The sequence below is a fragment of the Fringilla coelebs genome (assembly GCF_963513975.1).
Source record: "Fringilla coelebs genome assembly, chromosome: 9".
Classification (NCBI taxonomy): Eukaryota; Metazoa; Chordata; class Aves; order Passeriformes; family Fringillidae; genus Fringilla; species Fringilla coelebs.
This window is the reverse complement of record NC_140067.1, coordinates 16,919,132-17,063,310: the sequence shown is the minus strand read 5'-3', so window position 1 is coordinate 17,063,310 and position 144,179 is coordinate 16,919,132. Positions and strand designations below refer to the sequence as shown.

The 144,179-nt window shown below is 38.1% G+C and overlaps 5 protein-coding genes across 6 annotated transcripts in view; 3 read left to right on the top strand and 2 right to left on the bottom strand.

The window, feature by feature from the left end:
* TMED5 (transmembrane p24 trafficking protein 5) overlaps nt 1-5,901 on the top strand; it is a 7,902-nt gene extending 2,001 nt beyond the window's left edge. The window contains exons 3-4 of the mRNA XM_084210980.1: nt 621-804; nt 3,008-5,901. Of these exons, the coding sequence (XP_084067106.1) occupies nt 621-804; nt 3,008-3,226 (403 nt within the window). The 3' untranslated portion in view covers nt 3,227-5,901. The remainder of the gene's footprint in view (nt 1-620; nt 805-3,007) is intronic.
* A 3,687-nt stretch (nt 5,902-9,588) lies between these two features.
* On the bottom strand, nt 9,589-32,638 carry MTF2 (metal response element binding transcription factor 2). The gene is made up of 15 exons (XM_084211480.1): nt 32,434-32,638; nt 23,675-23,873; nt 23,446-23,527; nt 22,116-22,211; nt 21,634-21,734; nt 21,161-21,309; nt 19,869-19,964; nt 18,948-19,016; nt 17,998-18,121; nt 15,265-15,332; nt 14,747-14,917; nt 13,992-14,100; nt 13,779-13,837; nt 13,538-13,642; nt 9,589-12,741 (listed from the first exon to the last, which is right to left on the bottom strand). Exons 1-15 carry the CDS (start codon nt 32,436-32,438, stop codon nt 12,387-12,389), a joined length of 1,788 nt encoding a protein of 595 aa, XP_084067606.1. The 5' UTR covers nt 32,439-32,638; the 3' UTR covers nt 9,589-12,386.
* Nucleotides 32,639-50,052: 17,414 nt separating this feature from the next.
* Nucleotides 50,053-62,742, top strand: DIPK1A (divergent protein kinase domain 1A). Its single transcript, XM_084211742.1, has 5 exons — nt 50,053-50,290; nt 56,622-56,756; nt 57,030-57,137; nt 57,845-58,021; nt 58,946-62,742. The coding sequence occupies exons 1-5, from the start codon at nt 50,237-50,239 to the stop codon at nt 59,756-59,758; spliced, it is 1,287 nt and encodes a 428-aa protein (XP_084067868.1). The 5' UTR covers nt 50,053-50,236; the 3' UTR covers nt 59,759-62,742.
* A 124-nt stretch (nt 62,743-62,866) lies between these two features.
* Nucleotides 62,867-69,395, bottom strand: RPL5 (ribosomal protein L5). Its single transcript, XM_084211743.1, has 8 exons — nt 69,288-69,395; nt 68,481-68,550; nt 68,271-68,386; nt 66,675-66,809; nt 65,904-66,106; nt 64,865-65,042; nt 63,646-63,734; nt 62,867-63,026 (listed from the first exon to the last, which is right to left on the bottom strand). Exons 1-8 carry the CDS (start codon nt 69,288-69,290, stop codon nt 62,927-62,929), a joined length of 894 nt encoding a protein of 297 aa, XP_084067869.1. The 5' UTR covers nt 69,291-69,395; the 3' UTR covers nt 62,867-62,926.
* Nucleotides 69,396-72,833: 3,438 nt separating this feature from the next.
* Nucleotides 72,834-143,675, top strand: EVI5 (ecotropic viral integration site 5). 2 transcript variants are annotated; one of them, XM_084211517.1, is made up of 20 exons: nt 72,834-72,951; nt 83,900-84,129; nt 88,086-88,275; nt 91,222-91,446; nt 92,398-92,472; nt 93,131-93,256; nt 94,051-94,194; nt 95,225-95,314; nt 95,422-95,519; nt 96,900-96,960; nt 98,875-98,928; nt 101,227-101,259; nt 101,820-101,966; nt 107,864-107,998; nt 110,066-110,206; nt 110,738-110,896; nt 112,486-112,632; nt 115,374-115,469; nt 125,678-125,773; nt 142,449-143,675. In XM_084211517.1, exons 2-20 carry the CDS (start codon nt 83,981-83,983, stop codon nt 142,752-142,754), a joined length of 2,472 nt encoding a protein of 823 aa, XP_084067643.1. In that variant the 5' UTR covers nt 72,834-72,951; nt 83,900-83,980; the 3' UTR covers nt 142,755-143,675. The 2 variants fall into 2 exon arrangements, with proteins under 2 accessions (XP_084067643.1, XP_084067644.1); XM_084211518.1 differs by lacking the exon at nt 107,864-107,998.
* The last annotated feature ends 504 nt before the right edge of the window (nt 143,676-144,179 follow it).

Here is a 144,179-nt window from a genome sequence, read left to right as displayed (position 1 = left end):
AAATATAACTAAAATGAAGGTTGAGTACTTTTTATTCCTTAGTATTACAAAAGACTTCCTAATAGGACAGTCTGAGAATACCAATTTTCTTTTTATAAACACTGAATGCTTTTTACATTAATTGTACTATGAAGTGAAGGGTATTTTTGTTTAAATGATGGCTATTCAGTGGATAAAAATCATTATTATGGAGTTGAAAAAGGTCTATATCTAATACCAAAGATCATGTGAGTCATACAAATAAGAATCTAGAAAGTCCCCTATTTTTTCCATTCCTTTTGTCAAAATATATAATATTTGCTGTAATTTTACTATACAGCATAACAATTCCACTTACTGTGTATTTTTTGTAACGATTAGCAATGATTCAAAATCCCCCAAAAGAAATGAAAGCAAGTTGCTGTCTTCATCATTTTGAGCCTTTGGAGTCAATAGGATTGTGTTGCTGTGACTGTAATCTGTAAAGTGTCTTTAGAGTTCTTATTTTTATATAAAAGAATATTTGGTTATTTCTAAATGCACGATTGTCAGTCTTAAAGGGAAGGGTACACTTACAAAAACTGACTTTTCGAGAACCAGCACAGAAAGCATAGTTAATCATGTTTTACTTATATAAACAGTGTGGAAACAGAAGATGGAGATTACATGTTCTGCTTTGACAACACATTCAGTACCATTTCTGAAAAGGTGATTTTCTTCGAATTGATCCTGGACAATATGGGAGAAGATGGTCAAGATGAGGAAGATTGGAAGAAGTATGTTACAGGCACAGATCTCCTAGACATGAAGTTGGAAGATATTCTGGTTAGTATTTGATCTTTCATTCTATTCAATGTAAGAGCATTTGGAAAAAAACTCAACGTCATGTGGCCATTCTGCCTTGGTCTGTTGTGTCATCCTGGAATGTATTCCAGGTTCATATATTGCTAGGAAGTCTAGCACCATGGATCTCCTGTTTACACACAAAAACTTGAAGGTTTTTTCAGAATAGGCCCTTCATCAGCAAGAAGAAAATGCCTAGCTCTCAGTCACTTGGTTTCCAATTCAGCTTCCTTTCTTCCTTCTGCTAAAATGGGACATTCTTCCCTAGCAGCAATGAAATGAATACTTTGGGTATTATTTAGTCCCAATGATGTCGTTGGAATTACTGCATCATTTTTATCACTATTTAAAGTACTGTGTTAGCCTCTTCATCATATCTTTGCAGAAGTATGGATTACTGTTTCTATCTTCAGTAAATTAGATATTTCTCTATTAGGTTTTTTGCCCCCAAATTTTATTACATCTTTTCAAACTAATAAACAGAATGAGAGTTAATTGGCATAAAATACAGGTTCATCTTTGCTTAAATTGTATGCTGAGCCTGTTTGATGTAGGATTCAGACTACTGCTGAGTCAAAGCTCTTATTCCCTTTATGATCATTAAATATTGAGATTACTCTAGAAGCAAAGGATTGCTTGGTGCTCCAGTACCACTGTTCTCAATGCTTGGTAGGATGCAGTAAAGCTATTTTTTGTTTAGTCATAGCTACAGACATTGGGTATCTTAAACAAAATCAACCCAAAACCCAAACATCTGCACACACCTACTGAATACATCATGTAGAAAATCACAGTGTATTATTTGCCATAAACACAATGCAGATTTTAAAATAACAAACCAATGTTTAAAATATTTTATAGGTGTATGATATACTCAAAGCTGACCAGATCTTTAAAAATACCAGTCAAGACACTTAAAAAAAAGGAAAATTTGTATGTGAAGTTGTGAAGAAAATTCCACTCACACTAATCACAGAAAATACTTGAATGCATTTGATAGATACTTGTTTACATACTGGTATCTCTTCCAAAAGAAAAAGAAATGCAGAACCTAACTTTGAGAGCCTTGAAAATCTTATAAAGTAGGTAATTTTTGTAAAGTTAAGGTTAGTATTTAATCCCATTGTTTACTTAGCAAAGTATTACTTTCCCTGCAAACTCTATGAGGACTAACATAAGCACTTAGTAGTTTAATTCCTTAAAGAGAACACATTTTCTGGCAAAAATAGGGAATTATGTCTAAGTTTAAAGCTCTTGTGTGGTGTTCATTTTCCTTATTGTGTAACAATGAACTTTATCATCATAACATTATTTGGCTGCCCAGAATAGCTATTTTGAAATATTTTTGTTAAATATGAAACAGAGAATATGTTACTGCTGGCTTTAGCCTCACGCTTTTGGGAATTTAAAAAAATTATTAGCCTCCTCTCACTAAAAGTTACTTGCAGATCCATAATTATATCAAGAACATAATCAGCACTGCATGAGATCAGCTTTTGTCAGTGTCTGTTACATGGTGGATGAAACTTCAGCAGATCATAGGACCAGATGTTTACTTAGTATGTGCTGTTGTCATGGCTGAAGTGTTCATGTACTTCTTCCAGTTCCAGGGTCACACTTTATGTCCTAAGACCTCCAGTTGTCCTGTTCAAGACTTATTGTCAAAATTCTGATTTTGTATCAAGGCTGAAGCAGCAGTTTATAGCCACTGCAGTGGAAACACCAGAAACAGACAGGAAAGTAACATTATTGTAGTTTTCTTTTGCTACAGATATAGCCCTGATGGTAATTTCCATTAAAAAGCTCCTTAATTTTATTATGCAGCAGAAAAAACTATTCATTTGCTTGCCACTACATAATTTAGTTTGAGACTAGTTCTGCAGATTCACTACTTTTTATTAGTCCAAATAGGTTTGATTTCTCTCTTACCTGTGTACCTATACAATTACTACAGAACACTAATGCTACATTAATTAAGTCTTTTTAGCCAATACACAATAAACAGGCTAGACAAATGAATGAAAACTGTGATGATGTGTATATTTTAAAATAAAATTAACTCTTCACTTGTCAAGACATTAAATTACAGGCGATAACACAATGTTAATAATTTTGTATTTGCTGCAAGATATACACTTAATTCAGATGGGGTTTTTTCTAAAAATACTCTTTTGTTACTTACCAGGAATCCATCAACAGTGTCAAAGCCAGATTAAGCAAAAGTGTCCAGATTCAGACCCTGCTCAGAGCATTTGAGGCTCGTGACCGCAACATACAAGAAAGCAACTTTGACAGAGTGAATTTCTGGTCCATGGTCAACTTGGGAGTAATGGTGGTGGTATCAGCTGTTCAGGTTTACATGTTGAAAAGTCTCTTTGAAGATAAGAGGAAAAGTAGAACTTAATATTCATCAGTGTTCATATTATGATCATAACAATATAACAGGTATGGGGGAGAAGGGAGCAATAAACTAAAAGACAGACAGTAAAACCGACAGTAAAAATCAGGTTTTCAATTCATATTGGGCTTTTTGGATGTGACAATGCTGGTCTTGTTTGTGTTTGGGGGTTTTCTGTTGTTTTTTTGTGGTGGTTCGTTGGTTGGTTGGTTGGGTTTTTTTAAAACATGAACATCATGCCTCTTCCCAAGCTCTCCCATTTTTCCAAATGCTACTAACTATTTTTTTGTACTTGTAGGATTTGTTAATGATTGTTAATTCCTATCTTATGCATAGCACACTTGGTGCATATGCAAAGTAATGTTAATATAACTTTCATTATCTTCATTTTCACATAAAAGTTTAAGTAGTAACTTTTGGTTGAGTTGCTGTTAAATACTGAGTGAATTTACATGTGCCTAAGTTTACAGGATTGGTAGTTACTGTCATTTTTCTTCAAAGTTATATGTTTTTTAAAATCCTTAGTTTTTGTTCTTTGGCATCATGGAGAAACACTGGGCTAACTATGTAAGAACATGAGATCTCTTTTTATAACAGATGACTAATATCAGCACTTTAAAAAAAGCACCATCAATGTGAAATTGAGGCAGTTTTGAAAAACGATTGGAGAAAATAGATTAAATTCCTGTTCAAAAAACCTTCTGTCCTGTAGTTCCAAAATCCTGCTTTCCTTTTGGTTGTTACATGGGACAGGTGACCACGTGGTATACAAACAAATACAGGCACAGTTTGAAGTAGGCCTTGCAAATTCTTAGTTACTGTAACCTCATGCTATAGATAATTATTTAAAAAGTAATTTCTCATGTTTTTTCCTTTTAATAAAGGCATGGGGTGTTCATGGTATGCCAAAACAAACATCAATTGTTGTAGTCTCAAAATCCCTCTTCTTTTCCACTTTATTACAGCCATGACTAATGTTACAGTCAGGTGACTTACATAGGCATATAAAACCAAAGCTGTTCACCTAAACTTTCCCTTTTTGCTCACCCTCACAAGTCTTTCAGCTGTGTAAGTACATTAGTCATATAACCCATGTTTCTATACCTAGCTGTTCATCTCAATAAGGCACAAATCACAGGAGCAGTAAGTACAGGCCTCAAGTTTTATGATCAACTGAGCATGTAGTATCACTAAGACAAAGCTGATACCAAATCAGAAATTTATAATACCTAGGTATGTGGCTTTTAACAGTGCAGTGAGGGTGCAGAGTTTTTGCCAAAACCCCTGGTGCGTGAGAATTAACTTTTTTAAAGTAGTTCAAAGTTAGCAATTTTTACAATGTGCCAAGTCATTGGAATTTCTTGTATAAATGTGTTAACTGCATTTCATCATGAGAGTTTTTTAAAAACTTTATTAAAAACACTTTTTTAAAAAGTGTTTTAAAAACAGTATATGTAGTGTTGTGCCTGTTGTGGGGTCATCTGTATGAATGGCAGAGTTGCAACTTTGAGACTTTCTGTGATTAAATAGTGTTTTATGGATAAAAACAGGGTCAATAGGTGCATTGAAGAAATACGTTGTTCAAATGAAACAGATGCTAGCAAGGGCTACAGAACATAGAAACAGCACTTCAACTTCAGAGAAGAGGACCTAGCAATAATATTTCTAAATAGTTTTTATAAGCAAAATAATTATTATTATTACAGAACTTGTTATAGAGGGCTCCAAAGGCTGTTGAGCTACTTCATCTTTCTGCAAAACTGTGTCCAAAATAAGACTGTACCCCCTTTAAGGTTTTGTGTATCTTACTTCCATATGATGCTTTCTATTCTAAACTGCCTGGAAGCAGAAAGCTTATTTCTGTGATAAGAACAATATCTAGGAAAAAATAATTCTTTCAGCTAGAGTAGCAAATAATGTTTTCCTGCCACTTCCCTGTCCCTCTCCCAGCAGCACTATACCATGTTGTTATCTTTGCTTGCATCACCATGTGTGATGCTCTAAACCATCTGCAAAATGCTGAACCAGCTCTGGGAAGCTGTGACTAAAACATCTACCTCTGCTCTCCAAGCTACTAGAGTCAGGATTTCAGCTTAGAACTCCCAATAGATAAGCTCTGCCAAGTTTGCCAAGGGCACCTTAAGGGATTGGTTTCCCCAGCTGCTTTGTTGTGCCTCTCTGTAGCTACACATCACTGGCAAAACCGTTTGGTGTCCCAGTTTAAGCTGCTACTGGATGCAGCCTGCTCTGATCAGACTGCTGCAGTTCAGTGTCTCCCATTACAAACAGCGATCTCCGGGAGAAGGAAAATGCAACAATCGGCAGCAGAGTTCATCTGGAAGAAATTATTGTTCTGCAACTAAGAGCACTGACTGTATTTGCTCTTCATTCAAGGTCCACTATAGAAAATGAAAGGAGGGAATAACTAGAAAGGTTCATTGACTTTGGCAGCTGGAATATGTTTATGATGGGTGAAGGATTTGGCATTCAAACTTGCAGTTAAGTAACATTGTACTTGGATTTTAAATAGTAGATTGCTTTCAACTCTATAAAATTTACAAAGGAAAATATAAATTAGTTTTTTTCTTAATGGACTTTTGCTTCAGAATTAAATGTTTTAAGACTTGCAGATGTTGAATAATTATACAAAACAGATTTTCAATAAATCAAGTTTAAACCTGTGTTTGTGTTGTTTTGTAACGAAGAAAAAATGCTGTGAATACCTATGAACACTGCAAAAGATCAAGGATGCTAAGCTAACAGGAAATTTGGTTTTAGTAATGCAGCTTTTTCATTTCTTCCTTGTGCAATTTTCAAATTCTGTTCTTACTGCAAATATCAACTTTATGGGTGCAAATAATTTAAGATTTACACAGGTGTCAGATCAGAATGACACCAACCTCTGGGCTTTCTAAGAGAAAGTATTTAACATAGTTAAGTATTTCAGCAGCAAACATCAACAGAAAATAGTATCACAATCTCAAGTTCAAAATTAAGAAAATCATCATATAAATTACTACTAGTTATTAATATATAGTATATTTGTATTATTCATAAAATAATACTCAAGATCACAAGAATAAAGCTCAAAATATTGGAGCATTTTTTCGGCTAATTGAGTAATACACAACAAATCCAAGCTTGTTTACCATGTCATAAGACTCCTGAGACACCCGGGCCTGTCCGGAAGCCTGCAAACCACATTGTGAAAGTAATGAAACAGGAACTTCCTTTATGCTGTGTTTTGAATCAATGAAATAGATCATAAAATGCTGTACAATGAAGTACAATCTTATGTTGTCAGATTGGGCAATTAGTGGTAGAAGCAACAGTGATTTGACTTGAAAAAGTACATTAACAGTAAAAACTCTTTCAGAGCTATTTTTGGACACAGACATGAGAAATACCTGCAGAAATTCCCTTTCCTGATCTCTCCAAGCATGCACCATGAGAAATGCCACATTCTGCGTTCACTTCTCCTGTACAACACAACACAGCCTTGTGCCTCAGACTGGCACATTGTTTCTCATGCTCAGCAGTGCAGCACGGCCTTGTTTAACTCCACTTGTTTGTCAGGGTGCAGCACCATCCTCAGTCCATGACCACATGGTACAGTGGTCACAGAGTAAGGATGGTTTTAAAGATCTACAGTGGTTTTAAAGATTTTACTCAATTAGTCACAGCAATTACTTTTTTTTTTTCTCCTTTATGGAACATTTTTAAATGTTTATATGGCAATCTCTTCTAAAGACTCTTATCCCAAAATTTAATTAAGACAGCCTCAAACTAAGAAGGCTGAGCTGTATCTGATGTCTTTAAAAACTAGCAGTTCCTTTCTTGTGTTTCAAAGAACAGTTGTCCCCAAGACTTTCATTTGAGAACTTAGCAACTTGTGGTGTACACAGGAAGCACATCTCAGTTACTGCTGAGAAATGGCTTCTGTTAAGCCCTTCCTTTTCCACGCTTTCCCCCTGGCTCCAGTAGTACTCTCACAGAAATTCACTATTCCTACAGGAGGAATGCTGTACGAATGACCCAGTACAGAGGTGAGTAAGCACAATTTACACAAATCACTACAGAAATTAAAAATGCAATCAAAAGCTACATAACTTACTGTTTTCAAAACCAACAACTCCAACAACTCGCATAACATAACTGTTGATTTTTACCAAAGACAAAGAAAATAAAATAGTAATAAAATAATGAAAATCAACTTAAAAGTAGTAGCAAGTCCACCTACACTGCTGAAGTTTCACCAGAAGCATATGAATTACATCTCTCATGCTATCAAGTGCTATAGCTGACAACACTTAATGAGACTTGGAACCCATACTGTTCACAAATTCCTTTCTTCCCTTCATGCATACCAAGTTTTCTGGAAACAATATCCATCCTCATTCTCCATCTGCCACCTGCTAAAATGGAACACAGGTACATGAGGAAAGCAAAGATTTGCCAAAAGAAAATTTCTAGAAGCATATATCTATACATTTCAACCTAATGTAAAGGGACTTGAAATTAAACATCTAAGTCCTTTTCTTTTATGCTTAAGGATTTAATGGAGTTAAAACCTCTCCACTTGTTCATTAATTCCCTTTCCCACAATTTCCAACTATTATTGATGATCTTGAGAATTTTACCCTTGGTGCTTTCTGGTTTCTGCTATCATGCAACCAATTTGTGAAATCAGGATACCAGATTAGAGCAACCAAATAAAGCAGGCAACCAGTAATGATCATGAATGAGAAAAACAGATACATAGCAAAGCAGTAACTATCCCACTGGATGGTGACACAAGCAAATGCAACAACAGCCAAGTTTTGTAAGTATTCATTAGAGAACGGCAAAGCACAAATAAAGGACTTGGAAGTGGTGCTTACAGAAAAAACTTTATTTAGAGCAAGATATAACTATTAATTAGCTTCCTGCTTTAAAACAGGGTTTGAAGTAAATGAGCTTGTTAAGAGTAAAACTGCAGATGTCAGGCTTGGAAGGTACTGTGTTGAACATTAAATAAGCAGAAGACTAGGAAACCAAAACCACATGGAAGTCAATCAGTGTCAAACACTAAGTAGCTAACAATGGGAAGTAATCTGAATATTGTCAAATTAAGAAGCTGGAAACATAAATTAGAACAAGAAAAACACACACTGGTGAAATAGTATCAGTAAACAGATTAGAAGGTTATATGAAAAGAATGGTATGAACTACAGCTGTAGATGAAAAATTAGTATCTTCTGGCAAAATATTTTGGTACTAGTGAAAACCAGAACAACTGATGATATTATGGTATATGGATTTCAATACTGAAATATGTACAAACCTGATTTAAAAAATAGAAGAGATGGACTAGCTGAGAACATTAAGGGATTCAAAAATGCAAAACATTAAAACACCAAGACAATACAAAAACCTTGTTTCATTGTTGCTGAATGAGAAAATTAAAAGACAGCAAAAGCATCAAATTTCAAATTCATTCTCAGACTGTGCACAACTTGTACTGGTATTTGTCTTTTGTTTTCCTTTCTATTGTCCTGCACTACCTTTGCTAAAAGACAGTTGTTTCCCTGTCCAATTTCCTTCAGGGACTCCAAAGGAGACTCTTTTCCCCTGTCTTTCATACCCCACCTAGAGATGATCGAATGTACAATAAAAAAAAAAAAACAACCAAAAACCAAACCAAAACACTCCAAAAACCCAAACAAACAAACCAACCAAACAAAAAAACAACAAAAACACCAGCAAACTGTTCTACTAACATTGACAACTCCAAAGGTAAACTCATGCATTAATGCTTTTCTGACTAAACTAGGATATCAATAGATCTGACACCTCAATATGGGTATTTAAGTTCAACATTGACCAAACAATGTTTCAATGTTTCCTAAACCCTTTTCTCTATTTCCACAAAAAGAAATTTTCTTCCATCATGCCCTTAACTGGAGTGTTATTTTTTATTCAGACAGATGTGAGCCAGCTAGAGATGTGCCTGAACATATTACCAGCATAGCGTTTGCAAGACTCCTCCTCTTCCCTCTGTGCACAGAGCTGATGCTTCTGTCCAGTTCATCCTTATCACTCTGTTCTGACTACTGCTCCATCGTCAGCCTTGGTACGTTCCATCTCAATTCACCAATTTCCTTTTAAAATATAACTAAAGATCACTTTAGTAGGATGCTCCAAAGACAAACAATTTTTTTGTTTATTAAATAATCTCCCCAGCCCTCAGACAATAAAGTGCTTGTCTTGACCTTTAAAGGCCTTTTTTAATGCATTTGTCATCACGTTAAATTTAAAAATTGACCTTCATTTCATGTATCATGCTTAGAGATTTTTCAAAATTCCTTCGTAATCTCACTCAAAATGCGTTATGCATAGAAAAATCATAGTTTTATTCAAAATTCCTGTTGAAGTTTTGTTGAGAACAATGATTTGACAAATAGTTTGCTATGATGCATATCTTACAATTCTGACCAGTATTGTGCCATTATTTCTTTGCTGTTTTGTTCATGCAATACGTATATTTTTAGAACTGTCACGAGAGACTTCTCCTATCTAAATACTACTGTAATACAAATAAAACATAATGGAAAAATATTAAATATACACATAGAAATGGTTCTAAATCAGTGACCACAACAAAGTTGAATTACATATATTTACACACATGCGTACATACAATGATCGAGTTATTCCAAAATGAAATCATTACATACAGCAACATTTGTCTTTTTCCTTTAGACACACCACTACTACGTACAATGAAATTCACATAAAATGAGAAAGGCAGTTGTAGGTGTGCTTTAATTACTACTCTAGCTCTATCTTCAGCAGCACTATTGCAGCATTTTCCAGTACATGACACCTTGTAACAAAGCATCCCTCAACCATAGCTGGAACACCAGTTAGTGTCTATGTGCAGGGCAAGTGTCTCCAGGACAGGAACAGGAAAGCTAGAGATTGGAAGTGATGGATGGGAGGATGCCACCAAGTACGTGCTTCACAAGAGTACAGAATCAAAACTCATTCTTCTCTCTCAAAAAATACACACATTTAATGTTGGTCTTTTAATTCTAAGAGAAAAGCAATTCCAAAAATACAAACTGAACATCAGAGTTAAGTCAACCACCATAATAAAATGAAAAAAACATTCACAATAGTTAGGTCTATGGACAGCTGAAGTTTGACAAGTATTTTCTCCCCACACCTCCCCCACTTAAGTCCCCAAGTACATTCCAATATTTATCATTAAATGAATCTTTATGAAAAATACTGCTGGTGTTCAGTTAGAATTAAAGGACTTGGATAAAGTGAAACAATAAAGACAAATACAGATGGTGTGAGTAAGGTTACAAAGGCTTTACATTTTGCATTATCTCAAGATATAAACATTCAAAAATTAACATGAAGTTGCTGTGTTATCAAAATATTGCAGCTATAGGCAAGGCAACATTAAATTAATAGCTGAGGGTGTGAGAAAAAGCCCACACATTTTAGTGAAGGTAAACAGAAGTGGGAGTTTTTAATTAGCATTTTTATAAAGCTAATATAACCCAGCCAGCCATAAGCCAAACACAGGATAAAAAGCTTTCTCTGCTTCCTTTGGCTATAAGGTGACAAAAAAAATTCAGAAAAATAGTCACCTTTACAAGATGTTCAAGATGAGCAGAAAAAGTCAAATAACCAAGTAATGGAATAAATAAGCACTAACTCAGGCAGTACACTTTGAACCACTCTGTCATTTGCTAATTTTACATCATTTTATTTTGGTGGCAAACTGTAAGCATGTAAGAAAACTAACCTTATACAGTACAGTGAATAACCACCAAAGTAAAAATATTCTTCTGTTTACTCTTTGGCTAAAACCCCCTCAAAAGTAGCAGACAAAGAAAAAATATCTAATACTGGCAAGAGACTTTTTGACTTTTTTTTTTAACAAGTAAAATAATCTTACCAATTTAAAACTTGGTACATTTCATAAACACAAAAGAGGTAATGTTGTAATAAAATCAGTAACGTTACTTCAAATGGCAACATTTGTTGACCCTGTGCAATAATACACTTAGTTCATACTACATTTATCAAAATATGACTGTTCTACAGAAATCCTGCATGACTCCTGTCAACTTACTTTATAACTGGGACATGAAATTTACAATCAGAGTGCCACAAGAGCTTTCAAATTGTTATTTCCAGTAGAATTAATTTCAAAACCTTCAGATCCTGCATTATTTTTTATTGGTTAATTCAAATGGAAAATAATGGAATGTAGAGCACATGACCATCAATGACTGCACCCACTGCCAGAACGTGCTGCACTGGTTGGACACCTTTCCCTAGTACATAAAAAGCAACAGCACCCAATAAGCCTGAGAAGAAATGCTGCTGTGTAAATACTGGCAACTATTCCTGAAAAAAGAATTATGGGATGTATTCTCAGAAGCTGACCGATCCCATAATTTGTATTGCATAGGTCACAATCACACATTATATACACGCCAGGGCTGTGTGTGCACATACACCTCTGTGTATACGCACACACACACGCACACACACTGAATATATTAAGAAGACAATGAAGTCTGGTCACAGAGCAATTTACAGGCTCAATATATTTTTTTCTTTTTTTCTTTTTTTTTCTTTTTTTTTTACACTTTGTTTGAAAGAAAACTTCAGTATTTTACAGTCTTCAGTAGGCATTATATACACTGCACTTATGAAATCTAGAAAGTATTGAAATAGAAATACATTTCTGCAAACATTTGGGTAAGAAAACAAAACAAGATTTTTCAAATATTTGTGCTATCTACATAATATTTTCTCTAAATCACAATAACTGTATCCATGGAATGTTCTCTAGAAAATGTCATCTTTTTTTAAACACCATGCACATTTTTAAGCAATTGTAACCCAAAATATCCCAACCTAAAACAATCTAACAATGTTCAGATTAAAAAATTTAAGTCTCAGATCAGATTTTAAAAAGATAAGTCTTTATCACAAGAGCTGTAATGATAACAATTACATGTTAAGGCTAAACTGGTTTTGTTTTTTTTTGTTTTGTTTTTTTTTAGAAACACATGTAAAGACCATTTCTCTCGTGGCTCTGCATTATGAACTGTACTTACAGATGACAGTGCAGTGAACATAATGTTCAGTCCTACAGTCAAGATGCAGTTGCTCCTTCCCACTCCACAAGATACTGCACCTTTCCATCAAGTGTCACCCGACGAGCCAACACACGGTATTTTTCCCCACAAGCTATTCTACCTGCTGCACCAAAATAACTAGTGATGGAGTTCTTCAGATGATTGAGCTGTAACTCCTGATCTGCTAAGTTGTTAAGTATCTCTGTATTGAGTTCATCATACTGGTAATCTTCCTTGCTCTCATCATCTTTGACAATTTCTGAATTTTGAGTCTGGAGTGCTTTTCGTGGAAAGCGCCCTCTCCTCCTCAAATGTGGTATTGCAGCAGGCCAAGTTCTTCCTGTACGAGTCCTTTTTCTCGAGTCAGATAAACTATTGAAAATAAAACCCCACAGCATTAACTCCAAGGGAATTCAACATGTATGCTGTATCATCAGTTATTTCCATGACACTCATGTAATATTTTTTGTTGTTTTTCACTCAAAAAATACTTATTGCCTACAGATAGGTAACTGTAAGTATTAAACAGCTGGTAAACATTTCAGAACTCTAAATTAAACATGAGCTATTTGAAAATCATATCAATAATGCACACAAAATGACTCATGAAAGCATTCAATAGCATGAGCCAGAAAGGGGGGGACAAAATAGTAAAATCCACGTACGTAAATAAAAGAGAAATTTTTATTTGCTGAACTTGAGAGAGGGAAAAGTTTTTGCTTGCAGGAAGGTTGACTGCAGTTAATTATTTATAAACTGTGCCAGAATTTTTTCATGCTCTATTGACTGTAGAAAAATCACAGCATACTTAGTATTTTATAACATGAACGCACAAACCTACAAAAACAAAAGCTGCTCAAATTAATTCAGAGTACCTCACTTCTTTTGTGACCACTAGTAGAAAACTAAGCTCAGCAAATGTTTGCACTTAAATTCTTTTCAGTAAATGTCACTTAGACACATATTTTACATCAAAAACAGTGGTTAGCAAGCACCGAAAAACCCTCACTCTCTACGCTGTAAACAGAACTATTAAAGAAACATTTGCACTCATCCTATTTCTTTGTGTTTCCCCATACTATTTATAGCTCTACTCTGAGAAAATTTCAGTAAAATGAATACACTGCAAATCTTGATCTTTATAGCAGATGAGTAAGTGAGTAGTTACCTATAATGTCTGGAAATGTTAGATGAGGTAGTTTCTTTCATACTGGCAGCACCTGTGGATTCCACATCTGAGGTATTGGATGAATGTGCAGTTCCATCAGATTTCCTGTTTTGCAAGATAACAGGTTTGCCAGGCAAAAAAATAATCTTACATTAAAAACTGAGCTGACATTTTAGAAGCAAACAGATAAATTACATGGTGTTACAATGTTTGATAAGAGGGATTTTTTTTTATCATTTACCCAACAGTGCAGGGTAATTCCAAGGCTGGGTTCTCTATCACTGGAACTGGTTCATTATCCTAAGAGGGAAAAAAAAAACAAACAAACTTCAACTTAAATTTTTTATTAATTTGAGAGCAAGGGGGGAGGGGAATATAAATCCATATTAACTTGTTATGTTTTTCTTCAACATTTATGATGCAGTTAGAAGGAAGGGGGAAGAAATATCCTTACCAGAGGAGATGACTCTGGAGTTTTGTGAATCATTTTTCTTGTATAGGGACCAGGTGGACGACCTACTGATTTTTTTTTCCCTTTTCTTTCTATACCATTACTTAATTCCCTAGAAGAAAATTTTTATTTAATTCTGTATTACTGATGACAGTTTTCATTGAATATATATTTTCCTTTGGCAATAAATGTACAATTAGTTGTTTATTTCTAAAACATTGTATTAAATGAGGTGATTCTGGCAAATCAAAATTTGCAAGTAATAAGCTAAATGGTCTTGTCTTTATAGTAACATAACAGATTCAATGTATTTCTAGGGACATTACTGATTCCCAAATGTTGAAGAGGAATGAGCAAGTGTTAAATATCATTTATTCATATAACCACTCTTGGTGAAAAAGATGGCACGTTTATCCATACAAGTTACTATTTCACAACATACTTCTTATTGAGAATTCTAGTTAAATTATTGCTTAAGAGATCCAGTAAGGCAAAAGACTTTGTTTCCCAGATGACAGCAAAGTTGAGATTTTCTAATGTTCTTACTGCTAAATTTCATGTTGATTTTTTAGAAGAATCCTAATAGAAAGTAAACTACATTTGTTCTAAGACCTTATTGTCACAAATAATCTACCTTTACAATTAATTTTTTTAAAAAACATTATACAAAAAAAAAAGGCCTTTTTTACTGGCACCAAAAAATACCCAAAGTAGCCCAAATTAACCACAACACAGCTAGAATGACTGGCTTATTTTACCTCACATCAGGGATTGGTTTAGATGACTTTCTGCCTTTAATTTTGAACTCATGTGAAGTTCCTTCTGGCTCTTTATCAGCCTTTAAAGCAGCATTCGGTGGCACAGGGGGAACTCGAATTCTCAAGCCAAACAAATGCTTCTTTTTCTTTATTTCTTTTCCAGACATAAACCTAGATGGATGTTAAATTAATTGTTAAAGTTCTGATCCCAGGGAAGGCAACTTTTACAATAGTAGGGTATGTGCAAAACAAAATGATGCAAAGAGAATATTCATTTAAATGCTACTTTACTCCCCTCTTTACCCCATTGCAATCCTCCTTCTCACAAACAGAATGTGAAGTGGAAGGAGGATGGAAGTTAAAACAATTCTTTCTCTTGGTCTGGGTCACAATCAAAACAGCATTTAAAACTTAAAATGCTATCTACAGCCAGAGTGATTATTACAGACTGAAGACTGTAACCTAAGTCAGATTAAATAGGCAAACAACATTTAAAATAATAAGTACCAATAACTTACATAGTCTTGTAATCATTTAATGCCTCCAGGACATGCTCATATCTTTCAGATTTTGGTGTGTCTGCCAGCTGCAAAGTATTAAGAAATCATTTAACCTCTCAAATTCTTTAGTAATAGAAAGATTCCAGTTGTTCTTAGTCATTGTAACTGTAGATTTGAATGTGAAGTACATTAATGAGATATTAGCTGTGCACATGTAAACAATCTAATCTTCAATTCAAGCACAACTACCATTATTTCCAATTGCCATGCCAGAACTTGTAAATTTATCTTTAATTATAGCTGTCAGCAGTTTATAAGCTTCACTATTAATATGAATACTAAAGACCAGACTGTACAACATTTGCAGCTCAAAGAAACCCAACAAAAAACTCAGGATCAGATAATTTTTAATGAATACAATCCTCACCAAACAAGACAGAGATAAAAGGTCAAAGAATTCAACATGCTAACAGCCAAAAATAAGTTAATAAATATACTCATAAATCCAAACCTTTTAACATGATTTTGGGCAAGACTGATAGTTTACCTGACTACCAAAACTAACAGAGGTGTTGAAGTGGTTTTAGCCAAAGAAAGTAACAATTTGTTTCCCATCTGCACCATATGCATTCCGTACAATTCATCGCTACCTAGACGTCCTGCAACACTAAACTACAGCAAATTGCCACATTTATTGCTTTCTAAATGATAAATGTTAAAAATGTTAAAAATTACTGGCTTAGGAGTTCTGATAACTCCACTATTTACTACTGTCTTACCTACAGCTAAAACCCTTTTCCTCTTACTCAAGTATAAATAGGTAGAGAAGGAACCTAAAATGTCATTTTTTACAGTGGCAATTGAAGATCATAAAACCCCTAAAATCATTATATTGTACATGTCAATTATTTCTGTGACTAATTTCTGTTTCCCTCATTTCCCTAATTAACTACAGTTAATAAGATTTTTCAAGCCAATTTTTGCCAGCTTCATGAAAGACATCTAAAATCTGTTCAGAAGAAGGTATTTAAATTTCCTCAATACAGCTTGTAGGAATTTATTCAAAATCTAGCCCTTTAAAAGTGGAGCATTCAGTCTTCAAATTAGTAGCTCCCTTGAAGGTGTAGAAATATTAAAGAATTGAAAATACAAATTAAAGTGAGTTTACTTGTTTTGGATCTGCCCTTTCCTTCTTCTTCCTTAGTTACGTGTTTTTCACAGGCTGAGCATGGATGGATTGGAAGCAGAAAGGGGAAGAGCACAGAGAGGAGCACAGCCTTTCAACTTCTTCAAAATGGCTTATGTGCTCCCAGTCAATGTTAGCTCCACCCTCCTCATCCACTGCTATGACCAGCCAGTCAACATGACCTTATGTTGAATATAAGGAATATTATGTTAAATGAACAAACAATTTTCTTCTACATTTCCCTCAATACTAAGAAAAACAAAATTCAAAATTGAATACAGCTTACATACTTGTTAAGCCATACAGGAAGATAGCTAAAAAATTCATTCTATTGAAAAAATGCTGTGAAAATTACATTTTGTGTAGCCTTTTTTTAATTCAATGCTCAACACTTGATAAGAGATTTACTGATTCTATATGACTTAGGTAAAAGATGCCATCCAGAGCAAAGTAAACAAGATATGTATTCATGACAAATTTTTAGAAATGCTTTAGTGTTTGCTTAACTTTCTATCAAACTATTGACACTGATAGTTTAAAATACATATGTTTAGACAAATTTCCATTATTTATGAGAAATAGTTACTTATTTAAACCAAGAACATACAATTTGAGAACCGAGTGTGAGTGCTAATAAAAATGGACTACAGTTGTATGAAGAGAAGTATAAAAGTATAAGTATATATTCACTGAAGAGAAGTATAAAAGTAGAATGTACTGATAGAAAATTTCAACCCATTATAAGTCATATATTTAAAAAACCTTCAAAACCCTAAACAATTTTCAGGCACAAAAAAGGAGTACTTACTCTACTAGCAGTATGCCACTTTGAACTTAAGTCATAAATTTTTGCATCTAACCTCATATGCAGAAACCTAGATCAACACCGGTCCTCTTAGTTAAATATGAAGTCAATCTACTTGAGTAAATGGATTTCCTTTAATGCTAAGATAAATTCCCAGTAATCAAATAGCTGGGAAAATAACTAGTATAGAAATGAACTAAAATAAAAATGTCGTCTTGACAAGTAGCTGAATCCAACTGCAAAAGGATCAAAAACAAACTGGACACAAACTGACCACCCCCACTGTAAAAATTAGGAAGGAAAGAAGAAATCTTTGAGTAGAATATTTAACACAAACAATGTGTTACACCTTAGAGACACTGAATGTGGTCTTCACGTGCAACATACTCTGCCTTCAATTCTACATTTAGATTTTTGGGTCAGAGCACATGAAAATATCAAAGTAATAAAAGAATTATGAAACTAAAACAGAATGTAGATATGCAACAGAATAAACAGCTAAGTAATGGAAAGTTACCATGCAAGTCATTAGTTACATAGATAACTTGAAGAAATTTTACAGTTTAGAAAAATATGCACCACTTAAAAAGCATTCTATTTCTGCAAGGAAATAAAAAATTATTTAATTACTTGAGATTATCAGATTTTAAGGTACTAAAGGATTTAACAACCAGAGTAAAACAGTTCACAGCTTGTCAACTTTCAGGACATATGTATGCACTGTGATTTAGAAACAAGAAAGGGTATTCTACTTACTTACCTCACCAGGATGCAATCTATCCCAGTTTTCATTAATGTAGGCCATAAGTTCAAGCTCCGAATCAAAATATTTCTTTTTATGAATAACACTTAGGTTGTAAAGGCATAGATGTGCTATATCTACCCTAGAATATTTGAATAAAAAAACCAGAGAAAACAAGTATTTTTCTTCCAATTGCTTTCCTTTGAAACAATTTAGTAGAAAAGATAATAAGCATTATACAGGTGGAGGAACACAAAGCCCAACTTAAGACACTCAATTCAGACAACACTATGAAGTCTCCTGCAATTTCTTTTCAAGCAATTCCTGCTGTTTTGCATCTCACTTTCATTTCTGCCTCATCTCATTGTCATGATATTTTTTTAGACTCCAAAACTGGTCTGGACCATGGGATATGTAAGTAAGTCTGAATTCATCCTTGAATGTATCAGATGAGAGTTCATGCAAGTATTTTAGTCAATTAACATTTAACAAGGTAATTTCCTCCATGTATTTGTTAGCACTAGGTATATATCCACTAAATTTGATATGATTTCTGTTACAGACTAGTTCCATTAAGTCCATTCAAGGAAACTATCATCAAATATATCAGGATGTGTGCTCTGGTACTCACTATGTTTGGCTCAGATAATACAGCAGGATCCTAAACCTGCAAAAAACACTTAACTTCGATATCACAATCTTCACATACACAACAAGTGAGCAGTTGCTTGTTACTCCACTGAATAATCCCAGGATTGAATCCCAAGAGCGTGCAATCACAATATATCTCTACCCTTACAGATAAACTTTGAAAGAGATTCATCCCTGATCATACACACAGCAAGAATGACTCAAGAAACAGCTCAGGCTAACAAATAGATATCCTTTTTAGCAAGAAGAACTAAAACACCAAAAGGAAAAGCAGAGCATGTATTCAACTCACCCTTTTTTAAAAAATTCATACTTACCATCTCAAGGGTAAACGTTTGAGGTATTCTGGTCCAGAACTGCAAACTGAGCAAATGAACGTATAAAACCTACAAATACATACATATGTGTATGAACATGTGTCAGGGTGATGGGTGTCCACACACACAGTTTTAACAGCCTGATCATGAAAAAAATGAAAGTTAAGCATGACAGAAACACAGCCATACAGAATTTGTGAGTCCCTTTATTCTTAATCTTACTTTAGCAACTTCTGTAATCTGTGCTGATACTAGTGGGCCAGATACAAGGTACTTCTTTGATTTCATCCTGCTACCACTGTTTCATTCTGCCTGAGAAAGTCCCTCAACATGTGACTGTATCAGTTAAGATGATCTGTAATGTCCCCAGCACAATCTCTCAAATGCAAAAACCTGTGCACCAGTGTAAATATGCATTTTAAGGACCCATACATTCCTGGGTGTTCAGTTCCTTTACACAAACATTCTAGAAAAATTTCCACATAAAACTATAATAAATAATGAATGATATGGTCTTTGATTCTCTTCTCCAGTTTTCCTCTTCCATCTGCTGCAAGTGCTCCAATTTCCTCTTAAAATAAAGCACAGACCAGCACTCTTTTGGTTTTTTTTGTCCTAATTCCTCGAGCAGAGAATGTAGAGTTGCACCTATTGTATAAAGGATTTCCACATAAAGTAAAGGCAGTAACAGCTGCAATCCAACTCTCCATTGCTCACCTCTCCACCACCCACCACTGCATCCTGTTCAACTGAGACAAAGTACCCAAACACAGGCTATCTTGTGTATAAGCTTCTACTCAAAACTCAACCCCTTTTTGAAAAACACTTTGTGTTATGGATGCCCTAATAAAAGCTCATATGTGAGATTTCCCTCACATTTTAAATAAATACAACCAACAAAATACAGCTCAATTTTCTTACCTGTCACCAAAAAGCATTGGCTTTTGGAGGCACTGCACACAAGCCTCATGAAACCACTGTTTACATTTGCAGCACTGCAACATCTTTAGATACCAGCTTCAACAACAGAAAGAGACACAAGATGTGTTTAAAAAGTTACTAAAAATTGTTTCTTCATTATATTTAAGTTAAATAAGAAGGGATCTTTTGACCCAAACTGATTTGCACAGTTTATAAAACAGTCATCTCTATGGATATTTCAGTACCATTTAGTTCCATAATGAATTACTAGGAAAGACAGAGAAAAATAATAAAAGCCTAGCAAAAGAATTAAATTACTAAATTAAGAAAAAACCCATTTAATTTGCTTTTAATTCCCAGTAAGAATTAAGGAACTCCATATAAGCACCTTCTGACATACTAGATTTAGCTTCCTTATTACTTCCTAAAGCACAACACAACTGCCTTATGTCACAAACATTTGTTCTGGGGATCCAACTACTTGAATCCTCAAAAGAAACCTCATCGTTTACACCTTTTCCTTCTCCCTTGAGAAAGGGAACCATGCAAAACTGACAGCCATGTTTGTTCAAGTCTCAAACCAGAGCTCTGTCCTGCATGTATACCCTCAAAAACTTCACTTTTTTTGTGGGACTCTTTATTTGCCTTGACCTCAAATCTACAATGCTATCTTATTCTTTCACTTATTCATGCAGACACCAGAGTACTCATCTCTACCTGCTTAGAAGTCCTCTTCTTGCCTTTCTGGTAAAAAAGAACCAGAAGAGGACTCTGTAATGCCATAAAAGGAAAAAAAATCTTTCCCCTGCCAGTCACTGAAAACCAGGATATGACATTATGGTAGAATCAGAGAGCCGTCTATTCCAACAAAATTTAATAAACTACTCTCTAGGTACATATGTTTTTGTGACTTAGGACAGAGCTGAGTTAACATCAGAAAAATTCTGCCTAGAACTGCAAGATCATTCACAAACAACTTCATCCAAACTCAACACATCAACAGTGGCAACACAAAAACAATTTCTTGCTTATTACAGAATGTACTGTGATGATCTGTGATGGTCACATTAAAATTAAAACAAACCTAAATATTTTATGGGAGAAGAAATTAATATATTTCTCAGTGTGAGACACTCCAAAAATGTCTAGAGAATTCAAAATCCCACTTCGCATCTGGTTTCTGATATGTACACAACAGAAACAAAACCAAACAAGTTCACAAGGAAGTCTAGAAGAATAGAGTCCAAGTTGGTAGCTGGAGTAAAGTTCTTACATATTATGCATTTACTTACTCTCCAGGTCCTCCACAATAGCAGTAACACTGCTGGACGTTGGTTTTATGACCAGCATCCCACTCAAGGTCTGTTGCATTATACGGTAACGTTTGTTTCATGACTTGCAGCGCTTTGGCATTTGGTCCTTTCTTAAGTGCACCACCTCTCTGGGCCAGAACAGAGACATCAGTTTACAAGAACCAGTCATGTATATCTGAAACTTTCAAAGCTTTTCATTTGATTGTAGAAAAGTTTTCATAACTTTCCAGTCAAATATTTTCAGGTGTATTTATGTTTTAATACTAGCATGTTTATTTAAAGTGTAACATTGTCAATTTCTAAAAATAGCATTACTTCTCAACATACAAAATTTGAGTTCAGATCAAAGATAAAAAAGAAATCACTGAAAAAACGCCATATCTTTCTGTTTCAATTTCAAAACCAAAGATGCATGCAATATGAAATGTATTAACTTTTTCCTAGAAACACACCTTTGTTGTTGTTGCAAATACACACTGTCGACAGAGCCATTTATCATCTGAATCAATCACGCTGGAATCAATATTTGGTGTGTGACACAGCTGATGGTAACCTGGATGAAAAGATCAGCCAAACTGTTACTAAAATGACAAAAGCTTACACAGAATTAACTCTGTTGCCAAAAGCACATAACTTGATGCAACAATAAGGCATTATCCATAATTAAGTGCCAAAAACCTGAACAAAAAGATTGGTAACACATTCAAAATGGTCTTTTAAATTTTCTTAGAAAAAAATAATTTTGACTTACAGAACAGGTGTTAGTCACTTTAACATGGATTATCATCTTTCACTGAGCTGTTAATAGCCACTAAGGGCTACAAAATTTAAGATCAGTTGAGCAGTCAGTCATAGCCGGGCAAATATCCTCCTTTGTGAAACAAATCAAAACATCTTTTAAAATGCAGTAAATAGAAAAAAAAAATCTAGTTACCTTGCCCACATTTATCACATATAACCATTTCATTTGGTGCTTCTGAATACTCTTCCTGACATATTGTACAGACCATTTCCCCACTCTCAGTGGCTCCTAGACAAAGATGAAATTGTGATTTTTTTCAGATTATATCTGCAGTTGAAACACAGTTACCACATGTATAGCCTTCTTCATAATTTCACTTACAGATGCATGCATTGTAGAAACCCATTATTACAGTGACAAACTTCTTAATAAGAACATATTCAGACATTTTGTACAGACTGTGTTATAAATATTTATATCACTTATGATAAGCTATCAGATATTTATATCCTTTATATTGCCTACTGACTATGCAGTCCATGGTTCCTCAACATCAACAATAAAAATCCAGTAACTGAATACAGAATGCAAATTTAGGCTAAAAATACCTAAAAATAAATAGTATCCAAGTTGGGAGGGACCCATAAGGGTCATCAACTTGACATTTTCTCATACTCATTGATTAAATTTTAATAGTTAGGATAAATGAATCAGAGATTATAAACTAGTACTGCACAGAAGCAGAACAGCATTTTTTACAGGCTTAAAGAAATAAAGCAGTTGATTTTTTGCTATTACAAATACAAAGTGTCTCCTTTAAGTAGACAGTCTTTAGCTTAAACATCAAGACTCAACAAGAGCCAGAGCAGAGTTCCATTGTGTTTGTACAATGAGGAAATTGTAACTGATTTTTTGGAAGAAATTATCATCTGTGCTTCATTAGCATTAGATTATAAAAACATTAACTACTATCGAAATGTCTGGAAACCAGTAAGGTAATACATGATGGGTGCCTCACTTGATAACTACACATTTCTTTATATCACATGAATACTCCAAAACCTGTCATGGTTTCTTATGTGCAACAGTTATGGTGTTCCTTTTAAGTGTCAAAACCCTGTTCAAACATAAGATTCACCAAGCTTCCGTTTCTTTCCATATTATGGCGTTTCAACTGAAAATAGTACAAAGAATATAAACTTGGTGTAAATTACGGCCTGAAATTTTCTCTTAAGGCAGAGAACTAATCCACCCCCACCCAAACAAACTCAAATGTGATTATCTTTGGAAGCCACCTCACACGTGTGAAAACAGACAAACAAAAGCCCAAAACAAAACAGTAACTTCAATGACAGTTATTTGAAAATTTTTTTTTTTCTTATTTGTTCAATTTTTGTTCCTGGTTCACATTAAATTATATCACTCTTTAGAATAAAAGAATATATAATAATCTTTTTTAACAGATAACAGTAATCTAAACAAACAGGATACCAAACAACAACTACTTCATGGAAGTTCTTGCCTGTTTGTATGTCCTTCCAGAGAACCCAGGATTTGGAACTGTCTTCAAATATAACGAAGCAGTTCTGTTTCAGTTTGTTTATCTGAAAGACAGAAATACAGTGGAAGTCATGAGTAAAAGTACCAAACAGAAGAATGTATTTAATACTACATAAGTGAGACAATAATACTGCAATTTTCAACAGTATGCGACACTTAAAGACTCCAGTGAAGTTAAAAAATGTGATTACCTTTTTGATAGTTCCAAGATAAAACAAGCCATCTGACCATCTAGCTAGGACATCCTGACCTTCCTCAAATTTACAAAGTGGCTTTTTGGCTTTCTGTCCATCATGTACCGACAGCTTGGCCAGAGACGCTGAGCTCTTATGGCTGCGACGTAAAGGAGAGCGCTTATGGACCAGTGAATTTCCCACCGCTGCGGAGTCTCTGAGGAAGGCAAGCAGGAGAAGAGGTAACCAGAACTGGCTTCAAGGAACCGTGCACTGGAAATACCAACACCACCAACTCTAGGGAACAAAAGACCTGCTTGTCTTTTGTAACTTTACACACCTTTAGTAGCAGTGCCTCTGCTACTATGCAAGTGAACACCTTCTCAAAGGAACAAGTTTATAAAAGAAGTGGTCTAGGCAATGGAGTAATGTAAATGAGGATGGGGATGCTCATCCCCAGCTCAGAGACTCTTCATATAATCACCAGAAGCATTGAAAAACACATCAAAAACATTCAATACAGGATTATTTATGCAAAATTCAAATCACTGCCAGTTTTCTAAAATTCCAAGGAATCTAAAAAGATCCCAAGCCAATTCTAACTGCATTACCTTGGCTGGGAGAGTACAGCTTGAGCATTATGCTGGCTGAAGGTAAACACTGAGGTACCTCCAATACAGAATCATGCAATGCCACTAAGCATAGCTGTAGAGCTTTCCAGCACAGGAAGAATCTCTACATGTCAAATTTCTTATGTAAAATAAATTTTCCTCTCTGTTAGAGTAAGGGTGGAAAATAACAAGGAAGGAAAAACAACAGATCTTGCAACCTTTCTTCATACATGAAACCTAAAATTGTAAGTTATTTGTATCAATAAGCATTTTTCCTCATATATTCCACAACATACAGTCTACATATATTTAAGTATGGATATGCTTTTATGTCAGACTAGCTGTCAAACACTACACTTCAATTAAAGCAGTAAAATAGAGAAAATTATAAACCAGGACCACAGAGTGCACAAGGAAGAATCTCACAAGTAATACTCAGAATTTGAGACTATGTAATAAAGTTACTATTTGTATATCCAAATTTTCTCTATTTTCTCTAGAAACTACATGTAGGTATAACTAGGATGCAAACACAGTTAGGGATCAGGGAATTAAACAGGATACAGTCAATTGAAGAGCAGTTTCACCTCACTCAAGATATCTTAGGTACATTATCAGCACCAAATCCACTTGAATTAATTTCAAAGCACAGATAAAAGCAATAAACTAATTAGTGCCCCATGTAGTTTGAGAATTGCTACACAGATATTTGAGAAGTTGCTCTGCAGCTTCCAAGAGAAAGGAATCATCTCTCTAAAGAACTTACTACTCACAATATGACAATAAAACTAGAAAGGTAATGGCTTAAAATACCACATTAAAGAGTTTAAATCAAGAAGGTTAGGCACAAAAAAATCCAATGCTTTAAGCATATTTATAATCTATGTGACATTTAACAATGACATGACAGTAAGAGTAACTATAATGGGCCTCTGGCTTCTTCATGCACAACTGGGTCACCAATTTAAGTCCTGCTTGATCCTAAACACAAAAATATTCTGATGGGTGACCAGGGAAGACCAGAGGAACAAAAAAATCCTTTGGCTCATTTCACAGCTGACACCTTATCACTTCATCTGACATCCTTCATCACTGCATCAGAAAATTAAACTGTCATTTTCCATCTTCTCTCGTCATGGTGTAAATAACAATGTTCAGACCCACCACCCAGCCAGATTTCCCAGATAAAGAATCTTACCAATTCTGCTGCTTCTTACCTAAAAGCTGATTCAAGTTACTGCTACTTTTCCTCAGCTCTGTTCTAACCTCTGATAAATGAGACAGGATACATGCAGCATTCAAAATAGGTTTACAAAAACAAAAGTGTGGCAGCCCAGGACACTTCTTGCTTTCTTGGCACTAACATCTGGTTTACAACTGGTTTGACAGAACTACCCTCAGAGAGGTTCAAAGATTTTCTTTCCAAATTTTTTAAAATTTTTTTCTGACATTTAAGACCCTAGAAAAAGCTAGGTTAGCCTAGCTAGGCTAGCCTAGAAATAGGCAGTAATTCCTGCTAGCAGGCAGCAATGTTTACTCTTCTTTTCCACTACTTGAAAAAATGTGTGAAAGATCTTGTACCAAATACACAAAAAGACACAAATTCATTTATCACAAACAGTAAGATTGTCACTTTAAAAGAAACTGTGAGCTTTATTTTTTAAAAAGTCTTCAAAAGCATTCTTTTAAGCACAAAAGTTTGTCTCACAACACTGCTGAAATCGCAACAAAAAAAAAGTGTGCATCATTTTCTGGCACAAAATACTTAAATGAATCTATACATTCACTTATACAACAACATAAATACACAATAGCAGCTTCAGACCCTGAAGAACCTTGATACCCAGCAAATATGTGAGCCAATAAACCAGACACTTCTCCATTGTCCACACTGCTCCCTTTGTGAGTGATGGCAGTGCTGAAGTGACAACTAAACAGCTCATGAAGCAGCTCCTGCTGTGGCAGTTCATGGTTTATCTCAGACACTGAAAATAGGGTTGGTTATTACAATAGGCTGACAGTAACTTAACAGTTGCTTGCCACATGGATAGGAAGTTTCTCTCCAGGGAAACACTCTCTCAATGATTTTGACTGTGATTAAGTAGGAAGTCAACTGTTTTAACAAGTTGAGTTTAATGAACAGGATCTAAGTTACTTAAAGTAGGTGTCTCTGAAGTATCTTCCAGAACCACTGCACAAGAAATGCAGTTCAGACCAGTGTAAAAGCCACATGCATAAAATGTCACTAACTTGCCCATCTGTCTTGTCACAGCTCTAACTGCTGTAGTGGAATGCCAAAAAGTCACACCTACCCTTAAAATAAAACTTTTGTTGGAAGTTCAAATGCAAACTGAATTTTAAAATTGGCAAGCAAGAAGTTAAAGTTCCACATTTTCCAGCAACTTGCTTTCCAGTCTTCCTTAAAGTTAGTTTCATAGCACTCTCCTAACATACAATATGGTTACCAACAAAATTAGTAACCTTGAAATAAACAATTTCCCCACCATCTTAAATACTTCTCTCCAAGAACTTATAATTGTACAATATCCATCAGATGCAATGTTTTTCAAAAAATCTTATACAACATAAAGATCGACATTATCTCATTAAGCTTTCACAACCACGCTACACTGTATGTCATGCAGTATGTATGGCTTTACATCTATTACTCAATGTTAAGTATGTTGTGCTGTATTCTTATTCCAGCACTTAAAATGCAAAACCAAAAAAAAGTACTTATATATCCATACAATCTTTCAGAAGTTAGCGGAGGCAGTCAGTAAAATATGTCTGCACACTGATATACATGTGAAAATAGAAATGCACTTCCACGTTTTCTTTAGAAGTTGATGTCTGAAGCACTGAAAATGCTCACTGATTTTCACTTGGAGTCTAGACCATAGCCATAGATACTCTCAAGCAAGACAGGCAGATGGATACCTTCTATTCATCTACTTAATGAATTAGTTTCTAATATGTTGCAGAAGCAGGAGATTAATCATCACTGTCAACAGGAATGGCAAACTTCCTCCCAAAGTCAACTACCTCAATCAGTCTGATTTATGAACCATAGGCAGTTACTGTGCCTAGCATTGTATTTATCAAAATTAGATGTATTAGTTTTGACTCACTTGTAACTCTAACCTCTTTATCAGCAGTTACAAAATGTTGGTGTTTATTTGGTACCTCTACAGCTATCCTACAGAAGGAAGAAGGGGAAAAGCTGGGGGAAAAAAGATGTGAAGAGGCTGGAGGATTAAAAACACTGAGCCTTCTTGTTTCCAAGTGTCTTCTTCTTAAAATCATTCATACTCCTGTACTCCTTCAGTCTCAACACCTGCTGTGAAAAAACTTCTGTTAAGAAAAACTCCCTTGATGGCTGGTTGGTTGTTTTTTGTTTTGATTTTTTTCCCCAGCCATCTCAGTTCACTGATCTGTTTAACAGAATGGTTTGTAAGCACAACTGAATAAATGCAAACAAGCAACTTGGGACACAAACTCCCTCAGCTGGCACTGCCAGACTGCATGACTGAACTACTCAGGTTCACTAAGAACCCATACAATTTCAGGAAACTTTTCAAGAAGAGCTGCCTGGTTCATCAATGCTGCAACAGTAACAGATGATAGCTACCCAATGAGAACAGATAGTTTTTGGAAGCACTAAAGATACTAAGTTTTAACAACAAAGCGCCCAAAGAACAAATTTTAATCCACTGAGAAAACTCAAAGTGGGACAAATAGCTCATTTATTCCTAGTAAATACAAATCACAGTGAAGGTATGATTATTTTAAAGATTTATCAGAAGAGAATTCAGAAATCACACACAGAGCATTGTACTTAGCCCACAGAGGTTCAGGATCTATCTCAAAACTGGAAAGGTGGTATCCCACAGGAAAGGAAAATATAGTGAAAGACCTTATGACAACTAGAGATAAATCACTTCTGATTCTGGAAATATGTTATTACTGCTGATTAACTGCATTTTTTTTTGTCTGAAGTTGCAAACTAGCCCTTTATTACCCTGTATTAGAGAAAAATGAACTATGAAGTTGTAAGATGCTGTAAAATACCAGCAGTCTTCTCTCCTGCCCCTGTTTCACTGCTGAGCTGCCACTTAAGGAGAGGGGATATTCCCTCCCCCATCAGAATCTCTCTTATTCCAATGTAGGCATGTTACTTCTTATCCTCCTGCCATGTACTGCTGGGAAGAGACTAACTGCATCACACTGATTTTCTCACAGGAGCTGGAAGGCTGCAGTTACGTCTCCCTGAAGCTAAATGAACCTGGTTCCCTAAGCCTCCTCTCATAGAGAAAGTACTGCAGTCCCTGACTGTCTTGGTGGCCCTACACCAAACTCTTCTAGTTTGATGTCTCTTGCAGTGGTAGCATCCAAACACAGCATTCTGCTGAGATGCTGTCTAATGACTTTGAGGGAAAATTATTATTTCCTTCTACACAGTCTTCTACTTCAGTTCTTATAGCCCAGGATACCACTTGCCTTAGCTCACAGGACACAGTAATGCCTGTATTCTGCTTTCTGTCTGTCAGACCCCCAGACAAACGTGCAAAACTGACTCCCAGCCAATCTTAGCCTGGGGTTCCTTCTTCACATAGAGGACTTTGCTTTCTCATCTGTTGAATTTCATGAAGTTGATGTTCAATCTCTTCCCTCAGCCTTGCTGAAACTGAGGCTGGACAAGGTTTTCCCCAAGTTCAAAAACCCTGCCATTTTTAACACAAATGGTGGTCAGGCTGTTCAGGCCATGATTTTTATCTTTGGCTACTGTTAGCAGCCATCACCTCTGCATGCATCCAGAAACATCCTCCAGAAAGACTTCATGACCTCCTCAATGACCAAGTGAAGCTAACCAGCCTGTGGTTCCCTGGGTTGAACACTTAGCCCTTTCCAAAGATGGGTGTAATACGTGCAATTCTCTAATCATTATGGATTAGCCCTGTTCTTCACAACCTGGAATAGTGAGGATGAGCCCTACAAGAACATCACATCGTTTCCCTGGTGCTCTTAAAAGCAGCCTGGTCCCATGGGCCTACATGAGTCAAGTTCACATGTTTATTCAAACTTGCAGCAAGCCAATTCACAGGACACGCAAGCAAAGTTTAACAAACCCACCAAGGATAGAGCTTAAAATACCATTTAAGGCAGAACAACTTTGTCCTACCAATGATTTAGGGGTAATCATTCTATATAAGCCACTCCTTGTCAGTAAGATGAGAAATTGTAATTTGCTTATTCTCAGCTTCAGCCAATCAACCCTATAGTACCCATGATGATCAAATACATTATTATCACATAATACATTATTATCCCAATAGGATGGTTGGCTTTGGTGAGGGTTTTAATTCTTTCAGAGGGCCTTATATTTTGGCTATGATTTTCTTTCAGAAGTTCAGCCAGAGGACTGAGGGGAAGTGACTGTTTGTGACACAAAACATGTCAGACAGCATCTAGATAGAATACTGTGGTTTTGCTCGCTGACCTTGTGAAATATGACTGTTCTTAATAACATTGATGCATACTGTTAAAAAGAGGTGGTCACCAGGATAAGTGTACTCTCATGTTCATAATACTACAATCATTTGTGATTTTATTTTTCTCACATTATCCCACAAGAAATCTCAAATAACTAGAAGTGTTTTAAATCTCTTTGATATAAATAGTGAAAGGATTAGAGTTTAAAAGATCATTACAGAATAACACATTTAGTACATAGGGAAGAAACACAGGGCAGTTGTGTACTGCAAGAGCCATTTGTTTGGGGCTGATCATGTGTTTGCACATGAAGGTACAGGGAGAAAACAATGGCACTGGGTCACAAGACACCTTTTCTGACCATAATTCCCTTTAACTGAATCCTCAGCACCTCTGTGAATGCAGCAACCACCTTTTGTATCCAAATCCAGTACCCACAGCAACAGACCTAAGGGAGTGCGAGCATGCGCCCCAGCAATGAAAGAAATAACAGACAACATGCTACCTTTCTCTGGGAGAAGTGGGGGAAAAAAAAGAATTTCAGAGCCGACCAAAATCCCATAACGATAAGTTTTCTTCTTTAAGGTTAGTCTGCAAGACCAGCAACCTCCAAGAGCATTCCACAGAATTTAAAAAACAAATAGATCTAAAACATAAGTAGTGATATCATTGAAGATATTTAGCTAATGAAGTATGTCCAGACTCATCAGGAATGTCCTCATCATTAGCTCTCCTTCTCTCAAAGAAAGTTCGCCTCCTACTCCTTCTCTCCAGCCATACCTGTGGTTTCATAATTCTTCTCCTGTTGAGTTTTGTTCAAAGACACACTTCCCCTCCATTTCCGGCAAGGAAGGCCTGTGAAGAAGGTGAAACCAACTCTGCAGCAAGGCCAGTGGCCGCTCGCGCAAAAAGTGCAGCCAATTCACAAACTAGTCCAAGATTCATACGGGCTCCTAGTCACATCTGCAAGCTTCCTTCCCCACAACTCACATGAGGAGCACAAAATATGCTTCAGTGCCTCTACATTAATTCACATCCATCTCCAGGGAATACTGAAGTCCACTGTCTACTAGGAAATTAACTGGAACTTATTTGTTACAGCTGCTCTTCTCATAAATTTTATCTGATCTCCTGGTGCAGGGAAGGACAAACATAACTTCATACTAACTAACAATACACGTCTCCTTCACCTATTAAAAAATATATATACCCTGCTCACTAGCCATATTAAGCCATATAAAAAGCATCTACATCTGATTTTAAATTCTTTCCAGAACAGAAAAGGCAAGTTGTTGGGAAACCACACACCTTTATTTGACAAAAGAAGGGTTAACTGTGGAAAACATTACTACATTTCAGCACGGATCCCCATTTCACGGCTTGCAGCTCCTTGCAAAGATTCTTCTCATTTTCACTACATTATGCATTTCCTTTCATATGTTCAATCTTTGTTTTCCTTATTCTCCTTTAAATGAAAAGCTATTAACTCATTAATCTGTATTCTAATAATACTGAAATGAAACATTTTTGCCTCCTCTCAATCTCAAATGTTTTCAAATTAAATGCAATTTGAGCTCTCAAAAAAGGGACAAACATTACCAGGTTAACTTTTACCAACCTGATTACAGCTCAAAAGAAAAAGAAACAAGAGGGAAACTTTTTTGTTACTATCCCACACTTTTGGCAGTTTGAGTGTATATCATTGATCACATTCCCTTACACTAAGTCAGGAGAAAACCATGTCATTATCCATTGCCACGCTTGACCTTTTAAAACTGTGATAAGCTGGGCCTATCACAAATTCCAGAAACAACCATAATGCTACACTGCTTTCCTGGCAGAGCCTTTCATTTAATTATGCAGGCCCACTACTTCTAATAGCACCCTGAACCTTTATGGACGAACGACAACCCTTCGTATTTCAACACTAATATCAGCATCCAGAGCATCCAGCACAGAACCATATTGTTTTCTTTCACTAAAAGAGGTATCAGCCCATTCTTTCCACAGAATTCAATACCAAAAAAAAGGAAAATGCATTACTGCATATCCTTTCAGCCAGCAACAGTTATCACATTTAACTGGACTAAAAGCCTGCTGTGCACATTCAAATCTCCAAGCCTGAGAGAAATTAAGAGATGAGGCACTTCAAACAAAAAAAAAAAAAAAAGAAAAAAAAAGAAAAAGAAAACAAAGCCACACAAAAAAATCCCGAACAAACAATTAAAAAGAAACAAAAAAAACCCCAAACACAAAGTTACCAACGAAAACCACTACCTCTTTGTGCTGCTCTCTTCGCACTCGAGCAAACGCAGCCTACTCGGACAATATCCTTGAAGGAGAAGATGAAAATACAGCTGGCGCGAGGCTGATGGCACCTCACCGCTGCAGCCCCCGGCCCCGCCGACCGGCCCGCTGCCTCCCTCCCTTTGTTTTGGTCACCGAGGAGCACCACTGACCCTCACATTCGCCTGCCAGCGGCCGCTCGGAGGGAGCTCCCTCCCCCCCCCCTCCCTCCAAGGCCTCGGGCTCCCCGCGCCGGAGCGGGCCCCTCGCCGCGCTCCCCGCCGCGCCGCTGGGATGCGGCACCGGCGGCCCGGGCTGCGGGGATCGCGTCCCCCCACCCGCCAACCGCGCGGGCCCGGCCGGCCCTCCCTCCCCCCCACCCCTCACCTCATTCGGTCTCTCCAGTGGTGCCAACCGCCTCATACAGGGAAATCGGCGACTCGAGAGCCTCCCCCGGCGGCGCGGCGCGGTGCGGCCGGGCGCTCGGTGCGCAGCGGGCCCCCGGGCGCGGACCCGAGGCGGAAGGCGGCGAGAGACGGTCAGACCCGCCTCACGGGCAACCCGGCCCCAGCGCAGCCCCTCGCCATTTTTGTTTCCCGCGGAGGAGGCGCTGGTGCATTCTGGGAGCACAAAGGGCCGCGGCCCCGCCCCGGCGGCCCCGCCTGCGCCGGCAGCTCCGGGGGCGGGCGCGGGGCCGCCGCGGCGGAAGGACACGGGCGCAACCGAGCCTTTGCCGCTAGTGAACAAAGAGGGACTATTTTAGGCGTGCGCGCCCGACGCGGATCTGTGCGCGCCGCCGGGGCTCGCTTTGGCTGGGGCGCTCATTGTTCCCGCCGCACCTGAGGGGACGCGGCGGGGTCCGGGTCCCGCCGCTCCCCAGAACCCCCGGCCGGGCTCGGGGAAAAACTCCCCGCCTTGGTGGTGTCGGCCCTGCCGTGTGGAATGACCTTGGGTCCGCTTTCTTGCCCCCGTGGTTGATGAGGCGGGACCCGGCCCGGGTACCGGAGGCTGCCGCAGCCGGCCCGTGGGCAGCGAGTGGACAATGTGCTGCTCTGGGCTGACATCGGGGTGCTGCCATTTTGGGAGATGAGCTGAACCTCGGTTCCGATTTTTAGCAGCAGCTGTATTAGCTAAGCTAATGGAACAGCCTGAACAGGGAGGTCATGGAGTCTCCTTCTGGATTCATTCAAAACCCATCTGGACGCACTTCTGTGTTACCTGCTCTAGGTGACCCTGCCTTGGCAAGGGGGTGGGAGTAGATGATCTCCAGAAGTCCCTTCCAACACTAACAATTCTCTGATTTCGGAAATACCTTTTGTTTTCTATGACTGTGTTTTGCCGTTGTTCAGACTCCAGTACTGGGCCCGTTTCTATGGTCCTCATGGTTAAGCAGGGCAATTGGCCCAGTACCGTGTTTAAAAACACTGTAAAGCTTGTCCTAACCGTGTAGGGGCCTTTGTTGTGTGCAGCTCTGCCCTGTGCAACACTGGAGTGCAAGTGCTCCCTGGATCAGATTTCACCAACTGGTGTCATTCTCAGGAATGGCTGAACTCAGAAGACTGGATGGTGAATTGAGAGTTCCAATCTGTCTCCTGCTCAAACTGCCCAAGTTTTCAAAGCCATCCTCTCTCTTGGGTAAGCCACTGAAACTGGTACTGGAGCAGTTTGCCATCCTTGGAAAAGGGCACAGGAAGGGAAGCCTGGGCAGAGCACTGGAGTCCAGCTTAATCTGGCCAGTTCCAAGTTACATCAGAATATGGTATTTATAATCATAATTCCTTTTTCAGAGTTGTTTTAAATACAAAATTGAGGGGGTAGTTCTCTCTTGGATGCAGTAACTAGACACTGCTCTGGAGTCGTGATGGTCTGCTAAAAACAGACTTGGACAACACAAAGGGCCCTGTTAGCTCTTTACAGATTTTCATGTATGGTGAACAGCAGTCAGGTACTGCTGGTGCTGAAGGCAAAGGGTTGCCAGCTGGAGAAAAAAAAAATAGACTCAATCTGAAGTCTATCCACATACAAATTCTTGTTTTTAAATCACAATGGTTGTGTGAGAACCAGTGTTAAGCTAAGTTAAAAAGTAAACTTTCTAGTCAGCAACAGAATAAACATCAATAAATGGCTACATCACAGCTTCCTTTTTCAGTGTCATACTTGGAAGGTCTTACCAGGCTGTTGTCCTGCTGTGTCTTTAAAATTAATTTAATCAAAATTTGTTGAAGTAGAATTGCTTACCTAGAATATAAATTGTTTGTTTCACCACCAGCTCCAAAGCCCCCACAAACTCAACACAAAATCTTGTGACAAGGAAGACATGCCATCTCTACACTCCTTGTCCTTAAGATACTGTTCCCAGCAGGAGTTTGCAGAGCTTATTGCAGAACTGCAGAGCTGCATGGCCCCATCCTACCCATAGAGCACCACTTGTCACAAAGCTAGGAGTTGCTGCTGGAGTAGCATTGTCTGAGGGACAGCACAAAAACAAACCAGGAATCCCTACATTTTATAAGAATAATTAGGGTTTGATAAATTGATTTGTTTGCTATTACACAGATTGCATTAGTTAGGCCAGAATGTACCCCAAAGCTTGTTACCTTTAGCCTTATTACTAAAAAGAGCAGACTATGAGTATTTTACCACAACCTCGATTCCATGTAATTCTCCTGTAACATCCAAGAAGAACAATATGAGCTCATACCCAATCGCAAAGAAAAAAAATATCTAAACTCTGTTTCCTCTAAACTCACCTGTTACTGGTAACTAGAAGGATTCCAAGCTCTGTACCTCCCACATAGACACCTCATCCCCCACTGACCTAATTTAGTAACTCATACTGTAGCATCCTTTTTGATCACTTCAGCAAGTCACTGAATTTCCATGTGACAGGAAGCCCCTTTCCAGAGCAGGTGTGTCACTCCTACCCATCCAATCCATCTGCTGGATCAGGTAAATCAAATGGCTGAGGGATACATGGACACAGGTGACTTAAGTTCAGTAACTTGTATTCCAGGACAAGAAATTTGCACAGAAAGTGTAACATTGATTATTTCTGTGCACAGCCTGACCAGATTATTACAGGGTTGGAAATCTTACTGGAAATGTGCAAATGCTTCTTTTCAATTTAAAATGCTCAAACTAGCAAACCTATATTTGCAGAAGGAAGATCTTTCTTAATGACTGACACAAAATCAACAACCATAGCAAAATTTGCTGGGTTTAGCAATTTAGAATGTTTAAACAACTTTTTCTAGCATTCCCATTACTATACTATGAGATGTGCATGATTGATCTGATTTGGAGCAAGTTAGAATCTTTGTCTGTTTTGTATTCTGTGCTAGTAGTAACTAAAATAACCAATTATTTCTTCTGTTCATATTCAGCAAGACTGTATGGCATACCTTTAGAAGGAACTTTCTTAAATTACTTTCTTTTTTGTCTTCTGCTAAAATCTCAAAAGTACTTCAAAATACAGCTTAAGCAATCTTTCCTTGTGTGTTTTCAATTCCAGATGTGTCTGTTCTTTGATGCACAGAGTGACCAAAGCCAAATTAAATTACTTGCAATGTCAGTAAGGGCTTTCTTGTGTAGAAGTTTTGGAGAAAAAAGACTTTTATTATCTGTCATATTCAGGTTAATAATAGTTATATTTAGCTTTATTCCACATCATCTTAGAAACAGCTGTGTTTATAATGAAGCTAAATAATAACAACCTAGCACTCTCTTTACCTCTGTTTATATTTGTCCATATACTGTTAGGCAATATCTTGCCATAAAGAGATGGAAAAGCAAAGTGTTGGATTTTAAAAATTGTATCTTTCCTTGCTGGCACAGCAGAGAAAAGCTACATTTCATATTCAACATGTAAATTTCCCAGTACCCAGCAGAGACGGAGAAATGTGAAGAGTCAGAACAATGGCATTTCCCTTAGCCCTTCTCTCAAATGTTAATGTATTTTTTGCAAGTTAGTGGTTTTTATACTTTTGTTGCCTCAATGTCCACATAAATATTAAACAAGCAAACCAAAACACACAAAACCCAAAAGTGTAAGTCAGCAGTGTATGTAGATGAGAGCACCAACTGCTGCACAGTATTATTTGCCATTACTTTATTGTATCACACCACATAACATCAAAATGATACCCTTGAACAAGACAATACTGTGAAGCTTATCCTTGTACAGATGGTTGTCATGACCACAATTCAGCAAGGAGGGAAAATTAGATCCCAGGACATTTTCTCTGCATTGTTTAAGCACAGAAGCAGCAAGGAAGCTCATCTGGGATCTTCCTATCTTAAATCAAGATAAATATGGTACATCCATTCTTACATAAGCATACTAATTAGTAAGACAGTGCACATATGCTGCATTTATTAGAGCTCAACTAAGAAAATAATCTTCAATTTCAAAATTTAAAAAATAGGCAACTGGTAAGATATGAAGAATTTTGTATTAATTGTCTTACAACCAGCTAACAATTGCAGTAATTATTCTCTCTTTATGCTACAGATATAAAAATAGCACTGAAAGCATTTAAAAATAAACATCTCTAAATATTTTTCTAGATAGACAAGAATATTAATATTTTTTCATCCTCACATAACATCAATAGAGAGAGAAGTAAATTAATCTTTTTGGTGGTAAGGTACCATTATGTCAGTCTTCACACAAACCTATATTTTTCCTAGTACAAGCACTTTGCTATTTCTTCCCTTTTTACCTTCTCAAGGATCAGGGAATCCTGAAAAAAACTGCCCTGTATTCCATCATCTTCTTGTGAATGTCATGATCTTGCCCAATAAATTTTAAATTATAAATACTCTCTTAAATGTGTTCACTGTCATTGTTGACCCCATTTGACTGTTTAGCGAGTCAAATACTATTTTTTTTCTGTTAAATTCAATGTATAGAAAAAGAACATATTTGCCCCACTAATCCTAAGCAATTACCTTTTTATTCTTAATATTTAAAACTCTGCTAACTTTTAAGATAGAGTATTATGAGTATTGCACTCCTATTTTTTTATTATTAAGTCTCTAAAGCCCTCCTGCAATACATATATTAAACAGCAATTTCTGTGTGGGTTAGTATATGATCTCTTTGTATCTATATTAGCCTTTGAACTAAGCTACATCTAGACTTGAAAATCATTTGGGGGTTGTTTACCTTCAAAAAATTAACATTTAGCAATGTTATAATTTTTCTTTAAATCTCTCCCTGTCACTATTTCTCAAAGCACCACAGAAACTTTAAGAAGAAACCAAAGCAACCAACTCTGCCTATTAGCTCTGCATCTAGTAGCAGACATTTCAGATGCTTGAAAAAATGTCAAACAAGCTGATGCTTAAAAGGTCCTTAATGCTTCATTCACTTTAAATTTTATTCCAGGTGTGTAACCTTGCTGAAATTCGTTGTAAAACATTAGCCAAGATTTTGTATGACTGAGTAATCTTTGGTAGGTGGATAAATAGTTCTTCAAATGCTCTAGAGTTCATCTTTAAAGGCACTTACAAGCTGTTAAATGCTCACATCATTCTGCTATGAGCCCTGAGTTGTTCCTGTGTAGTAGCTCATACGCTGCCATGGCTGAATTCTCTTTGCTGGAAGTGGCTGAACAAGAAGCAATCCCTCAATTCTCATATGTGTAACACTGCAGGAGAAAAAAAACAAAAAGAAAACCAACCAAAAAAAACCTTGTTGTAGACTGAGATGCTCAAGGACAGAAATAGTAATAGCTTGAGACACAGTGTTTCTACATTATTTACAACATCTTTGGGGATGCTTGTTAAGAGCAGGAAAGGCTTTTATTGTAAGAGATTGTGTCTCGCATCTATCTTAGTTATACCAACACTGTTTTGTACCTGAAGATAGTGAGTGAGTCTGAAGGAGAAAAAAATACGTGTTGGACTAGGTGCGGCCTTGCTGAGAGTGCTTATGTATGAGTAACTGTGTTTTTACTGCTAATACTGTTTTTTCTGAGTTGAAGACTTAGGAGCAAATGCAGCAGTATTTTAGTTCCACAAAATAACTGTGAGAGAACTGCAACTTGTTACAATTCCAGCCACTGGGAATTTTGTGACAGTATGCAAGTATGGTCCTAAGTAATCTTCTCCTTTTTCTTGTGAGACCAGTTCATAAAAATCTTAGCTCATTATTCAGAGGTGGAATTTAAGAAAGGTTTACTCTCTGCTTTCTGCCTGCACTGTCATTCTGCTGCTCTGGTCGTATAATTGCTTCCTTTCAGAAAACAAACAGCTGCCAAGTCTTGAAATTTTGGTTAATTGCTTGGATCAGAGACTCCGGTTCTCAAACTCCCTGAGAATTCAGTCATGCACCAGTGTGATGCATCCCTTCCCCTCCTCTCTGCACACAGATTTCAAAGCAGTTACTGAAGCTCTAGCTAGTGACTAAAGTTAAAATGCAGACTCAGCATTTCAGAGCTAAAGCCTAAGCAAGCATTTTATTCTTCACGTTAGCTCTGCTCTGCAGATTTGCAAAAGTAATTGCAGTCTCAAATATTTTACATTGTGATGGGCTGTATCATAACTTCTTGAGGACTGGAGCATCATAGTGTTTTACAGTAAGGTTTTGTCTGTCAGCATCTGTGCTCCTTTGTGGACTGTAAAAATGTCTGCCAAAGCAGAATTTCCAGCTCTTTTGTGGTTAAATTTTGTAGCCAAATAGACAAGACTTACCTCTTAACTCTAAACTGAAGTTAAAGAATGTTTAACAGCCCCTCAGGAGATAGTTACATGGCAGAATATTGCTATTTCATCTACAGTGAAAAATCTGTTCTGGACATGAGTCTGGCTGGAGGGAGAATTAGTACAGCATTCCTTCTGCTCTCCCACCACCTGGTATGTGGTATGGACCTTCAAACAAGCTTTCAGCAGGTCTGCTAAGTCCCACTCAGATGGAAAATCCTCTCCTCTCCTCTCCTCTCCTCTCCTCTCCTCTCCTCTCCTCTCCTCTCCTCTCCTCTCCTCTCCTCTCCTCTCCTCTCCTCTCCTCTCCTCTCCTCTCCTCTCCTCTCCTCTCCTCTCCTCTCCTCTCCTCTCCTCTCCTCTCCTCTCCTCTCCTCTCCTCTCCTCTCCTCTCCTCTCCTCTCCTCTCCTCTCCTCTCCTCTCCTCTCCTCTCCTCTCCTCTCCTCTCCTCTCCTCTCCTCTCCTCTCCTCTCCTCTCCTCTCCTCTCCTCTCCTCTCCTCTCCTCTCCTCTCCTCTCCTCTCCTCTCCTCTCCTCTCCTCTCCTCTCCTCTCCTCTCCTCTCCTCTCCTCTCCTCTCCTCTCCTCTCCTCTCCTCTCCTCTCCTCTCCTCTCCTCTCCTCTCCTCTCCTCTCCTCTCCCAGGTTGACACACCAGCTAAGTCACCAGTTGCATGCTTCATTCTTGCAATGCTTATGAAATAATCATACTGTTACACTTGTTAACTTTGATATGCTTATTTAAAAGGTGTCTAAGTGTCATTGTTTTAGCTAATCCAAATGTAATAGCTATTGTCACACACATATTTTGATTGCTCCACACGGATGTCATGTTCTCCCAGCCTGAAAGCCCAGATTTTGTTCCAACACTGCATTCCTTATCTGCATTCAGCTAAAAAAAAAGTGTACAGAAACAGGATCAAAATCAGTTCTTATTACATCAGTCACTTATTTCCTATTTTGGCTTTTTTCATACCAGCACTGAGGCAGATCCATATCTATACAGTCCTGATTCAATCCCTAAAATTTGGGGCTGCTGCAACAGACAGATTTTTCCTTTTTTTTCTCCTTGTGCTATGTTCTTTTGTGATGAGTCTCTAAATATTAGTTAAATATCCAGTCATCCCCTCTGCCAGCTTTTGCAGCAGGGTGGGATGTGAATTTTACCAAGCACATAAAGAGCTGGCAGTCCTGCTGCTTCCCTCTCAGTATGCTGCCATGGCTCCCACCGAGCCCACGTGGGTGCTCCTCTGACCAGCTCCATACCCTCAGCAGTATAAGCTAAGCCCACAACAGTGATTAAAATGTTTTCTGCTGTTCAGTCCCCTGAGCCTACTCCTCCCAAAGGCAGGGGAGGCCTGGGCTGAAGAAGGGGGTGCGGAGCAAAACACCAGCAAGGGGCTTTAAATCCATCTTTTCTCTGCAGATGTAGCTGAGGGTACAGTTACCTGACTCAGCCACACTTGCCCAACAGCTGCTGCCATCTAAGGTTGCAGTCACTTCTGCTCAGGGACATGCTGGCTCTCCCCTGTGCCAGGAGCCATGCAGAGGTGGCAGCTCAGTGAACTGCTCCTGCTGAAAAACATGAATGTATATATGTATATATAACACATACGTGTATGTGTAAAAATAGGTTTATTTGCAGACAGGTCAGCTTGAAGACTTCAGGGGCCCAGGAGCTGCAAGCATGTACATATTGAAAAGGGACTACAGAACTCAGGTAGCAGAAGAGGTGATAAAAATATTCATGTCAAAATGGAAATGCAGAGAGAAAAGGCTTATTTCTTCCTGTGTTTAAGTTACAGGATGAAACACCTACAACAAGCCAAAGGGAAACATAAGCTGACCTTCAGTTTGATCCCATGGCTGCCATCTCTTTCAGATACCCAATACATTTCCGTGGTCATGGGCCGCTTGTGAAGTGAACAATTGAAGTATTTCTATTATGAGACCAAGGAGCTGCTTCTTGTGTGAAGGGAGCAGAAGTTTCCAGGCAGGACTGCCAAGTAGGCACACTGGCCCTGGGAATTCACTGCTGCTGAGAAGTGCCATGCCATGGGCTGAGCCTGACTGGGCTGAGGGCCACGTGCCTCCCTCCCTGGGCAGCACCGCTGGCCATGGATGGGTACTGCTGGCTCTGCTGTGCCCCATTACACCCAGGCAAGGTCCATCCACCTGCCCATGAGAGATGCAAAAGAGAATATCCAGACCTGCCATAAGCAGATGTGAAGAAAACTTTGGGACGTGAAAGAGGCTTGGGACATTCAAAGGGCTTGTCAATATGAAAACACCCTAAAAAGTTAAGACAAATTAAAGAAGACAATGCACAAAAGGGAAGACCTAACAAGCATGTGTGAGGATTATCTCAGTCAGAAGTCAGTTTGCTATAGATTAATTCTCCTTCAACTTACAGCACACTGTTGTCAACTTGCCTCTCCCAGGAACTTTACCAGCTGTCTCAAATTTCTCAAGTAGCATCAATTTTAGAGCTGTATTTGCCAAAGATAGGAGGAAATGTAGGCAAGCATTGATAAGACACTGCACTAATGTGCAGGAGGTTGCTAGAAGTAGAGCTGATTTTTTCTGCCTTGCCTGGAATTCAGCAGACCAAAAGGTCAAGTAGTGATGGTCTCCAAGGACTTTTAATTTACTGCAGGTTCTAGGATGTAAAATGCCTGTGACAGTGCTATCATGCTACTAAAGATCTAATGCTGTATCAGATTACTGGTGTGATTTAATTACCAACGGATAGCCTGTGGTGAAAAGGGCACCCTTACTTGCTAGACCTGTAAATCCAGGTCTTATTTTAAAACTTTTTTTAAAATCAGAAACAGCAAATTTATTGAAAATGTATTTTTCTTCTATTTAGAAGGAACTTTGAATCTCACATGATGGCTGGGAAGATGGATAGGGAAAAAAAAAAAGAGATGGAAAAGTTGTATAGTTACCACTCTGCTCTGGTTTTAAATTAAAACAAATTTTAACCATTGATTCCTGATGGGAAATTTTATTTGTGGTTAGAGTTTGACTGGAAGTAAAACTAGATATAAACCTATAACCTCAGCTAGGTAAATGAGCACAGGTTCAAACAATACTGTGTGGAAGGGTTTTTTATGTGGACAATTGCACAATGGGAACAAGAAGCCGGGATAAAGCAGGTAAAAGCTGGAATGTCAATACCCAGTAAGTCTGTTTGTGTATAAAGAGGAAGTCACAAAATAAGTTGATTGAAAACTCTGCAAATCTCACATTAAGGTCAGCCTAAACTATAACAAATTACTTAATAAATGTCTAGACAAATCAGAAAATAAGTATCTGTAGTAATTTGAAATATTTTCATAGAAATCACACTATTTGTGTCAATGACAATGACTGCATTGACCAGCTACCACTTAACCCTTCTTAGAGGTGTAAAGATCTAACAAAGACTCTCTGTGTCCTCAGTTTACCTCACCAACTACTTTTTTTTTCAGATGTGCTCCCAAATCCCAACCAAAATTGGTGTTGTGGGTTGGAAATGTGGGTTTATGAATTGTTTCCTTTTTGTTCAGCTACACTGTAATACAAAAGATCTAGAAAAGGTCTGATTGCCTGCTCAATCAAAAGAAAATGTTTTATCTGCTGCAGCTTGTGTCTGGGAGTGATGGTGGTGTCATTTGAAAGAGGGAAAGAGGGCTCTGCACACACATACAATGAGAACTCAGGGCAGGCACAACAGTTGCACTGTTCACCATAATGACACTGAATATATTCCCTTTAGCACAAAAGATATGTGTTCAGTGTGTTTTCTCTGAGATAATAAAAGATTTCATTAACTGCAAGAGCTTATTTTTTATATATTTAGACATTTTTGCAATTTTTAATATGCTTGATTGTATATAATGCAGCTTTGGTTTCTTTTAAACAAAATACAAGGAATCAGCATGATTTCTGATGTAGATTCATACAGGGCAATCTTAAAATACATCTTTAAGGCCTATGTTCTTACAGATACCACATTGTCAAATAATAAAGTTACCTTGCTTTCAGTTCCCTGATGCATTTTCTTTAGCAGCTGGGCTGCTTTAATAAGTTCTGACCATAGTCTGCTTCTTGGGTGCCCTCCACACACCCTTAGTGCAGGTAAAAACTTTGTTCAGCTGTGCTACAAATTTCATAAAACTATAATCCAGGTTAAAAATAACCTCTAATTAAAAACAATTGAATAACATTGATGGATGGAGGGGTGGAATGTGTGCCTGTGATACAGAAATAAAATGAGCTGTGATGGGGCAATACAAAACAAAGTTCTTCCATTGTGAACTTCAGCACTGCTGTTAAAGCATGTAGCAGAGCTGATCAATGAGAACTGCAACACCAGACCTTTAGAGCCTTGTAAGAACTGGGCATAAGCCTAACTTGACAAGGTATTTTTTAGCATATTGGTATGGTATTGTCAATCTATGAGTGTATTGATACTTACCTCGAAGTATAATGAAGAATAGAGTTAAAAATAATACTGCATACTATGTTAACATGGGCTTGGTTATTTTTAAAATTTTATTTTATAGCATTTTAAACTGTTGCTGCTCCAAATTGCCTTCTGTCATTCATTCAGGGAAAAGAAAAAACCTTTAGAAATGCTATAACTTGGCATTTATTGTGTTGTCATTTTTGCTATGTTGTATGGATGGATAAAAAAAATCTGTTGTTCAGAAACATGTACTATTACACAGAAAAGAACCCAAAGAATATATTTTAGACTACTGAATTTATTCTGCCTGTGTATTTTTAATGATGTAAGAAAATGTGTGTGTGAAAGCAGCTCCTTACTTTGCTTAAAACAGCATTTTTCCTTCTAAAAACATCAGTCTAAGAATAAAATAGTTTCACTTAATTCTAGTAATTATATTTACAGTGGGAATTCCTGCTAAGTACTGTGGAAATTTAGATGTTGACAAATTTAAAATAATTCAATTACTACTTAATGCTTACTGGCATTTTTGATCAACAATCCCACAGTACTTTCCATGAAGTAGGCTCCAGAAATTAATTAGTATATAATCAATACATTGCCTACTCTAGGGATTGAAAAAGGCATCTGCTCTGTGCCAGGAACATACCTGACTGTCTGTTTGTTGTTTTGTTTATTTAAAGGGAAGTAAAAACTATTTTATCTAGGAAATACCCCGATGATAAATACTTAAGTTAGATTAGCTGTACATATATTTATTAAGAGTTTGGAATTTTAGTAATATAGATGCGGCCTTCATAAGTGGTGATAAGCTTTTTCAGAAAGTTTGTGTATTACAAATTACCTCAAAATTGCCAACTTCAATAAGCTACTACTAAAAATACATTAATTTTATTTTTGCCTGAAATTTGATACCTTACAATTAGAGGTTTTCTAAAAGGAAACATTGATTTCCTAGAGATTTCTTCTAATCATTACTGCTTTTTCAAGAGTGTTGCCAGAATCCTGTAACAATTCAGTTCAAAATTTCTGGATTTCATGTAGAGAGGTTTTGAATGTAGCCAAAAAAAGGTGAGACAAAGTGTTATGTTTGGATTAATTTTTATCAATATCATGAAGACTGTTTGATAAGCCATTCCACTACACTATACTAATTCTTGCTTATGGGACCAGATTTCCAGCCTCATTAAAGCCTGTGAACTGAAGCAGATTTACTTGTGTATGATTTAAGGCCTGACACAATTATTAGCAGTTCAAATTCCTCCATAACACAAGGTTTCATCCATTCTGCCCAACAAATCACTAAGTTGGAGTGTGTATTATGAGGTGACATCAGTTTGAGGGCAGACTTGAAGTGCTTTTCATCATATCCCATTTTAAGTAGCTCCTGTATCTGCTACTTCTTCCAAATGTCAAGGTATTCCTGCATTTCTGAATATGGCACTCTGCAGTGGCATGCATAATCAAAATGGGGAATTGATGTGGCTTTTTTCTTTTTTTGTGTTATTTTTGAGTTCAGCAGACAGTTCACCATTCAGCTACACAAAGAGCTGCATGGCAGAAGTGAGGGAGCAGCACGGGAGTAGGTGTAAGTAGTAGAGGATGAGCGAGGAAAGGGCTTCACACAGCAGCTCTGCTATCTGTAGTTGCTCTTCTGCCCATTCTTCTCCTCTGTACCATAGCTGGCAGAAGGCAGGGCAGAGCTGTACCTCACTAGCTGAAGTTCACAGTCTAGCACTTCAGCAGGAACTGACTTCTCAGGCAATTAAAGCAAATCTGATCGACTGTGAACTGAAAGAGTTCTGCTGTGGAAATGTCCTCGGGCACAGGGGATGGCAGGACAAATGGGGGTAGCAATGCATTAAACCATTGCAGCTGTTTTCTGCTTTGTGCTTAGGTCAGAGCTTTCCTAAGTGCACCTCATGCTGAAAAATGTACTACCCTGCTTGGTGATTTGTTCCAATACTATACTTCCTTAGGAGTTAAAAATTAGCATTTTCTTTCTGAGCTGAATTCTGCTCATCTCCTCATCTTGACCTCCTCGTATCAGTATGCACCAGCTTCAGTACTGGAATCTACAATTTAGAACCTAAGAGGATTTTTTAAAGAGTGTGGGCTAGAACTTGGATATTTTCTATCTCTTTTACCTTATAAAGTAAGCAGGAAGGTGCGAGTGTTAATTCAGGGGAAGGAATTTTGGGAAATGGGAGTAGGGCATGAAGAAAATGGCAGCTAGGCTGCTTATTGGAAAGTCTATAAATAGGAATTAAGACTAACATTTCTATTATAATAGGTTTGTGGTTTTTAACAGATGACCACCACAAGCATAAAATAACAGAACAAAGAAGGCTTTTATTTCAAGTAAAATAGGTTCAGAGTGGATTATAACTTTATTTTGCCTCTAATTCAAAGAAGGAATAATCTGGGATAATTAAATAAAATAACCATATTGAAAATAAGTTATCTGAAAATTATAAAAGGCTTTCCAAGCCAGAAATAGATTAATGCTAGCAAGTGTACTCTGACCATGTATTTTAACATATAACCTTAATTAATCTTGGGTAAAATTCTTGAACCTCAAAACTGCAGCAATTAATAGAGGAAGTAGACTTGAAAGCACAAATATGTACAAAGGAAACCTAATTTTACTGGTTTATTGAACCTGGACTGTGTTGTCTTCATAGACTTTGAAATACAGACCTGCAAATAAAAATGCAAACTGTACTTTTGCATTTGCTTGCAATTGACCACCTTCAAATCTTTTCTTCTGAGTCCAATATTAATGGAGTTTTCTTAGTCCTCTAATGCATACAGGATTTTTCTATTCTGGATTTTTGAAGACCTATTTACTCTAGATATGTTATGTTATTAAGACCTATTTACCATAATGTTTTTTAGTACATTTTGAATTTTAAAAAATATACCAGAATAAAAGCATAAACATTGTGTCCCTCAAAGCAAAGACTTGTATGTCAAATTAATCAGTATCTCTGAATGTTTAATCATAATGATTGTATCTAATCTCAGTCAAGAGCTACAAAGGAGTCATATACATTTATACAGTTTATCTGATGGTAAAACTACAAGGAGATGTGTTTAAATAAAGTAAAGGTTTCAGTGGTTATGAACAGCCTTTTTGCTCCTCTGTAAGTCAAAGCCATTGATGAAAGGAATTGGAGTGCCTCTAACCTATCTCAGAGGAAAAAAGAGTCAAGATTAGTCTTTAGTTCAGATCATTGATTTAGTTCTTTATACAACAACAGAAATGTTTGTGCCAGCCCAAGGGAGAAGGTAGGTACCAACAGCAAGAGAAGGTGACACCATCTGCCTCAGCAGCAGGGTGGATTTATGTGAGATTAAAGTGACCATGCAGATAGAGCCTTAGAAATGAAACCTGTTGGCTGGAAGAGTCTGTTTCCTCAAATAGATGAATGATTTGTTTATACCGAGTGAAGGGACGTGGGAATCCTTAACAGGCTGTGTCTGCTTCCTGGGTAAGAGGTGGCTCCACCTATTCATGCTGTAGAAGCTTTAGCATTTGTAAGAATGTGAATAGAAAATAATAGGAAATAATCTGCTAGGATAAAATTAAATCTAATACACTGATTAAGTCAGAGTTCACAGAAATTTGCAAAGGGGAAGGAAACAGTGTCTCTCTCTGAAGGGAACATGAGGGAAAATTTAGATATAAAGGTTGGATGGGTCCCCAGATCTTTGTTCTCATCCACAAAGACAGGCCTAAGAAAGTAGTCTGTATAAAAACAGACTCCTAGACAGATATGTGAGCAAGTAGATAGCTGAGTAGCACAAAAAGAGAGAAACCTCTAAATTTTTCTAGACTTTATTTTAGGAAATGCAGGCATTTTTATTTTAAATCATTACCATATTATATATTGTGTAAATACACTTATTAAATGGAGCTACAAAGCTGGGCAATGGCAAATGCTAGAGCATTACATTCTACTGGTGCTGTAATACTTTAAGACTGTGGTAGCTGCTCAGGATCATAGAATATTTCTTAGGCACATCCAGAGCAAAAGAGCCTTAATCTAGGAAGCCACGCTAGGCAGATTGGAAGTTAGTAAAGCTGCTGTGAGAAAGAGAAGTCTTGTGATTATAACATTAGCCAGAGGCTCCCTGCATATAATATGATGGTGGGGAGAGTGGGTGAACTCTGAGGATTTCCCATGGAGTCTCTTATGACAACATTTGAGTTAAATCAGTATGTGGGTGCAGCTGCTTCAAATAACTGAAAGAAGCAAGTCCAGCACCACTGCAATAAGTTAATGTTTAGCTTTCATGTGATGTTAAAACCTGTATTACTTGCTCAAGTTACAGAGACTTGCCTTCAAAAGAAATTGGATAAAATTATTATATTTTAAAGGTGCACATTACACTGAGTATCTTGAAGAATTCAGATTCCTCTCTGTAGCTTTTCAGTACTTTCATTTGTCTCATACTCCTTATATTGTCTCATATTCCTTATATTTCTAGAATTCCTGGATGCTTCAATCTTTGCAACCATGTTTTGGTTTTTCTGAGTTATGTTAATATGTAATACGCTCTAAGTTGCCCTGGAATTGCAGGTGAATGTAAACCACATTTACCTTTTGACATTGTGAGTGACAAACACTGCATTGTGCAACTAGCAGTTGATTTCTATCTTATACAAAACCCCTGCATCACTAGAATAACATTTAGTGTTGTTATAGCTGGATAGGAAACTTAAGAATTAATAGGTAGCAATAAATCAGCATAACTTCTACTGCTTGGACATTAAGATATACCAAAGCTTTGGTGTGGGCCTACAAAAACGGATGATGTGTGAACTGCAGAATGGAAAAGTGTGAATGGAAAGGCTGTACAGTAGACAATATATCAATATGACTTATGTTCTTCCTGTGTGGTTTTTCTGCATCTGCCCCCCAGTCTTTAGAATATTCCTTTGGGTTTCCACATCCTGTGAGCACCAAGTCAGTGCATGTTACATGGTTCCTGTTACTGTCTTGGCTTATGTGGCCTAGCTTTTAATGGGAGTTGCCTCTACTGAAGCTTAACCAGGAATTTAACAGGTAACTGAAAAAGGCTGAAACAGCCTTATTTTTTAGCATTTAGCAAAGCCTGGGCACAAAGAACACTTGAAGCACTAAACTTTACTTGAAGCTGGAATAAAGCACCTGTTCTCACAGATGATGAAGATCTCATGTACTAAGTGAAAAATATATCCTCTAATGAACATATGCCAGGAGCTGTTTGGATCTAGATGGAACAGGAATGAAACATTTAGAATGAAACATTTAGATCCTTGCCAGCCATATGGGACACCGACATTTCACAATTACTCCCAGCCTGTCATTCCAAGGCTTGGCATAGAGCCCTGGATGAAGTAAGGGCTTGAGATTATTCAGCAAAATGTTAAAATGTTTTGCTCTGTGGCCTCCTCTTGCGTAGCTGTTCTGTTGCATGGCCACAACCCAGCTAAACTTGTGCAAACCACTGAACTGCAGAGGGAGGTGATGCACAAAGTGCAGCCATCTGGGCCTGCTGAATAGGAAGGGAAGAAAACCCTGCGAGAGTCACTGGCTGTTACTAAAGCCAGGATTGCTTTTAGAGGAGTGCCAAATCTTACTAATTAATTTTCAGATTTATACTTCAGGGTGACTCTGTCAGTGATTATATTATTCAAAAAACAGTCACAGACTGTTCTCGAATCTTCAAGCACCAATCTGTAAATTCTTTGTGAGCTCCTAACATTTGGTTTCCACATATACATTTTTCCTTAAGAGTAAGCCCTGCCAAAAAGAGTTAGCTTATCCTTACAGTAGTATTTTGTGACTTGTCTTTTCATCAAAGCAGTGTACATTGATAAGTGCACTGAACACCCAAAGCCATAACATGCTATGTTTGTCTTATTTTTATTCCAACACCTTGGCATAATCTTTGTGGCTGAAGTCTCATAGACAAAAAGCATCAGGACTAGAGACTCCCAGCTTCTGGCTTTGACTCTGCTAACACACTGCATTAAAAGAAGTCACAATCAAGTCACAAAGACAAGAAGGCTGGACAAAACCCAAACCTTGCTTAAGAAAGGATGATTTCACTTGAACTTAGTAGTGTTCCCACAAATTTCGATTGGACTGAGGCTTCCCACAATGTATGAAGGGCTGAGAGATTCTCTGGTGAAGGAGAAATAGGAAACGTTTCTCCACTTTATGGCACTAATGTAGAATTATAGAATGGCAGGTGTTGGAAGGAACCTCCGTAGAGATTACCTTTTTCCAACCCTCCTGCCATGGGCAGGCACAACTCCCAACAGACCAGTTCGCTCAAAGCCTTGTCCAACCCGGCCTTCAACTGGGATGCCCACAGCTTCTCTGGGCTACCTATTCAGGCAGTTCTTACCAGCCTCACAGTAAAAAACTTGCTTTCTGTGTTAATATGTGTCCAGCAAACGCTCCTTCCTTATTTTGGAGGAACTACTCCTTTTTGGGGTTTTGCGGGGTTTTTTTGGGTGTTGGGGTTTTTTTAAGGACTGTAAGGAGCCTGCAGCTGGTTTTAATAGTCTACCCAGTAAATGATGGGAGCCTGTTCGCAATCATCAACACGCGTTATTTATTAACTGACTTCTCCATAATCGTCCCCAGACAGCACCCGAGCACTTTCTGGCAGACACGAGGGGAGCTCGGGGACGGCTGTCGGCTCCACAGGCTCCGGTCGGACCCGGAGGGGAAAGAGGGACTGGGACAGCCCCAAGGGCTCGGGGCGGGCGGGGCTCGCCTCGCCGCCTCAGCCCCGCCTCGCTCCCTCGCGGCTGCCGCGTTCGCACCTTCGTTCCGCGGCGTGAGCGGTGCTGAGGCGGCAGCCGCCCGCCCTGCCCACTGACAGCCGCCGTCTCTCGGCGGCCGCCGGTGCCCGAGGCAGCTCTTCCCCGCCGAGCCGAGCGGAGCCGGCGGCGCGGCTGCGGCGGCAGGCGGGGGAGCTCTCCTCACCGCTCCGCCTCCGACCGCCGCCCGCTGCGGGGATGTGTGATTGCCATGGCGAGGCGGCTCTTCCCGGGGGCCTGGCTGAGGAAGCCCCACTCCGCGCAGGTAGGCCGGCGAGGGGCCGGGGCCGGCGCCCGTCCCTCCCCGCAAAGTTCCCTCCGGAGCGGGCGCCCCCCGCAGGGCTCTCGCCGCTTCCCCCGGCCCGGCCCGGCGCGGCCGCCGTTCCCCTCCCGCCGGCGCCTGGCGGCGGCCGGGGCTCGGCTGCGCCGCGCTGCCGCTCGGCCGGCGGGAGGCGGCGGCGCCGGACACGGCCGGCCGTGTCGGGGCACGGGAGCAGGTGGCGGCGGCCTCGGAGCCGCGGTGCCTCTCGCCGCCCGGCCGCCGGTCGGATCGGGCCTCTCCCGCCGCCTCCGGGCGCAGGGCGCTCCGCGGAGCGGCCGGCGCAGGACCTGTTACGCGGCAGGCGGCCCGCGGCTCCCCGGGCTCACGGCGCGGCCGGCGGGGCAGCGACACCTGCGGCACCGCCGCGGCCCGGGAGCCCCGTGCTGTGCTCCGCGCCCCCGCTTTACACCTATCGCCCGTGCTGCGGGATCCATCCTGTCAGCGCATGGACCGCAGCTTGCAGGAGCAACTCATGCCCTTTTTTGCGTGTGTTCTAAAAAAATTAATGTCGGGCACTTTTCTACTGCTGCTCCATGCATTTCCTTTTATGTTCATAGACGCACTTTTGTATTTCTATATGCAGGTACATGTTTGCATTACTTCAGTTAGCAGAGTAAGGATGTTTTGGTTGGAAGTGTTGTGGCTGTTGTGTTGTAGGAAGTTCTGCATTGAAATGTTAGTCAGTCATGACGTTGTGGTAGCTTGATGGTTTATCCACTGGGTTTCCCCTTATCAGCTGGGTTGTATTTTAACTAGATTGTAACTGAGTATTTTTTTGAGTTTGAGGAGATAAATAATGTTTACTTTTCTTATATATACTGCTTATGTGTTTGTCATCTGTTGATATGCTTAGTGATCATTGGATTAAAAAAATTTAAACTTCACATTGGTGCATTTTAAAATGTTGAATGTTTGAATTTCTCCTCATTTGGAAAAGTTCCAGATGAGGAGAAATCTTGTTCTCTTTCTGGAAGTACCTGGAGTGGGGTGTAATGTTTAATGAGAAGAATACCAATCTAATTTTACTCTCTTCAATATTTGTTTCATGGTATGTATCTGCAACTCTGGGTCCATATCACTTGGGTTTTAAACCAGAAAAGATTACTCTAGATCTATTTACTGAAGTAGACACTTGTACAATATTTGAATTCTCATGGCATAAAGCCTTCAATACAAACAAAAATTAATTCATAATCTATATGCTACCTTTCAAATTAGGAGTCTCCAAATTATTTGCCTCCTTTGCCTTGATAGTCTCTTTCTTATCATATGGCAATGTCTGATAATATTCTTCTCTACTCTTCTCAAAATTCAATTTAAGGCCTTCCAAGCAAAATACATTCTTTTAAAATCTGCTAAGAAACAAGAAGACTACAAAATTATTTATTAGAAAAGCCAAAGAAGTTAAATGTTTGTTTCTATTGCAGATTTAAAAAAAAATCTGATTGTGGTTTCTTGTACTGAGAGCTGATTTTGCATATTCTATGGACTTGTTTAAGGAGAGCTAATAATGGCTTTGTGACCCTAAACATATTTTTCTGTGTTAGTGAATGTATGTTGATATTTGACGCATCCATAGAACAGCAGCAACTATCAATATATTGGCTTTTCTTGTCACCGCATGTTACTGTTGGTACATGACAAATGTAGTGGTGATTTACACTAATTGCTGAGTGCTTTACTGAGATTTGTCTCCAAAGAAGCCAAAGCTCTCTAAGTAAGTGGTAGACTTCACTCACTGAGGGCTATGAGCAAGGTGGAAAGACTTGTACAATGTTTCTATGCAGCATTTCAAGTAGCACACCAGGGGAGATGTTTGTATAGTGGAAGGTTATCACTGAGTGAATTCCAGCCTTTGCTGGCTGGTGTTCCAGACTTCTTGAACATTATGTTGTGAAATGAATTGCCAGAACATCAGGTTCTGTCAGACAGAACTTAATCCTTGTTCCAGCTTTTCTGCCCTAATGGGAGGAGGATGTTATGAGCTGGGTTGCAACAGATATTCTTTGGCAAATGTTCTCTTGCTCTACACACGCTTTAGCTTTTGTGCAGAATGCAAGACCCATAGGTAATCAGTTGATGATCTTTGAGCCTAAAAAAGACGTCCTGCCTTGTGTCAGCTTGTGTAAAAGGAGCAGGACACACACTCTTAGCTATCTTAGCTCAGCCCAAAACTTAGCGTTAAGTTCTCCCTGAGTAAATGTTAAAGTCCTGTCACTACAAAGAATAGTAACTCTGAAGTACAAAGCTTTGCCATTGCTTAGACTGCAAATCATGTAATAATAGAAAACAAAACAAAAATACCCTAAAACCTGAAAAACTTTTAAATGCCACTAAAGACCACAAAAATATTTTAATTGTATTTATAGGATTTTACAGTTAGGTGATTAACACTGGGATTTTGTTTGACAAGGAGAGTTATTGTCCCAGATTTAAGGGACATTGCCCTGAAGTTCTTTTCTGATAGCTGTAGTTACCAATTGTATTGTGAGGCTGAGGACTAAGGAAGGATTCCTTATGACAAAAATCATGTAAAGAGCACTTGCATGTATGAAAGTTTGACTCTATAGATTCTGGATCAAGTTTACAGACTCTTTAAAGGTGCTTCATGGACTTCAGTAATGTACTGAAGACTGTACATTACAGTATGACTGTACTTACAGAATGTAAGAGACTGTCTTTGAAGGGCCAAAGAATAAGCAAGTTTAAAGCCCCACATGGCAGAAATTTCCTAAATAATCTCTTTGCTCTAAGATTTTAATACTTTCTGCTCTGCTTAACCTTTAAAGGAGATATGTCCCATTTTCCATCTTTTATTATTTTATTTCAAAAGACACCTCAGCTCTGTTTCCTCACTTTGATTACCCAGGATACAAAATAACTCAAGACATTGGCATAATCATAAGCATGCACTGTCTGCTTTTAAAGATGTGAACATGTACTGTTCATGGCATCCAAAACAGTGTGGGCTAATGCTCTCAGACATCATGTCAGCCTACCTGAAATGCCTCCTGTGAGAGACAAATCAACCTGAACAGAGAACAAAACAGAATTTCTAATATGATTGGCCTACTTTTTTTCATCTGTCCTTTTCTATTGCAAGCATGTAAGACAAATGGAGCGAACAACTCTGATTTGGAGATTACTACACTATGGTTATGTGTAATGCTTTCCAGAATTAAGCTCTCTGTACTATTAAACAAAGAAACACTTTCATACTCTTTAACCATAAAAGTGTTTTAAATAAAAAGTACACTCACCAAAAATCCGTCAAGTTATGTTGCATGTTGATTCACTACTCTCCATATGCTTTGGAGGGCATCCAGGCTTGAGTTTTGCCAGAAGTGGTTTTCCAGTTCTATTTCAGGGGATGAATGTCTAGTTATTATTCAATGCATATGACTTAGCAGAATATACAAGTGATGGAAGAAGTTGAATCTGTAACATCAAGCATTGCAAGTGGTTCCCTCATTCTTGCATTCCCTGGCTCATGTTTAAGTCTTGATGGAAGAGTAGAGTTGAAAAAAGGAACTGTTTCCTTGTTCTGAATACTTTCTTCCTTTTTTTGATAATTTTGGAACTCTCAGTCCTTCTGTTGCCCTGAAAATGTTCTTATGACAAGTATCCTGGCAGTTTGTCACAGTTTCAAATGGAGTCCATCTATATATGTTGTTCCCTAAATGCTGTCTGGGACTTCTTGCTCAGAAACGTTCCAGTGCTCCGCACAGCAGTGTAAGTCCTTGTGTTCAGGGTGCCTCCCCCGTGTGGCCAGAGCAGCTCAGTAAAGCCCCATCCCCTCTTTAGGACAGCGTGTGCCTGTGCCAGGGGAAGTGAGCTACATGTGTTGATGCTCACAGACCTGTTCTGGGGAGAACATGAAAATTTGGTAGGGCAATATATGAGAAGAAATCAAATCATGTTTGTGCCTTTTGCTGAACTTGATGAGGAAGTCCTTATAAGAGAAGTAATTCCCTTTGAACCAGAGAGTGGAGCCTTGGTTGTCTGTAAGCAGAGGGATGCTGTTGTCCGTGCTCTGAAATGGCAGGGCAGCTTCTGCAAGTCAAAAGCTGCATGACTCCATTGGCACAGTGCTGAGCTCAAAATATATCTAGCTTCTCTGGGACTTCCTGCCAAATACATGATGTTGTCAGATGGCATTTGGGGAGGATTTTCAGTCTCAAGTACATTCTCTTTCAGCCTAAGGAGGAGGACAATATATACAGTATCCATACTGGGAGAATGGTCAGTATTCTGCAGTGATCCTGAGGCCTGCAGGCGGCTGCTGGTCTCTGAGGTTGTACTAAATTGATACAATAATACAAAATTTAATTAAACAGCACTTTGTTTAAAATGTATTATAAAGGTTCATGGAAGGATTCAGCAAGAAACACTGAGGAATGAAGAGGGTTTGTTGTCCCAGAAGCTTTGGTTCCCAAGCAGTTTTTACACATGAAACAGCTTTCCCTAAAATTGTCTGCTTTATTTCTGTTGATCTTCCCCAGATTTTAGCAATAGTTTTCTATGCTTCCTGTTCTGCTACATAACAGTGTTATTAGAAATAGCTTTAAAAAAATGCAAAATTATAAAACCTGTCTCTAAAAAAGAAAATCATGGAATAAAAAGGTAATTGTAGCTCTCTCCCTTTTTAGCCAGGTAGTTTTAAGATTGTCAAGTGAGTGTGTGTGAAGGCGTGAAGGAATAGGGATGCACAGCTGAGGCCCGTGGCAGGACCACAGCTTTATGGATTGGAATCCCCTTTCAATTTTTTGAAATGGACTTTTTCTGGATTTGTTGTTTCCAAGAGAAAGGCTATAATGCATGCTGGTTGTATAAATTACTGCAGTCTTTCTGGTTAAAAAAAATTGCTTAATTGCATGTGCTGCAGTTCTGTGTATGTATGTGAGGGCAAAACTGATCATGGTTACTACCTTTCTTGGAACCTTTTCCAAACACATGGAATGATTTCTCCATGATGTACAGTCAAGTTAGGACCTGTCCATTTGCAAAAGAGATGAGATCACAGGGAGATGTGTTATGGAGGCCTCCAAAATCATGTCAGATGGGTTCAGAGTGGATAGAGATTGTTCACTCTTCCAATACATGAACTAGGGCAGTCTCAAACAAAGCTAGTATGAATCAGACTTCAGCAAAATAAAGTCCAGTCCCTGACTGTGGTAGTAGATAGTTGTCCTCTGAATTAATTGTTAAGTTTGTTGTGGATGGTTATGTGGATTTTTAAGAGAATCTGGGTAAATTAGTGAAAGATTTGAGATTTACTAAATATAGAGTATCACATCTGGCTTAGCAAGTTCTTGTAGAGGAAACTGGGAGCACACTTGGTATATATATGTTATCAGTCTTCAATAGCATCTTTTTATAGCTATTGCTGAAGATCAGGATACTAATAGAAATGGATCTTATACTGACCAAATATAGCTGCTCTCATGCACTTCCTTATATCCTGCTGCTAAAGCTGATCCTGATCTTCAAATTAGTTTCTGATCCTGATGTGAATATGAAAATCATCCTGTTAGCACACCAGACTCTGAGGAGGAGGAAAAAAAAAGAAGGAAAAGATCAAAACATTCCTCCTACTTTGTAAGACACTTAGCTCTCCCTCAGTTCTTAATTTATAAATAGTTTTTTCTTCTGCCCCTGTGAAAACTCTGTTTGTGAGGCCACAGAAATAACAGGAAAGTTGTGCATACAGTTGTGGGAAGGTGAAGGTGAGGCTACTATAGAAGAATTTTATTTGCATAATTAATGGCGTCATTTCAAGGAAGGAGTGGGAGACTTCAGCATATGGAACCTGACCCTGATATTCATTCTGCTCATTGTATCTCTATCTTACATATTTACACATTAACACAGATTATTTTTTTACCAAATTCCCAGTCTGTTGGATTTGATTTACCATGAGTGGAACATAGGTAACTGGTCTTAGAGAAAAATGCACTTAATTGAGCTCTGGGAGTTTATGATTTTGATCAAATTGGTTCCTGCAGTCTGGCTTGCCCTGTGAGAGTCTGATACCTTTTCTTCTATTTATTTATATCTCAATTTTCCTTCCACTTACATACATCAAACTGACCTCCCCTGTCAGTTTTGCTCACTGAAGGAAGCAAATGTTCCATATAATGCAGTCTGCTTATTTTATCACTGTGGAAGTCAAATTCCTTAAAGATGAAATAGTAAATGATTTTTAGTAAACAAAATAGTAAATTTCCTGCTGCTCAGTGAATTACAAACAATATCTTCCCTTTGTGTGCTCTAGGTGCGTCTGTCATACGTGCGGATCAAGTACCTCTTCATCTCCTGGTTGGTGGTGTTTGTTGGCAGCTGGATTATGTATGTTCAGTACTCCACCTACACAGAACTCTGCAGAGGCCATGACTGTAGGAAAATAATAGTAAGTGTATTTGGTATAGCTTTCTGAAGTGTTTGCCTATTTCAGTCTGTGCCATGTGTGATTTAATCAAATTCTTATATTCCATCATGCTGACGTAAGAGTACAACTTCAGTTACAAATAAAAACAGTTCTGTCTCTTAACAATATTTCAGTGTAGGGTTATTACAATTTTTTCTTAGGCTTTTCTTTTGAGACTCAGGTGTTGGAAGAGATACAGTTGTTGCCTCCTTTCCTAGGCAATTTGTTAAATATTTTTCTCCCTGTCTGTTTCAGTGTGATAAATACAAGACTGGTGTTATTGATGGATCAGCATGTAGCAGTCTTTGTGCTAAAGAAACATTGTATTTTGGAAAATGTTTGTCAACAAAGCCCAATAACCAGGTAAGGCTTTACTCATCCAACCTAGTTTTATTATTTCCCACTGAACTGTCATTGTCTAGAACGTCAGGTAGACCTTAGTGTCAGCAAGTTGAATCTGTTTAATACAGATTATTTCAAATTCTATTTGCTGTGACAGGCAGAGCGTGTGTGCGAGTGTGTGTGTATATATAGATACTTTTGTATAGGTGTGTGTGTATATATATATATAAAAAAATATATATATACACACACACACCCCCCCCCATACAAAGAAGATACACTGTAATACAAATTAATACATATAATATGACCTATATACAATAATAGAAATTAGTCCTGTATGTAGAGGGGCATATGGTTATTTTATACTACATGAACATATACAATATCCTTCCACAGTTTGCCAGACTGTGCACACTTTGTACATCATACTGCTTTCTCTGGTATCCTGCACCACCAGTAGAAGCAGCAGCCTCGTAACAAGCTATGCAAAGGTGGCAGTGATGCCAGTCTGTTGTTTGGGAAGCTGTCTGTGTTCTGACAGTGCAGTGGCTCCTGCAGCAGTGGGCTGTCTTTGGAGCTGCCGCTGTTCAATTTGCCATATTCATTGTCTGCACACAGGATTCAGTTTCTGATTTGTGTTGACTCTTAAAGCAATGGTTGGAGGACAAGTCGTCTTCAGATCGACTTCTGCAGTTTTATACCTTTCCCCCTCTTTTTCTGCACAGATCTATTTAGGAATCTGGGGAAATCTGCAAAGTGTTATAAAATGCCAGATGGAGGAAGCTGCTCAACTTGATTTTGGTACTGACCCAGAACCAAGGAAGGAAATAGTCCTATTTGATAAACCAACAAGAGGAACCACTGTTGAGAAATTCAAAGAAATGGTATATGGTCTTTTTAAAGTAAGTATATTCTTATTTATTCTATTTTGACAATGGCTTGTTTTCTTGAAGCTGGAGAAAATATCCCGTTGTATGAGCCTTTTTCAAGGGTACGTTAGAAAAAGTAATCAGCACAAAAATAGTTTTTCCCAGAGGTGCTTATCATGAAGTTTGAAGTGACTATCAGGGCTTTTTCCTTACTCTTTAAATAATGGAAGCTGGCATTCATCTCGTATGTCTATAGATTTTGCTAGTATTGGTATAGAAAACATGATGTAAGGCTGATGTCAGTTGTTATGCATTACAACAACTTTGTCTCTAACAATAGTGAGTAGCAGGTGTGCATAGTTTTAAGGAAGATTTGGAAAAAGTTGATCTGCCTAGCTGAAAATGAAACAGTTCTGATTCCTGCAATGGCTTTTTTCACTGTAGTCCTACAATGGAGGTGGTTAGATCAATCAAGAAAACTAAGCATTTCAGTGTAATTATGGGATTTGTACTCAGTTTTGTCTTGGTACCCTTAATAATTGGACAAAATGTAATTCATAACATTCTTCTACCTTTGTAAGGTCTAATCAGCTGAAAACTAAACTTTTGAATTCTTCATACTTTTTCTTAGAGAACAATGAACAAGCTACTTGATACAATTTTTCTAAAGACTGATCTGATCAAGAACAATGACTGAATTTTAATGTTTGCATTTTGAAGTGCAAAGAAAGGTAGTTCTTTCAGAAGATTGAATGCTCAGTGCCTATGAAAACAGAACAAAAAGGAAGCTCTGCAGGCAGCTGATGGCAGGTCCTGTTACATCCATAACCAATGAAAACCACAACATATTCAGTTATTCCTATTATTCACAGAAGGAGAGTAACAGAGGCAGAGTGACAGATGGATTGGGAGTAGTTAATGAAGTCATACTTAATCTTTTTTATTTGTTGCTTTCAGGCAAAACTGGGTGAACAAGGGAATCTTTCAGAACTGGTTAATCTCATCCTGTCTTTCGCTGATGGAAACAAAGATGGAAGAGTCTCTTTGCCAGAGGCAAAATCTGCATGGGCACTCCTGCAGCTAGAAGAATTTCTGTTAATGGTGATCTTGCAGGATAAAGAACATACTCCCAAGCTGATGGGTTTTTGTGGGGATCTCTATGTGACCGAAAGAGTTGAATATACCTCTCTCTATGGAATCAGCCTTCCATGGATTATAGAACTTCTCATTCCCTCTGGCTTCAGAAGAAGCATGGACCAGTGGTTCACTCCATCATGGCCAAGAAAGGCAAAAATAGCTATAGGGCTTTTAGAATTTGTGGAAGATATTTTCCACGGACCTTACGGAAACTTTCTTATGTGTGATACAAGTGCCAAAAACTTGGGATATAATGATAAATATGATTTGAAAATGATGGACATGAGGAAAATAGTGCCAGAAATTAATTTGAAGGAAATAATTAAAGATCGTCAGTGCGACTCAGATTTGGACTGCATTTATGGTACAGACTGTAGAACATTATGTGACCAAAGCAAAATGAGATGTACCACTGAAGTAATTCAGCCAAACTTAGCAAAAGCCTGTCAGCTCCTTAAAGACTATCTGCTTCGTGGTGCTCCTTCTGATATCCATGAAGAACTAGAGAAACAACTGTACTTGTGCATTGCCCTTAAAGTCACAGCAAATCAGATGGAAATGGAGCATTCTTTAATACTCAATAACTTAAAAACTTTACTGTGGAAGAAAATTTCTCATACAAATGATTCGTAGCTTCTCCACCAGCAGAAGAGAATATTGATGCCTGCCACTAGAGGTGGCCTAAGACATTTGATAAAAACAATCTGCACCTTTTTAAAAAGATATTTCTTTACTCAGATTTTATCAACAGTTCTTTCAGTCCTGCCCTTCAGTAACTCAGGACAGGGCCTGTCAAAGAATGAACATGCCACTGAATGACCCAGCAGAGACCAGAAGGCCTTCTGGTGTTCAGTGCTGTGTTACGGAAACAAGAACTCTGCATGCTTGACTGTTCTGTGCACTTTGTCAGATCTTGAACAAGATGAAAGTGTTCACTGTGCCACCACATCAGCTGAGGGAAACATCTACCATTTCTGAGAAAAACATTGCTCACTTGTCAATACCTGCAGAGGATTTTTTCCTAAGTAGTTTTATGAAGAATCACCACTACTGCAAGTAATGTGTCCAAGTCCAAGCTGCTGTTATGAATAAACTGAACTGTGAGATTGAAGTTTACTAATACCTTGGCAGGGCAGAATTTGCACACTAAATAATTTTTAACTGTGGAAAATTAGAATTTTATTCTAGAATGGATAGGTTGTAATATGAGACAAATCAGATTCTGTTTACACATTGTTACCTCATGCTTACGTCTTGAATGTTTAAGTAGTTCAACATTTTTAATTAAGTCATTGTATGGTAAGCCCTGTGGGAGCCAACAATTTTAGAGTATTATTTCTTAAAGTCAATCTTAAAAACAATCTATATGGTTTAGCAGCAATACCAGCATCTGTTTCAAAACTTCGGTGGAAACCTTTAACCCAAATTAAGCTGTGGCAAACAATGGAAAGCAAGGACTTTGTGGACTAAGCTATAGTATGAAAACTGAATTTTTAAAAACACTGAATAGCAGACGTGTCCAACCAGGTAAAAAAGAAAGTTTGCATAGTGGAGGAATCTGCTGTATGACATGAGAAACAACTAATAGTTGTGGATAGTCTTGTCTCTTAACTGTCCCTCCACATTTAGCTACAGACCTGTACTTCAATCTTCTTAACTACTGCAGGAAATATGTAAGCAAGAGCTAGACCTGAATTTTAGGACAGAAGCTGGATTGTTCAGGATTGTGCAATACTGCTCAAATGGGAGCCTATGAGGTATTTTCCAGCTCATTCCTAGCTGTTACTAAGTGAGCTGCAGTGTGATACTATTCTTTTTTTTCTAGTAGCATCTATGAGTCACTGTTAAGACTCAAATAATGAGCAAATAAACATCACCTGATCCTGGCACTCCACAAAGCATGACCACTCTACCACCTTTAATCTTTGCCCTTGTATTTTTCAGATTTATATCTGTGTCCATAATTATGCAGAATTGGATGCCCATAATACACCTGAATACATGCTCAATACTTACCTGTTGAATGTTTAATTTCTAAATGCTTTAGGTATAAAGTTGTTCAATCTTTATGATGTTAATGGCAGACATCTTCTGAATCCTGGCCCCTTAATTCATTTTCAGCAGAGGTAAGAACAAGCTTCAAGTATTTGAAAGGTTAACTGCTCTAGGTATCCTATCTTAAATGCATACCTGGAATGATGACACTGAAGTACAGGACCACAATAAGGTTAATTTCTCCATGCCAGATGTAATAATATGCAGCTTGGGTTAAGATTGTTCTGTGAACATCAGCCTTTTAGTTTAAGAAATACTATGATCATGCTAATTATTGTCTTGAACTTGCTAATGTGTTCCAACTATGAACTAGAAAGTATTTGTAACCAGCAATGCACTAAAAGTGTAAAGTGGTCATGTTCTTGTGAAAAAATCTGACAGTGACTGCTATTTGGGCAGAGATTACTTAAAATACCCAATGTCACTGGGTATCTTAACTGGAGAATATGTTTAATAGTGCAGTTTGTTGTACACAATCTTCATTTTTATTACTGTTGCATAAAGTTGAAGCTTTCATTGGGAAAAAAAAATACACTTGTTTACAATAAATCACAGGCCTCTATTTTTTCAATAGCAGTATTTACACCAACTACCAGTATCTTAGAGCAAGACATTCCTCCACGTAGCCTGCTTTACTGGTGTTTAAACTGTGCAAACAGTTTCTCTGAGTCTAGTGGAAACCTACTGGCACACAGAAGTGCCTGTGAAACACAGAAGGCAAAGGACCAGGGCACGACAAGGCTGGGGAGGAACACTTCTCTTCCAGGTGGCTCAGCCTGCAGGCTGCAGAGGGAAACACAGATTGGGCTCTGGGAAGGTGCCACCCTTTAGGATAAGGACATGAAAACTGGTGACTGGTGAGGTGGATGGACATAGAGAGGGGAGGCAGGGGAGGTGAGGAGGGCATCAGGGAGGGCAGGGAGCATGAGGGTATGAAAGCCATGGGGTGCTCCTCAGAGGAACCATCTCCAGTTGCTCCTGCACTAGGAATAAACTGCTTTGTGTAACCAGATGTTCTGGGCTCTGCTAAGGGAACCCTAGAGGTGAACTGGAAGGGAATATGGTCTGGTGAGTGTGTGGGGAGTCAAGGGGAAAGGCTCTGGTGTCTGAGTCTCATGAATGTTTCCTTAACAAGGTCTCTGAACCTATGCCTGTATATGCAACTTAAAGTGAATTCTCTTACAAACTAAATAACATGAAGCTTTCAGTTCAAGACAGTACCTGTTTCAGCAGCAGCCAAAGCTTGGGGGTGATAAGTGCCTGAAAGCCTAAGGTTACCTTTGGGCACAGGCTTTAGAACCTACTGTGACCGCTCTTGGTTTTTTCCAAAGCTACATCCTGACTCCCGCAAACATGATGTAGGCTGAAAGAATTCTGAAATAGAGGTACAGCCTTTAAAAACAAAATTTCTATCTTTCTCTAGTTAGAAGTAGCAAACTCTTATACTTAGTCCTTGATACTAACCATGCTAAAAGTTAATCGAATTTACTTCCTCCTTCTTAGAGAAGTAATTCTGATGCAGCAGCCTTGGTCTTTGAAGTCTGTCACCTCTCTTCTCTGTGAAAACTCAATTCACACAGGACTTTAAAAGGGGAGAAAAAAGCCCCTTTCGGGTACAGAATACCTAATAAAAAAAAAATCTCTATTTTTATAAACTATACAAATAAGCTGGTCTTACGCAGTTGCTTCCTCAATAAATTTATTGCCACTTTTTCCAAAGCTTCACAGAAAACTGTGGAAGTTGTCTTAGCTCTCCGTTCTACGCTCCTGGGCCCTGAGGAAGCTGGCCTTCTTCTGAGCAACACGGTCTTTCTTTTGGGCAAGAGACATCTTGGGACAGTTCCATCTGTAATAGAAGCATAGTGTGCAGTAGATCCAAAGCAAAAAAGTAGCAGTGCAACACAACTGTGATTAAGAGTGCAGGGGAAAATATATTCCCACTTCTGTAACATGCTTTATTTCCTCATAATGATCTAAGGCTGTAGTAAAACACCACAAAAAGCATGGCTGGACAGTTCCAATTTCTCTAGACAGAAACTGTATTCTCTGTGACTGAAGCACAGACATTATCAAGCCAAATGCAACAGCTGTGTCTTGATTTCTTTTCCCACACACCCTTAAAAATCCAAATAGTTTGGTATTGACAAAATAGTCAATGAGCTCTCAGCTGAAGAGAAGCAGCTTTCCCACTGAAAACACTGGGACCTGAAGGTACACACTGTTCCAGCTATGCAAGCCACAAACATTCTTCTTCTTTGATTTTTTAAATAGTTAAGAGCTCTTGAATTTTATATTCCTACTGCTAATTCTGTATTATCTGCTAATATACAGAACTGCTTGTATCCTAACTGGTCCAGAACACATAACTAATGACATAACTGCAAAACTGCATTACTAGTTTCACTGTAACTAAGATACCTCCAAAAGAGAAGTCACACAGATGTTAGAAAGAACGAGAATTTTACCTCTTTTTCTTGACGTCTCTCTTGGGTTTCTTTTCATGGACTGGATTATCCCGTATAGCAGCATGTGCTTTTTTATACATTTCTTCCATCTTGGGAAAAAAAGGAAAAAAATTAAATTTACCACAGTGGTCCAGTCGTAGGCTTATCAGAAATCCAAGATTCCTGTGCCTGCATTGTCCCCAGGCATACAGTAATGCTGCTCTATCCCAAAGGCAACTCTGGCTCCATAATGGTACAAATTTTAAGAATATCTTTGCTGGTGGTTAATTAAGACCACTAGATCTCAGCTGTGAAAAACTTTTTTAGATGTACAAAGAGCAAGTGTCTATATGGTGACCTAAATCCTAGACTCACTTCATTTGAATACAAGCTATAACTACTATTTGTTTAGAAAGCAGATGAAGTTGGCATTTACATTACTTTCTTTTTATAATTTGTTAGAAAAAACTAGCAACGAGTTAAATTTATAAAAACCCCAAGACCCCAAGGAAATGAAGGGATAGAGAAAGAAGTTTGCTGTAGCCTAAAAAGGGGATATGAGAGAGATTTGTTTTAAAGCTCCAAGATCATTTACTAGGAGAACCAAGCAAGAATATTACAGGCAGCAGGACAAGCCATCTGGAAGGAATTTAATACTTGGAAAAGCCAGAAGAACCACCTCTGTATTCTTACCCATCTTCTAGTATTTTATCAACTCTAAAATGTGAAGCAGTACTAAAATAAAGTGCATTACAGTCTAGACCTTCATGAAATGCTACCTTGGGCTCTCTCTATTCACCTGGAATAGCAGAACTCCTTTCTGTTCTGTCACACAAACAGTACCTCAGATGTCACCCACAATCACATGCTCACCCACAGTTACAAGCACTACATCTGCAGAAATTATAGGCTGTGGGGCAGGATAAGGAAAGAGTAGAGAGTCCATACAGAAACTTCTTATTTCGTTTGTTGGGAAGGGGGGAAAGTGGTCCAGCACAGATTTAGGTCAAGTCTGACTTGTAGGGAGAATATAAAGTTTCACAGCAGGCAAAAAGGTTCCACTTTCAGAAGTTCTACACTAATATTAGAGCCCTTAATGAAGGAAAAAAATATTTTCTTTGCATGGGTAACATACATCATGAGTCACATAATTTTACATATCAGACTTACTAGCATTATTAGAGAAATGCCTATTAGCATCTCTATTTAAATTCCCGAGCTCCAGATGGATGAATCTTACCCCGTCAGGTGTTACGTTGTTCTTTATGTACTGGGAGAACTGTTTCTTGTAGGCATCTTCATCCTCCTCCATCAGGTACCGCATGTAATCGGCCACGTTCTGGCCCATGATGTGCTTGCGGTGAACCTCAGCATTGAACTCTTTGCTCTCCGAGTCGTAGCCAGGGAAACGTTTGGTGCTGTCAAACAGCAGGTACAGTCACATTAAGGCTCTAATGCAGAGGCTAAGATGCACGCTGAAATGACTCATACATCAGATTCTCCTACAGATAACTGAGGGATAGGGCCCTCTTATAAAAAATAAAAATTGGAAGTTTTAAGTTCATCTCAGCTGCCATCAGTCCCGTCTTGAAACACTGCAGTACATCATATACACGCTGTGGACCAACTACAGCATGTTCAGTCACTGCAAGTATCATCACGTAGCAGCCAACTCAAAAAACCTGGAGAATTAGCCAAGAATAGGACAGCATGGGAGAGAGTAGGAAAAGACACACAAGATATCAATAGTTTCTTTCCTCCACTGCTGCTAGCAGAAAGCAGCACTCAGCTGTAATACCAGTGTTAGGTAACAGTCAAAATATCGATGTGGAAATTGGAAATGAAGGTGGACTGCTCAGACTTACTGCTGTACTGACAACTGTAGCAAGTACCAGTGGGCTTATACCTGGTAAGTAATTTTTTCACAGTGAAATTAACACCTACACACAACTTGGTGAAGACTTACACCAAGCAAATACCCTTTGAAGATCTGATAAGGGCATTCACTTGATTTTTGGTAAAAGCAACAAGATAGTTCTTTAGTTTCTACAAGTTTCATAACACCTCAACAGTTCTAAGATTCCCAACAGCACTACCAGAATTGCATTTGTAGATTAAAAACCAACCAACAAAAAACCTCCAAACCCAGAATCTAATTACATAACTATTACTATGTCAGTACAAAATTATTTCAGCATAAATTGATTAGCCTAAGTAGACTGTCACATACAGAAGCATCTCAGGCTAACCATAAAGAAATTCTTTGTAACACACATTACCTATGAGGGATAGACAGCCCCCCGTCCACTGCACCCTTCAGAGCACCAAAGACTTTGTTTCCAGTGGTAGTTCTGGCAAGACCTGCGTCCAGGTAGCATGTAAAAGCACCAGGCTTGCCATCCACACTTTCCACATTGTATTCATCACCAGTTACTTCAACTTGGCCTTCGTAGATCTTATCAAGGCCAAATTTATTCAGAAGCTGTGGGGAAAGAAAACACACTTTTGAAATTCCCTCCATTTATTGATAACAATTTAGAATTACCACTACTTTAAAATGTGAATTTGCAGTAGAATCATGTTTTTAACAAATGTTTTTACAAAAAGTCTGTATCCAATACTAATAACAATGATTCTTAACAACCACCACTGTAAGTGTGCCTGCTAAGTTCCAACCTTCTGTTCCTACAGGTACACCACTGAACTTATTCATGAACCCCTGTGGAAAATGGATGGCTGTTGTTTACATATTTTCAAACTGTACTAGGTGCATTTCTTACATTTTTATCCTCCCTCCATCTCTTTCTCCACCAAACTTAAGGGCTGAGGCATAAAAGTGGGCTGCTGGAGCTGAGACTGCATGCTGTCACACCTTTCCCTGTGACTTGCCAGTCCCAAGACACATCAAATCTATGACAGTAAAGAGCACATGTTATGATTTCGAGAGCCCCAAAGACTCGGTGGGCTGGCACAGCACTGAAGGAAGCTCCCTGTGCTCCCTGCGGGAGCCGGGGCAGCGGCGCAGCAGCCGCAGCCGTGCCCGTACGTACCCTGCGTGCCAGGAGCAGGCCGGTGCAGTAGGCAGCAGCGTAGTTGGTCAGGCCCACCTTGACGCCGTACTTGGGCAGCTCGTGGGCGTAGGCGGCGCACACGATCATGTCCCCCTCGATTCTGGCATAGGCAATCTGGCAACACACAAACGTTAGCGCTTCACCACTGGGGCTCCACGTTCTTCCTCTGACACCTACTCAAGCCAACACGAATGCTGAATCAGAGTGTGCAAAAACTGCCAACTCTGCATGCGAGCTCAAGGAGTGGTGCTGCTTTGGTTTGTTGGGGCGCTGTTTGTTTGTTCTGCCCCTCCCCGTGGTTTGTTTTTGCAAAAGGAGTCATCAACTCCTCAAATAAAGACATAAAGAATTCAAACCTGTATTAGGCCAGCTAAAATGTTTGTCAGCAACCACTGGTAACTACCTTTCCACATAGATCGAGGCCAGAAACTGCCTACAAGAGCAACCTTTCAAAGAATCACTATGAATGGGGATGAATTTCATCCCATTTTCTGATACATCTCAAAAAATACAAGCAGCATGTCAACAGTGGTAGTAACCTTATGGAATAATTTTAATAATCATGGTTCTGAGACTATCATCATCCCAGGGTCTCCTGTGGGACAGCAGGACTATCAGATACGTTTCTGCTGTTCCTTTCATCTATATAATCTTCTCCTTTTGACTCTCACACCTCCTCTCTATACCCAAATGTACACCCGTTTTTCAGGATTCTGACATACTGGAAAGGGACTATCAGTCAGATGTAAGCCCCTGCAACCACTGATTTTCGTTTTGAGTTTCAAAGATAAAATAACCTCATTAACGACTGAACTGTTCTCATCAGATTACTCTAAGAAAAACAAAGTTAAACTTAACTGCTTCTTTTTTGAGCCCAACAACATGTATTTATTATAAAACAGGCATTCCTAACTTTTAAACTTCAAAATTAGTCAAAACATTCTAAAAATTAAACAAGAAAAGCAAGCCACAGTGAGGAACTGCATATGATGCTACAGACAACCGCATATTAATGACCATGAAAAATGCCTACTGTTCTTGTTTACAAGCCTCCTTCAATCTCACAGGACAGCCATCATAAGGCCTCAGAGCTTCATGTGAGCCACAGAACATGGAAACAGAACTCTCAAAAGAGAAGGCACCTTTAGACACAGCACAAGTCAATGGAGGTTAACAGGTCACACTATCAACTTGGTTGTCTTCAGCCAAACAAAAAAAGGCCTCTTTTTGAAGCCCTTTAAATATAGCAAAAAAAACCCAACAACCTCATAGACATCTTCTCTCTCCCAAAAATGTTCTACTTAGCCCAGAATCATTAAAACAGTACAATCTTACACAACAAATAACCTCACAGCCAAAGTGCTAGCACTTGTGAAACCTCTTTTCTACAATGCACACAGTTTATTACTGAAGTTGTGATAACACTGAAGACTGTCTTCCTCTAAGGAGCTGTTTTACAAGACCAACACTGAGCAGATCTGGCCTAAGAAATCCCAGGTGCTCCAAGCCTCCCTCTCTGTGCTGACCTCACCCGGGCAAGGCTGGCAGGTAAGCAGCAAACACCGCGGGCCTCACCTGGCAGATGATGTCCCTGTTGGTAACGCGCACAATCATCCTGTATTTAGGAGTGTTGTACTTGTTTTTATCTTGAATAACCAAACGTTTGCGAGCATAGTAGTCCGTTTTTCCCTCTGAAAAACAACAGATGCAGTGTGCAAAATGCGTGCACAAAGTAGGACTATTCACCAAGGACATTTAATTGTGTTACAATTAATTAATTAATACCTCTCCTTCTCCTGAATTTCACTTGGTATCTCTTGAAGTACGCCTTATTCTTGACAACTTTCACAAACCCCTTGGATAAGAAACATAAACTATGTGTTATTAAGGTATAACCCTGTAAGCCAACACCATTCTAACTTAACGTGCCATGAATAAAACCATAGTGCAATCAGGAATTAAATAGATTTTCTTGTATGCTTAGATTAAAAGAGGACGATAAAAATGAAATGAAAAAAAAAAACCACCCGGCACATCAAAACCCATGAATTTTACCCCTCCACAGGAACTAATGTTTCAAGAGAAAACCAAAGTGTATCTTTTAACAAAGTATCTTTCAACTGAAGGCCCGTCCGCACGGACAGGAGCAATGCCTGCGCTCATTTCCTGTCACTCCCGCACAGCCGTGACTTCTCTGGCACGTTCTACCACGGAGCCGCTTCCCCCGCAGCCCCCCGCCCTCAGCCGGTCCGACTATCGCACCCCGAGGCCCGGCGCGGCTGCTGCAGGGCACCGCGGGCTCTATCAGCCCCGGCCCCGCGGCTCGGCCCCGACCGGGCCGCCGGCGGTGGGACCCCGCAGGTCGCGGCCCATGGGGACAGCGCAGCCGGTAACGGGGCCGGGTCGGGCCCCGCTGGAGCCCCTCGAGCCGCCCGCGGCGCAGCCCCTTCAGAACGGCAGCCATTGCCACGCCGGCGCCGGGCGGCCGCCCCGAGCCCGCGACAATCGGGCTCCATCCGTGCGGACAGCGCGGCGCGGCAAGCGCGGAACGATGGACGCGATGCCGCCGAGCCCCCCCGTGCCGGTACCGACCATCGTGCCAGGCACTGTCCGGTCCCTCAGGCCGGGGCCCGCTCCGCACAACGACTGCGCTCCGCAGCAAACGGGAAAAGGCCGCGCGCGCCGCGCAGCCGCAGCTCCTGCCCTGCCCGGCGGGGCGGGGCCGCGCGGGCGCCGTGCTGCCCCCTGCCGGCCCGGCGGACCGACCGCGGGCGGTGCGAGCAGCGCCGTGCGGCACGGGCGGCTCCCGCCGGGATCGCTGCCTGCGCTGCCCGCCCGGCCGCCGGAACCCCCGGAGCACGGGCCCGGAGCCCCGCGGGTGCCGCCGCACCGCCAGCACTGCCTCCCGCCGGAGCCCCTCACTTCAGGAGGGACACTGAAGTGCTGGAGCGAGTCCGGAGAAAGGAAACGGAGCTGGGGACTGAAGGGTCCTGTGAGGAGCAACTGAGCGAGTTTAGCCTGGAGAGGAGGCTTAGGAGAGACCTTGTCACTCTCTATGACTGCCTGAGAGGATGTTATAGTAACTTGGAACTTGGCCTTTTCTGCCAGGCAGGCAGCAATAGGACAAGAGGACGTCGTCTAAAGCTGCACTAGGGGAGGTTTAGGATGGACATTGGGAGGATTTTCGCCACAGAAAGGGTGATTAGACGTTGGAATGGGCGGCCCAGGAAGCTGATGGAGTCACCATCCCTGGAAGGGTTTAAGACTGGACATGGTACTCAGTGCCATGATTTAGTTGACAAGGAGGTGTTCAGTCAAAGCTCTGATTTGATGATCTCAGAGGTCTTTTCCAACTTAATTGCTTCTGTAATATCAGAGAAACACAATGTTGAGGAAAAAGTAATATTGCTGTCTATGTCTACACACAATGCATGATCACTTCCAAGTCTCCTTATGTTAAATGACTGGGTAGTTATTAGCCAGAGATACATCACAGAGAAGGGGTTCTTAAACACAAGAAAATCCATGGATTTGGTCTTTCAAAAAGTCACCATTTATGTATATGTTATAGAATTTTAATTCCCTTCATTTTATAGGGAAAATTCTCACAACCAACCAAGCAGCAAGTAATTAATAACATCAAACCAACCAAAATCTCAAATCAATACTGTTCCTACAATAAATTATAGCTGCTTGGGATTATTGATATTTGATGCATTAAAGTAAGAATATAGACTTGCACATATATATACACTGGATCAAACAGGTCAAATGCATCAGGTTTCTTGATGTTGTCAGGCAATAGTGAATCCTCATTCCTGATGCATTTGTCTGGTTATGCTCATTCATTTCACTAAAAAAATACCAACATTCCACTTAGCTAGTTATATGCAAGCCAATATTTTAAAAATATTAGTTTGATATAAATAACCAATAAAATGAAAGAAAAAAAAAATGTTTACTACATCAGGCAAATACCAGCATGGCTCCTACTTGGTAGGGACCTGCCAGCTTTGGAAGTAATTTAAGTGTCTGAAAGGATGTTGTACCAAATGGAGATTTGCCTCTCCTCCCTGGCAACTAGTGACAAGAGAACATAGCCTCGAACCGTGCCAGGGAGGTTCAGGTTGAATATCAGAAGGAATTTTTTGACTCAAAAGGTAGTTAGGCTTTGGAAGTGGCTGCCCAGGGAGGTGGCATAGTCAGGATCCCAGGAGGAGTTCAAGAAATGGCGGATGTGGCACTTAGTGCCTTGGCCTAATTGACAAGGCAGTGATCAAAGGTTGGACTCAACGATCTTGGAGATCTTTTCAACCTAATGGAAAAATGATTCTGTGATCTAAGAATGAATTTTAGAAAGTTCAGAATTCTATGTGCTTTTCAATTTGTACAGAAAATATCTCTAGAAGAGCACATATTTTTTTCTCCCCTCTGGCAAATAAATCTTCAAAAAGTCTTCAAAAAGTCTGCTGCTACTGCTGGGCAATTACTTCCATGACAAATGCCTCACACACAATGGTATCATAACCAAGACTTGTTAATCCTTTTGTTAAACAAGGAAAAACAAAATCTTCTCCGTAAGAAAGCTTTTTTTCTCCTCAGGGAGCTCACCACGGCAAAAATCAGCCTGTTAACCTACCACACCCACATTACCACCCTGCAAAATGGAGACTCCAGCTGGGTTTATTAGCCCCACCCCAGCATCTCTTACAAATTCAGGGTGAATGGCTCCTCTGAGCTTTTTTTCCCTCTGGCTTTTAGTGGCAATGTTTGTTGGAAGGGTGACTGCTCTTCACACACACTCTGAACACGTTAAGGTAAAAGCTAGTATTTTCAACGCTTTAATGAAGTACCTTTTATTTGTGTCACATTGATGGGGGGAAAGTAAAAGCTTTCTTTTTTTCCTTGAATGCTATTTTTCAATTTCTCTTGTATGTGATATTTTTACTTAGGTGTGTTCTAGAGAGCAAGGTATCAAGTAAGGGTTTTAGAGCAGTGTCTAGTACTTAAAAGTCTCTTAGACTGGCAAAACTGATGCTTGGAGCAGCTTCTGCAAGCAGGGACTCTCTCCCGTTTGTCTGCAGAGGACTCAAGGCAGTAAGGCTGTTGTCTGTGACTGGACTGACCCTTGTGGTCACTTGTAGGATTGTTTTGGATCTTTTCTGCTGTTGCTTGCAGGAGCGACAGCCTTATTTCAATGAAAAAAGAGTTTGGCTGAAGGCCTGGCAATAGCCTATCCCTGCTATGGCTGCATACTTTTTTTTAAGAGTGTATTCTTTGCATACTTGGCTATAAAGTAGTATTGTAGAGTACTGTATGTATTCTGGTACTGTTGGGATTACTTTCATAAATTTTTCAAAAATAAAATTTATTTATTAAAGGTCTTATTAGAATTCTTCCAAATGAAAATTTCTGTATGGTTTTGTCTAGGAGCTTCTACTCACTGTAGAAGGACAATGGCGAATGGGCTCATTATTAGATGGGGAGCTGCTCCGGGCAGACAGTCTCTCAACTGTTTGTGTAACCTAATCGGCATCTGGCTGAAACGTGTCTGACAAACGAGCCTAGGGACGGGCCCGTCTAGCCCGAGGCGCCGGTGCTCCCGAAGAACGCGTTACCGTAGCAGCTTCTAGCGTAGAGACGGCGTTATGGAGATGCCCGGGCACACACTCTGATTACACCAAACCCAGCTTTCCGCCGAGCAGGGGCTTCGCCTCTTGCGGCGTTGCCGCCGCGGTGCCTTCGTGCCGCTGCCGTGAGGAGCGAGTGCGGCCGGCGGGGACGCCGTGACCCGGGGCCGGTCGGGGGGCTCGGCTCACGGCCCGGGGCCGTGCGGAGGCGGCAGCGGTGACACAGCGGGCGACCCGCGCGAGGGCAGCACGCGAGCGACCCGCACGCTGCGGAGAGGGCTCGCCGCCCGGCCTTCCAGGGTACGGCACCGGGAGCCCCGAGACCCGCGGGGAGAGCCGTGGCACCGCCCGGAAGCAGCGCCGGTGGGTTCCCGCCGGCGGACCCGCGGGCTCCGGCCGCCCGCGGGCAGCGCGGCTGGGCAGAGCCGCCGCCCGCCCCTCCCGGGGGGCCAGCGGGGCCGGGGCTGCCCCTCGCGGCGGCTGCGCGCTCAGTGCGCCTGCGCGCGGCGCGGGCAGGGACGTGGCCCGGGAGCCGGGGCCGGCGGAGCGGCGCGCGGGGCTCGGCGGGGCGCGGACGCCGATGCCCGCACGCGCCGCCGCTTCCCGCAGCGGGCACCGCTCCCAAGGTGAGGCGCGCCGGGCGCGCGGCCCCGCCGCGGGGGCGGCCGGGCCCGGGCGGGGCACTGCACGGCACGGCACGGCGATCGCGGCCGCGCTGTCCCGTCCCCTCGGGCGACGGCGGGGCCGAGCGGTGCCGGGGCAGCGCCGGCCGCCCCCGCCCGGGCTCTCCTGGTGCGGTGGGCGGCAGAGCGGGCGGCACTGCCGGGCAGGGAGCGTCCGCGCCGGGCGGGGTACGGGGAGGCCGCGCTGCGCGGCCCTGCCCGGCTCGGGGGCCGCGGGGCCGGCGTGTCCCGGCCCCTCCGCGCCTCGGCCCGGCGGGGCACGAGTGGGCAGCGGGCGCGGTGGAAGTGCCCTGAGGCACCGGCCGCGGGAGGGGCTGCGGCCCGGGGAGCCTCCGGCGGGTCTGTCTGCAGAGGGCGAGTTCTTCCTTGCCTTATCAGTGTAACGCCGGGCCGGGAACCCCCAGGTCTGTCGTTCTTGAGCGAGATAATTTTCGGTTTTCAAATACGAGAACTCCAGCTGCATCAGCCTGAACGTGATTATATAATGAGGGTAAAAAGTCGATAATAACGTTCTGGGTACTTATATATTCCAGGTTTAGTTTGTCAGTTATGGCCGTGCTTCTGTCCTTCTATCTAACACCTGCTAATCGTCAGCATTGATAAAGCAGTTTTGTGGCGAAGCAGAAGTTGGCTTATCCGATTTTCAATTTCCAGCGTGAGCTGCCATTAACACTGCATGCATGAAAACACTGTACTCCATATCAGTCTAGGATAGCTTTCTTTTTCAAAGATCACATACAAAAGACGTAGAAAGGAGACGCTAACATAGAGAAGGACAGATAATATTCAATATGTTTTTCTTATCTCCTAAAGTATTTGCAAAAAAATTATTTTTCTAAATTCACTTTGCTTCGTGTGCCTAAAGGAAATGGCAGTTGGATCTTGTTTGGTTTACTGGTAGATAGCATTAAAATGTTTTTAGAAATGTGCTTGTTTATTTTCTCTTCCCTTTCCCAGTGTCAGCTTTGATCACAGCTCTGTATTTATGCTTATAAAGATTTAAGGCTTATTTTGAAATGCATAGATATGAGTTCTTTCTCAACTAAGGATTAGGAGAGGAAATAGAGACAGCCGGTGAAAGAAGGGCATGATCAGGAGGAAAGCACTCAGTATTATGAGTCAGCATTGCCTGAATTTTATCAAGTGGGCTGACAGCAGCTGTAGTGATTGTCACTGAGTGTCCATCCAGCCCCACAGTAGTTTGAAGAGGAACAGATGTTTAGAGAAGAAGGCTTCAACAGAATAGCCCTACTTCCTTCACGTATCTCTTCCTGCACTCCCACAGGTTGAGGCTTAAGCACTTCTTGAGCTACAGCAGGTGGCTTGGATATTTTGTTTTGGCAATGTTGGTTTGTTTGGTTGTGTTTTTTTGAATTGCTCTTCATATCTTTGTCTTTTGTGGACTTGTTGAATTGCTGTTGAACAAGTAAGCAGGAGGTGGTTGGAGTAGTTGAAAGGAAGAGATAGGAGAACAGCCCTTCCAGATTTATAGCAGAAGAAGGGATGGAGAAAGTGACATGCCTAGTTACTGTCAGCTTATTTTCTGGGTAAGACTGGTAGTAAACAGAGAAGTTTTAAAAATGTGAAGACAAGTTCTTTGTCATTAAAAAACTTTGTTTACATGCTTACTTTGCTATTTCAAGGTTCTAATATCGCAATTTAGAAGGGGGGAAACAGCTGAGTTGGGGGTATGCATACTTAAGTTTTTTTACCCTTTCTTACTCTTAAGTTTCCTTAACTTGTAGAAAAAAGAAATTCTAATTCTTAAGAAACAGACAAAATGTAACATTTTGCATATAATTTTAAGTGTCAAGTGCATAGTTTATAAGAAAAAAAATATTTTCTGGTTGATCCAAGAAACAATAATAAAAACTAACCCTGAGTTTATGAATGTTGCTTTCTAAACCAGCCTATACTTGCTTTGATTATAAACTCTTAATTCTTTTTTGTTGACCCAGTTAAAACAGTAACAGTTTTAGAAAAGGCAGATAGTAAATATTATAGTAATATGTCATTTTAAGTTGTGAAATGTTTTCCCTGAAGTTCTTGAATATGTCACTGAAGTTTGTAGGTAGCATACTGAATTCAGCCTTGTGGCTTCTGTGTTTGTAACACTCCCCATCACGTGTTGCCAGTGTTTGGGCTCCTTTAAGCTGGGAATACTGTCTTGCTTTCATTGTAGTGATCTCTGCTCAAGTGTTTGTTGACTTGCATTGGAGTGCATCCTTTCCTTCTCCAGCCAGTGGTGGTTGCACAAATTGGGTTGTTGGTGATGGATAGAACCTGGGCCCTGCTCTGCCTCTGCTCATTTTACACATGGCCGTGATGTGGTTTTGTCATGTGTGTGCATAGAAACAGTCTGCTCAGAGCAGCAGAAGTGATTTAGTGAATTGTCACTCTTCCATAATTAATGTCCTCTGACTGCTGAGAACTCTGGAAACTATTCAGTTTAGCCATCAAGTGGTGTTTTGGGGATGGCCTAGGAAGTGTTGAGCCTGCTCTAGGGTTCAGGCAATGGATCTCCTTTCAGTCACGATGACAGTGATGATGTTGACAATGTGACTGTCACCTTTGTTTTTTAATTGTCTGTAGGAGTGATCCTCCCCAGTCCCTGTGAGGCAGCTGTATATTTGGGGTTGAAGTGTAATACTAAGGTGGGTCTTTATTCTAGACAAGAAGTAAGGTGGTGTGATAGAATGACTGTGGACACCTATTTTGTCCTAATTTTCAACTTGGAAAGCAGCCAAAAGCCATCATCAAATATCTGTTCTTTTGCCTGAACAAACCTTACCTGTCTCTGATGGGTTCTGTTACTTTATCATCTTGTCTGACCAGTATTGCTTTTGCTTCTATGGTTCAATCCTTTGAAAAAAAAAAAAGAAAGAAAAATCCAAACTTAATATTTTGATAGTAGTCTGTGTTCATGTATTCTGCCATATGGTAAGCTACTCATCTTCCCAAACTCCTGAGTTTTCTTATGGCCTATTGTCATGTCTAAATCTTAGTGATTCTTAGCATAGCATTAAATGTGTTTGATGACATCATAACATGATCTTAGAATTCTGACTCATCAGTGTCTTATACTGCATTAACTATGTATTTTTTCATTGTTTTCATCAGGCTGGCAGATGGGGTCAGTCTTTCAGTAGTGGATTGTTGTTGCCATAAATTACTGTACACTTGTAGCCAAGAAGATGTTAGAGGAGCTTACTGTTAATTTTTGTTTTAGAAGGCTAAAACCATCAAATGTCACTTAAAATGGGTGTAAAAACTTATTAGTTAGCCAAAACCTTACATTTTGAACGTGTACTGTTGACATAACTGTTGTGTAGAAGTTAGGTTTATGTGTTTCACTTTTCATGCATTCTTGATTATATGTAGCTCAAGCAGTGAACTACTTCCAGGCATAGTAAAAAGAAATTCCAGCTTCTATGCTGTCTGAAACTGCAGAGCTAAAAATATTTATTGAGCAAAGTAATTTTTTTCCTCCATTAGAATGCATTACTGGTGGAACTTTATGGGTCTGGCTGAAGTCTTAGTATTTCCCAGCCCTTTGGAGAAAGAGTTGTGATCAGTCTTTCTAAGACACGATTGCAAAAGCAAGTTTAAATTTCATAATGAGATACATTAAGTTAAAATGGACCTGGTATTTTTATGTGAACTTTTTGGTGTCAGGCTGACAAGAAAAATCATGTTTCATTGATCTCCTTTCGTTTTTCCCGTTTTGAAAGAAGTAAACAGGCCCTTATTTCCAAATAAAAGTGCAGAAGTCAGTGGCCAACTAATCAGAACAAAACTGACTTCATTTGATGATGAGACGATACATCATTTCTCTGAAGAGCCATTTCCCTCTTCTTTATTAAATATCTAAGGAAAATTAGATTTCTCTGTGCTGTGCTCAGAGATGGCTGCTGGAGTGCTATTACAGACTTGAATAGCGTGGAGGGAGACCCTGCCACGGCACAAAAGTACACTGCTTCCAGTTATGCTGTAAGTGCTTGTGTAGGCAAGTCATGGCTATGGTAAGTAAATCAGTGGGCAAAATTGAATATTACTGCAGGGTCACAGATGTTGGCATGGATTGTGTTAAAAGAATTGACTGTTGGTGTTTGCAGCTGTGTTTATATTTGCTCTGTTTACTGGATAGCTTGGACACCTTTCCTTTGTGGAAATTACTAATTAGTTATGCTTCTCACTGCTGAAACTTTTAGTCTATTTCTTGTCTGTCAGCAGCTGCAGGTTGCAATGAGCTGTAGTTCACAAGAAAGGTTGGCTACCAGTCAGTAGTTTAGAAACTGTTTCTTTTGAGTGTAACTGATAGAAAGGTGGTCTTTTAGCTGATCATTTGAAGGAGAGGAATATTCTGAAGGTGAGGGTCTCACCAACCTCTGACATGTGGTTTTTTTTTTTTTCTGGGAAGTAATTAATAAAGTTTTAAGTGTTACCATATTGCATGAAGGACGTGCTTATGTCCTTTGGTTTTTCCGTTAAGCCTCATTTTTCATACATCCCTTTGGGAAGGGAACTGTGCACAGCCTGGTGAATGAGAGATGAAAATTTTGGCTCTAACCTGCGCATTGTGTTTATCTGGTCTCTGTAAAAAGGAGCATTTAGACCTAGAAAATTCTTGAGCTGCTAGTATGTAAACCAAGTTGCATGGAATGGTAGGTTTTCATATATCAGAAACGAAATCCTTTTAAACTTACCAATTGAACTACTTGTAAATTTGTATCCTTTTTAAATGAAGAGTTGCGTTAAAAACATTGAATTTGCTTAAGGGGTAGTGAAGGTTTAAAAATAGGTCTCAAAATTATTTCTCACTTCCAAAATACGGACCTAAAGCTTTTAGTAAATTTAACTGCGTTTGTGCGCTTTTGTTTATTTCTGTCCTAATGCAGTGTAGATGCTAGACCTGCCTCCTTTCCAGGAGGAAGCTAGGCTTTGGGGAATGAGAAGGAAAGTAAAATCTGTAGAAAGGATATACAATTACAAACATGTGTGCTTTGGAGTGTGTTACTCTTTTGTAAGGGCCTGATGATACTTGAACTCCAGTTAAATAATTGAGTTGCATTTTACTGAAAAGACAAAACCCCTAAATCTTCCAATCTATTGCATAAAAAAACTTGACAAAATTGATTTTATTTTAGCTGGTTAATCTGATTGTTGCCTCTGTTTTGTTAGCCAAGGGGATAGGTCCTTCAAGTTCCTGTGTGTGTCATTGACATGCTGAACTTCAAATACAGAGAAATTTTGCAGACTGAGGTCTAAGAGAACAAAGGAAGTTTTCTGTTAAAGGTTTTTACTGTAGTTCATCAGTATTTTCTCTTGCAGCTCTGAGGAGCTCTCAGCCATCTTGGGTACAAAAGCACTGTATCTAATTTTTTTCCCTTGAAAGAAGACCTCAGTTTCTTGAAGGTTGTTACATTCCTGTATCAGGCATGAAATTTTTTTTTGCTAAAGGACCATCTCTAGATGGACAGAAAATAGTGTCAGCAAAAGCACTGTTGGTTTATCTTCTCAGCACACTGGGACAATGCCTGACTGTAAACCGACTGGTAATTAAAAACCTGGAATTGTTCTTGGAAAGAAATGAAGTTTAGTACAGCTTGGTCAGTGATGGAAATGATACTCATATGACTTTTAGCAATGGTTTCAACCTTTAGTGCGTTGCTACACCATTTCTAATGAAGTTCCTCTTTAAAGCACCTCATATATTAGTTGTACATGTGAACTGACACTTCAGCTTTCTGTGGACCATCAAAACCCCATTACATTTTAGTCAGATTATGAGTTTTAAAAATGATGCTACACTCAGCTTTGATAGCCTAAATTTTATACAATCTAAAATGTTAGACTGCTTTATTTTTTTGTTTCAGAAAGACTTGGAAAGCTAGTGTGTATCAAGTGAAATGGAAATTAGGGAATGGTAGCCACGATATTCCGAACTATTGTTAGGTTATATTACAAGAAAAATCAGGAATATGAGCATAAGTGAGGACTTCTCACTCATGCTTTGGCAGAAATCAGTTATGAACTTTGTGTAAAAGACCCAAATGAAGTTTATAGTGAAGCCATGTTTGAGCCCTGAATTAGAATTTTAGCTTGTAAGGGAGCATGATAGCTGGCTGACTCACTAGCTACATCTCCTGCATGTGTCATTGACTGAGTTGGTTTAATTTGTTCTACAGATATTAGAATGCTATTAACTTTGAAGCAGGAAGGAGACTGGGTCTATGGAATGCTATAATACTGGCTTGAAACCACATACACAGTTTCAGACCCAATTATGTCAGACTTCTTTTTGTATGTAGAGTAGTATGGAGATTACTTCCTGTATTCTGGAAGTTCCCATTTCTTTCTCTTTTCATGAAGAGAAGAAATAATTGAAACAAATGATACATATAGTAGTGTTTGTGTAAGGCTTGCAGTTATTTTTACTTTGTCATGTGGTAAGAATAATTGAGACAGTATTTCAAGATATCTGTAATCTTTTGGGTAATCAAGATATCAAGATATAATTGCTTGATACAAATGTTCCTCAGGGATATGCAGGAAAAAGGTAGTAAGCAAATTCAACATGTGCAGTGAAATACCTTTTTAAAAGAAATCTAAATAGGCTTTTTTAGAAAAAAACAGATTTTTGTCTGGCAAATGCAAATACAAGAAGTGCTAGCATAATTAGGCCTTCTGTAAGGTGATGCACATTACCTGAGTATTCTCAGGGAAAGAAGCTTATACATTTGTATGTAATGTGGAATGTTGCAGTCTACCTTTACCTGGCCTTAGTTAAAATATTTTATATGCAGCCTCATTGTAGTATTCCTTTGAGTAATTGGGAAAACTAAACACAGTATTGTAGTCCTCTTGGTAATAAAGCCTTGTAATCATCAGCTAATTAAGGGTACTAAACATAAAGTTGAAATGCTGAATTTTATATATTTTAGTTGGTATATATATATGCCGCATATCATGCATCTGTATTTATTATCAATATGAATATTTATTTTCTTTGCAATATTTTAGAGGATGTAGCAGACAGGTCTGTGTCTTGCCTAATTGTCTCATCAGGTGGCTGAGAACTGGTGGTACTTTTGTTTTACAGTGGAAACTGTGTAAGAGTACAAAGTCTTTGGTAATTATGTCTTGTGTCCTCCCATTGTTTTAAAGATCAATATGTTCAAACTCAAAATTCACACCTTTCTTTAGGAGGGATCTGCATGACCTTAGGCAGGCAGAAGCCAATGAATAGTCCCTGTGCTCTGGGTTCCTTAGCAAGCTGAGAGCGGTGTAGCTGTTAGTAGGACTGGGAGCCTGAGTGAGCGTGCCTGCTTTGGAGCTGGGAGATGTTAGTATTTAAATGGAACCAAAAGAAAAGATATACTTAAAATAAACAAGCAAAGCCAAACACCTAAAATTACTAATGATAAAATATACTCACTTTCAAAAATCCTGGTATGTTATAATTTTTAAAATTTATAATTTTAATTTTTTAAAAATAATTCTATACATTGTCATTCCAAATCAGAGTATTTTATTTCCACTTCTCATCAAAATACCAATTTGTTCTCAGACTAGAGTAAAACCACACAGAGGAAAGAAATGCTAAAAACTGTGCATGTGACTTATGTTACTATTAATGTTCTGATACATATTGGATTCTGGAGGCAGTTTACTAGAGCCATAGATATAAAAAAATGTAGAATCTTCTTTATTAATGAAGTACACATTTGTTGAGATCAGGTTTCTTGGTATACAGCCCAAGGTTTTCTCATTTTCAAATTTAGGTGACCTGTTTTCTAGAAGGTCCTAAATCACTTTTCAAAATTTACAGTAGTGGCAGAAGATTTCACAGAGCTAATCTTTGAAATTAAGGTAGGCGAAATGATGAAATATGAAAAATCCTGTTACTGTATCCTATTTAGGGAAATGGATGATGAACACATAGCTAAATACCTTCATGTCTTGGTTCAGGAGTCTTTGCTGATGCTGACAAGTTAAGAGAGCTGGCTTTAGATATTTAGGAACCCTGGAAAAGCTTGGCAAAAAGAATGTAGGTGTGACTAGTTAGCTGTTTGATTAGAATTGTGTTTTTCTTAATTTAGCTTGGCCCTAGGTGACTACCATAACTATTTTCCCCCCAAAAAATTCTTCATGTGTTTTTGATGCAAATTTCCCTGTCAGCCTTTTCATCTTCAAACATTTGCTTTTGGTAGTTGTGCACTTTGCCTGCCCTGTGTGTCAATATTTTCAGATAGCTGGCTAGAAATGGTTTTGGGGTACTAATTCTCTGATACATTCTAATGCACCTCTGAGCTGCCCTGAGAAACAGTATGGTTAGGCACATTGTTTTGACTGACTTAACTGCTGTCTTGCATGCTGCTCTTGACCATATATTTTTTTATGTTCTTCACATATTTGGCTTCTTCACACTTGAGTTAATTTTAATGCCCTGTGATATGTTGGTGAATGAATGTTAGGAAGATTCTTGATTTCTGTCCCTACACCACCTCCCTTCAGCTGTCTTACTGTACAGTATAAGCCTCATCATTTATAGGCCAGATTGACCTTGAATTTTGTTTTATGTCTTAAGTCTTTCCAGTTATTTTACTTTGTGAAAAGATAAAAATTGAATGCATAGGGTTTTTTCCTGTTTGCACCACATAGGGTATTACTCAAAATCATTGCTTTTCTAATCCTTATACCTAAGATTCTTAGAGCAGTGACTCCTAAAGCCTGCTGCGTATGGCAGTCATTTCTACTGTGGGGAGATTGGCCCTGGTTCTGCCAGCATTTATTTTTGGAATTACTTGTGATATTTTAAGCAGTTTAAAGCCTTTGAGAAAATAATCAGTCTTAAGTGAGATGTATGGGTTACCTTCATTATAATGTGATTTTATTCAAAGTGAAACAGCAGTAATTTATCCTTTCATAGCAATAGTGAATAGAGGATATAGACTGAGTGAAATATTAATGCATGTATTAAACTTAGAATTTTGAAACCTCAAGTAATTTTCATTCCCTTCTTTTATAAAAGATGATGTCAAATGCTAGTGTTGGAAGCATTTTTTTCCAAGATTATATTTAAAAGATATGTGTTGAGATCTTTCTGGTTTGGTTGTTGTGGGGCTTTTTTTTCTTTTCCCTTTTTTCTTCTTTTTATATACCTGACTTTTGCTGTCCAACAGTGACAAGAACCAACTGGAACCTTTCTGATGCTTATGTTGGTATCTTACTATCCCCACCTGTGGTTTGTATCCCTGCCTCTGAAGACTTCCAGCAAAATTTGATAACCATTTTCAGAATGAATGCTAAGCATGTGGAAATTGGAAATTTCTTCTAGTCTTCTAGGAGAGCTCTTAGGTGTCATGTTGTTGTTGAAGAGTAATTGGGAAGGTTCATTATCACTTTTTTGGGTTTGGTCTGTGTTGTTCTGCTTGTTTTCTGAAGGCATTCGGTGTGTCTTCTTTTTGATATGAAGTGAAAATAAAATACTTCTGGATTTGATTGACATGAAAGTTCTTTGTAGCATTGTATCCAAATAAAAGCTTCTGTTTCAGCAATCAGTCACTAAGTCTATAGACTGTGCTTCAGTTAAATGCACAGTGTGATGAGATGGAGTTTTTTATTTCACTTGAAATTTTGCTTTAATTAGATTCTATTGGAGGATCTTTGGGAAGGGATTTTTTCTTCCCTGTAGCTCAGTGTCTTTAGTATCTTAGTAATTATTTATAGGCTGTACTGCGGAATTCTTTGTGGCATTGAGTAATTCAGTGTTTTGAGGAAATCAGCAAAGTTCAAAATAAATAGTTACCAGCAACACCACTTCAGAAGTTCCTCTTCAGCCTTGGTTTTGCCAAGTTTTAACATTTGCTAGGCAGCTAGCTCTTCCTCAAAGGTGCACCTGGATTTCCTCTGAGTTGGGCTGGGGAAGGATTAAGCTCTGAGTTACTGTGTGTCAGAGCCTCATGTATTTTCAGAGGCTGAAGGGAAGCTCTAGTGAGGGGTTCACTGGAAAATGCCTCCAACAGCTGCTGTTCTGTCCATTGCACTGGTCAAGAAGTAGCAGCAGATAATGATCAGCACCAGTTAACCTTTGCTTTCCTGGGCCCACTGATTCCCTGGCTCTAGCAGCACCTCTTGCTTTTTCCCCAAAACCCTGGGGTCTGTCCAGGCACTGGCAGTGGAACTGGGGATCAAAGACACTTGGTGTAGGAGTGACCTGAGAAGAAAGTGAGGAAAGAAAAGAGGCAGCTGTGTGATGCCTTACTGTGGGACTTTGAGCTGTTGTAGATTTATGGGCATAGATTCTTGATGACTCTTTTCTGCACACTGGCAATGCTAGGGGATGCTTTGCTTTGGTGTACATCAGAAATGTGGCGCCCCTGCTCCTTGTCCTGGCACTATAGGGATTAGTGAAGGTGAGCAGTGGGTGGTCTGGGGGGGTTACACTGATATTCTGCTTCAGTGTCTATCAGTAAAGTAGTTGATTGTTTCTATATCTATATTTCTACAGTTTCTGTGCCATTATTTTAGTTTCTCAAGATGTTTTAAAATAAGCTTTTATTTCTATTTATTTTTATAATGGAAAGTCGGAGCTGATCCTGGATCCTGTGGTATTTCTGTACTGCAGAGATGAGCTCTGTGAGTATACATCAGGAGTTTCTTGGGGTTTGTCTTTGTGGATTAGCAACATACTTGCATGTTACTTCTATAATACTGTATTGCTGGTGATGCTTGTGTTACTTCTGACAGCCTTGGGGTCCTGGAGAAATATAATCTCAGTGTTGCTTTGTGCATATTGTATATTTTTTCCTTTGTTGGATGCAGCAGGTTTGCTGGAAAAAAGGAGTTTAAAATGGACAACTTTTGCATCCTGTTCTTTGTGTCACAGGTGGCGACAGACAAGGTTGCAGGCAAGCTGAGCTCCACTCTCTCATGGGTGAAGAACACGGTATCGCACACCGTCAGTCAAATGGCCAGCCAGGTGGCGAGTCCATCTGCCTCCCTCCACACCACATCCCCCTCCACCACTCTGTCCACACCCGCCCTGTCACCATCCTCACCAACACAGCTGAGCCCAGACGACTTGGAATTACTTGCTAAACTTGAGGAACAGAACAGGTGAATGGAAAACTTTTTGCTGTTTGAAGTATAGTAATGGGACTAAAATTGGTTTATAGCAATTGTAGCATAGAGGCTGTTAAAGGGGAGTTAGTTAAAAATTTCGTGGCACTGCACTTCAATTTGAAAGCCCGAAGATTTAAGAATTTGTATTTCTGTGCTGTGTTTTTACAAGTTATGTTTTTGTGAAACTCTAGAAGGTGTTTTTCTCTACTGGTTTTACAGGAGTGTTTATAGCTGCCTCTAATAGTAAGAAATTACACTATGATTTTTAGTATCCAATTTAAAGTAAAGTATCCCAGGGATAAGACTTGTGTATAACCTTCTTACCTTCTACGATCATAACTGTAATTTCTATTAATTTCTTGCAATCGTAAATCTTTCTCAATTCTTTTTTTTCCCCACTTTTATCCAGTTCTTGTTTCAGCTACATAACCTGCTGTGTAGAGAGATAGAACCATGCTCAGCCACCATCTTGCTCTTACACTGGTCGTGCCTGATGCATAATATCTTAATTAAATTCCTAATGAGTTTTTGTCTGTTCATCTTGCCTTTTTATGTATAGTAACAGTTTTCATGGTAGTCTTTCCATGTACCTATTTATCTGCACCATGTACAATTGAAGATGCAACTTTCAGGTGGATCTGTTGCTCTTGATGTGCACAGTGATGCAAATTTACAAGATCACTAAGAAATGAAATTGGACTGTATAATTTCTTAATGCTGAATTTCCAGAAGCCTTACTCACTTGCACTTTTGAGGCAGGACTCCTAAATCATCTGTCCTTTTGCAAAATCTGGTTATATTTGACAAGTATGTTTCAATATTTTTTAGACATTGGCTGTTAACAATTTGAGCTCCAAGTAGATTTTTAGACTTGGCAGTTAGCTGCAGGGCTTTGTTACCTACTGGAGATGGATATCCCTGAGCTGTAGTGAAGTGGAGGTTTGATAATTTAGCTCAAACTAGCTTCTGTTCCAGCTTCAATGAGAGTGCTGGCCTTTGCACTGACGCAGTTGAGGTACTCTATTTGATTGGGTTGGATTTCTTTGGAGGTTTTTTGCTTTTATTCTTTTTTGGTTGTTTGGTTGGTTGGTTTGGGGAGGGGGGGTTGCTTTTTGGTGGATTTTTATGTGTTTTTCTTTGGTTGTGGTTTTTTTGTGTGTTTTTTGTTTTTTTTTTTTTTTTAATATTATTCTTATTCTTGCTTGGGAGGGGTTGTTTGCTTTGGGGTTTTGTTTTAGTTGGTTTGTTTATTTGTTTGTTTTTTCTCTGCTGAGTCACTTCTGAGGGTAGTAACTTTCAGTGGAGGAAGCGAGTAACTGGGGGGAGGGGAGGTAATGCCCTCTGTGTCACCAGGCATGTCTTCTCCCATGTCTGCATTCTGCAGCCTGATAGCACGACAATTTTAAGGAAATTTGATACATCTGTCCAGATTTTGACAATAGAAGGAAGCTTCTAGAACCACCTCATACACTCTTCCTTGTCTTTAAAGATGAACTCCATTTAATTTTTGCTGTGCACATGAAAAATTATCAAAAGAAGCAGAAAAATAGTTAAATTGTGCTTTTTTAGAAAGCTAATTTGCATTTAATCTGAGGCTTTCTAGTCTGTTCATGACAAAGCAGCTAACTTGTATTTGAAAAGCAAACTGTTCTTTGGACTGCTTATCTATGTTGGAGTGTAATGTCTTTACATCTCGAGCCCATCTCATTAAGGCCAGCAGTCAGACTGCCTGGCTTGTTGAAAGAACGTGAGTTTGGGCTTTCTGACTCAAGTCAGCTTTCTTCATTTAGTAAGTAAACTAGCCAATCTTGTCTGGTTTTATTTCCTTTTAGCCAGACATGTTGTTAGTCCCACACTAGTCTTGTGTGTGAATTCTATTTGGAGCCTGCCCTATCAAGTGTATCCTTGCTGGTGAGATACTGCCCTTTAATACTGAAATTCGATGCTCTTGTGCTGGCTGCACTGTAGTTTCAGAACAGTTTGCATCTGCAGTTTAGCACAGTGGCACTTTGTTGACAATTGTACTCTGTTCACAGGGAACCATTCTTTCTGCTTGCTGGAAGAATGTTTGCTGTGGATGTTTGTAAAGGTTTTGGGTTTTTTTAAGCTTTTATGTCAGAAGGAGAATATGAATTAGGTAACAGTTAGAAGAGGGAAGAACTCAAATTGTTTCAAGCTTTGTCTTGTAGCATTCTGTAATCTAATTATACTGAAAGTCCCCACAGAATAAAGAGGAAGCTCAGTCCAGAGTCCTGGTAGAACAGTTTGGCATTAGTAAATCATTTATAAAGTTTGAATGAAAGAAAACAGTGACTAAACGTCACAGAACTTGCGACTTACTGTGAACAGAACTTCCTGTTTTCAAATCTAAGGACAATGAGTTTATCCAGGTAAGGTCTAATTACAAAAACTTAGTATAACTTCTACAAAAACCTGTGAAAACTGGAAGTGTCTCATTAGAACCTTGTTTTTATAATCTTAATGTTTATTCTGTGTTTTTTCCTCTGTGATCACTGAGTTTGGTTTTAAGGCATTGTCTGGGATTGAGAGAGTTTCAAACTAGTTTTTCATTATGGATCAGTATAAGCCAGGTTTCTAAGCATTTGAAGTGGATTTTTAAAGTATTGCCTTTAAACCTAAATTTTATGCATTCCATTAATAAATGGAAAATTATTTGAATTTTTAAAAAATAAAATCCCAAATTAAAATTTGTCTTGAAAATGCTTTTTTTCCCTTTTTTTTTTACCATTTAACTCTTTTCCTAACAAAATACTCCTGCAGAAACTGTGTTATTTATCTTCATGAGTTGAATTACTTTTTCCCTTGCTTTCATAAACACCAGTAGGTGAAAGCTGAGATAAGGGAAAGCTAGTAAAAATAACTTCATTGTAGCAGAGGGCTTAAATGTTGTAGGTATTTCTGTATTATTAAATATTAGGTATTTCTGAGATTTCTGTACCATCTCAGATACAATATGCCTTGGGCTATAATTTGTTAAATATCTAAAACATAACCTGACCTTGCTGAAATGCTGGGGGATTGACTTTTGTACTAATTTTTGAGAAATTATTCAACCACATGCCTCCAATATACTGATGTTGGAATTCTTAGTAGGTAAAGCACAAATGGAGCTCATGTTATAGCGAAACACTTGCAAGTTAGTCTGAATTCTTGCTCTTACCTAAAACATGGTCCAAAAAATTTCCCCTGCTTATGGGGCTTGATATTAGTTGAGGATAAACAAAGCATTTCCTTTTTGCCAAGTCCATGGCCACAGCAATCAGCTCACAGAGAGGTCTCCTCAGGAACTTGTCGAGCACTTAACCCATCTTTATTTGTACTTTTCTGCTGGGCAGCTCCAGAGGTTCTCACGTTTGAGCTCCTCACTTTAATTGCACATTCATTGGCTCTACTAGTCACTTGTGTTGCCTCGTCCTTGGTCTGCAGGTCTGGGATTTCTCCCGTGTGTTTATAAAGCACAGTGTTCATTTGTGAACAGTTGTCAGCAAATGTCAGTTGTTTTAAAATTGCTTCAAAGGTTTTAGTTGTTCTGTCTTCATTTATGCTGTCAATTTTCAAAAAGTGTAATCAGGTAGACTTACAGTCTTTTAAATGACTGTATTTTTTAAGCTCTGTGACATTTGATGTTATCATTGAGGATATTTAACTTCCTTAGGTTTTCTTTGTCAGTCTGATGCATGACAGCTGTGGGTGACGTTTTTATCTGTTTCTTAAAATGCTGCAGTGTGAACTGTTCTATCTGCAGGTTTACTTGAGATCTCAAGAGAAAGCAGTAACATTGAATGGTTTTTTTCACATTGAGTCCAAATGAGTGCTGGTGAAACTGTTTCACTGAACCTCGGCGTGCGTTCTTTCTCAAGAAAACAACTAATAGTGCGATCCTTTGATTAGAAGAACTTGAATTTGATTTTTGTGTGCTTTCTTTGCAGACTTTTGGAAACAGATAGCAAATCCTTACGATCAGTAAATGGGTCAAGAAGAAATAGTGGATCTTCTCTTGTATCTAGTTCATCAGCTTCTAGCAATCTCAGCCATCTTGAAGAAGACTCGTGGATCCTGTGGGGGCGGATTGTGAATGAATGGGAAGATGTACGGAAAAAGAAAGAAAAGCAAGTTAAGGTAGTTGAAACTGGTTTTTGGATTTATTTTTAATGTGATATAAATGATAGTGTTTTATCTTTGTGATGGGCTTATTCTTTTAAAATTAATATGTAAGACAAACTTCCAGTTGAATCTTTCCAACCCTCAGCCTTAATGCTTCCTTTGTAACCTTCCTATGTGCTGTCACCCAGCAAATGTCTCCTGCTGAAAACCAGATGCATTTACTGTATCTTGAATACTAAAGCTTTTGGTTTACTTCTGCTGAGAGATTTCCATGAGTGCAAGGATGATTAGCTTCATCTTTCCAAAAATGGAATTACTGAAAATCAACAGAAGGGCATCTGATAGTTTGATGCTCTGATTACGTATGTGTATGCTATGCTGCTATATACTAAGCAGCTCTCTTTAAAGCATTCTTAATAGGGGAGCTGATAATTTTACTCAAAGGCTATGATAAGTTTAGGTTTTTGTGCTTGCCAAGTATGTTGACCCCAGAGATGACCTTAGGCAGAAGAACACACAGTTTCTAAATTCTGGATATATTGGATGAACTTTGTCCAGTGTGTCCAGTCTGGGTTAGTTGTGGTCATGTACAGAAGTGGGGTTCAATTACACTTTAAATTCAAACCAAAAAGCATTTAGTGCATTTGAACATATCCATGTTTCAGTGGCAGCAAGCAGAACAGCGTGGGATTTTTTTGTTAGCAGGCAAGTCTGTTCTGCTTTGGTTCTTTATTGGCTGTAGTCTGTAGTTTTATGTGCAGAATACAAATGTGTCAGGGTCTTTTGAACAGTTTGAAATGTGTGTCTATGAATAGGTTGTGGGAAGGCAGAACAATGGGCTGAAGTAAAGTATCTTTTGTTGGAGCAGTTGTGAAGAGAGAACATGACTTGAGAGAGGAAACAAGGGAAGAAAATAAACTAAAGATTTCCTGCTTGCATAGGGAAAGCAGTTTCTGGAAAGGTGTTCCAAAAGGTCATGAAAAGAAGGCCACAGGAATCTGGCAAGAAAAGGAAAAGTGAGGTGGTAATAAGATCTGGTTCATTAGAATTTGTTTGAACATTTACAAGTGTCAAAAGTGTCACTTGTTTTTGCAGCTAGCCAAGTACAATTTGAGGAGTATTTGACTAACTTTCAGGAAATATTTAATTATATTGCTGACTTTGCTGTTAAATAATTCCCAGTATTTTTTTGTTGAAAGTCAACCTTAACTGTGAGTCTGCATTTATGATGGAATATCAGAACATCCACACCTATTCCCTGATTGTGCCAATAGGTAAATAGGTAGCAGCATAGGTCTCTTTTTGTCCTGGCTGTAAAAGCTGGTCTTAGGTTATTAGAAATCTGCAAAGTTTTTTAGGCATAAGTGTCCATACATTCCTCCAAAGATGATGTGTTCCATCCTTTACATCTCTCAATCCACTTCAGAACTTGCTTCTTGTTTATGGAGCACTTCTGAAGGATGACTCAAGTCCTTCTGTTCAGTTCACATGGCATGTCCAGTAGATGTGTTTCCTGCTGTTCTTTTAGGAAAGTTGGAGGGTTTAACTCTAGTATTCTGTCAAGGAGGTACATTAACAAGGCATTAGTGAGAAGTTTCTTGCTTTATTAGTACCCTTGAGGCTTTAGATGACTGGTGTATAGTCCAGTTGTGTTGACAAAGGAGAGGGAGATACAGCTGTGTAAAGCTGATGTATTAGGGTTCTTGTCTTGGATTGGGAATCTTTTAGGAAAAACACCTTGGTGTTGTGTTGTAGACAGGAGAAATAGTTGGAGTGGCATTACTATGGTGGTTCTGCAGAAGGATGGATTGAGAGCTGAGGGATGTTCAAAAATCAGTGATGCAAAACTCCTGCAGCACAGTTTGAGCTTAAGAAAAACAAAACTTGAAAGGAAGAGTCTCTTTGAAAGTTATCAGTGTTGCATTAATTAATTGTAATGTTGGAGAAGTAGGAGAAATATGTGGAACAAACAGGAAGAAGAGGAAGCTTTGCAGAATAGGAGGTTACTCTAGCTTCAGGATAAATAATAATGAAAGAAATTAGCCTTTAGGATACAGAATACTTGATAACAATTCTTAAGGTACAAAAAGCCATTAAGGTACAAAAAGGAAATAATCTTAAAGACAATTTTCTAGGTCAGACTGATTCTAGTTGCAGAACATACCATCAAGAGTCTGTTAAATTCCTGAATAATGCTTCTTTCTCAGTTTTCCGATCAAGCAGCAAGACTACGTGTCCTTGTGATTTCTTAAAGGACAAGTAACAGGTTCTTAGCTATACTCATCTGGGCATGTTTGAATTGTATAATACCTAGCAGAATTTTTTTTCAAAAGATAAATTTAGTTAATTTAGTAGGTGTAAACTTAATGTTTTCTTGGCGCAGTGTCTGAAACTGCATTTAAATACTTTCTTAGAAGATAACTTGGAAATACTGGCACACCAGAAAAATTGAACACAACTTGTCATGTTTGGTAAATGATAGCTGTACTGTGCAATTTTTTTGTTGCAGTTGACTGTACTACAGTTAGTTCTGTGTTTTGTCATTTACCTATCTTGGTAGTAATTTTTAGTCATGATTTCTTAGGTCTCAGTTACTACAAATATTATTAAAGGTGTTATCTTCAGTAATCTTTCATGAAATATAGACATCACAGTATTAAGTTCTGTTTAATGAAAGTTCTTGTATAATATTATTTGAATATTCCGTTTTTCACATAGCTTGCCATGGATAAGGAACTACTTTCAGTAGCTAATTTAGCCACTAAAAATGAATCAGAGACTGCTTAATTTTGTGAACTTAATAATCCCACTAAATTTGATGTTATAAACTGTATGAGGAGGTTTTGCCATGATGTAAATTTTTTTCTGAAATTGTGAGGAACTTGATTTCAAATTGTTTTTTCTCTAGGTTTATTTTTTGTGATATTTTCAGGATATATGAATTGTCTTTTTTTACCTTAGGAGCTGGTTCGAAAAGGGATACCTCATCACTTCAGAGCAATTGTTTGGCAACTTTTATGCAGTGCTCAAAGCATGCCAATTAAGGATCAGTATTCAGAGCTTTTAAAAATGACATCTCCTTGTGAAAAATTAATAAGAAGGGACATTGCTAGAACATACCCTGAGCATGATTTTTTCAAAGAAAAAGATAGCCTTGGGCAGGAGGTCTTGTTCAACGTAATGAAGGTGAGTTGGTATTTCAGCCCTTGAGAATATATTAGCAAGAACATGCACCAGCTTGGATTGCCTTGTAGATAAAGAACTTGCACCAGTTTCATGGGTTATAAGTTTTTTTTAAACCATAGACACTGGGATGGTTTAACAAATCCTGTTTTAGTTTTGATGGCATTCCTATAAGTTTTTTATATCTCAGAAGGTAAAACCAAGTTGGCATTAAAACAAAGCCACATACTTACTGCTGATTGTGTAATGGACTGAAGTGTGCCATGAATTAAAGTAAACAGTGTTGCCTGAGACAGGAACATTGGCAATCAGAACTGGTATTCAGTTTGCAGGTATTTTTGAAGTGCACATGGCAGGTTCAAGCTAATGTGCAGTTGTTCCAGTGCCCAAACATAAAATGAAAATGCCAATGTAGCATTGTTTGCACTTAGTCTTCACTGGAGGTTAAACTTTGAAGGTCAGACTTTTCCATAGAACATGGTTTCAACGGAAAAGTTGGCAGGTTTCCAAACATAGTAATTTCCATAACTCTAAAACAAAGATGCCACCTGCATGAACATTACCACATTTCATCCATCTGTAAATAAAACTGCAACACATATTTTTTCTGAAGACCACTTGTTTCATTGTCTGGTCTGTCGCCTGTAAAAGTAGTACTTTGTGAGATTTGTATGCCTGTGGTCTCTTATCTTTTACCAAATTCCTGTAGTTGAAAGCTGCCTGTGTTTTTGATAGGTATGCCTTAGTTTTAGCTTTGTATGTGCTCAGAGAGCAGAGTTTGTAGCAGCAGGTAGAAACTAGAACGTCTGACTAAAATTTCTGGATAGGATGTCTGCCCTTGTTGAATTTGAGAAGAGGGAGAATAGGTTATTACCAAGATAGCAGAATGAGCCATGATTACTTTTTATTGATAATGAGGTTTTAATTGTTGAGAGTTTTAACTTTATTTTCCAGGCTTACTCTTTGGTGGATCGTGAGGTTGGATACTGTCAAGGAAGCGCTTTTATAGTTGGATTGCTGCTTATGCAGGTAAGAATATTTAAAAATATGTGAACCTTTAAAATCCATGCTAGAATGCATAATATATTGTGATGGTTTATTGGGATTTTTTGCAAAGGTTTTTCTTCATAATTTTGTTACAATGGAGCTGTTAAGGACAGCTGTTTAGTCTGGAAATAAAATGAAATTTACTTGGTATCATTCTATTTGTGAAGTTACTTGTATTGGAGTGGGAGAATGTATTTGTTTCTCAGAGCTAAGGTAGGATTGCAGGCTTGCAAGCTATTTTGGTGAATGCTATTTCAAAAATAAATGAACTTCTTATTTCTCTTCTATTACATGGAATCTCCTCAGAGTTCAAATGAAACTACGCAGTTGACTTGATTATCTTAAAGCTTCCTTCGTATTATTGGTTTTTGGTTTATGACAAAGGAGGGTATGTAGTAAGAAACTTACAGACCTCCATTTCAGTTTAGAAATTATTTGCTAGAATTTAATATATACAAAATAATTGGAATAATTTGCTGTAAATCTCTTAAACAAAACAAACCAACAACCAAGAAAAATGCTCCACTGTGTGCACATGCACACACACACAAAAGCCCCACCCTAAATCCTCCTAGGCATTTACTCTGATATATCTTTGTTTGTTCAGAGTTTTTACTGTGCTTTTTTGTTTTTGATATAGATGCCAGAAGAAGAGGCATTCTGTGTGTTTGTTAAATTAATGCAAGATTACAGACTACGAGAACTCTTCAAACCAAGCATGGCTGAACTGGGCCTTTGTATGTACCAGTTTGAATGCATGATACAGGTACATACAAAATCTATCCAACTTGCTCTTCAGTAACTATTAAAAAGGTACTTGGGAGTTACAGCTCAAGAGTAGGCATGTCTGTTGGCTAACAGGCTGCAGTCTTGACAATAGCTAGTTTCAGAACTTTACAACTAAATGCATGTGGCTCTGGGAGCATTTTTTTTTTTAACCTTGGCAGACAGTGACTGGCTTCAAACACTGAAGCATGAGGATTTGTATTGCTGCAGTTTAAGCAGAGGAATGTTTAATTCTGTTTGAATTGAAGACACTGAAAATCTTCATAGTCAATTTATAGTATCTTAAAAGATGAAAATTGGGAGGTACCCTCATATCTAGAATTGAAATTGTTTTCAGATTTGGAATGCAGGTTCTTCTTGGTCAGGTTGATGGATAAAAATAGGTTTCTGTTTTGAGATCCAATTTCTAACGTGGTGGTCAAGGGTGAGATATCACATTGTCTTAGATGTTTCAGCTCTTTTTAGTAGCCCATTCTAGTTATTACTCAGGGATTTACAAATTTGACTTCCCCTTAGGATCAGGAAGTGTTTTATTTATCTGCTTTGCAGAGTAGACATTCTATAGGATATTCTGTATTGGGACTTCAGTTGCATGGTTATTAATAATGATTAGTCATATCTTTCCTAGTCCTGTTGCTAGTACAGGTCCTATCTCTACTAAGTATCAATTACTTTCTTATATTCAAAATTTGTCAAAAACACATCTGCACTAAAACTACAAGCAGAAGCTTGTAGCTTAACATACTTGTGTATTTTATTCCTCTTCTTTTCCAGGAACATCTTCCGGAGCTTTATGTGCACTTTCAGTCTCAGAGTTTTCACACTTCTATGTATGCATCGTCGTGGTTTTTAACTATATTCCTTACAACTTTTCCACTACCAATTGCAACGAGAATATTTGATATCTTTATGTCTGAGGTAACTACTAAATAGTGGTCATATGTTATATTTCAAGAGTAGCTGTTGAAAGCAGTTATCTAGGTAGTGGTATAAATCCCATCATGATGGACGAATCTCATAATCTTGCTTTTTATTTCTTATATTGATCAGATTATTTTAAGGGAAGGTGTCTGTGTGTGCAGTTTGTCAAGGAAGAGAGCTAAGTCACTGAATGCTGATATTGTGTGTAGCTTTGTGCTCTAAGCCTGTTGAAGTGTTCCCAAATCTGTTCTTTCTGGGCGCAGTGCACTAGGATTGTACGCAGCAGGGATATCCATTCCTCACTATTATGGAGAGTTTGCAGTGGAAGCTAACGCTGCTTTCAGGCCAAAGTTGAAGTTCATTGGGGATATGCAAGGCAAGAAGAGGGAGTGTTAGTTCTTTTTATTGACCAGATGATGATGAGGGCCAAAGAAATTTCAGGAATTATTCAGTGTCATTATCACAAAGACACCTGTGCTGTGTTTAGGATTAGAACTTTGCACAATTTTAACTAGTAACAAATCATAGGTTATGCTTGCCTTCAGTCAGCTTTTAGGAAGCAGTAAGTCAAAGGTGGATCCTTTCAGCTTGCCCTCAGGAAAGTCCAAGATGGGGTATATAGTGAGAAATTCCTTTTTTTTTTTTTTTTTTTCTTCTCCCAGTAGTTTAACTGCATTGCACTGTGTCTGAAATTAAAATAGCTTTTTTGAGAAGTACTGGGGATTTTTCTACTAGATATACTTAAAATGGTTGATAGAGTTGACCTAGAGAATTCCTGTCATTTGAGATTTTGCCTTATCACTAACTTCTCTGAGAGAGATATCTGGCATCAGGACAAATAGCCAGATTGCTTGTCCTTGGAACAAAAAAAGAAACACAGAAGCAATTTGTTGAGAGATCTTTTCAGTAGCCCTTTTACTTGTGCTTACTTGGGTGAGATTTCCAATGTTAGTAAATAGTAGAAAAGCTCTGTGCTGTTGACCATGGCATGAATAATTGTTGGATATTTTTTGACTTCTCTTTTCAGGGTTTAGAGATAGTATTTCGAGTAGGTTTAGCATTACTTCAGATGAACCAGGCAGAATTACTGCAACTTGACATGGAAGGAATGTTACAGGTAAGCTATTGTTATAATAATTTTAAGAGATATCTGAAATGTGTAGTGTGTGTCTATTTCCTTGCAGCTGTTAATTATATGTAATCTTGTGCTCTGATTGCTTTTAGCACTTTCAAAAGGTCATTCCACATCAGTTTGACAGTGGTCCAGACAAATTAATCCAAGCATCTTACCAAGTCAAATACAATGCAAAAAAAATGAAAAAGTAGGTATTACATTTTGAGAAATAGATTGTACTGTTGCTGAGTTACTGTTTGTTTACCCTTAAGAATTGTTATTTGGTGTTTCATTTTGAATTTTTCATCTTTACATTTTTTGGGGGTTTTATACTATATAAACAGTAAAAACTGCAGTTCTGTCTGAAAACAATAAGATTCTAAAGTAGTATTTTCTATTTTTCTTAAATATAATAAAGCTATATCTCATTTAAAAAAATAACTAAAAAAGCATTTGAAGAAACTGCAAGTTATGGCGAATTACAGCACTTCTGTAAAAAGGAACTGAATAGGAACGTTGGGTGGGGGTGGTTTTCTGGTGGGAGGGGAGATTGTTTTTGTTTTTTTTCAGGGTGAACGGAGATAAAACTTTTGTGATCTGGCCTAAATTCTGAAGATTTTAGTTCTCAGGAAATGGAAGAATAATCATGGTGCTAAAGAGCGCGTTTATAGTCAAGATTAGTACTATTTAAAATATAAATTGATAAAACTTTGGGGTAACACTGACAACAGTAAAACAACTTTAATTTGGGGTTTGAAATATTGAGAATACTGCTACTTGTTGTTTTTGTTAAAGTTAGTTGCATGTCTCTTCTGCCGTTGGTAAATTTTGTTTTGAATAGCAAGCTGCAGATAGTGTGATTTGCCAGGGTTGAGTTTGTTGGGTCGCCTGTTGGTTGTAAAGTATCCTGTGTTCATTGTTGCACTGCAGGTTGTGCCCGGGGTCTTCCAAACTGAATTTGTCAATCTTTTTCTTTTTTTCTTTTTTTCTGTCAGCAGCCTATGATCAGTAGAGTGAGCAATCTTCTCTAAAAAAGAAGTAACAACAAAGCTTTCAGGAAAAATATTTTCTTTGCAAACCAGTACAAGTGTATGCAGTTGAAAATCCACCATTTCAAGTCTGAACTTCCTGATCTGCCTTCTGTAGAGGCATTGTTATCTCAGCTTGTGGGTTTTTCTTTTCATTTGGTTTGCTGGGGAAAGGCTAAAATTGGTTTATATTTAAGGTATTTTTCTCAGATTTCTTTGCATCTTTGTCTTCCAGGCTTTCCAAGCTCTGATTTCTTTTAGCTGAATCTATTGATTTGATGACTATTTACATAAAGGGGTTATTACAGAGTAGCTCCAAATTGCTGCCACTGTAATGTATCCAAGCAAGCTCGTGCACTCCGGAATGCTGGTTCAGTCTGTTCATATGTACTGAAACCTGTGTTTAAATTTAAGGTCCAGTCTAAGCATTTACTAGAGTGCATTTGAGAGGAAATATCAGTAGTCTGTATCTCTGTTCTACTGTTATTTGTTAGATATTACACCAACAAGTAAATTATCCACAATGTTTCTGACCATAACTTACTATTTCTAATTTTTAGGCTAGAAAAAGAGTACACTACAATAAAGACAAAAGAAATGGAAGAACAAGTTGAAATTAAAGTAAGGAGCCCTCAACAAATATATTTATGAATAAGTTTAATTCCTAGATGGGGGGATTACATGTTTGATCTCTGCATGTAGCAGGACATAATTAAGGCCCCCAAATTCTTTTCTTTCAGCATTTATATTTGGGATGTCTGTTCATAAAGGACACCTACAGTGAAATTATTGAGACTTCTGGTGGACATCAAAAAAAATAATCTTTGGGGACCTTCTGTACTTATTTTTTTAGTATTTCCTGCTGACAAAAGCTTAATAATAGATGCCCTCATTTATCAGAGGTTCCAAATATGCTGGTTTAGATGTAGGTGCTCCACACAGGAGGTTTGTATGACACATGTTAAGATAAACTTCATAGAGTGCACTTGAGTGGTTTGTCTTTGATTTTAATATCTTGATTTTTCTTATGTGTTGGATTCAAATTGTGGCATCTTCTGTCTGCAGTCACTTTTTCTTTTGGAGCTTTTGCAGTTAATACAAACTGGGGGAAAAAACCAAGCTGCCAGTGGAATTTATTTTTCCCTTTTTACTAACTGACCTACTTCCTGTATGTACCTAATCACTGCATCTTTTTGCTTTTGTGACATAAATAGGCTTTTGATGCCTTTTTTTCCTATTTCACTTTTTTTTTTCACAGCATGTTGTTTGATCTGGATTTTCTTCCTTGTGGTTTTAGCCAGTTCTATGAGAAAAGACAGTGGGAGAAATTATGTGCAAGTGTATTATATAAAACTTTGGTGAGGGAATTAGGTACAGCCTTCCTTCTTCCTGTCCACTGCTAGTCATTTTGCCTTTCAATATCAGTTTTTGAGGCATCAGTTCTTCAGAAAAATGACGGTGAGATGCACCTGGGAGCATAAAGGTATTAGGAGCCTTTTCAGGCAGTTTGTTATTGTACCAGGCAGTGAGCCAGTTAGCAGCAGGAATATCTGCTGTAACAGCAGCTGAAATCAGGTTTGCAGGGCTCAAATGACAGCTCTCTGCAGAACAGGACAGAGTAAAACCATATGAAAGACAACTGTAACTTTAGATTCTAGTATATTAACTCATTTCAAATCCTTTCCTGCTTCTTGCCACCGTTCCCCCTCCAAAAAGGAGAAAGCAAAAAACCTCCCCAAAACAAAAACCATAAAGCCCACCCCAACAAAAAGCAACCAAAAAACCCCGACCAAACAATGCTAAGCTATCTGTTTCTAGACCCTACTTTGGGACATATGTAAATAATTTCTGACTTAGCAGAGCCTCTTAGCAGAAGAGACTATTTTAGGGGAGGTAGAACCATATTTTGAGTTTGCCTTTTAGCCTGGCAGAATAAAGCATTTGCTGAACTGATATCCAATCCCCTCTTCTGAGGGGTACGGATCTCTTCTATCTGAATGCTGACTGCTAAAATTTACAGGAAGTGCACTTGTAAAGTATAGAGTTCAGTACCATTCTTTCTTACTTCTGGCGCATTTGAGGTAATTCTCAGTATAACCTTACAGATTAATGTAAATTCTTGTGAGGAAAGACAAGGAAACCTTGTAGCTGCCTCATTAGCCTGTCCTACTGCAGGGAGTGCACTGTCATGCCCCTTCAGAGTCATGAAGACTTTGACCCTGTTTATGAAGGGGAGGCTGTCCAGTCTAGTGTGGGTCAAGCCCCATGGTTCCCCTGCAGACATACAGCTTTCAGCAAATGCAACATAGACGGTTTCACATAACATGTGTTCTTGTTTTTGCTGTAGCAAGCTGTTTAAACTCATATTTTGAGCTAGTGCATAATATGAAAGGTTAAGACGGTCGCAATTTATTTTTGTATTTATATTGATTTTCATGGATGTGATGAGATGAAAATGTTGGTAGTTTGCTTTGCTTTTATCAGACTTTCAATTCATAACTTGAGAAATGGATTTGTGAACTGTTTACCTTCCAGAGGTTAAGAACTGAAAATAGACTCCTAAAACAGCGCATTGAAACACTAGAAAAAGTAAGTATATTGGGGATTAGATTTAATCTCTGTTAATTTAGACTTTATTGACAGCAACTTCATTATATGAAATGGGAATCTCAGAATTTTAGTTTACTGTTTTCCTGATAATCTGGTGTTAACTAGCAGTGCTTAGCCGAAGAACATGGCTATCACTGAGCAATGATGGTCAATGCTTTGAATGTGTAAGGTTATGTCTACTTCTTAGTGATTATAAAATCAAAGATTTTGACATACTCAGTTTGTGTTGTACTGTTTTCTTTCTGAATTAGAAGCGTATGTTCAAAGTCCAGAAGACTCCATGAAATAGTGGACTGGTTGTTTGGAAAAAAGGTCATTGTGTGAGAATCATCAGTTTTGAAAATCTGAAGTTGCTTGATGTTTTTATGTAGGAGCAAAATGACAGACCTACCAATGACCAAGAGATGTTGCAGCATTTATATTGAAAACAGGAACACTGCCATTCATTCGTTTTGTGTGGTTCTGAGGTTTTGGCAATTCTGGGTACCTGGTGGGGAGAATATCCAAAGTCTTATTTCTCTTATGTTTAGTCTGGAGTAGAGTTTTGTTAGGTTTTTTGTAACTGACTGAAACTTCAAAAGTATGCATGAGTACTGCTGTGGATACCTTGCCAACTGTTCTCCAGTGGCCTCTACTGTATTCTGGTATCACACTTGCTGTGGCAAATTGCATCTGAGCTGCTCTAGAGGCTCAGGAATGAGAGCATTCCTGCCCATCTTAAGCATCAACAAGGACCATCTTTCAGCAAATGGAATTAAATGCTCTTATGAGTGGCAAACAGTTGTTCATATTTCATAGGGAAGAAAATGGTAATGTTTCAATTAAGAGTGACATAACTGAAAGACATCACACTTAGGAAGTTAAACCCTAATGCAATTGCTTGAAAAGAAGTTGGTCTGTGTCAAATTCTGATTAAATGGTTTCAGAATTTAGTTTGGAAAAGATGCATAATAAAGGCATGTTGTGAAAGTTGTGACCAACAATACAATTTTATGAACATTATTTCTAGTATTGGAGATTTATAAAATGAATGGAAAAGAGAAGGCTCTCTTTAAGAAGCTGGAAGCTGTAGTGAATCATTTCAATGACCTTGGTAAATATGTAATAGTTAATACCATTGTTTTATACTTGTAGAGATTTTAAATCTTTTCTTTTTTTAATTCTAAAGTCCAGGATAACCTGCTGCATGCTAGTGCTTCTGCAAATTCTGTGCTTAGAATTTCAGAATTCACCTTCAGATTTTCCCAATCTGATTGGAATCAAAACAATTCAAAATTGGAAAACATTACCTATTAATAAGAATTCCTGAAGATCATTGTCATCGCAGCATTTGAAAAACATCAAAAAGTGTGAAAAATACATTAAATTCTTCTGTTGGAAACTTACTTTTAAAATATTTTTCCTTTATTCAAACCATCTGATTTAGTTGTGATTTCCTTAGTGTACCTTAACTTCTAAGAAATAGCTCTTATCTACTAGTTTGAACTTCAATTTTAATAAAAGCTTCAAGAACAAAGGTCTGTGAATAGATGTATTTCTCTATTGTAGAATGTTCAAAAAAATTGATTGGTTTCAGGGGTGATAAAGAAGAAATTAATTGAATGCAACTGCAGGGCAGTAGGGCTTATCAGTGTGCAAAAGTGAAAATTTTTTTTGCCAAACTCTGGCAAGAAAAGAGACTATGAACTGCTGAATGAGTTAGTGCAGGAGTTCAGTAAAACAGAACATTAGCTGTCATGTTGACATTTCCTACTTGTCTGTCAGTTTGTACCATTTAACTGCCCTGCTTCTTCTTAGTGGAAGCTGTAGTTCTGCATGAGTGCCTCAGTGCTTAGTGGAGTTCCCTCAGTGCTCAAATTATGCCTTTGTTTCATGTTGTGGGGGGACTGTAGATCGTGTCTTGCATCTGTCTGTTTGATCCTATCAGATAATGCTTTGGTAACGTTCGTTAATTCGGGAGCAAGCCGCTCAAACAAAAACAACCAGTCTCTTGTAGGTGAATTTTAAATGTTACAGAAATCTGGCTTTGAAAACTTTTTGTATCACAGATGGACTGTGTTAAATCTGTTGCAGAAAAGGCTGCTTCCTGGGATCTTTGGACTGAGTTGCCTTCATTTATATGAAGAGTTGTTAATTCTGCAAAGAGTTTGCACAAAAAATGGGTAGAATTTGGGCATTTTCTTTCTATCAGCTCTCAGTCTTTTTTGTCACTATTTATCAGTCCCTTGTATTTTGGTTTCCCTTTTCCTCATTCCTGTCTGAATTTTTCCTTTGTAGGAAAGTGCTTCCTTGGCAGATAGATTGATACAGGTATAGTCTTTTAGTCTTTTACTGTATTGCTCTCTTCCTACTCAAAAAAACCCAACTGCTTTAATGCATGCATATTTGCATGCTGTATTCTATCCCTGCTTTGCTGATTTGGAATAAATACAGAGCTAATACATCTTGCTAGAAACTTGTTTAATTTTGTTTACTAAAAATATATAAACCCAATACCTGCACGTTATAGTAATTTTCCTAACCTATTATAATTTTTTTGTACAAATTCCTGTGGCAAATGGATTCTATGACACTGTATTAACAATGAAATTGAATATTGTGAGCCTCAATCTGTGCATGTACAACTGAGTAATAATGCATGAAAGGAATTTTACTGAATGCAAGTGCAGAGCTGTGCTTGCTAAATGGATGCTGAACTTTGTAATAAAGTACTAAAGCAGCTGTTTAGTACTACTTGTCCTAAAATTTCTACCAATTGTACTCTGTGCTGTTTGCAAAACCAATCTGATGAAATAAGCAGCTAAGCATCACAAAGGCAGTTTTCCTTGGATTTGTCATCAAGTGCTTAAAAAAATAAATTATGTCCTAAGGGACAAGTGACAAGGGCCCAGGAGGCTGAGGAAAACTACCTCATAAAACGGGAGCTGGCCACCATCAAACAGCAGAGTGATGAGGCCAATACTAAACTGGAGCAAGCTGAGAATACCATCAGGGAGCTCCAGCAACAGCAGCAATGGGTAAGGAGCCTGGCAGCACATCATCTCATTTTTTCCCCTCACATGTGTTTATTTTTCCTCATCATTATATGACATGGTCTCTGTGCTGTCTTTGTAAACCCCTGTGATTTGCATTCTTAAAATAACACAAATTGGATTAAATGAAATTTTGCTCTGTTCTACTGATAGATGAGATTCATAACCCTGGATTGGTGTAAGTTATGAGTTAATTAAAAAAACTAAACAACATACCCACAATGAAATGCACCGAGCAAAAAACCCTACAAACCAACCCAAAACCCTTCCACCACACAAGAAATACTAACAAAAAGCACACATACAACCTCTGATAGCTCTTAATGCTGAGAATCTAGTCATTGCAGGTTGTGTCACTCTGAATACTCAGATTTGAGGATTGATTCACAGTGCCCTTATCTAGTGTGTCATTTAAGTAATTTCTTTCATGTTGATGTTTCTTCTGGGTACCCATATTTGGTTTTTTCCGAGTATGCTAAAATTTACTGCTTGCTGAAGTAGAAGAGTATCATCCCTGATTTTGCAACTACAAAACTTGATTAAAAGGTGTGGATTTATGGGCATGTGGAGCAGGAAGATAAATTTTAGTAGCCTTTTATAGTGCTGTATTTGTGTGCACTCTGTGTTTTAGGTAGTAAAATGTTCAAGACTTCTGACTGTTGCTGTAACAGTGAAGTTATTTCCCTAAGACACTTGAAATGCTCAGTGTCTTCTCTTTGGGGGATAGGGGGAAGCATTTTAGCATCTTCACTTGCTGAATAAACTGTGCACTACTAGTGTTGATGTGAATGTCTCATATTGTTTTAAGTGGTATCCAAGTACTTGTCTGGAGTCTTGGGAATTTCAGGTGTATGAAATAGGACTTTCTAGAACTAAGTATATTGCAGCTTCTTACCAGGTTTCTTAATGTCAGTATGGCAGTTTGTTTTACATGTCTTCCATCAAAGCTCTAGAAATACCTGTGTCTCATATTGGAAGGTAAAGATGAGATTTATTGTTAGACTGAAAAGAAATCACAGCTTAAATGCAACATTCTATTGCGTTTCAGGGTAACAAGATACATATTTTGGAATAGTTGTAAGAAGTGATTAATGAGCTATTACTCTCTCATGTGAAATACTGCTTTTTATAGAACTTGAACAATTTCTTTAGGGGGAAAAATATGAAGAAATTATGATTAAGAAGATGGGGATGGTCTAGTAATACTTTCCAACATTTTTAGATATGTTATAATCTTTCAAGTGAAGTACAGTGAGAAGTGTTTATAGACTTTTGGATATCCAGCTGTATTGTCTGATTACAATAGTACACACGCCTTTGGAATGTATTTTTTAGAGACATCCATGTTAATGATCTGTATGCAATGAAAAGTTATGAGAAGAAGACTGAGATACTGTATTTATTTGCCAGTTGGTGGGAATATGATCTTTAAAGGCAATGCCCTTATGCTGGGGACCGTACTGAGTATCAATGATGGGGAGGCCTGACAGGTTGCCTAGGTATGGGAACTGATCCTGAGCAAAACCTCAGATAACTGTGGATTGTAAATTTGGCTGGGTTGGAGCTGTGGGTGCAGACAGCTGGATAAGTACTGCAGGAGCGGAGAGTCAATAAAATTATGAGCACGCTTCCTTCTTTCCGTGCTTGCAGCATTGTTTTCCTCCACTTAAACTTGAACATGGCTATAGGAAGTTGTCTGACTCTGTGTGTGGAACTGAGACTGTAAATCTGTATGGTTATAGACACAGATTTGTGTCTAATAATATTTGTGCTGGCTTATTCAGAAGTGCAAGGAATACGTCTTTGAGACTCATCAGAATTAGACAGTGTGGTGAAAGAGTTAAAATGGTTTAAGTGAGGAGCGTTTGCGAGATCCTGCTGCGTCAGTAAGACGTGTAATCGAACAGGCTTTTAACTGTTTCCAAGCGTGGGAGTGGGAGCAACAAATATAAGGAACTGCGTGCGTTCCGGGCGCCACCTGGTGGGAATGCATGGATTTATTTGGAATTTTGACGTTTTACTGTACACTTGGTAATTTTTTGTCACTTGCTAGTGCTAGTAGCTTTATTCTTGGCAATACTCATTTTCAGTATTGTCTTGTATCTGTTTTAATGTTTTCTTCTCTAATTATTTCAGCTTTGTTGTCAGCAAAAAACCCCACTGTTTTGTTGGTAGCAAAAAATTATCAAAACAATAGTATTTCTAAGAAGGTTAACATAGCCTTTGTGAAAAGGCTATTAATTTGTATTTGAATATTATCAAGGGTTTATTCCCTGTTCTATGAGATTGGATAGCATAGGTTGGATGGCTTAAGGGTAAGTATTTTCAATACTTACTGAATCTGTGTCTGAAGAAATTCTCCCCTGCAACATTTATGAATACAGAGGTGGGTAGAGGAGTATTCTTTTGATTGAAGCCCAAATTGCATACAACTTTTTTTCCTGTGCTAAACTATTTATAGGGAGTTTTTAGTTGAAGCAGAAAGACTTCATTATGAAGTGTGGAGTCTACTTAAAGAGGTAATCATTATACTAACCTCTCTTTGGCTTGTCTGGTCTTTAAATGTGGAAGCTTGCCAAAGGCAAGTCATGGTATGTTACCAAGTGATTAAGAGGGAGGTGCCTTCTTCCTCATACCGCTGGTAAATCGAGAACTGCATAGAGGAAGTTTTGCCTGACTTGAACAAAATGCAGTTTTCTTTTGAGGCATGCTAAGAGCAATGGTATTTGAGCAGTTAAGGGAAGGGGTAATCAGCCTGTTGTAACTTACTCCTGATATTATGTGCTGAAGGTTTTATTCTCTGTTCTTTTCTCCCTTGTGTTTCTAAATGAAAGGGGTAGCTTCTTGCTGGATGTAAACACCTCCAGAATGCAAATCTTGTCTTTCCCTGTGACACTGTAATTGTCTATGATTACCCAGTTCATCAGTCTGAATGCTTTAAAATTGAATCTGATAAACTGAAGGCTAATCAAGCTAAAATTAGTTCACATCTTATTTTAAATAGGCTCTTCAGCTATCTTATGTGAAGATAGAATTTTAATTGACTAAGCATTCAGATGGAAGCATATGCATTTTGCAAGGTAATTTATAGTGATGTATTTGGTTATTGTTACAGCAACTTCATAATGCATAGTTTCTTTTCAGAAACTCATGCTAAAATGACTAATAATTAAGAACATAGTAATTGATATTAGGAATATATGCTTGTAAATGAGTGTTGCAACTTTATGAAAGGCTTCACTTTATTTTACAGTATACTTTTCTAATACTGTGTTCTGATTTGTAACAAAAAAGCAGAAAATAATAATACTGTATTTAGGGAAGTACTACAGTTAGTGCTCAAATGTATAAACAAAGTTAGCTGGGAGCTGCTGAATCATCTGTTAAGGGCTCTTCAGTATAGTGTACTGAAGAAACATTGTGTAATTACATCTGTCATCAGCCAAAATAATAATTGGTATGGTTATGTTTAAGAAAAGCTGGGTGAAAATAAATCTAGTTGTATGAAGCCCAGCAAGGACTCGTTTCTTTTAGAATTAAATGGCTGTAGTTTTAGTCCTTTATATTACCTATGTCTCTTCAACATAGGGAAGAAAGTGTTATTGTATTTAAAATGTTTGGTGCCTGAAAGTCTGTATTTGCATTGTGGCTTTTGTCAGAAATTCTAGGGCTTAAGGCAAATATATAAAAGCAGATATTTTTCCTGCAGTCAATTTAAAAGTAGCTTTCAAATGCTGTTTTAACTATAACTTCTGTTACTTTTATATACTAAATTATTGAAAATGTGTTTCGTTTTACTAGGTAGCAAAATGCACAACTTCTAATTTGTGAATCTTGATTTCTTCAGTCTGTTTTGATCTTGGCTGGGGTTTTTTTGTATATCAAGACTTGACTTAGAGTTTGTTGTGGCTAAGTAAATAAGTACTCTTAACGTATTCCTTAGGCAGGCAAAATCTAAAGACAGACTTAAAGAAGTCATGGCTCGTGCCTGAAACTGGATTAATAACTTTTCTTCCATTCTCCATTACTTATTTTTTTTATAAATGTCAATTAGATTTTTATAGAATACACTTACATTATTGCAAAATCAGCATTCAGTTCTTCAAATCTGCTGTTTTCTCTCAATTCCTGGCGAACACTGCATTTGCTCTTATTCCGTATGTGTCACAGACAGAAATCTGGAACATGAAATGTAGAGTCCATCTAAGTTGCTGTGTGTATCGTGGGATGAACCTGTACAAACAGACAGGGAATAAAAAAGAGTGGTTGCTTCTTTGCTTCTGCATGGTGTTCCATATGGTACTTGTGTTGCTACATGATGTGAAACAACTGCAGAAATGAATCAGCATTGTCCTCCATCCTTCCTACTTACACTCAAATCAGGTCTGCCTCCACTGCTTGCTGAGACAAGAACACTGTGTGGGTTGAAAATACTATGAATTCAAGTAGTGTTGTATAAGGGAAAAATTAGTTTTGATGTACAAGGATCATAGTGTATCTGTGTTCCATGGGTGTTCACGTGCAACAGTATGCCAAGGGCTTAAGGGGACAGTGTCAATGACACTAAAAACTGCCTGCCTGAGCTGCCTTTGCCTTTTAATGCTTTGTACATATCCCCTTTGTTACAGCTTCCAGTAGGCACATAGATACAAGAAATATAGTAACACTAAAAGTAGAGCGTACATTTTGAATTTGGATTGTACTGTAAGTCTTGACAAAAGGTTCAATTGGCATGCAGAAGTATAAAAGCAAAAAAAAAAAAAAATTCCTTGACTGTATAGTTACATTTAAATCCTTGTTTTGTCCTGTTTGCCTTTTATTTATACATAAAAAGTCAGAGAGTGTCACGCCCTAACAGAAGCATGTGGAACTGAAGATTTGTTTCTTTAAACTATGATGAAACTTTAGATGAAATTGTTTGATGCAAACATCATGTAAGACACAGCTGTATCTTTAGTATAATGAATAATCCTTAAAAAGTTGAATTGTTAATTAAAACTGAATCTGTGAATCCAAGCATAGTACTTATATTTCACAATGTAGTTAATGACACAAAAAGTATATTATTTTCCTCTAAATGTAATTTTCAGGGTAGCTATGTAAACACAGTATCTTGAGGATTTCAACGCCCACTTTTTTCTTCAATCAGACATTTAAAGGCTGATATAGGTTGGTGTTGCCTATCAAGCAAGTTTGACAATCTGTTAAACTGACAAGTTATTTTAAAGTGACCCAGGAAAGAAATAAAATGTATTTTTAAACTCTTGATTGGGGGAAAAGAGAGTCTTTTAAATATAAGTGCTTCAGTTGGATGTATCTGAATCTCAGAAAGAATATATAGTGTGTGAGCAAATGAGACCCAAGAGCTGGAGTGAAGAAAAGGGCAAACCAAAGTCATTGAAGTTTATGACTTTTTACGAAGTCATGTAGTTTTATTTTAAAGCCAAGATTATGGAAGGATTCTGTTGAATTGGCATTCAAGTGAACAAGGATTGAGTGATATTTGTAGTAACCTTGTAATTAGTATTTCCCAAACATCTTTTTCTGCAGATCACAAAATAATCACAGATTGTTTGAGAATCTTTCAATTAGGTTGACAATGAGAGAAAAGTGTGAGTTGCTGCTTGTCAGTACTGGTAGGGGTCTCAGTTTTGTCAGACACATTTGGCTGTGTGGAGGTGCAGATGTTTGGGAGACAGAGCACTAGGGATACATTTGGTAGCAGTCTGGACTGACATTAACAGACTTGTATATGGTAAGCACTTATGCTGGAACTCCTGATATTAAACACTTGAATGTATTTGTCCCACCAAATCTGGTATATAAAACCCCTTTCAAACAATCTGTACTTCATACTAAACATATTTCTGCAAACTTTGTAGCATAAATGCAGTTCACGATACAGTGAAGACTTTGTGCTACAGCTGGAAAAAGAGCTGGTCCAAGCCAGGCTGAGTGAAGCAGAATCCCATTGTGCCCTGAAGGAGATGCAAGATAAAGTTCTAGAGATGGAAAAGGTAAATCAAACCAGGACCTTCTATACAGAACACCACTAGAAACAAACTACAGGTCCCTGTCATTCCTAGCAAGCAGCACTGTGCTCTAGAACTTTCTCTTCTATGCTTCTGTGACTGCAAGATGCTTTTTAAACCTGAAAGTACAACTATATAAATAAACTAAATAAAACTAAGGTCTGTTTGTACTGGGAAAGGTTTGTGAATAACTGATCGCTTTTCTTCTATTCCTGAAGCCTGCTGTAGTGGAAAACTTGGATTCTGGTGAAGTCCTGACAGGAAACATCAATTGTTTTAAAAGTATATGTTGCAACAAAAGCAGTGGGCTTAGAGTGAGCACTGAGATGATGTGAAACTAAATATTTTGGAAGGGGAAGAAGAATGGGTTCAATATTACCATTCCCATTATGGGCAGGGAAAGGATCCCTTATCCTTTCACTGCTCAGTATCAGAATCTCTACTGCTTTTTGGGTGTCATGCTAGCTTGTAACTTATTGATGCCAGAGTTCAAGCTGTTCTGAAACCTACTGTCAAACATTTACCTTTCTTTGAAGCAAAGTTTAACTGCAAGATAAAAAAAACCAAAAAAACCAGTAACTGACCTGATATAAAGCAAGCTTTTCAGATCCTGTTGTACTGACTTTGGAATTAGTTTCCTTAGGAAATTTTAATGAGCTATATACCCAGGCTTTGGCTAGAACTTACTAGCTAATTAGATTAACCCACTGGAGTCAAGATTTATTTTTCAGTTATCTGGTGAGCTTAGTATTAGTAGTGTGGTAGTTTTTACTGTATTGACCATTGGTAAGAATTCAGGATATAAAGTATTTTTCAAAATTCAGGAGACTCCTTAATCTTCATGAGCATGGAGACAGCATACAATGAAAACTTATCTGTGAAGAAAAACTGGAATAGTGGGATTAGTTCCAGTGCACCAGAGAAACTCAGACATACAGTAATATTTAGTGTGTCATAATGAACTTATGCATGTGAGAAAGTGGCTGACATCCCTCAAATTCCTCCAGTAGAGCTCTTTACTGCTGGTAGTGATGAGTCATGTAATCTGGGGAGCTTCTGCTGAATAAGCTGAGACTTGCGTGGCCACAATGGCAGTGCCATAGGCATTGAGAAACAAACCCTCTCATTTCATGTATTTGCCAATACTCACATCCCAAAATTCCCATGGAATGCTAATCAATGGTTGTTGTGCTGTATTCTGTTAATGTTAATCAGGTGCTGCACTCAACTCTCAAGAAAACCTGACAACTGACACAGTATTATACATCTGCAAAAACACTTGATTTTGCTGAAAAAAGCTACAGGGAAATAAAGTGATGAAGAACAGTTCAGCTTTGAATATTTGGTGACCAGTGATTTGTTGTAGGGATATTGTAGACAGCCTGTCCATTTTCTTCCCCTCTTGTTTTTCTCCCACATTTCCATCATTAGGATTTTGTCTCTGTTGTGCTTTTCCTGGTGTTTTCATGTTTTCTGTTTGGCCTTCTCTCACCTTTCTGCTTTTTCCTCATGTATCTTGCACTGTTCATCTCTAAGACCTCTTGACTGGTTGTTGTTTATAAATATTAACAGATGGTTCCTTTGTCAGCATATCTGTTCTCATTTTCAAAGGCTGATGACCTACTTCTTAAAAAATTTATTTCCATTTATTATTTTTCCTGTAAACTTAAAGTTATAGCTTTAAGGTGTAATTTCAGTTCATTGTTGCCTTACTTTTTAACAGCTGGATCAAAACCTTCCAGATTACTCTCCATATTTTGATAGTGTGTTCAAATATTGTAAATGTAACATTTTGTTAGGGATACCATTCAGGGAAATCTTGAAGTAAGAATACCTAGAACTACTGCCTTATAATTTTTTTTTGTAGTTGGCAGTTGGAAGTTATTTATACACACGATATTTAGAACTTAGATTTTTTGATGGCTTTTATTTTGTAGAGGACGTGCACTTAAAGTTTTCATAGTTATTTTTACATGTCTATGTTCTTGAACTGGGTTTCACTAAGCACAATTTTATTCAAATACATATATAAGAGGATGGTCCTTGTTGCAGAGGAACAGCTCCCTCCCTGATGAGGAAAATGTTGCCAGACTACAAGAAGAACTGATTGCAGTAAAATTAAGAGAAGCAGAATCTTTGATGGGTCTCAAAGAACTAAGGCAGCAAGTCAAAGATTTGGAGGAACACTGGCAGGTATGGGTTGCAATACATGAATTTTATGAATTTTTGTTTTCAGTGATAAAGCATAAGACTATAAAATTTTGAGATACTGAGATCAAGTAGAAACTAATGATTATGAATCAAACTGCTGAGGTGAGAAAATCCTTAAATTTAGCTGTCACAAGAAACTTAACTTCAAAAATATGTTAGAAATTGGTGCCTAGTTGTTATAGATGGCAGAGGGCCTGTGCTGCCAGGTAACTGTGATGGTAGCAGAGAAATACCTGATCAGTACTCCGACTTTGCTGCATGTTATAAAGGGCTAGAAATAGACTAAAGTCTCAGGATATACTTGCAACTCTCTGACTTAATGTAGTTGGGAATGAATGTGTTCAGTTTTTTAATTGTCTGTTCTTAAAACCAGTAAGTTTCCATGGGTTTTTAGCTTTTAGGATCAACAGGGGAACTCTAGCTATTTGTCCTCATATAACTGAGACCTTAGATGAAGTAAGGAAACAGCAGGAATGATCAGGCATTACCAGCAAAACTGTGCCATTTTTCTAGCGTCACCTAGCTCGTACCACTGGAAGATGGAAAGATCCTCCCAGAAAAAATGCAGTGAATGAGCTACAGGATGAGCTGATGACAGTGCGCTTGAGAGAAGCAGAAACTCAAGCTGAGCTGAAAGAGACCAAACAAAGAATGATGGAGGTGGAGACACAGGTATGTTATTGAACACTAGGACGTGTGAATTGAGCTGGATGCTGGCAGTTTGGTGTTAAATGGTAGATACCTGATGATGATCTTTGCTATCTACAGGCAGGACTTCAGTTCCAAATTGTGGGACATTTTTACTTTTCTTAGAGGGGGATGAGAGAATCTAGTGCATACAGTCTAACTTTAGTGTCTCTTCTTCAATCTTTTCCAGGACTAGTATTCTTGAATTTCTAATTTGGGTTAGTTGTTAGACACTGAATGTGTGTGCATCTTAAGTCATTAAATCTTAACAGGTGTAATAACAACAAAAGTATATTTAAGGCATTTTCAATTTCACAAATCGGATTGGCAGTTCTGATAATAGTAGTGTTTGGGAGGCAGTGTATGCTTTCTTTTGATGACATTGGTGATTGATTTTCTGCTGAGGTAATGAATCTGGTTATTAAGTTGTGGATTCAGCAAAGCAGCTGTGTATTGGTCAGGGGTTTTTGGCACGAGGTTTGCCTTTAATGTGGCAGAATAGAAAAGCATGGGTTACGCCTGCTGAGGTTTGTGCAGAAAAGACAATTATACCTTGACTGCTGAGATTCTTTTTTTATAACTAGGGAATACGTTGCTAAGCACCTGAAATGAAAATGCAGTAAAGTGGTGAGTTCATATTGTATTAGTGAACTTTCACTCAAGTTAATAAGCACAATGCACAGATGATTGAGAAGGGTTTGTATGAGGCTTTGAAGAAATCTTACCATGAAATACCTGCTAAATGTTACTTTTTGAAAGCCGCCTATGCATCCACAAAACGAAACAAACAACAGCTTTACTTGAAAAGGTTCAGCAATTCCAGAAACCAGGAGAGCATGTAAGGACATGCTACTGAAGACAGATGAACCAACTGTAAGGCATGGTCTTTCTGACAGAGGCACCACGAGGTCTAAACTTTCCTCTTGCCTTACATTTTAAAATTTTCACTGACGTTTCAATATTGTTTTGGTCAGTAGGGGGCAGAGAGATCCTGCTGTTTGCCTCACATGTACTTGGGTACTTCTCACTTTAGTGTTACACATGGAGTCTTTGTATGTGCTTAGGCTGCTCAGCTGTCATCTGACAAAAATACCATTCTCGTGGTATGGTGTGCCCAGCTTCAGGTACAAATGCTGTGACTTGTACTTGTGCACTGATCTCAACTAAGGTGCCATGTTGCTTTCAGGAATTCACTGGGCAGGGAAATGTGCAATGTCGGTATTTCTGACATACCTGATCTTTCCTGGATGCGTAGTGTAGTTGGGATACAAGTTCACAAAATCTGCCTTACCTAGGCAACAAATTGGGAAAAAGATCTACTGGAGTGTGGTGGAGCTATGCAATAGTGTACTTGCAGTGAGTCATCTGTTTAAGAACAATTTGACTATCCTGGTGATAAACAAAATGTTATGCAGTCTCTTCTGATTACACTTGGAAAACTCTGAATGCTTTTTCATCCAAAGCTTTTTATGGTAAATCATCTCTAAGTCTGTTTTGTCAGATGTCAGGAAGTTAGATTAATATCCTTTCCTTAACATGTATTTTTTTTCCCTTTTTTTGGCCATACATTTCAGAATCAGATCAATAGTAATCACTTACGAAGAGCAGAGCAAGAGGTTACCAACCTACAGGAGAAGGTGCAGTATCTTTCTGCACAGAACAAAGGACTCCTGGCTCAGTTGAATGAAGCAAAACGTAGACAAGCAGAGATTGAATGCAAGGTAAATGACATCCTGAAAAGAATATTTGTGTGTTAATATATGTATATTTTAGTCTTGTCTGCCATTATTGCATAAAATTGTGTCTTAACTGAGAAGCATAAATCATAAAACTAAAATTCTTTTTACTGATTTTACAATATCATTTTGAATTTACTATCTCACAAAAACCACTTGAGGTTTTGACAGAGCTGCTTCTTTGTAGTCCCACGAAGGTAAACATTGACTTTAGAGCAGGGTTCTACTCAGAAAAGTGTCTGTGTATAATATAAAAAGACACTTCTCAGCAACAGATTCTTTCTGATTTTCATTTTTCTTACTGTCTTGCCAATTCCATTTGTTTCTAGTGGAACTTGAATGTACAGTGCAGTAAAGAAGTAACTGCTGACTCATCAAACTCCATCACAAGCTTTTAGGAAAAAAGACACTGAATCTTAATGAGAAGAAATTGCTTCTACTGACTTTCTTGTTTGCCATAACCTGTGGTTTCCTAAGTACTATTATTTTAATGCTGAGATTAATTTTACTGATTTTTTAAAAATAATCATAATCTTGGTGATGCCTTTTTCATATAACCCATAACTTACTTTGTTTGATTAGTTTTTGATACTGAAGGTGCTCATTAATCCTTAAGAGATTGAGGACTGAGACTGTGTAATCAATATTCTGGTTTTATGTTGACTATGTAAAGAGCAATATGTCTTTAAGCTGATTAATGAGCTAGTACACATAAGTATACTCAATGGGCATGGGCTAGAGAAAAGTGTCACAATAATAGACAGAGCACTAGTCATACTCTTTAGAGATTCTGTGAAATTCTGAAAAGTAGTTATGGTGAATAGCCAGTGAAGTACCTTCACTGACATGTCCTAACATTAGATCCTGAAACTTTTTTTGCCGCTAATAGAAAAAAGATTACAATTTACACTGTAAGATGTTTTACAAGTAGTATTTGATAATCTGTCAAAAACAACAACAGTTACTCCTGATTTCTATTAACTGATGTTGGATTTTTTTTTTCTTTTGTTTTTTCAAGTTGTTTGAAATCATGTTCTAGTTTTATTTTTGCCTTGGCTAGGTAGCAATCTTTCTACTGTCTCAAAAGGTATATATTTAGATTTTCAACTCCAAATATATGCATAATAAACTGGTATGTTATTTCAGGAGCTTGTATTTTTCTTTTAAAAGATATCTTGAAATGCTTAAGCAGAAATTAAATTATTTGTAGCCAGTTGCATCTCATACTACCTGTATGGCAGCTGGTTTTGCCACAGGTGTGTATTGTTATGTTTTTTCCCTTTTTTATCCGACTACTGCTTCTACAGCAATGCCTCAATTTCAAATTTTTTCTTGAAACTCACCACTGATCTTTCTAATCAGTTGTGCTAAAGACTTTACAATTTAAGAACTGTGTCCCTACCCAATCTTGTCTTTCCTACTATATCAACTTCTGTGGTAATTATTGAGAACATGCTCTGTTTCAGAGATAAAGCATTAGTGCCATCTAAAGCAGCACTATTGACTCATCTCTGATACCAAAGTCAAACCAAGCCGGTCTTTCCTTCAGCTTTCAGTTAAATACGTGCAATCCTGTGGACTTGTCGGTTTGGCTTTATTTAAGCAATCATGCAACAGAATTTAGCAAGAATGGCTAAACTTTGTCTAGCACATGATAGATTTCTCTGAAATGGGCTCCACTGATTACAAATGCAGTTAATTGGGTCCCGTAGATTATATACCTCCATTACAGGAATGTTTAAAAAAGGAAACAAAACCAAACAAGTAGCATGTTTAGAAGTAGCTACTGTGGACAAGCTTTGATATGTTTGATTTTATTTTAACTGTACTGTCTAGTGAAGGGTGATTGAGTACTGTCTGTTTGAAGCCCACATTAATATAACTGAGGTACTGGAACTGATTTGCAGTAAGTAGAGTTTAGTTACACCAGTCTGCTACAAAAGTAGGTATACCTGAACCTAATCAGTCTCTTCCCCAGAGCTGTTTGCTCTTCAGCTGATAGTATTGCTCACTAATTATCTAATACTGCTTTCTCTCCGTGCTTGTACCAGGCTGCTGACAATGTAATAGTGTTTTATGCTCTGAAGTCTTGAGGACTTGCCTCATGAAACTGGACATTTTTTTCCCTCTTTTTCAAACTCAAATTACCTATCATTTATAAACAGACTAGTAGGTTAACCTTACAGTGGGAGGCTGATTGTAGGTTACATGCATTAGTATTTTGTTTTAAAATGTCTTTGTTATATACTGTGACTAAGATAGCTGGATTAAATGAGGTTGAGAATACATTTTCTTTTGTATCTAATTTATTTTTTAGGACAAAGGAAATGATGAAATAAGTAACTCTTCTGTAGCTTTGCTGTTTCTCTATATATAAAGTCCAAAATTAAAGCATGAGCTGGTTTATTTTATAATGTTGATTCTTTTTCTTAATTTACAGTATAAAATTTCTGGAAAACAAGACAGTTGTTTTCTGGACCTTGAAACTGATAACAGCAAGTTTTCATATCTGCAGAGATTTGGGGTTTTTTTAGATTAATATACTTTAGAGTTTATATTAGACTGTTACTCCTCCTATGGGTTAAAATGAAATTTAAGTTCTTTAGAATAGTGGTAGTTTGCAGAGCAGTGTATGAAGTTTTCTCAGATTTTTGAGTAAAAGCAGTGCACAGTCTTTAATCAGCTAAAACTGGTACTAGTTAGCTCCCATTTCTGCCTTCTTTTAGAGTAAAGAAGAAGTGATGGCAGTACGGCTCCGTGAGGCAGACCGCATTGCAGCTGTGGCAGAACTCCAGCAGCATATTGCTGAATTAGAAATCCAGGTAACGAGTGATGGCATTAAATGTGAAACTTGATAATGATTAGATTTTGTACTTTGTGAGTTTTTTTCTTTCTCTGCTGTGTTTCTTCATTAGCCTACTGTGAATACAAGACACTGTTTTGCCAAGTCAGATAATGCTGTATTGCTGAATTCCTGTACAAGCAAAGCCTTAAATTTAACTTGGGTACACACTTGTGAGGTGTTAATAATTCCTTTTGTACCAATACCATGTTAAAGACAACACTCTTTTTAACTCTGACTTCTCTTGGTTTTTTTTCTTGTAATTGGTACTTCTTAACCAATTAATAGATGAGATTAAAAACATCCTCTGTCCAAAAAAAGATGCATACAATTTTGATTCCAGCAACCATTTTTTTTTCCTGTGCTTACTCTTCTGCTATGATCAGTATTGAAGGGTTTATTGTAAAACTCTTACTCCCTTCATGTAAATCTTGAAACCAGAAATATTTACTGCTACCACGTCAGTGTAGGATCTCAAGATGCATCCTTTGGCCTCTGAGTTGTTCCTTACACTTTCAGCTCCTTTTGGAGCTTTCACCATCCCCTGCACTTGCTGCTCCCTCGATGAGAAAACCAGAGATTGCTGTGCTTTATATTTTCTTGGCTTTGGGAAATCATATCATCTTACTGTAGTCTGACCCTTCTATAATCATATACTTTTGTCCTGTCTAATTCTGATGCAAAGTTTTTGTTGATTATTTTGATGAAGTTACAGTCTAGTTACTCTCTGGTTTACTTTTTTTTTAATCCTGGTGTCGCTATTGTGTTTTTTCCCTCTGAAATCTTTCCTTTGAGGTGATGATTTTATTATATAGTTTCAAAGCCACCTTTTCCCTATGATTTCTCAACTAGTTGTATCTTTTTCATCTCTTTGTATATGGAATGTACAAATAAATTTCATTGAGCTTGCATAAAGAATTTTTGTTATATTTCCTCTAGTGCAGCAGGCACTGAACTTATTGAAAGTTAAAGCAATCATTTCTTTAAATCATATAATGCTTAGATAATGCTGTGATCTGTACATTAGAAATACCAAGATAAGTATGGTAAGCGTTGCATATGAATCATTTATCATCTAGTAAGATAACAAGAGAGTAGCTGAGTTAAGGTCAATCTTCTGCTCAAATTGACATTCTAAAAAAAGAGAGGGGAAGTTTAAAGGTAACTTCAAACAATGTGATTTAGTAGGTGAGAAGTGAGTACTCATTTGACATTATTTTTACTTTAGCACACACTTCAAATGCCATCCTGCTTCCATTATTAGATTCACATCTCTCAAAATGTAGTCAGTATCTTATGAAATGGTGAATCTCCTAATGATCAGTTGGGAATTTTTGGATAGCTGTCATGCAATTCAAATTGTGTTCATTTTTTAGTGTACATACATCTGACTTGGTTTTCTGTTGTTTAACTGATCAAACTATCCATGCTCCATCATTTTATTGCTCTCTCCTATTCCCATTCCATATTTCTGCTTAACTTAGGGATCCCAGAATTGCACATAGATTTTTATAATACCTTGTCATGAGACAGAAAGAACTGCAGGAAGGTAATCTATTTTATGATTCTAGCTAATGCATCCGAAGATCACACTGTTCCTGTTTTGTCACAATATTGCACTCTCTCAGGTTCAGTTGTTTATCCACATCTCTCCTTTTTCACAAGTACTACTTTGCACACTGCAATTTTTAGTTATGTTCTTATTGTTCTAGGTTTTTTGTTTCCTTCCAAAGTGCATTTCAAGTCCTAGTCTTTATGGTATTCTCAGATTATCCCCTGCTAATGATTTCTTGAGTTTGATCTTACTAAAATTCTTGATTTTCTTCACAAAAGTGAGAGTGGCTGTGCTTTCTTTGTATACAGTGTGGAGTATGGAGTCATTTTGTGGCTGAGGTGCATGTTCATTTGATGAGTTTGCACTGTTAGGTTTTTGGTGAACATCTGATCTCAAACTTACACTAGCAGGAAAGATAATTTCCTCAATTGTGAAATACAGATTTTAGGTGTGAACTTTATAGTATTTAAAACAAATAATTTAGCAGAGTTAAGTTCTGCTAATGTTAATTTATTTATTTTTGACACTATGGACATTACTTGAACTGCTTTGATTGAACTTTGATAGATGTCTGGGATTTTTTTAAAAATCTAAGATATTTTTCACCAGTGTATTTTGCCAGCAGATATGAAACTTATGATCAAAACTTCTTTTTTGGGTACTCATGCTCAAAAGCCTTTGAAACACCTGCACCAAAAGAAATGTAATAATGGAGTTGGAAATCCTGAATTTCCAAAGCTTGTCAATCATAAAACATAATAATAGGGATAATAATGTTTAAACAAAAGTGAATTTTAAAGGAGATTGAAAATCTAGATAACTTCTTCCTCACTGGAGAAAGAGCTGCCTCCCACTCTCTTCTGTTCAGCTTGTAATCAGGTGACAACTGTAATTGGTGTCACCTGATGTGGGGAGCAGAGGCCTTTTTAATCAGCACTTGCCTTAATGGCTTGAAATGCAATATTTAATACCAGAAATACATTTAGCCAGTCTTGGAGAATAGACACCAGGATTAAAGTACAGATGCACAGTGCATCACAAATAGGTCTGCTTGTCAAGCTGTTTCAAAGCTGATAAAAATGAAGGGAGGAAGTTAACCTACCACATAACCTTCCCTTTTTTTTTTTTTTTTTTTTTTTTTTTGAGGGGGGTGGTGCTTTTCTAAGAAGCTCGAGGGATTCATTGCCGGGTCCACATGGGCCATAGCAATGTTTAACCTAAATTGCAAGGTTTTCTTTTAAAAGTTTATGTAGGTGTAGGTGCAAGACAGTGATGTTAAATTTGTAATGCAGAGTATCACTACTCCCACATAAGAACTGATCTGACATCACACACATACATGCTAGATTTAAATCACAGTTTCTGGGTCACTCTTAGTTTTGGTTAGTAATAATGACAGGGATGGAGAGTGAACTATCATTCAATAACAGATGTAATTCTGCAACAAGTTGTCAGTTTATTATGTTGTTAAGAAGTTATTTCTTAATATATTCTAAAGGTCACCTTGTCTTGTTTGAGCATTCAGTTCATGATGCTGAGCTTTTAAACTTTTGTGTAAGTATATTGAAATACGATGAGTTGTCCAATACATGATGGATATTCTAGGTCTTTCTTTAGACTTTCTGTGCAAAAATAGCACAGAACTGAAGTATAACTGAAGTTTAACTTATGTTGTACATATACCTAAGCCCAAGAAGTGACAAAGAAAAACCCTGATGTTATAACCCTGTTATGTGGAAACAAAGGTTTACTTTGTCAGCATTAGTTTACTCCTCTATCATGTCGTTATTTTTCTCTCGCTTGCCAGTTCAGCTTATGTTTGGGCGGTAAACACAGAATCACAGAATGGCTTGGATTGCAAGGAGTCTTGAAGATCTTTTTCCAACCTCCCTGCCATGGGCAGGATGGCTTTCCCTAGACCAGGTTGCTTCACTATCTTCACACTAAAGAATTTCTTCCTGATATCCAATCTCAATCTACCTGCTTTCAGTTTAAAGCCATTGTCCTGTGACTACATGCCCTTGTCAAAATTCCCTCTCCAGCTCTCTTGTAGCTGCCTTAGGAAAGGGCTCTAAGGTCTCCCTGGAGTTCTCTCTTCTGTTGGCTGAGCAGCCCCCCCTCTCTCAGCCTGTCTTCCTAGAGGTGCTCCAGCCCTCTGATCATTGTCATGGCCTCCTCTGGACTCATGAAACCAAGTCTATGTTGTTCTGGTGCTGGGTACCCCACAGCCCCCAGTGGGGTCTCAAAAATGTGGAACAGAGAGGCAGAATGACCTCCCTGGAGCTGCTGCCCACACTGCTTTTGATGCAGCCCAGGGCACGTTTGGTTTTCTGGGCTCCAGGTGCACATTGCCAATTCATGTCCAGTCTCTCTGCCACCCGCTCCCCCAAGTCCTTCTTGGTGAGGCTGCTCTTGATTCATTCATCCCCCAGCCTCTACTGATACGGGAGTTTGCCCTGACCCAGGTGCTGCACCTTCCACTGAGCCTTACTGAACCTTCTGAGGTTCCCATGGGCCCACTCCTAAAGCTTGTTCAGGCCTCTCTGGATGGCCTGCCTTCCTTAAAATGACTTGGACGTATTTAGCAGGTTTCTGGGCTTTGAACAGGACATTTGAGTAATACAGGTGAAGGATGGATTTTTGGATGATTGGGTTGCTTTTTTTGTATTTCCACACTGGGGAGAAGCTTACATAGAATCATACAATCATTTAGGTTGGAAAGGACCTTTAAGATCATCGAGTCCAACTGTTAACCCAGCAGTGTCAAGTCCACCACTAAACCATCATTATAAGTGACACATCTACATGTCTTTTAAATACCTCCAGGGGCAGTGACTCAACCACTTCTTTGGGCAGCCTGTTCCAATGCTTGACAGCCTTTTCCGTAAAGAAATTTTTCCTGATATTCCATCTAAGCCTCACCTGAGCCAACTTGAGGCAATTTCCGAATGTCATTTCACTTGCTACCTGGGAGAAGAGACTGATCCACACCTTGCTATAACCTCCTTTCATGTGGTTGTAGAGTGCTAAGGTTTCCTCTCAGCCTTCTTTTCTCTGGATTAAACACCCCCCAGGTCCCTCAGCTGCTGCTTGTAGGCCTTAGGCTCCAAGCCAGCTCTGTCGCCCTTCTATGGACAGGCTCCAGCACCTCAATGTCTTGCATGAGGGTCACAAAACTGAACAATCATCAAGGGGTGGCTTTTACTTTCTCAGAAAGGTTAGAGATTTACACCCTACAACTAAATAGCTTGTCCTGGTCAGGTTGCATGCAGTGTGATCTTGTTTTGTTTCATCCTTTCCTAAAATTAAAAGAGCCAAAGCTTCCGGTTTGCTTCCTCAGGAAGATAGTCTTTCTTGTTTTCAGCTGAACTGGGAGCTTCAAACTGCAGCAAGGAAATATTTCTGGCCTAATAATTAGCAAGTGTTCCTTTTGGTTGCATATAGGCAGCCATGTTTATCCATTGATGTTTTGGTTTTTTAAGTTTTTTCTGACAGTAATTGAAAGAAGAATAGAAAAATTCAGGCAGGGTTAAATCGGTTACAAGCTGCAGTCACTCAGCTGCCTAGGGTGAGGAGCAGTAGACTGGTGGAAGTGTAGGCAGGTTGAGGAAGCAGAGTGGGGCAGCTGTAGCCTCTGCTTGGCAGCTTAATTCCTTTCCCTGCATTTCTATGCAGGCATGGTGACTTCCTCTTAAAATTATCCATGGCTGGGTTGAATTGGTCAGTATAGAGCATATTTGCAATATGAAAACCTAGTTTTACATCTGAGTAATCTTAAAGCAAAAAATATCCATAAGAATTAATTCTTCTTTTGGTTAGGTTGATCTGGACAGACAGTAACATCACTTCTTCCTGCTGTGTTTCCTGGCAGATTCAGAGAATTTTGTCACATTTACCCTATCTCTAACCCGGTCAAAGCAGCTTTAAGAACAACTGTAAAGGAAATCCATGATTGTGCTAGTAATCTCTCCACAGCTTAAACTTTTAGCACTAATTTCTTTAGAATGAAGCCTTTCTATGACCTCTGTTTAATAACTTTTCCAAGTACTGACTGTTCAGTAAAGAAATTGTTTCCATCTTTTCAAATTACAGGAAACCCTTTTTTTTTACTCTTATCAATAGTGGTGTGTGATGTTAGTGATGTGTTTTTTGAAAGTCTAGAATGAGTCACTGTAAAGTCACTGAAAGGACACTAGTTACCACATCTACCCTTCTGAATATACTTAATTTACATTTTTAATTCAGTGTCTTTTGCCACAAAGTAAAAATTTTAAAGCTTCTCCTGAAAAGAGGCTGAGGCAAGTTGTTACCAAGTAAATATTTCTAAGTCAGAAAAGATCAAATTAAGGGTGTTAGGGAAACATCCTATCTTCCAGTCATTTTTAGTGAAGATGTTACCTGAGGAACAGACAGTGTCTGGTGTGCCTGGAGTTTGACTGCCTATGTAAACATTTTTTTTCTGTGTTTTTAAGTTCACAGTTATTAAAATGAAAACAACCCTAGATGTTTTCTTATTATTTAAACCAGCTTATTTTCTTATTGATGTATATTTCCATTCCTATCTGATGTGATAATTGACTGTTTTAGAAAAGTGGTACTTCTCTTGGGATGCAACACCTGCAACTGGAATTTGATTACACTGATCTTCTGTATCTTAAACTTTGATCAAGCAGCAAAAGCCAGCTTAAGGCCTCCAGTGTTTTTCAGGTGCTTTCTGGTGATTTATTTATTTGTTGTATAAACCCTTTTTTATTATGAGTACTAAACTTGATTTTGGGAGGCCATTATACTGTAATGGTTTCAGGTATTTTAAATCAGCGTTTTTTTAAAGCAGTCTTTCCCTGCACTCTTGTATTGCCAGCTATACATCCTGGTCTGATGCTAAATGAATTTGAAAGGTCTCCATATGTTCAGGAGTTCTCAATAGCATCAGGTGGCTTTTTGAGACTAGCTCTTGCTTTTTTTGCAAGATGCTTTTTTCTTAGAAAGCCAGACAAAAGAGGATTTAAGTTTGATATGAAAACCATGATTCTCAGCTGATAGTTTTTGGTGGACAGAATTTTTTATCATTTTAAGGAGAAAATTTCTGGAGTGTAGTTTTCCTCTTGGGAGCTCTCAGTGTAACTCTTGGTATGCACACAAGTACAGTCACTCTACTACTTCACAGCAGGATGAGAGAGGTGAGAGCTTCCAAAACTGTGAAGGGGCCTAAGTGAGTTCTGTTTTAGCAGCGGGTTTTTTTGATCTATAGAGCTCATTTCCTGCTTTGCTGCCCGTGCTACTCCCACTATATACACAACCTCTGGGGCAGGGGGTTGGACTGTGTATTGGCTGAGTACACTGCTACAAACACCTGTCCCTGGGGTAGAGGTGATAGCTGCCACGAGGGTGTTTGCTGCCCTGATACAGATTTCTAACCCTGGTGGTGCTGTTGGAGCTGGTCTGCCAGAAGAGACTTAATGGAGCAGTTAAAAATCTTCAAAAGCAGTGAAATCAAAATGATGCATCTTTAATTACAGTGTAACACCAGTTGGCATTGCTGTTCTAAAAATCCTTCTTGGAAGAGGAGGTAGGCACTGCAGCCGTGCCAATACACAGATGCAGTACACCAGGGATGTGGGTGTAGAGATTCATTCACATGTGACTGCAGGATGCTTTAAAGAAATTCCTACATTCTAGAATTGGCTAGCTTTCATTATTTTGCAATTCTGATAATACCCACACTTTGCTTATTTATATGTTCTCTGATTTTTTTCTCAGTAATTTTAAATTTAAAATTAATATACAATGATTGCCTAGCAAACAGCTAGTTTTTGTGTTGTGACTTCTCCAAATATCACAGATTTGTTATAATAGTGCTCTCTCTCACCCCCAACCACCAAAAAACCGAGCCAGCAACCTACATCCTATGTGAATAACTCTAGATTTAAATAATTTAGCATGGAGATTATTAATTACTTATGCTATTCTATTTTAAAAGGTGGGCATTTATACCTTAAAGACTTCTAAATTGTAAGTGGAGTCTTAACATTCAGTTTTAACCCCATACTGATTTGATTTGAGTGCTTTTCTCAGAAGTACAGAGCTGCTCAAGCACAGTAGTCCAAAACTATTCAAGTCCAAAACTATACAAGCAATGCAGAGTTAAATGTCCAGTTCCTACTAAAGTAAATGCCACAACAGAAAGCATTAAATGAAATTAAGCTGCATGAAAGCAATTTAATTTTTCTTATGTCAGTGCATCTGTGTAGTAACTGGTAGTATGGCTTCACCTTGACTACTGTGTGCAGTCCTGGGCTCCACTATTTCAGAAGGATGTGAAGGTCCTTGAATGTATCCAGACAGTAATAAAGCTGGTGAAAGGGCTGAAGAGAAAGTCCTGTGAGGAGTGGCTAAGGATTTTGGGCTCAATTTAGTTTGGAGAAAAGGAAGCTGAGGGGTAGTGGTGTCAAGCTCCCCTAATGAAAAACTGCTGTTAAAGAATATTACTACCAAATTTAAGTTCCTCACATTCAAATTTGCCTTTGATTAATGGATGCTGATCAGAAGGTGGGAATTATTTGCATTAAGATCTAACATGAAATGTCACTGGAAGGTGAAACAATTTGGAAGATCATGGTAATACTTTGTACTTGTATAAAAATGCATGTATTGATGAGAAAGATCAGTCTCATTTCACAGTATTAAAGAATATTGGGTAGCTTAAAAATCATAATATGACAGATAAAACTTTGACGGCCTTTTTTGTCCATTAGATATAGGTAAGCTTTCAGCTGTGTATCATTTATTCTCTAAATTAGATTATTTTGATAGAAATTAAAATATATTTTAATGCTGTGGTTTTCCGGTGGTTTGCTACCACACTTGCTTAAGAATCTTTAAAAGACAATGGTATGATCAACTTAGTGGACTATACTTTTCTGTTGGTCAGGGATGAGCAGCAGCTGTAAAGAAGACTCTGATACCTTGTCGTAATTTTTTTTCTATGTCATCCTTCTAAATTATCCACTGTAGACAGACTAGGTAGTCCACAGAACATGGGATTATTTAATTAGTAAGATGATTTTTTTTATCAGCGAGTTAAAAGGATCAGCTTCTGATCGCTTGCATTTTGAATGTTGCAAGAGGAAGTTACAGCATGACCTTTTCAAGAGTATGTTTGTAGAAAATGCCATTGCAGGGTTACTTTTTTTTTTTTTTTTGTGAATTGCTAGCTCTACAAAATCTATAATTCTGAAAGGAAAACTGAAACTTATTTGCCTTTCAGTAATAATGCCATCTTGCAAGCCTGGCTTATGCTTTCCATTCAGCTCTGACTGTAGCTACAGTCAGCTCTTCCATGAGCAAGTACACACAATTTTTCTGTAATATCTGCATTGACTTTACAGTGTTATTCCTAGAATAAAAAGTAACCATAACACTACTTAAATGTAATGGAAGGTTGGAATTCCCATATGATATATGCAAACAGCTTTCAGCTATTTTTGTGCCAACCCCAAACTGCTAAATGTTCCTGCTTCTGCTGGTAGTTTATACGGACTGACCTTGGCAGTGCCTGTGCACCCAGTTTCTACCTAAGCTCAGCTGGTTTTTACACTTCTGTTTTAGAAGGGCTATGGTGCCTCTGATCTCCTTCTGCTAAAACTTTGCTTTACTGTTGCATTTTCATTGCAGAGTGTGTAGTGACATAGTAGAGTCCATAGAGTAAGAGGCTTAAATGGGAAAGTCAAGGTTTCAAGCAGAGGGAAAGGCTTAATAATTTCTCCCATATATTCCTACTACCCCAAGAGATCAGGTCGTGCTCATTTTGTGGAATCTCAGTCTCTGACAGCAAGGAAGATTTTTTTGTATGCTGATGTATTTTTAGTCTGCAGGTTTGTTGCTTTTGTTTCATAGGCCAGTAGTCATTCTCGTAGAGAGATGATGGGGTCAGACTGCATTTGGATTTTCTAAATCAATTTAGGACTGGAACTATAGTTAATACTACTTTTGTGTATGTGGGTGAATTTGGCCATAGGTAACCTTGGAGATTAGGTTCAGTATGGAAATATGCATTAAAGGATCTTGTTCTTGTTACAGATTGTGGGAATTAATAGTGATTATGACAAAAATTTTTTTTGAGTAATTTTGTAATGCATACCTCACTGCAAGAAAAAGCCTGAAAAAAAGAGCTATTGCTTTGATACTGCCAATACTTGACAGTGTTCTAGATTGTTCTCTTCATCCAGCAAAAGGGTTTGGAAGGTAGTGTGTTATCTCTCCTCATCGTCCTGGGGTTTATATTTCAGAGGGATGTTTTAAAGGAACCTCTCCATTAAAGCTTTTTATCTCTTCCTTTGATGAGCAGTTAACACTTTTCATTCTAAAAGGTATTTAACCTCTCTTTGCTAATGACTTTCAATTTGGCTGTTGAAGTAAACTGTTTGCTTTCTTCAAGTGTAATTAAAACTTCAGCAAAATGAGCTATAGTCACATCTAGATACCTGCTGTAACTTCAACCAAATGAAAGTGCTGGGTGGCGTCTGGGAATAGCTTCAGTTCGTGACAAAAATATGCAGACAGTTAAAATAAGATTTTTAATATAGTAGATCTTTGAATAATTTGAATATGATTTCTTTTTTTAACCAAAACAGAAAGAAGAAGGAAAAATTCAAGGGCAGCTTAATAAATCTGATTCTAACCAGTACATCAGAGAACTGAAAGATCAGATAGCTGAGCTGCATCATGAGGTGAGTGATATTATACTACAGTCTCTGGTCACTTGTACATTTTATCCTTTCACCTGTGGCAGGTTTTGCTGAAGTACATTATTTTAAATGAATGCAATAAAACTCTTATACATGAATCTTGCCTTTATCTTGGAATGTAAGAGAACAAAATAGTGATTAGTTTTGTGATTTGATATTAAATGAGATTGGTGTTTATGTTCCATCTTGACTTTCCTTAATTTCACTAATTGATCATATTCATGTTATATTTACTCCATTTGGAACTGCATATATGAAAATAAGCCCCTTGATGTCTTTGTTTGCTACAACTGTTAAGGCCACTATAGTTAGAAGCTAACCTCGCTTGTGCAAGTAGAAGAATTCATGTGTAAATTTTCTGGTTCTTGCTGTTGAAAGGACAAATTTTATGTGGTAGTATACTGAGATTGCTTTAAAAAAAAAAAAAAAAAAGGATGCTTGCTTAATATCGGTTAACAGATTTTTAACTTTTAAACTGCCAAAACCTTCAATCTATGAAATGTCTGTCTTCAAACTTCCTTGCTCTAATAGTTGTAGAACTTTCTGTTAGTTAAAAAGATCAGAAGGTCTTGAAACCGAAATGGCTTATGTAACCCCTGTGTTCACTGGCTCATTTCAGTTCATGCTGCATTGTGAAGTAATATCATTACCTAATACTCCATCATGTGCAAAATGCCTGGTCATCTTTGCAGTAAAGTCTCTTTCTAGCCTTTTTAATACACAGCTCTGAGAGTGTTGCTTAAAACCATAGACTGAAAAGCAATTCAACCTAATTGTTGCTTTTTGCTTTTATTAAATAAACACATCCTTTCTTTAAGTGTAGATACTGTTTTCATAACAATCTGAGTAGGTCCAAGCTTTTAGGATCAGTCCCTTGAGACTTATAACACAGTTGAGGATCTTGGAATGTTGTCTATGCTGTAGATCACTATGCAATAGATGGAGGATAGTCTCTAGGGTCATCAGTCCAGCACCTTTACTAATCATTGCGCTCACTTAAAAACAGATTTAAAAATCAATAACCTGGCTTTCTCCATTAAAGCACTCTAATTAGTTTTCTTTGTTGCTTGCTTGAAGAATTTCCAGAAAGCCAGATATTTAGTGTATTTTTGCATTATGAACACAATAAGGCACTGTACTAACTTTTTCCTCTGCTCACTGTAGGTTTTAAAGGTAAGAAACACTGCTTTGGGGGAAAAGTAGAATTATTCTTGGAAAGCTGTTTCCTAATTTTCTCTATACAATCATTTGTTATATGCCTGGCTGAGCAGCTGAATTGTCATAAAGGCAGCAGTATCATACATCTTTAATGTGTGTAAGTTAATGTGAACACGTTGGAAAGAAGATGAGAGAAGATGTTCATAAGCTCACAGCATAATGATAATTCTAAGTAATACCAGTGATTTCCTGATCCAGTTCATTCTAGTCAAATCTTTATCAGCATTTCAATTTGGCAGAAAGGAAATGCTGTGAAGATCATGAATTTCAACAATAGCAGAGTTTAAGTAATTCCATGTAGAAAAGCACTCCTCTTCCAGATATGTGTTTTTTGGTGGCTAAATTTTTAATTTCCAAGCTAGGTAAACACTATAGGAAGGAAATTATTCCAGGATATATAGAACAGTAAGAAGAAATGGTTTGACTTGATGATTTTACAGATATTTTCTGACTAGTCATTCTATGATTATATGAAACTCTGTATGTAATAGACATGTGCTACCTTGGCAGCACTCTGCATGCTTTTTACACAGATTATATTCAGGCCTGGAGGACGTTGTTTACTAATGACTTATTTTTCCCTTTCCCCCTTACTGTTATCTATTTATTTGTCTAGTTTTTAAATCAAATCTTAAGAGGGAAAGCAGTTTCCTGCAGTGTTTCCTCAAAAAGCAAAATCTGAAGAAAATGGCAACAGGAAGAGGCAAAAATGTTTGCTCTCAACTGCTAGATGTTTGAAGTATAATTAGTCAATGCTAGTTAAATAAACAACTTCCTTAAATCTGCACTGAAGTGTCTTCATGCATATGGCATTAATGGCCATGCTCTTTGTTTTTTGGCTAGCTGCTTTCTGATTCTACTTCTGCAAAAGCTAAAAGAAACGTTACACATTTGCAAATGCATCTTCCTGAAGATAGGGTGATGGTGTATGTGACATGCTGACCACAATCTCTCAACTGGTTAGCATGTAAAAGGCACTGGAAAAGGAACAGAGCTCTTCGTGACTGTATGGTTATCTTCTAATACATTGTTATTGTGTAACTTTAAACTGCACATAAATGCAAATGTTAATTAAAGCAAAATTTATCATTTAAAGTAGCAGTGGGACAGATATGTGTGAAACAAGGTGAAATGTCTTGGCATGGCCATCTGTGTTGATTCTGAATAATTAATGTTTTTTCCCTCTCCGGCACTGCATTTTTACAGATTTTTACACCAGAAAAGTTGCAGGTTCTCCATCTGAAAGATGGAACAAAATGATGACCAAATCATGTATTGACTACTGCTGACTAAGTCCATATTTAGGCCTTTGGATAAACACTATTTCATGCCTTTGGCCAGCAGTATGAATGTAAATGTTTCTGTGTCAGTGGAGCCTGGAGGAGCTATATATTCTTTAATTCTATTCTGATATCATCCATCAGATGGCAATGATACCACGTTGTGGCAACAGCATTATCCATCCTAATTGCAGAATTCTTGTGAAAGATCTGCTGTTCATCAGTGTTTGCAATCCAGGCTACTAGCCAGGCAGAGGGAAATCTAGAATATCAGTGAGGAGCACCAATAAGGACAGCAGAGAGTCACTATTACTGAGCAGTGTCTAAAGGTGAATTCTTCACTAAAAGGTGGGATGGGGATAGGAGTTTGCTATAGTACAGATGCAACAAGCTGCTGCCGTACTATCTCTAGACTTTCAGGGTGAGGAAAGTTTGGCCCTTAATATTCAGATATTTCTCTCACTCAATCCAATGTGATAACCTAAATCAGCTATGTGTTGGAACTCTGCATGATGTATCAAATGGTTAATCAATGGATTCAGATTACAAAGTGCAATTGGTTGGAAGTTTTTGTAAGTATAAACAAAACTTCTGAAAAATCAAATTAATTTTGGTAATCTTTTGCTGAGCTCAAAATTTTGCATGCTTCTTAAGAATAATGCCGCTTGCAGCCAAAAGGATAAATTTCATCTGCTTTTATTACTCACCTAGGAAAAGTAATGCTACAGTCAGTCTTCAAATAATATTATAAGAAGACTTATTTGTAGTAAATTCAAATTGTGTTCCTGTTACTGAATAAAACTACACATACTGGAAATTGGTAGTATAGCACCCAGAACTGAAATGATGAGCCACACTGGTAACACAAGGTAATTAAATAGGAAAAGATGCCTTTTTTTCTTACCATTCAAACACTTTAAAATAACTATGAATGGAATTATTGGATTTTTGGCTTGTTCTAACAAGCTGCCTGCCTAATTCCTTTTATACCAAACCAGAGGATTTCTGTAGCATGGTAAGCTGAGTTGAATATTAACTACTTCAGAGTAAGTGTTAAACATGTGGTTGATGAACACTTCAGGAGAACAGACAAAATTTGGAGCTTTGAGAACATTATAACCAGAAGTTGTCAACTTCTGCTCCATTAGGCTCTAGACTTCTGTAAACTTCTGCTTTACTGATGAACACTGCAGTGTTAGGTTAATAGTTGGACTCTTTACAATTCTTTGGTTCTATCCACATTGTCTTAAATCTATTTACATGCACCTCTTTCTTTACACTGATTTGAACAGCCAAATATGGGTTAGAATATGAATATTAAGTATAATTTGTAATGTTATGTAAAATAGTGAATTAATTCTTAAATTCCTCAGTGCAACCATAACTCCACTCAAAAATCAAGTACATGTAGATCAATTATTACTTACATGCGTTTTGAATTTTAGTAAATATATCTGGTTTTATACTCATTTCCTAGAAAGTTCCTGACAGCTATCCTGTAATCTTTTACACAACCTATCAGAATTCAAAGAACAGCTGATGCATAATGAAAGGACACTCAGATTGAAGTATTTCTAGTTAGCCAGTAGCTAATCCTGTGATCAGTCATGTACATTAAGTGCTATACTTCCTTTGCTCCTTATTGGCTGAGTTTGTGATTTATTTGGCACAAAGTTGTTAGGTGGTTGTGACTTTTGACTTTATTGTTGAATGCTGAAACTATTGTGAAAACCTGAAATCATCAAGGATCGTCACAAACATGACATCATGATGTAAACTTCTTTGAGAGCTTTCAATATGTACTAGCCTTAGACGCTCTGCCTTCTTAGAATCTCGTGTCCAGTTGCCATTTGTTCTTTTCATTAATTGAAGTCTATCTGCCTAGCATTTTCTTTCTTTTTCCTTTTCCCTCCCATTCTTAAAGCTATCTCTGCAGCATTCTTGACTTCTAGCTTAGTGGGATTTTAACTTAAAAGGCCTTCTCATTGTGCAGCTGCTGTGAAGCAGCTTTTTGTTACTCTTTGTCAGTGAGTACAGAAGCTTGGCTGCCCTATGTTTGGCACAGGAGAAATAAGGTGTAGTGATCAGTCTACTCTGTCACTTGACCTCCCAGTTCATGTGCTTTAACTGATGTAACATAAATGGCCTGAGCACACAGACCCTTTAAAGTTGTCCTGTGCTTAGATACTTTCAGGCTGCACCAGGAATGCTAGCATGTCACAGAAGTTGCCTTTGACTAGATACAGAAATGTTATGTGAAAGCAACTTCTGTGGAACATTTTTACTGTTCAAGAGAATAGATCACGAAGTAGGTAGTACTGTAGTAAAGCTGTTAAGCTATGTGGAAATAAATACATTGGAAGTTTGGCCCATTACAAGCTTCCATTAAGTAAATTTGAATGCTTAAGAAAAACTATCACTATTGAACAAGCTGTTATTTTTTAAACACAAATCATATTTTGGAGAAACAAGGAGGAGGTTGTTTGTAGTTTTCCACCTTTTCCTTTAAATTCAAACTGAATGGAATTAAATGATTTATAAACTGCTGAAGTTCTGCATTTCATGCACTACCTCTCTGTATGTGCAGTCACTTTATATATATTACCCAGCAGCTGCTTCTGCTTCCTGTTGGATGTTGCAAGGCTTGTATGTGTTACCTAGATTACAGGGGTGGTACAAAAGATTAGAATTGATGTGCTTACCCACAAACTACACTGGCAGACCACAAGACACCTTTGGAGACAAAAGCAAGTGGTTTCCAGTCTTTCAGACTTTGTGATTTAGGACTGAAGTGCTTAAGTTGTTTCACGTGAAATTTTACAAAGTTTGCCTTTGTCATACTGTTAGGTGATTTTTGTTGCTCTTGGAGTCCTTTAATGTGTTTGTTTTGCTGTAAAATTTCAAATTTTTATCTTTATGTACTATAGTATTTCAAACATATATTTTGTTTAATCTTACGACAGTTTTCATATTAAAAGCTGAATTCTGCCTAACGTGTTTCTTTCTAGTGAGACATCCTCTTGACAAATAATTAGTTGCAATATTTTGAGAAGAAGCAAGGATAATGTGCAAATCTTATGGAGGTGTTTGATATTTGAATGAAAACCAAAATTCTGACATTAGTGTGACACACTGGTCCAACATTTAGAAACTGCAACTTGTCCAGTTAATGATATCTCAGCATGGCTGATGGAAAAGAAAAAGATGGCAAATAACTGGAGCATAACTATTCTGCCAAAATAATTTTCAGGCATTTAGAAGACTTTATAATAGTACCTTTAAGTGAAATTCTAGAGATTAAATTCTTGCATATTGACAGTACAGAAAATGGGGTGTTTTTAAAGGTGTTTCCCATTTCAATATCTGAAAACTTGATGGCTCTTTGAAGAAGTAATGAGCATTAGTTTACTACTCTTCCATTTCCACATAGGTATAGTTTATCTAGGAATGGATCTGATATTATGTCTTAAGAACCTAATGCAGTCAGTAAGATTCTGATATAGGTGTTATCTCTTGGTCTGATCATGCTCCTGATGAGCTAACATTTTAAGATTGGCTTAATGAAAAGAGATATAAAATTTGGAGATTAAATACTATGCTTTTAAAAGATTTTGCTTGTGTAAATAAAATTTAAGACACTTTAAGTAATGACTTTGAGGATAAATAATGTATAAGTTGTGACCAACAGAGTAATTGGTTATATGGCTGAATTAAGGATACATCTTGCAAGTGGCATTAGGTTTCTAGGCTTTCACTGTTGAAACTAAAATGGAGATGGGAAACTGAACTTTTAGCCCATCAGTGTGAAGGATTTAAAAAAATTCACCTATATGGACCACACTATTAATACCTAAAATAAAATTCAATGCACTACAGTACACAGAGTGAAATATTAAACCACATCAACAGTTCCTTTAGTCTTAAATACCATAAACTTATATGGTAGGTAAACTGTGTTTTAAAGCTTTTCCTCCTTGTATTTTTTATTGTTAGCTAATAATCTTAAATCAGTTAGTGGTTCTGGGCCCCGGCACAGATTGATCGAGGTTGTCCCCTGAAGAGATGAGGGTATGTCTTTACAAGCAGTGAAATGATTATTTCTGCATTGGCCATAGATAAGAGCAAAATTATGATACTGCTTGTGGCCCATTGGAGTAGCACAAGATGGGCTGGCCACTTCTAGCAGATTCCTAGCTCCTATCTCTTTCATAATAATTGCATCTGGGCTTGATGATGGGATACCAGTGGGAAGCAATATTCCTTTCCTCTGTTAATTTTATTATTAGCCTTCCACTGAGTCAAATTCAATGGTTACTAAATCAAATGTTTTCTTATCTGATGCATCACTAGACTGCATTCAGAAGCAGAGCAAATAACTTAGAGTAAGTAACATAGCTTTGTATAATGGAGATGAGGAGTGGCTGGGGAAAGTGAATTCTAGTTGAAGTTCAACTGACCAGAAATTTTTTTAAGTTCTCTGAGGGCATACTTAGAGAGTGAGGGATAGCAGCAGATCAGATCATACGCACAAATGAGAATGAGAGAAGATCAAATTTATCACCATTTAAGTACCTGAAGAGCAGAAATAGGTCACATTTCTTTTATCAGAACTAAGAACAACCAGCAAAGCCCAAAATGTCTCATTCTCTTTCTCTAATATTTGCAATTAGATATTATGTTCTTTTTACTCAGTTTCTTGCCAAGTTACTTCCCCCCCTCCATTTCTTCTGGAAGAAGAGTACCATTCCTTTTTCCTGTAGTGAAAGCACAACTACATTTGTTGCTTGGAAACTGTCATTTTACTTGCTCACTTTGATAAAACCAGCTAAGGTTTGTGGGATTCATTCCAGTCAATTTTTACTCCAGTCAATTGTTTTCCCTTCATAGTTCTCAGTTATGTTGGTTGAAAGTCCTGTATTAACTCTTGTAAAGCACTTGTTTCTCAACCTAGACTAGAGATACATTAACATCTTCTAATTTTTTACTAGACATGTGCTTTCAAAATATGTGACTCTTTATATAAATGTTTTCTTACTTGATAAATGTTTTCTTACTTGATAAGAAATGTTGTCCCTGAAAGGAAATATGTTAGCCCTCAGATTTACAAAGTAAGCATTTCAGCTTGTGGTGGAAGTTTATAGCACAATAAATCATGTGCTTTTCTTTTACCATATCTTGCAAGAACAGTTGGACAAGAGATGATCAGATTTTTCCCTCCCTACAAATAAAGCTCTTGCAAGGACAGCTAAAAAATGTAGTTGCTTTACTAGTATGTGTCAAAGTTACAGAATGTCTGTGCTGGCAGAGTCTGATTTAAGTGGTTGTGGTCAGTCTGAGGAACCTGTGATGTGATAAGATAGCGTTTGTGAGGTCATGTGGTTTGCAAACACCCAATCTAATGTAGCAGCTTTGTCTACACAGGATAGTTAAATATATACTCTATACTTTAGAAAAGTGAATTGCTTTATTCCTTTAACTCAGCTTGTCCTTAAAAAAGTTAGAGATGTTATACTGGCTTGATAATACCCAGATTATTACTGAAAGACTGAACTGATTGGGAGATTTAATTATTCAGTAGCTTTCTCCAATTTAATTGTCCTTAATAAAGCAACTACCTTTAGAAACTATCTCACTTAAATAGGCAATCGACAGGCAGTTGGAATATACAATAGAATCCCTGTATATTTTATAACCATAATTTTTTAAATTCAATTAACTTTGAGTGGTCACAGTGTAATTGACACAGACATGTTACACTTGCCCTAAATGACAGTACTGATTCCATAATGATGGTACTTCATTCCATGAGTTGTCATCTTTGTGTCAGATACGGTTGATTCCCTTCCCCCCGAGTAACACCATCAACAAAATAGTTTCCATCCCTAGTGAGGGTGAAGAAAACCTCTAAATGTGATCAATATAACCAGGACAGTGGTGTAGTCTGTCCTTAAATGGAACAGGTATGACTTTGTTTACTTGGATGAGGGCAATGGTTTTTGGTATGAATCTTAACTGTTTCACTGCTGCTAGTGACAGATTGAATTCAGTGCTAAAATAAATGAAGATTGGTGATTGCTGTTTTTACAAACATTTTCCCCCTTCTTTAGCGTTAGAAATAAATATAGCTAGCTATAATTAATTACACTATGTCCTTTAAATTTTGTATGGATTGCCAAAGCAAGTAAACTGATTAAAGTTATTTCTTTATCATAGCATTATAATGTTCTTGATTGTTGAAGCTGTGTGACCTGTCTGCTTTACTGATTAGAGAGCTATGTCAGGGTCTGTCATGTTTTTCTGCCTATAAATCTGATTTTGGAGAGATGAGGAAACATGATGGAAAATGGAGGATTTGAGGTTCTACTGGTTTATCTGAGTAGTTGTTCCTTGCAAAAACTGTTTATTAGCCCCCATACACAGGTGCCAGCTCTGGGAGAAAGCAAGCTCAGGAGAAGATTGTTGTATGTTATTTTGTTATAGGTCTCTGTAAGCTTATCTGAGTATAAGCAGGCAAACAGTGGAAATGTGGTGGAAACACCTAAAATTCTTTTATCAATTTGAGTGACAGCCAGCACAGATGAAAGTAGTTTCTTCAATCAGGGGCAGAAATGTTACTTAGTCCATTTAAAAATGCTGAGTTTAAGTCCTGCTTTTAAATGACAGAGTAAAAGTGTGAAATGCTCATTTCCTGTAACTGTTGCCTGTAATGGGTGCATTTTCAGTCTCTATCAGCAAGTACATTCTAGTTAATACTTGAGGTTTCAGTGACATTTGTATTTATAGATGCATATGGTAGGGAGGAGTATTGAGATTGAGGTGTTTTCTTAAATGTAATAATTGCAGTACATTAAGTGTGATTGCACTGCTGTTTTAAAATATTTTTGTTGCTGTGTCCTCCCACCAAACAAACACTTCCATTACAGCTTCTTGTAGAAAGACTTTCTGGGAACTTTCTATAAATAACTAGCTAGTCAGTAGAAGGAAAATTCCTAGGCCTGTCATCCTGGAACTTCCTTTGGAATTGCACATAGTCTCACTACAACAAACCTGTCAGCTCTTATAAAAATTCCCTCACAAAATAAAACCTGACACAGTTACTAAATACTGACTTCTTTTCAAAATAGCATTTAAGTTGGGTATTCCTCAGTGCTGTTGCTATTTCAATTTTATATTTGATATCTAACTTCAAAGTTAAACTTGATTAGAGTGCACTAGATCAAAACCAGATACTTAACCATATAGTGCAGTGATCAAAAAGTCATGACCTCCCATTGATCGCTTTATTGGTTTCCTGTTCTGATTCACTGGAAACCTTCTGGTCTGAACACTTGTTGCTGGTTTTAATCTTTGTCACGTTTACAGTGCAGCAGACTTGTCTATGGTAAAACTGATTTACAACATACATTTAATTTAACATCATATTTCATTTTAGCTTGAGTACTCTGAAAATGATGAAAAAATCCAGTTTTTATAAAAAACCTGAGCCAAGAAATTTAGGAGTACATTCAGAGCAGTATGAAATAAGCATGTGGACAACTGGAGGTGAGCTCCACTAGATTTTGTTCTGTAGATTTATTTAAGCTTCCTGACAGTTATAGGGATTTTGTAATACATTTTGTATTACTTTTAAGACTGAATATGACTTATGAAAGCTGGCAGTTTAAAACAGAAGCCAAATATTTAAATGCTGATTAAAAAAAAAAACCCAAAGCCTGAAATTACTCAGTCTTGGAAATTCTCTGCTGCTCTTTTGCTTTTCACTTATAATACACTTATCTCTTTAGTGGTATGGTCAGCAAAGTTCATTTGAGATGAATATTTCAGGTTGTACAGCAATATGTTGGTCATCCTTTTAAAAGTATGAGTTTCAAAAACAAAGGTAGTTGTTTCCTTAAACAGGAGACTTCAGTAATTAATCACATACACAATTGTGGTTTCCAAGGAGCTAATGATGAGTGGGGCAGATTCAATTAATGCTGTAGTACCTCATGACTTTTGCTTTTAAGCCTACTATAGATGGAAAAAGGAAAAAAAAAAGTCAGTCCAGAGACTCTCTGCGTTTTTTAACTTTTAAGAATAGCAGCCATACTGGCACAGCCAGAAAAAGGAGCCTATGTCTGTTCAGGTATTTAATATTGTCATTCACCACTATCCTGGCTTGGGCCCACAGTAGGATTATCCAGCCTGGAGTTTACTGCTTGCTCTGATTTCTGATGAGCTGCTCTTGCCAGTTTCAAGGTTTTTTTTGCTGCAGTTGATTGAAGAAGTGAGAAGTGGATAAATTATACTCATGAAATGAGACTGTTAGGACCCATCTATGACCTAACACCACCTTATCAACTAGACCAACTAGACCTGGTGCTAACTGCTGCATCCAGTCTTAAACACCTCCAGGGATTGTGACTCTGCCACCTCCCTGGGCAGCCCATTCAAATGCCCACACACTCTTTCTGAGTGAAGCGTTTTTTCCTAATGTCCAGCCTAAATTTCCCCTGGCACATCTTAAGACTTTGTCCTCTTGTTGTGTTGCTGGTTGCCTGGGAGAAGACCCTATCTTGCTATAGCCTCTTTTTAGGGAGTTGCAGAGAGTGATAAGCCTCTTCCTGTCCAGGCTTAACAACCCCAGTGCCCATAGCTGCTCCCCATAGGGCTTGTGTTCTAGACCTTTCACCAGGCTTGTTGCCCTTCTCTGGATGTGTCTGAGCATCTCAGCATCCCTCCTAAATTGAGGGGCTCAGGTCTGAAAACTGCACCTGAAGTGCAGCCTAACCAGTGCTGAGTACAGGGGAAGAATGGCTTCTGAAGTGTAATACCTGCTGGATGTAATATTTGTCTGGACTGATATTTGTGTCCTTAGTGGCAACATATTTCCTACTAATTCTGTTGGAGATGCTCCACTTACTTGATTTGCTGTGATAAACATTTTTCCAAAAGAAGTTAGTGGGAGTGATTTTAAAGAAGTGATAGTGTACTACTGTATGCCTTAAACTGGAGTCATCTTGTTACATTGGGAGAGTCATCACTAAGTAGCAGTCAGCTGTTAAGTAGGATAAGGGATCCCATTAGATGCTGTGGACAGCTTCAGGAATTTTTAAGAATTCCAATTAATTTGCTTTTATTCATGTTAAATGTGATCAAAATTTAATAGATCATAACTGATTTTTTTATTGACTTGTAATTTTCTAAATGTCTATTTTCAGGGTGCCAATGTTGGCAATGTTTTTCTGATTTATAGGAAAGGTATTTGAAAATTATGACTTGTTTCTTCAGCTAAATGTGGTTAGATCATATTTTCAGCAGCATTCTAGTTTTCTTTTGAATCATGTTTGGGTTTTAAGTAGGAAATCTTATGAATAGTTTCAAATATTACAAAGGTTAGAACAAATAAAGAGGGAACTCTGATTTTTAGATTCCTCTTCTTACAAGTAAAAGCACTGAGAATTCAGGATCTTTATTCTTTAAATAAAACTTTTACATTTATATACTGCCTTCTGCCAAAACCAATTTTATTCACCCAAGGCAATGGTCACATTTCCATCTCATTGTGTGTTTCTTGGTTATCTTACTGTGACTAGATTTAATACTTATTGGCAAGCTTTATTAAAAGCTGTCTTTACTATTTTGGAATTGAGTAAATTTCAAGAATTAATTACTGATTGAAACCTTTTAAAGGGAGCAGACAGTAGCATTTTAGTTCCACTTTTCACCTCTGAACTCCTAGCTTAAAACCTCACAGGTTACAATATAAAAATGTCTTCCAGAGCTTAAGTCAAACTCTTTCACAAAGTCCCACTTGAAAGTTTAACCTATGTTCCCTACTCAAAAAACCTAAAGGGACTTAGAAATATAACTTGCTTGCAACTGACTATCACCCTTCAGGCTTGATTCTATGATTTAATATGGAACACCTTTTGAATTGTTTAAAACTTCTAAATTTCTCTTTACTGTTTCTCCTTCATGCCTGGCTTGATGAGGCAGTCAGCATCAGGTAAGAAAGTTTATTTTAAGGTTCAAGGATCCGATTGTTAGCCTTTCAGCTCTTCTATATTTGTGGAAGTACATTGTTACCTGTTAAGAGTATGTACAGTTTTTTCATGACTAGTAGACATACAGTTTGTCTTTAAAATGCTCAATTCTTTAGACACAAGAAGGTATATAAATGTGCACGTTAAGATTTTGTTCTTGATTCAGCTGGCTTTTGAAGGGATAATGATGATATGTATTTTGATCACATAATGTTATTAATCCTTTGAAATGTCCTAAAGACTGTGTGAATATGTTTTAGTGAAAACTGGGTTGAAGTTGCAGTCATCTAGAATCTAGACAATGTGACCTGGATTTGAGAATTAAAAGCAAAACACACGGGGTTTACCAGACCTGATTTTTTGGAGATCAGATTTGAGATTCTTGCCAACTGAAGCAGTAAAAATCATGTTCCTTTAAATGTTACTTGTTGGAGTGAGATCTAGTTCCCTTCACATGAAGGAAGGCCAGACCCAAAACTGAAAGCCTTTAACCAATATCGACTGCATAAAAGAGAAGAGAAACTAGGAGACCCTGGGGCACAAGTCCATACTTTGCTCAACACAGCTGTAGTTCCTTCAGGGATAAATATAGAGTAGAACTAAGGTGTGGGGGGAGTGTTTGGGTTGGATCCACACATCCTGCATTCCAAGCCTTTAGTTGGATTTCCCATTGTCTCAATATAGATGAATGGCAAGATCTTGGCCTCATGCTTTAGTTCCTACCTTAAACTCTTTTCCCATGTTCGAATAAAACACTGACAACAAGAATCTCAAGTCTGAGACAAAGCTGACAAATTAGTAAATTAGTTTCAGTGTGAATAAGGTGGTTGTTCATCTTTTGCAAAATCTAAGCCATACCTACACAATGGCCAACATAGAATTGGTAGTTACAAATCAGGAAAGATGTTTTCAGTTGGTATTGAGTCCTCTGACACTGGCTTAGCATGCAGCACCAGCCAAATCAGACAAGGCAACATTGGGCATTAATAGGAAGTATATTAAAAACCAAATAAAGGGAGTTGTATTCCCACTTGGTATCTAGGTGGATGTAGAGAATTTAAAGAAGGTCTATAGGAAAGTTAAAGGGAACTGAATGAAGATTGTCTTGATTAACACCTGTTTATGAGAGGCTAAAATGGATTGGAAGTCATCTGCTCTAGAGAGAAAACTGAAGAAAGTACTATGATTTAAGTTTCAGAATAATGACCACAGAACTGCTTTTCGCCACTAGTTCCTGCATTATTAGAATCTGGGGGCAGATACTAAAACAAGTAGATTAGTTTAAAAGAAATAAAGGAATTTCTGGAATTTACTGCCACAGGAACATGTGGAGGTAGACAGCAAATTATATGATCAGTCAGGGATGGCTGATCTATATATAATACATCTGCTGAAGCAGCCAGAAAAAGATTTCACTCGTATTTGCTACAACAGCTTCTGGCCAATTGAATGGAGGCTTGGTAATATGAACGTCATGTTGCCACTGTTGGAGTCACCATATTAGGCTGATTGACCGTTGCCCTGAGCCAATATACAGTAATGTTCCTCCCTTGAGAAAAGATACTGCTTTTTCTTTTAGAAGTATAGAGCCTCACTTGATAGACTGTAAAAATTATATGAGAGTACAAAACTTAATTTTAGGAAACCTCAATTTTAAAGCTTTACGCTGGCATTAGCTGCTGGTATTTAATTGCATTGGAGTACAGGCTGTCTGCAAGTTATTTCAAATACTCTGAGAAGCCATACAAAGCCTTCTTGTTGCAGTAAAAATTCCAAATAATCAAGCTCCTTCAGAAATGCTCCTGAACAAATAGTAGGTTGAAGGGCCTCTGAACAATCTTCAACTATGAAAGTACACTTGCCCTTGTCAGTGCAGCTTGGCATGCTGTTAGCCTTCCTTACTGCCCAGGGATGGTGTGGATTTGAGTTAGCCTTCCTTGTGTCAGGATCCCATTGTCCTCTTCAGCAGTGTTGCTCTCCAGCCTGTTGATCCTCATAATACAAACAAGGTCTATGTCACAGTGTTCTGGCTGAGGTGGCCATTTCTGAAGCAGACAGAAATTCTGGAGCTCTATGACCATTGAAAAATGTGTAGTGTGTATTCTCTGCAGTATGTTTCTTCACTGCAGTCTGTTTCCCCTTACATGTGAGAAGTGCTTAAGAAAAAAGGCAGGCAAGTGTAAAGCTGCAGATCAAAAGCGCTTCGGAAAGTCAGAGATTTGTTATTCTAACGAAAGGATGCACAAAGATAACACAGTGTTTTCTGAGACTCCCTTTAGGAACTGGCAAAGGCTGTGTCTATTCATGATTATCTTCACCAAGAGCATTTTCCACAGACTCCCATTTGGAACAGTTGCTGCCTAAAACCGTGAAACCATGATTTTGTCATGTTACCTAAATAACTTCATCTAAAGGTATCATGTTTAAGTCTTCAGAAAAACAGTTGAGGTCATTGGCTTGGCTGAGGGTTCCAAACAACTAACATTGAGTATCAGCTTTATAATTTCAGGTGAACCAATGGCTTAACTATACAGACCTAAAAGCATATAATTTCTTACTCTAATGTGAAATTCGTAGTCACTTGTACAGCACTTCTTTTTTTTCCTGTGGTAAGGGTGGAGAGAAATTGTTGGGTTTCTGTGTTTTATTTTCCTAGTAACTAAAATTGATAGCTGTTTTGGAAAATTCATGTGGTAGTTAATCTGATCATATTGCAGGATTTTTTCAAGAATAATATTTCTAAATAACACAAGAATTTCTGTACCAGGCTTTCTGCATCTAGGTATATAAGTAGTAAAAATTATCTATTCCAGATATATTTATATTCGATACAAACTGGTTTTGCTTGCATCATGAGTTTTGCTGTACAAGTGTGGAGCTCTGTTTTTCTTGTCTTTATACAAAGTCCTCATAAAACAACAGCAGCCTATGGTGTATGTGAAGAAAATACAAAAAACTAATGTTAGTATGCATAGTAACCACAAAGGTTTAGATCTACATAATGTACCCATTATCCTAACAGGGATTTTTTGCTATAACATCAAAAGTTGGAGTTTTTACATGCTAATATGCAATTTAATGGCTTCTAGTGTGATTATGACTCTTGTGATCTTTTTTCAACTCCTTTTTTATTCCCATCTTCTGCACAAGCCCATGGTAAGTACAGAGATGCCTTCTTCCCCAGATAGACAGGTAAAAATCTCCTATTGGTGTCAATACCGAGAACACAGAAGCAGTTCTTACATATCAAATTAATATTGCTTCAGATTTCTGAAACATCAAACAGATTTTGGTAAAGAAACTCTTCATCATTTTATTCTTTCAATTTTCCAGGTCTCTTATTGTAAAAAGTTGCTTCCAAATTAGCACTAGGTGCATCTTTTAAGTTTTTAGAGTGGCATCAGGAAAGTTCTACAATCCGTTTTTAATATTTATCTGCATCCTTGGGAATTTTTATCTTAATATCCCAGACTGTCAAACTGACCCTGAGGTATTTTCTACTAAAAGCTAACAAAAATTAAATTCTAGATCAAACAAACCAAAACACCATAAAAACAACCAACCTCCAGAGTGTCCTCCATGAGTTGCAGTTATATTTTCATTAAATTAATAGGAGACTTGCCAAACTTTAGTTCTTTGGGTCTTAGTTTTGAGTAGTTTGAATACGTGGTTGAAATTGTGTATCATTCTGCAGCATGTTGAGTTAAAATGTTATCTGTCCATGGTCAGACAACAATTTTTGTCTTGTTTGATGTTCTCTTAAAATTGCAACTACAATCTCTTTATGCGGTACAGAGATGTTTCTCTCATACTATTTGATGTGAAATCTCATTGGATCTGAACTAGATAATTAAGATAATGTTACAATGTAGAATGAACGAAACATACTCTTGGGGATTGGCAGAATCTCTCATTACTGATTCTAGGTACCTTGATTATTAAGCCTTAAAATTGTAATATTTGAAGTGATCATCAAATGTGCTACTTTCTGATCTTTCATTTTATCCAGTAAGAGTTCAATGAGGCATTTCTTGAAAATGCACTTGTTTTTTTGGTTTGGTTTTTGTTGTTTGGGTTTTTTATTGCTGGACTCTTGAGCTGTGATTAACTGTCAACTTCCACTTTTTCTAACAGATCAAATGTCTAAAAGGCCAGAGAAACTTCTCAGACCAACCCACTTTTGATGGGATTCACATTGTCAACCATTTCACAGGAGATGATGAATCATTTCATTCTTCTGATGAAGATTTTATAACTAACTCCATACAGGAGAGTGGGGTGAACTTTCATCTTCCCAGGAGGACTGGTCAGATGTCTTTGGATCACACACTTGTAGACAGCAGTGACAGTGATACTGAGGAAAGTGCCCTTCAGACTGGGAATTCTGACAAGATGGTTTCTAAGCAGAGAAGAACAGAATCTTACTCTACTACTGTGTGATTATCACTGTGACTAGCACTGAAGACTTCCATATTTCTTTAAGGCTGAAATTTTGAGGGAACTGAAACCATCCAGCAGTTGGTTTAGGTAACTATTGGATTTGGTCTGGCCTGTGATAAATATATACAAGTACTGTCTATCTGCCTTCTCTCTTTGCCAAATCTTGCTAATGACATACCATTGCCATAAAACAGGCTGGGAAGAAGTTGATGGATGACAGTTTTGACAGTATTACTGAATGTTCTTTGGTATAGAAACTGCAAATATATTATTTCTTTAATGTGTAAGAAGCAGTTTTGCTGTTCACAAACACAGGAATTATTTTCCTCAAAAGAAGTTGCTTTTGTGCAATATTTTATGCTCTGAACAAATGTGTATGTTTTACATTGTTATCCTTTTGTGATCAAGATGGACCCTAGTAAACCATCTGATCATGACACATATATATATATAATTATCTTATGCTTCTCAATTAGTTTTGTTTTTTTACTAAAGTTATTGGATGCCCACAGAAGGCTTGAAAGGCAAGCCTTTATCTGTACTACTTCATATATGCAAATAATGGTCACTAATGTCATAAAGGTGTTTTTCACCATTTTCACTTAAATCTATGTGCATCTGCTTTTGATGTTGCTAAATAATAAATGGTCTGAATATGTTAATTACAATAATGTTTATTTTGTACATATTTATGTATCTACACCAAGCTGAAAATGTACATTACTCCATTTTATATGAGGAATGTAAATGTTGCAATATTACTGTCTCTGGTATTCTAACAGGAAAATGAATTCTGTATATACACACTAAAAGTGAATTACTAAATAAAGGCAAAACACTAACTTTGCATTAAGTTTCAGCCTAGCTACACTAACAGGCTCATGTCAGAAATGCTTGTTCAAAACACTATTGACTGAAATCTTTTACCTTCATGTATATGTAATGAAAATAAATTTTTCATGATTTAACAAGGTTGCAGCATTTACTGTTTAGTCCCTTCCAAGCTATAGTCCTTGGTTGCCACATAGTTACTTGCGGGCTCTAGCTAGGTTCAAATAAGGTGAAGAATTATTCATGTCTTAGTTTTAATAAAGACACAGTGTAGTGGAAATATGTTCAGTCCTCTTAGAGTTTATATTACACAGCTATCTAGGAAATAAGCTATTGGTGCCACCACCAAATAGCTGTGATTGAACAAAGCAGTAAAAGTTGAGCTGAGCAATCTGCTTCCAGTCTCCTGAAAACTGAGCTCCGGTCAAACAGCCTTAGCTTCTTGAACAGAACAAGATACTCTGCTGTTGTCATATGAACATTTACGTGCACTTGCAGGCACATTCTAGAGTCAAGAATATTCCCTTACTGCCCTCATATGTAATTAGGCAATCCCTAAGACTTCTTTTTGTAATGTTTACAACTGTTCTATTC

What these genes read in the sequence shown, in the direction of transcription:
- MTF2 (XM_084211480.1), bottom strand. An exon ending in GAATTACCCTGCACTGTTGG is followed by an intron (nt 13,643 to 13,778) that starts GTAAATGATAAA and finishes CTTGCAAAACAG; the next exon opens with GAAATCTGATGGAACTGCAC. An exon ending in AACATTTCCAGACATTATAG is followed by an intron (nt 12,742 to 13,537) that starts GTAACTACTCAC and finishes TATTTTCAATAG; the next exon opens with TTTATCTGACTCGAGAAAAA.
- DIPK1A (XM_084211742.1), top strand. Translation starts at nt 50,237, where the DNA reads ATGGCGAGGCGGCTCTTCCCGGGGGCCTGGCTGAGGAAGCCCCACTCC. An exon ending in ATGACTGTAGGAAAATAATA is followed by an intron (nt 56,757 to 57,029) that starts GTAAGTGTATTT and finishes TGTCTGTTTCAG; the next exon opens with TGTGATAAATACAAGACTGG. An exon ending in CAACAAAGCCCAATAACCAG is followed by an intron (nt 57,138 to 57,844) that starts GTAAGGCTTTAC and finishes TTTTCTGCACAG; the next exon opens with ATCTATTTAGGAATCTGGGG.
- RPL5 (XM_084211743.1), bottom strand. An exon ending in GAAATTCAGGAGAAGGAGAG is followed by an intron (nt 68,387 to 68,480) that starts GTATTAATTAAT and finishes GTTGTTTTTCAG; the next exon opens with AGGGAAAAACGGACTACTAT. An exon ending in GGGCTGTCTATCCCTCATAG is followed by an intron (nt 65,043 to 65,903) that starts GTAATGTGTGTT and finishes GCTGTTTGACAG; the next exon opens with CACCAAACGTTTCCCTGGCT.
- EVI5 (XM_084211517.1), top strand. Translation starts at nt 83,981, where the DNA reads ATGGCCAGCCAGGTGGCGAGTCCATCTGCCTCCCTCCACACCACATCC. An exon ending in AGAAAGAAAAGCAAGTTAAG is followed by an intron (nt 88,276 to 91,221) that starts GTAGTTGAAACT and finishes TTTTTACCTTAG; the next exon opens with GAGCTGGTTCGAAAAGGGAT. An exon ending in TTGCTGAATTAGAAATCCAG is followed by an intron (nt 115,470 to 125,677) that starts GTAACGAGTGAT and finishes TAACCAAAACAG; the next exon opens with AAAGAAGAAGGAAAAATTCA.